General features: G+C 39.6%; 7 protein-coding genes and 1 long non-coding RNA gene across 10 annotated transcripts; 6 read left to right on the top strand and 2 right to left on the bottom strand.

Annotated features, from left to right (window-relative positions):
• Positions 1-13,903: 13,903 nt before the first annotated feature.
• On the top strand, positions 13,904-29,391 carry LOC103416907 (cycloartenol synthase 2). Of its 2 annotated transcripts, XR_011576972.1 has the most exons (20): positions 13,904-14,118; positions 14,291-14,499; positions 16,474-16,659; positions 16,862-16,951; positions 17,108-17,302; positions 17,436-17,520; positions 18,107-18,273; positions 18,766-18,954; positions 19,573-19,686; positions 20,120-20,242; positions 20,343-20,465; positions 20,539-20,637; positions 21,732-21,788; positions 26,613-26,659; positions 26,763-26,906; positions 27,038-27,215; positions 27,788-27,868; positions 28,361-28,444; positions 28,808-29,039; positions 29,154-29,391. XR_011576972.1 is itself a non-coding variant. In XM_070815094.1 (19 exons), the coding sequence occupies exons 2-19, from the start codon at positions 14,302-14,304 to the stop codon at positions 28,919-28,921; spliced, it is 2,274 nt and encodes a 757-aa protein (XP_070671195.1). In that variant the 5' UTR covers positions 13,904-14,118; positions 14,291-14,301; the 3' UTR covers positions 28,922-29,086. The 2 variants fall into 2 exon arrangements, 1 of the variants encoding a protein (XP_070671195.1); XM_070815094.1 differs by lacking the exon at positions 29,154-29,391 and having other exon boundaries at positions 28,808-29,086.
• A 958-nt stretch (positions 29,392-30,349) lies between these two features.
• LOC108172290 (sorbitol dehydrogenase-like) lies at positions 30,350-31,356 on the bottom strand. The gene is made up of 3 exons (XM_017329678.3): positions 31,234-31,356; positions 30,934-31,099; positions 30,350-30,792 (listed from the first exon to the last, which is right to left on the bottom strand). Exons 2-3 carry the CDS (start codon positions 31,094-31,096, stop codon positions 30,611-30,613), a joined length of 345 nt encoding a protein of 114 aa, XP_017185167.2. The 5' UTR covers positions 31,097-31,099; positions 31,234-31,356; the 3' UTR covers positions 30,350-30,610.
• A 32,694-nt stretch (positions 31,357-64,050) lies between these two features.
• On the top strand, positions 64,051-66,368 carry LOC103404061 (TORTIFOLIA1-like protein 2). Its single transcript, XM_029095950.2, has 4 exons — positions 64,051-64,705; positions 64,898-65,605; positions 65,710-65,875; positions 65,995-66,368. Exons 1-4 carry the CDS (start codon positions 64,379-64,381, stop codon positions 66,000-66,002), a joined length of 1,209 nt encoding a protein of 402 aa, XP_028951783.2. The 5' UTR covers positions 64,051-64,378; the 3' UTR covers positions 66,003-66,368.
• A 153-nt stretch (positions 66,369-66,521) lies between these two features.
• Positions 66,522-79,854, bottom strand: LOC103425748 (probable serine/threonine-protein kinase PBL17). Of its 2 annotated transcripts, none has more exons than XM_029095948.2 (6): positions 79,254-79,854; positions 78,057-78,358; positions 68,972-69,107; positions 68,137-68,273; positions 67,725-67,848; positions 66,522-67,263 (listed from the first exon to the last, which is right to left on the bottom strand). In XM_029095948.2, exons 1-6 carry the CDS (start codon positions 79,315-79,317, stop codon positions 66,740-66,742), a joined length of 1,287 nt encoding a protein of 428 aa, XP_028951781.2. In that variant the 5' UTR covers positions 79,318-79,854; the 3' UTR covers positions 66,522-66,739. The 2 variants fall into 2 exon arrangements, with proteins under 2 accessions (XP_028951781.2, XP_028951782.2); XM_029095949.2 differs by having other exon boundaries at positions 78,057-78,467; positions 79,254-79,672.
• A 709-nt stretch (positions 79,855-80,563) lies between these two features.
• LOC103404060 (prefoldin subunit 1) lies at positions 80,564-83,483 on the top strand. The gene is made up of 5 exons (XM_070815467.1): positions 80,564-80,810; positions 80,886-80,939; positions 81,035-81,147; positions 81,413-81,497; positions 83,242-83,483. Exons 1-5 carry the CDS (start codon positions 80,787-80,789, stop codon positions 83,353-83,355), a joined length of 390 nt encoding a protein of 129 aa, XP_070671568.1. The 5' UTR covers positions 80,564-80,786; the 3' UTR covers positions 83,356-83,483.
• Positions 83,484-97,867: 14,384 nt separating this feature from the next.
• Positions 97,868-99,567, top strand: LOC114822224 (uncharacterized). The gene is made up of 2 exons (XR_003770382.2): positions 97,868-98,570; positions 98,685-99,567. It is a non-coding gene; the product is annotated as an uncharacterized lncRNA (long non-coding RNA).
• A 19,767-nt stretch (positions 99,568-119,334) lies between these two features.
• LOC103425743 (ubiquinol oxidase, mitochondrial-like) lies at positions 119,335-121,855 on the top strand. Its single transcript, XM_008363838.4, has 4 exons — positions 119,335-120,170; positions 120,283-120,411; positions 120,944-121,432; positions 121,606-121,855. Exons 1-4 carry the CDS (start codon positions 119,817-119,819, stop codon positions 121,663-121,665), a joined length of 1,032 nt encoding a protein of 343 aa, XP_008362060.3. The 5' UTR covers positions 119,335-119,816; the 3' UTR covers positions 121,666-121,855.
• Positions 121,856-128,842: 6,987 nt separating this feature from the next.
• LOC139193077 (uncharacterized) lies at positions 128,843-129,394 on the top strand. The gene has a single exon (XM_070816035.1). It carries the CDS (start codon positions 128,843-128,845, stop codon positions 129,392-129,394), a length of 552 nt encoding a protein of 183 aa, XP_070672136.1.
• The last annotated feature ends 14,785 nt before the right edge of the window (positions 129,395-144,179 follow it).

The following is a 144,179-nucleotide window of genomic DNA, read 5'->3' as shown; positions in this document are numbered from 1 at the left end:
GTAGACATTCCTCAGATTTTGTTATGGCTTAAACACATGATACAACAAATAGTGATTAACAATAAGTTTTGCTCTTCCATTAAAAAAATAAAAGTTTAACATAATAAGTATTCCAAAAGTTATTACATCAAATGAGTAGATTTGTGGGAATACTTCCAACTTTTCTTACCGGAGATATGTAGGCAGTTCTTTTCGGATTCATCATGCCCCATGTCAAAACTATGTAGAAATGAGATTTAACTTGCTCATCATACAACCCATTGTTGTATAGGAATGAGAATTAATATCGACAATACCAACTCGCGTAGGAATGAGAATTCACTTCACAATGATCTTTTTTTTTTTGTGAGTAGGAATGAATTACATCTGAATTCGTTTCACTGCCAAAATTTGCAAACATTTACTAAGGAAAACATATTCATGTGAACAAATTGTAAGTGTTAAACAACAATAAGTAGTTAAATTACTACTTTTACAAAACCATTACAGAAATAAGTAGTAGTCACTTAGTACTACGGTCTAGTGGTATTCCTCTTCACTAGTAAGTAAGAGGTATTAGATTTGATTCTCACCAAATGTGAATTTGAACCATATTATTGTTTGCCTATTGTGAGGCTCGGCTACTCCCTCATTCCCTTTATAGTACCAAATGTGAATTTGAACCATATTATTGCTTGCCTATTGTGAGGTTCAGCTACTCCCTCATTCCCTTTATAGTGGTATTCCTCTTCACTAGTAGGTAAGAGGTATTAGATTTGATTATCACCAAATGTGAATTTGAACCATATTATTGCATGCCCATTGTGAGGCTCAGCTACTCCCTCATTCCCTTTATATTTTTATGTCAAACGATAAATTTGTTAGATTAGACGTTAGATTAGAGAGCCGATGGGGTTTGAACCCACACCGTGTTGCAAGGAGAGCACTCCTTTCTACCAACGTGGTAGAGGGCCACTTGCTCACTTCCCCACCCCTTTAGATATTTAATATCATTTGTTACAATAAAACACAATAAGTAGTTAAATTACTATTTTTACAAAACCATTACAGAAATAAGTATATTGAAATAAAGGAACACTATTAAAACACTTCAACGTTTTCTGAACAAAACTCAAATTCCAAAAGAAATGGATCACCATACATATAAAAATATGGACACATACACATACTCATACATATACATATACATATACATATACACGCACGCACGTGCACGCGCGCGCGCGCGCACACACACACATATATATATATATATATTGTTTTTTTTTTTTACTTTCTACGCTTTCTAATTCTTCCAGTGACTTGGAATTCTTGTAATTTAATAGTAAACGTCTATACTCACATTCTAGTTCATAAAGAAACTACCCATCTAGTCAAGAAAATCTAATCCCAATTTTGAATAAGAACGTAAATATCTGAAATTCATAACAATGGAATTCTAAATCCAAGACTAATCGACAAATATGATAACCACCCGAGGTACAATTCTAGGGTATTTAGTCGCTGAGCTCTGATACCACCAGATGTACTATTTGTAACGATTACACATGGTTAACAACTTTTACATAATAAATGCTTCAGTTTACTACATAAAATGTATCAAATACGCATCAAAATACCATTAGTGCACAAATTAATTCACAACCGAAATTACCAACAAAATAATAATTGAAATGAGTAATTCATGCAAATATATAAATATGTGCAAATAAGATGCATGAATGTACTCACTTCTTTCTAATCTCGTTAACACATACCTTAGGGCACACAAGTCTACACGTCCCATAGCATTCTTATGCCACTTGGCTCTGAATACAATAGAATATGAGTTAACACCCATTCATCTCTAAAGCCCTTCCCCAACGCCCAATTTGTATACTGAAGCCCTTCCCCCAATGCTTGACACATACAAGATTTCATTATTATATATTCAAGGCATTCTCCATCATTTGAATATCTTCACAACTCAATAGTCATTACAACTCAACTCTTTGTCTTGCTTTGCACCAATGCTTTTGCATATGTAAGGCAACATATCAAAGCCAATATTCTCATGGTATAATCTTCGAAATGTAGTGTGTAAAACAATAATTTCACTTAGCAATCCAAACACATAAAGTGCCATTCATGTCAAATAAAATGAGATGATCAAGAACTAAAGCTAAGTAGGTAAAAGATTATCTTACCATCAAGTTGTCCTCCTTCAGCTGATTTTTTCTTCTGAAAATATGATTTTAGCCCTTCCAACTCAATTTTCTTCATATAAAACCCTACATAACTTTTTTACTCAAAGAAAACCCAATGACTAGGATCCACATAAGCAAATTCATTAATTTCATATTACTTCACACATTTTACATTTTTCATATGCCTAAAATACCCCCTATTACATATTTGATGTAGACAATTAATTGTAAGGAGATAGTAAATGATTTTGCAACAAGAAAAAAAAAGACATTAATGTTAAAAATTTATTGCATATTAATTTTTTAGAAAGGCTTTGAATTTTCATAAAACTATTTGATTCAGTTTTTTTCACCATACTCTTGAATACTTTTGAATTTATCCTTTTTTATTAATATATTAGAACATTGTATTTCATTATCTACATGCACATTAATTTACCTACAACAATTATACCATGGGTGTAATATAATCTCTCTTTTTTACAATGATGCAAAATAATGTTTATATCAACAACAAAACGTGCCTAACATATTATTAATACATGGAAAATAATTTACCTATATTAAGAAGAAATGTAGTTCAATGCATAATATTAAAAATACTATGTTACGCCCATGTTTATACAACAATAAAACGTGTCTAACATATCTAACAATACATGGAAAATAATTTACCTACAAGTTAGTTATTAGGTTGGGTGTAGTATAAATTTTTTTAATAATTGGAAAAATTAAATATAACTAGGTGTAGTGTAATTTTTTTTATATAATTAGAACAAATTAATTTACCTACCTACTATTTGAAATGTTCATTTCTAATGATGCAAAATGTTCATTACCTAACTACAAATTAATTTCCAATAATTTGCCTACAACAATTGTCACAGCCTGTCCCGGAGGTACATTTGACGGGAATGTGAAATGACGGGATTACCCTTAGCGGGTATTAAGGTATGTGTGTGTGTGATATACTTTGGATTAATGCACATATTTCCTAAGTTTTGGAGAAAAAGAATTTAGTTGGATTAAAAATATTATATGTAATTGTGTGGTTAGGGAATGGAGTGATGATTTGGTTTTGGTTGGACCACACACGCAGGACCTCTCTCCCTCTCTCCTTCCCCCATGCTCATTCTCTCTCCTCCATCTCGACTCACTCTCTCTCTCACACCCATATTGTACGGCCTCGCCCAAAATCCCCCAAAACTCAGTGGATCGAGGTAACCAAGGTAAGAATCTTCATCCTTGAGATGTTTTGAGTTGATTGGTATTGGTTTTAGGACGTAGAACCTTCGATTTCACGTGAATCCAAAACCCCCATTTTTGGTCACTGTTCATGCACACGTGAAATGTTGTGTTTCAGGGAATTCTAAGCTTATAGTGAGCTTAGTGAGGTTCCAAGGAAGCTCGGAGTGCTTCGTTTGAAGGATTTGGACGTCGGGATCACGAGGGTTAAGTTTGGCCGGTTTTGCTTGAATTTTTCCGGTGAGATTTAGTTGTTTTTGAAGCTTAAAAGTAGTGTATCGTGATTCTTCTACATGTTTGGGGCTTCATTTTGGTATAAAGTACGAAGAAAATGGTTGAGAAACGAAGGAGAACGAGACGTTCAAAGTTTGGCCGGAAACCGGCCGTCGGAAAGTTCAGTCCGGCGAGCCCGAGGTTGAAGATGGTGCGCGTGGGGGCGCGTGTCCCCGTGCCTGTCCTGGCGCGTGGGGGCGCGTGCGGCCTCCAAAATTTTTTCTAAAAATTACTTGACGTCCGTGACGTCGAGTAGGTCGATGTGGTATATTCATATACCCAAATTGAGCATCATATGAGAAGTTATTTCGAATTATTTGTTATGTGTTTAAATTAACGTTTTTATAGTTGCTTCGCATATAGGTGACACTTATCCCGAGGACGAGCGCATCCAAGGACGTCACGGGGGTTACGACCCATCGACTTATCAGTGAGTGGGCAGTTTTGTTTTCGTATTACCTATATACAACTGTTTTTCCCAGAAAATGCGTTTATATGAAAATTATGAATTAAATTGCCATGCATGCAAATGTTGAGATATTTAGTTAGATAATTGATGTATATATATGTGAATTGACGCGGTGGACGCACAGGTGAGTTTTATTATTATTCAGATGAGTTATTTTATATGAATTGCATTGAAAGCTCATAACCTGCACCTAGGTGTTAGTGCTTATATTGTTATTCACCACACCGCACGCTCGTCTTGGATCCAAGTAGGTGGATGTCGTACAGACCATGTGAGGGTTCCGACATACTAGTCGTATAGATCACTAGATGTGATTCCGACTAGTGGGTGACCTTAGTTATGCGCGCTGATGATTGATGAGAGAAGCACTAGAGCGTATTTATACACCTTTCATCGTACAGACTACTATACGTAGTTCCGAGTGATGTGCAGTGTAGTGCCGTACAGGTCACAGTTGGTGACTCCGGCAGGGCCGTATAGGTCACTGTGGTGACTCCGGCTGAGTGGGATGTTGAGCTTTAGAATCAGCCATACAGGACCATTGTAGGGTCTCCGGTTGATTTATTATTTCACCTGATTGATATTGATGCATTTCTGATTATATTTGGCATGGCGTGGCATATTATTTCTGAGATATTATGTTGATGGGTATGAGCTGAGTTTTGATGATATGTGTATATATATGTTATATACTATTTTTCTGGGAAAGTATACAGGTTTTTCGGTGAGGGGTTAGAAATGTTTTAAATGAAATGTTTTGGAAAATCTTTGATTTTACTGACCCACTCATCTTTGTTTTGCGCCATTCCAGGTTCTAGTTAGCGGTTGGTGGCTCTCGAGGTCTTTTTCGGCATTTTGACAGACGTTCTGCATGTAGGACTCACCTGCGGGCAAGGAAGAAAATATCGATAATATCGGCGAAATATCGCCGATATTATCATTTTTTTGGAGGTCCGAAATTTTTTTAACTATCCAAATGATTTTCGTCAAAATATCGCGATATTATCGATAATATCGCAATATTTTCGATATTTTCGATAATATCGCGACATAATACTAAAATATACTTAAATATGTTGAGAAAACTCAACACATACTTCACTTGATCATAGCCCAAAGGCCGAACAAGCTTGGATTTTCTCAGCAGGGGGATGTGGGTTTTATAGGAAAATTTGCTTGCTCACTGCCCTCACATGGGCGATGTGGGACTCGCCCAATGGGAGAGAAAATCAGAATTTTCGGTCGAAACTTTACACCCACTTTAAACAGCCATAACTTTGTCAAAACTCAACGAAATCAAGCAAGAAAAAAACGAAAGTTGTAGCCCTCGAAGAGACGAAGAGAATGGTACCTCACACGACGTCTGAATCGTCGTGGTTTGGCCGGAAAATTCCTTGAAAGTCACTGAGGTCGCCGGAAACTGGGTAAGATTCAAATGAGTATAACGTTTTCAATACTCAACGAAATTGAGTGAAACAAAAAGGAAAGTTGTACTACTCGACGAGACGAAGAGATTGATACCTTGAACGCCGGCCAAATCGCCGTGGTTTGGCCGGAAATTGTCTCGAAAGCCACTGAGGTCGCCGGAAACTGGGTAAGATTCAAATGAGTATAACTTTTTCAATAAGCAACGAAATTGAGTGAAACAAAAAGGAAAGTTGTAGCCCTCGAAGAGACGAAGAGAATGGTACCTCACACGACGTCTGACTCATTGTGGTTTGGCCGGAAATTTCCTCTAAAGCCACTGAGGTCGCCGGAAACTGGGTAAGATTCAAATGAGTATAACTTTTTCAATACTCAACGAAATTGAGTGAAACAAAAAGGAAAGTTGTACTACTCGACGAGACGAAGAGATTGATACCTTGCACGCCGGCCAAAATTCAATTGACACACTCCTGGCTTCCAAAATTCAATTCTTTTACTTTATATAAACTTGAAAAAACATAATCGGCATCCAAATTAAAGTTTAGTCTTATTCAATGTATTGATTTTCAATCGTTAATTGATATACTATAATTTGGAACTTCAACGCCTAGACGCATGCTTATGTGTAAGAAATTTAAAGTGTCAAATTCGGCACATTATTCTTCATCATTTTATTCACTTCCCTTTTTCTTTTTTTTTTAATATCCTAAATAAAACCTCCAAATATTGTACTAATTAATTATATATAAATGATTATGGTGTGTTTAAACTTCTTTCATTAATTACTACATATTTTCTACACTCACAATGTTTGCCAGCTCGCTATATAATCAACTTAAATCAGTTAAATCCATCATGCAATGCATTTCCTTCCAATTTTTTGTGATAAACTAATAGATAATTGACTAAATAAACATCCTACAAAGTTTCATTAAAAATTTCCTAGTTTTTCTTACAATTTCCGTGGTTTCCATGTAATTTTTATCGATATCGATATTATCCCGATATTTCCATCGATATTTCCATGTTTTCGGACTACCGATATTTCCGATATTACCGATATTTTCTTCCTTGCCTGCGGGTGATGTATTTTATTTTGGTCCTACTTGACTGCACTTAAACGTATGCTCTGAATTTATGTGTTTACTTTATAACTCATCCTTTCATTCTAGTAGGTGGTTCTACTAGAGATTGATTTGAATTCCTTCGTATTCTGTTATATCTTGCTTCCGTGTCGCACTTATGGTTACGTCACGCTCACTTGATGGCCAGCACGCCTTGATCCTCTGGGTCGGGGTGTGTCAACAATTATATCATGGGTGTAATGTAATATCTTTCTTCAAAATGATACAAAATATTGTATGTACCAACAACAAAACGTGACTAACATAAGTACTTGTACATGAAAAATAATTTACCTATAACAAAAGAAATGCAATTTGACGTATAAAATCAACAATATTATGTTCCACTCATGTTTATACAACAACAAAACGTGTCTAACATATATAACAATACATAGAAAATAATTTACCTACAAGTTAGAGGAATGTTATTTGATTCAAAATATATAATATAGGTGTAGTATTTTTTTTTTAAATAATTGGAACAAATTAATTTACCTACCAATTAATATGGGTAAAATTGATACAAAATATATCACGAAAAAAAAATACTTTTCTACTTTTTGCATTTTATTTCACTTTTTCTACTACTTTTAATTTGGCATAGATTTAGGAATTTGGAAAAGAGACCATAAAGTATGAGTGGCATGAGTGTAAATAAATTGTATTAATAAGTCAATAGTGTTCCCATATGTTTGCAAATTTTAAATTTGGGCTTAAACTGGATCTTTAAAGATAGATGGGTTTTATCTATAAATAATGAGTTGTAAGTGCCAAAATCTAAAGCACCTTTTTTTCTTTAGGTAAATTTAAATCTTTCTTATATGTTTTCTTTTATTAATTTTTGTTCTTTATTCTTTAGTGTGGATAAAATTTCTTTTACTCACATCAACTCACTTTTCTTTTTCTCCCAAACTTACTCCCTCTCACCACTCCTCTCTTTCTTTTCAACTCCCACCAAACCTTCCCGAACCTCATTTCTTTTCTTTCAATTCTTTTGAATTCTTTTTCTTTTTCACTCACCCTTCACTCACCACTCTGTTTCTTTCTTTTCTTCTCACATCTACCAAAATACAAAACAACACTCTTGTTTCTCTCTTCACCTCTCTCTCTCTCTCTCTCTCTCTCTCTTCTTTTCTTCCCTTCTTAAACTCCTTCTCTTTAACTGGAGATGTTGATCAGACAAAGAGGTTGGCCGAAAAGGCTAGCTCAACCGTACATCAGCTGCTCAAACCGACGTACAGGTCAGCATGTACATTGGATTATCATGATTTGTGGATATGATATAGAAGAGATGATAGGGAACAAATTTTATGAAGGAAGTGTTTTTTTTTTTTTTGCAGGAAGTTAGAGTTTTGAAGCTCCATAAATGACTAGGATTTTCTGCGGATTTTCATGATTGTGATAGTATTTTCATATCCTAGAACGAATGGACCATTGGATCTTTCTAGTATTATGATATATTATGGGAGAAAAGATAAGGAACAACTTCTCTGAAGGATTTTTGAAGCTTACAACAGGCCTATTCAGACAAGTGATGAACAGTCACTAATTATACGTGGGTTTCTGAGGTTGTACTGTTCCTATATGGCCCCCCAATTTTGGATATGTTGTAGTTCAGGAGTTAACGAACAACTTTTATGAAGACGACCTTTTGATTTGAGCTACAGAAAATGGTGTTTTAATCTGCTACACAGGTATGACAAATTTCTGGTTCTTCAAAATCTCTATCTTGATAACTAGAAGAAAATAATGAAGTGTTTGGAGGAGAGATTTGTTGGGTAAGCTTGAATACATTTTTTGGGTTTTGCTTGTGATTTCATTTTGAGTATTCTTAGAGAAAAGTATAGGGAGATTTGGTGGTGCTTCTACTGCGCGCTGTGCTCGGTCTTGGCCTCTTGGGCATCAAGGCTTGATGTTGTTGTCTAGGCCTGGCGTCATGGATTATAGTTGCAATATGGGTTGCTTCCTTCTGGGCCTCCTGCCTATGATGCACCTAAGCCTCAACTTGGGCTGTTGCTGATAGAGTAAAAAGTAGAAATATAGAGAATAATTCGAATGATGACTTTGAGGTATGACTTGAATCGTTTCCTTAAAGTGTTATTTGCCCCCACTCGAATGAGTTTGCTAAAGGGTTATTGGCAAGTCACTTCCAGGATACAACAAAGTATGAAATATTCGATTAGCAAAACCGAATTGTATTCTCTTAGAATTAACTAAAAAGAAATTGTATGAATGTGATGGAGACAAAAGAGAGCAAGGAATGTAGAAACAAATTTCTGAAAACTATGTGTGAAACATACATTATGCCACAATAGGTATTTATAGGCATTAAAGCACCCGTGCATCGAGTCCTTTCATTTTAGTTGAAGATATACAACTCTTCTTAAAAGTGTTGATCCAAAAGACATGTCTTCTATTTAGAATTATCAGAAAATAAATATTGAGTAATTATATCTTTTAATTCTACTCATACAATTTAAGTAAGCATCATGTCTTTTAACCAAAACTTGCAACCATTCAAAAGATATACAACCCTAAAAGGTTGAATAAAACACAACCTTTTGTAAGGTTGCTGCCCTTTCTGCGCGCGCACACACACACACACATGCTGCACAACGCAGCCAAGTCATATATATAATAATTTATATATTTATTATTGAAATCTCTAACAGTTGCTGCTGCAGTGGGCATTGTATTTGGCTGGGTTGCAGTGGGCAGCGGTGGTGCTCCTCGACGGTCGGGCTCATTCTGTCGTTGTGTTAAGCCTCGAAGAGCGTCAACGCAAGCCATGTTTTGGTCTCCATCCTCCAGTCTGTATCCTTCGAGGTAGGTTGTTCTATATGTCGTGGTTTCATAATTTCCTACCATTGTATCCTTTTCCCAAGGATTGATCAAGGAACTTTTCTAGGAAAAATTCAATAACTAGGAGTCTAAGGGAAATTCAACGTAACAGAAAATCTCAAAGAATGAATGTGAGAGCCTTTTCGAGCATATTAAATCGAGCTCTCAATGAAAACACCAATTTATTGTAGCAAAATTTCGTCGTCTTTAGTCTTGACAAAATTGTACCTACAAAACAATTTAAACACATTTGATCAAGGCCAAAGCCTCATGCGCCTACAAGTTGGAGGGGGTTAGCCAATAGATCTCTGATGCCTAAGTCAGTTTCTTTGAAAAGAGAGTTGAAAGCTTAAGTGCGTAGCAAAAGATTACCAGAAATTGGTGGAGATGGGATATTTATAGAGCTAGGTCTAGCCATAGGGTTAGGGTCTTGCCTTACACATGGCTGCATCCGATTGGCCAATGTGAATTATCCGTGTAATGAATGAGGAAAGATTAATCTCAAATATATTAGTTATGAGATAATATCTTGGAATTATCTAGCAAGTATCTTGATTGTATATAATTGAGATTCCTTCTCTATTTAAATTGATCTTCAATTATGAGAGTATTAAAGATAGGATTTGGTAACTAACCCTATCTTTAATGCATTTGACCTTTGTCTTTGCCATGGGCAAAAGAGTTTGATGATGTCGTAGTAGGTTGCTCATGTCTTCAGGGAGATTGAACTTAAATGAGTACCTTACCAATTTAATAAGAGCATTCTTATCTTCTTCAGGAAAAAAGTACACATTGCAGCTCTAGAATTTTAAAGATTATTTATGGCTCGACATCATTGGTTCAATTGTCATTCATATAAAATATATGGTTAAGAGGGTGGAAGACCAACTTTGACATGATGTAACCCCATAAACAATTTACCCATGTACCATATACATCTCTGCTAACTACATCCATGTTATCCCTACGTGATAACATCATTTTATCTTATTCAACTTCAATATGATTGATAACTTTAGGCTTGTTATATTAACACCTCACATATTGTTGAATATACCTCATATACTTAACACACCTCATATATGTTTTTTTAATTAAAATTTATCTTATTGCACCTCACGTACTTTTCCATAATACCCCCACACCCCACACTCCCAACATATACCTTACATTTTCTACATACACTCCACATTTTTTACATACACCCTGCATTTTCTACATACACTCCACTCTCTTCATAATGGTTTCTTTCTTCTTATGCCATTTGATACAAAATCATTCATGTCATGAAGGATTTGTTCACTTCTTTCCCCTAAATTATCTTTTGGCAACAAGGATTTGCTCAACTTTTTTCTGACCAGTGGATCAGTGAAAGTGTGTGTCCAAAAAATCACAATACATTTTAACCTTCATCCACCTGTGACAGTACATTTTGAACACGGTTTGAGCCATAAGTTCAAGCAGCCCCCAGGTGAATTCCAGAAATGACAATACATTTTAGCCTTCGTCCACCTGTGACTATACATTTTGAACACTGTCTGGGCCAGAAGTTCAGGCAGCCCCTCGAAAACTGGGATTAACTTCTCAATGTTTGAGGATACAAAGTTACTGAAAGTAGCTGACTTGGATATCTATCTTATAGCTATCAAGGCTGAGGCATCCCATCCCGCCCATGACTTCGATATCTATCCTATATTCGCAAAACTAATCTACTTTAATCAACCTGAGTGTAATTTATGGTGGATTTTCGCTCGACTGATTTTTAGTTGGACTTCTTTTCTTGCTGCAATGCATGTGTGTGACAAGCTCTTGAGATTCCAAACAAACCGCTACCCTATTTGCCAACAACTAGTTGAGAGACGTTTGACGATAAAGGTCAACAATGGCCCTGATGAATCAGTCATCAGTGGATGTGTTCTACGAAGGATGGTGAAAGTGCTTTTGAGAAAAAAGAGTTGAAGTATTGAAGAGGATAAATAATTTTGGACTATACACGTTAAAACTGATTTGAGTGATGTTATTCCTACTCCAATGTCTTATCTTCTCACCCACCTTTTAATTTTTTAATCACATATTTGTCCATTTACAAAAAGACTGATAAGGACATTAATTATCTTGTTTTGCTTAATTAAAAAAAAAAAAGTTGGGCATGGAAGACAATTTGTCTACCTTAAACCCTAACTCATATTTTCATCTCCTTTCATTCAGAAAAAGTAAAAAAATAGCAATGGACTTAGAAGATGACTTTTTCATTGAACAGGTAGAAAGATGACGCTTCTACGGAAGAGGTAAAAGATTATGTTTCCATTGAAAAGGTAGAAGAATAATTTGTGTGTATGTCATTTGAATTTGGATATCTCCGTCGTTTCCATTTGAATTTGCAGACCTTAGTGGTTTTCATTTACATATTATTTGTTATATTTTTTAAGAGAAAATTTTATAATTTCATATGTACATATATATTAAAGGTTATTTTGGGAATAATAGTGGGTGGAAAAATATCATTTTAAATTTTTTAACTTTTTAAGGTGGGTGAGATTATAACGTGGGTGAGAAAATAAGACAATGTGATGGGTCTAGTAGCTCTCTAAATTTTTAATGTGGGGTGCTAATAAAAAAAACCTAACTTTATACGATTCTTGGTGAGGATATGTATCTTATGTCAAGAATATGAATCACATAGCGAAAAAAAGAAGAAATTGTGCATGTATATATAAACAATTAGATTACTTCTCATATTACAAATTAATTTTATAGAGAAACCTCAATTTTATCATCATTTTCAACTTCCATTTATACTTTCTTTTCCATGGATTTTGTTGAGGTGTGTCCTAAAAAACGAATCCGAATCCTTGTCAGATCCTCTTTGTGAGGATTCCGGGGATCCGTAAATCATATACGTTCATCTTACATCGTACGGTCAGAAATCATTTTAAATATATTTTTTTAAATCAAATACAAACAGTACCTGACAAAAATTAATCGTACGATATACGATAAACAGACATAATTTATGAATTTTTAGAATTCTCACCAAAAGGATCCGTGGCTTAAAAACTCTAAATACCAAGTCTTGTCTCGTGCAAACCAACTTCTTGTGTTTCACATGGCTTGACACATGGAGATCCATTTGTATCATGATCCAATACTATCCAAACATTCTCTCAATATCCAAAGATTCCCTCAAAACGGAAAAGGATCCTCGCATTATTTTTTTTTTTGGGATTCTAGAGATCTTGTAATCGTGACTGTTTATTTTACATTATACGATCATAAATTATTTTAAAATTTTAAAATTTAAAATTAAATATAAAATATACTTAACGAAAACTGACCGCATAATGTACGATTAACGTTTAAGATTACGGAATCCTATGACCCTAAAGAAAAGGATCCGCCCCTCAAAACCCCACGAGGCAATGACAGTGGGAACAGTCAACATTGTCACACTCTACGTTCCTAAATTTCACGTGTCAACTAATAAAGTATTAAAACTTTCAGGATCCTTTGAGGATCTTGAGCAAGAAACCTTTAATAATTCTGCAAATGGTTAAGAGCAGAAACCTTTATATAACCATATATTTAAAGTAATATATTAAAAGTAAAAGATGATGGAATAAATTGGTTATAAACTTATTATTTTTAAAATTTGAATTTAAAAAATTTTCATTTATAATTGAGGAGTAACCGTAATATTAAGTGCTAGCCCTTGTAATAATATAAGGGTATGCTATAAATGTTTTCTTTTTTACTTCTCATACACATTTTGTTAATTTCTATTTTTAATATTTTTTAATTCAGTCGATCCGATGATCTCAAATTAAGTGGGTGTGTATCTAAACCCTAAAAAGTAAAAGGGGCGTGTGAATAACACACTTCATAACTTAAATGACACATGTACATTGTTGTCGTGTCATCTTATCTTGTGTCAATATACAATCATAGAAAATGATATACACACATTTTTATTATCTCACACACTCTTATCTAATAATAACCGTTATTTTCATTTGGTTTATTCAATTTAATAACGAAAAAAAAAAGAAAAATGAGTAAGCAATTAAAAAATAATATAAAAATCATCTCAAAACAACCGCATAAATAAACGTTTTATCTGCATAAGAGTGTATCGTTAACACAAAAAGTCACAATATTTATCTCCTCCTAAACCCACCTACATCACATTCTGGAAGGATTCTCCATAACCATTAATCCTAATTATTTATTGAGTTTATCCATAACCATTTATCTTAAATTGTTTATTAAGAAGTCCTCAATTTTAAAAAATTTATCTCTCGTGGCTTCAAATTTATCATGATTTTTTATTGTTTTGAAATGCAGCCAAAAATAATCACGGTGTATTTGTCTGTCACACTCTCTGTCTCCCACTCTGTGAAATTGTGAATCCAAATTGCCACATGCCTCCTCCAACTTCCTTCTTCCAAACGTCTCAGTCACCAAGTAAGTAGGGGACAGAGAGAGAGAGAGAGTTAATTGAATTGGACGCGCTCTGCAACTTTTCTCTACATTTCACTGAGAAAATCGCAATCTGGTAAAAGCTTAAGCATTAAGCATTTGCTTTACGGATCTCAAATATCCCAAAAAAGCAAACGACTTTTCCGAATTTTTGCCTGATTTTCTCTAAAGTTTTTGCTGTTTCTGGCATTTGGGTTTCTTTTTTTTTTTTCTTTTTTTTTTCTTTTTTTTCCCCGGGAACCAAACAGAATACAGGAAAATGTGGAAGCTCAAGATTGCGGAGGGAGGGAGTCCATGGCTGCGCACACTCAACAACCATGTGGGCAGGCAAGTCTGGGAGTTCGATCCCAAGCTCGGTACCCCTGAAGAGCTCCTCGAGGTTGAGAGAGCTCGCGAGAACTACCACAACAATCGGTTCGCTAAGAAGCACAGCTCCGATTTGCTCATGCGCATTCAGGTAGTTCTTTGCTCTGTTTGTTTTCTCCGATTGATTGCGTTGTTGGTTTGATGAAAACGAAAGCTCTGCTGCTTTTTTCGAGAGTGGTTGCTTGGATTTTTCGCAATTTGGTTTCGGTTCATGGTTATAGTTGTTTCTTGAAGGCTTGATTGTGAATGTATGGATTTTATATTGTTTGTTGTGATATTATATGTTAGGGAGTTAGAGTTGAAGTTGACAAGAAAAAAGAGCTTGGTTTGACTGAGTAATCAGTTAATAATGGATTGCGTGGTGGACTGAATTGTGAGATTGTGGTGGAGAAAGGGAAATTCATGAGTATTTTTTTGAAGTTGGTGTGGTTGGAAAGCTAATTGGTTGTGGGTTTGTTTGCATCACGGTACTTTTGTTTTGATCTGATAGGTGATAACAGATTAACAGTCTCGTGGTTGCGGCGAACACTCTGAGACTTTGAGTCTTCCAGAAGAGTTCCTAAAGTGGTTGTCTGTCTTGGATGAGTTTTGTAAACTAAGTGGGGACTTGTCTTTATTATTAATCTTTGACAATCTAATTGCTTCAGAAAAAGTCACAAAGTCTTAAGAGTCAACAATAGCAAAATTGTGGATAAACAATTATGATAATGTTAGTTTAGTCGTTGATTTCTGTTTTCTATAGATGGTTTTCAACCTGCTCTCTACTGTTAACATCGTAATTGTTATGCTGTTAGGATGCAGCTGACTCCTTTAGCAACTATTTTGTTTTTGAGATATTTATTAATATCAAGCCACCACGTCAAATTATTGCCATTTTGTTTGTAATTTCATTTGAAAAAACTTCTGAAGTACTTTGAGCTAGGCTCTTCTGAAATTCAAATTCTACCAACAGGAACAAGTGCAAGCCAGTGTGTAACTAGATGTGGTCAACTCTAAAACTACCACTTTTTAACCATTCTGAAACTGGTTATAACTTAAAGTTTGAATCACTAAATTGAACTAAATAGCAGTAAGCACCCTGCAAAAAATTATCTACTTGTAGTCAATGATAAATCCTGTACACCTTATACTTTATACCTTTCATCTTTTTTATTTTTAAATGCAAAGGGCATATTGTGTAATGGCCCCTTTCATAAGCACTTTTGCTGAACTGCTTTTGTTAGAAACACAACAAATTATTTTTCCTTGAAAATAACTTGGAAGTGCTTCCTGAAGAAGTGCATGCTGGGTGTTTTTCCAGAAATCAGTTTTAAATATGTTTTGCCAAACATTACCACAAGTACTTCTGGTTATCTAAAAGCATTGCCTGAGCTCTAAGATAACTTATTAGAAGCATAGTGCTTTCCATTAAATAGGTGGAATAATTAAACATAAACTGGTTCTTTCTGTACAATATACTGCTATAGGTGATATTGTTGTGACTTGAGTTCTAAGGTTAGTGAATATGCAATCATAAGCCTTCACCTTTGCATTTCCATAAAGAACATTTTAGTGTTGGTTTAAAGAAATTTATCTTTTGTGGGTTACATTGAAAGAGTTATTAAGTTTGAACAGCAGAAGACTCCTCTAAACAGGTTTCCCTTTGACCTCTTGTCCAATATTATTGCAAAATTAATTATGCGTTTAAGTTTTCTAATATAAAATAGATTTACACGTCTCCTATATAAGATAAAATCTAAAATTTCCTGTCCTTCTGTAGTTAGAATAGTGGTCAAGATTTTACAACCGGCTGCTTAACTCATCCAGAAAATGAAGCTGCCTCCTTGATTACTTTTTTGTGTAAATCATCAGAGATTTATATCATCTTTTCTTGAGAAAAAACATGTTGAGAGAGCTTCATGGGAGACTATTCATTTGACATATTCATTTTTTATTTTGCTTTGCTCTGAGGGGAATGGTGAATGAGATTGTTAATGCTCAAACATTTGTACATAAAGTTATTTTTATATAATGTCTAAATGCCATCACTCCTTATAACCATTTATCTTTCCTCACAAAAATATAGTTTTCCAAGGAGAACCCAGGCCGTGCTGTTTTACCCCAGGTCAAAGTAAAAGAAACTGAAGATGTGACTGAAGAGGCAGTGACAAATACAGTAAGAAGGGGTATAAGTTACCATTCAACACTTCAAGCCCATGATGGACATTGGCCCGGGGACTATGGAGGTCCTATGTTTCTACTTCCTGGCCTGGTAAGTGCTGATAATGGCAAAGTCTTCTGTTGCGGAAAATATTCCAGGTCATCCCAAAATGGAGTGGGTTGTATTTTAGATCAATTTCTTAGCCTTCAGGAACATAAAAGTACACTGGAGGCCGCTAAAATTTTTTATTTTTTCTTTCATGATAAATGTAATCATTGTCATTCCTGACATTTTTTTCCCATCAAATGATCAGGTGATTACTTTGACTATCACTGGGGCATTAAATGCAGTTTTATCAGATGAGCATAAGAAGGAGATCTGTCGATACCTTTACAATCATCAGGCAAGGATCAATTTAGATTTTAAATTTGGGGCACATGCACCTTTTCACTGGTACCTTATTATTTGCTAAACTTTTGTTTGTTTATCAGAGATCTCGTATTGTAGAGTTTCTGCACGTGGGACCAAAATTTGTTAATTTAGAGATGTTTAATTGCAGAACAAAGATGGTGGGTGGGGATTGCACATCGAGGGCCCGAGTACTATGTTTGGTAGTGTCTTGACTTATGTTACTTTAAGGTTGCTTGGTGAAGGAGCTAAAGATGGACAAGGAGCCATGCAGAGTGGGCGTAGATGGATTCTGGACCATGGTGGTGCTACTGCAATTACGTCGTGGGGGAAAATGTGGTTATCAGTTCAGAACTTAACCTTTATCTTGTTGGAATAACTGACCTTCGCGTCTTTTACTAGTTTGTGCTGGAAAGAGTTCTATATGTACTCAATCTAGTGCAGTATTTAATCATTGTAGCATTGGTGGATGGTAATAGGTACTTGGAGCATTTGAATGGTCTGGCAACAATCCCCTGCCCCCTGAGATATGGCTTCTTCCATACATGCTCCCTATCCATCCAGGTTCTTGCCTTTTGTTCATTCTATGTGTATGAGTGTTTTTCCTGTATGTATTTGTGTCTGTGTTTGAGAAGAATAAGTGATTGCTTCTTACAAGAGGGGGAAAAAAGCATTTTCTGCAATTTCTCTAACGTGGCTGATAGAGACATGACCTCATAACTTGTGGTGCACTATCAATTATGGCAATCAACACAGCTTAGGTGGTCATATTAGTTCAATAGCATACATTTTATGCTTAACTCCGAGCCTTTTTTTTATTTCATCGGCATCAATTTTGAAGTGATCAACCTCTGGTTGATTTTTTTTAGCATCTTGCCAGTGATATAGCATTCTTCTAACAATAAATAGAATATGCTCTATTCTGCTGGGCCTTCTTCACTTCTCAAAGTTTAGTTTAAATATTGTGTTCTTTGTCCTACTATTGAGATTTCAACTGCCACCATTCTCGACTAGTGTGGTTATTGTTTAATCAAATTGAAGTTCCAGCTGTAAAATTTCACATAAAGATTTCTTGCGGCATGCATGAATAATTGTTTTGACCGTCTAGTAAATACCATAACAGAGAAATGGTTTGCACATTACTCTGCAGGAAGGATGTGGTGTCACTGCCGGATGGTCTATCTGCCAATGTCTTACCTTTATGGGAAGAGGTTTGTTGGCCCAATCACACCGACAGTTTTGTCTTTGAGGAAAGAACTTTTTAATGTCCCCTACCATGAAATAGATTGGAATGAGGCACGCAACCAGTGTGCAAAGGTTGGTCAAACTAATCATGTCATCAAATCAGTGCTAAAATCTATGTGTAACAAATTTGACTGCTATTATCTACTTCTTTGATAGCTTTACTATAGTTGTGTATATTCTTTTCTTATTTCTACCTATTACTATGTATCACTGTGTTTCTATTAAAATAATGATCCATTCACGAGCAAAGTTCAGTTAATGTGTTCCAAACATCTTAGTGGATTACAGTCAGCAGTTGCAGATTGCATGTTTATATTGTTATATCAATTGGTATACGGAACTATCTGTCTGTACTTTGACATTGATCCTAATTTTTGTCACAAGAAAATTCATTTCTTTCTTATTACAAAAATAAGGAATGCATCTAAATACCTTGTGGATATAATCAGCAGATTGCAATATTTATATTGTTCCATTAGTTGGAATATGGTCAACTATTCGTGTATCCATTCTCATTGATCTCATTTTTGCTTACTAGAAACTTAGTTTCTTTAATTTTTGCAGGAAGATTTGTACTATCCACACCCCCTCGTACAGGATATACTTTGGTCCTCTCTTCATATGGCTGTTGAGCCAATCTTGCTGCGTTGGCCTGGGAAGAAGTTGAGAGAAAAGGCTCTTCGCACTGCAATTGAGCACATACACTATGAAGATGAGAACACTCGTTATATTTGCATTGGACCTGTGAATAAGGTACATATCCCAGTGGTTCGGTGCTGTACAGACTTGTTTTTAAACTTTGTCTGTTAAGGGGAGCAAACGTAATGTTTTAGTGCTGCCACTTATACTACATTTGGAAGAGGTGATGGAGAGTAAGAAGGAGGAAAAGGATAGTAGACATGGGATGATGATAGAAAGAGAGATGGATTTAAATATTTCCTCCTCTTGTTGGGTTGAAAGGAAGGAGAGAGGAAGAATAGTTTAATATAAAAGATTACATTTAGTCCTTTATTTGGTTTCAGTTAATTTTGTATGCTTTTGGTGGGTCTGGAGGCTCTTCCTCCACCCAATTGTCCTTTTTCCTCACCTATCTTTCCATCCCCATTTTCACTCACACTCTTCAGCCTGCCAAACTTGGTGTTGGTTATGATGATAATGCTGTTATTAAAAATTTTTAAGTCAAGAATAGTTTATTAGTTAGGTTCTTAAATGCTTTACTGATCTTTAATAAATCTGGTCCTTTGTCTGGATGACTGTTTTAACTGTTCATTAGTTTGTCATTTTGGTTTTTTTATTGAAGTTCAAGTTCCTCCCAATCCTTTTGCATATTTCTACATGTCAATTAGAGTTTGAGGTTGTTGCGGATTGCAGGTTTTAAATATGCTTTGCTGTTGGGCAGAAGATCCGAATTCAGAGGCTTTCAAGTTACATATTCCAAGAATCTATGATTACCTATGGATTGCTGAAGATGGCATGAAAATGCAGGTCTGTATACTACCATCTTACCTTCAACTATTTTTAACTATTCTTCCATATTTCTGGAACATATCCCATCCATTGACACTTTATAGCTGTTTGGGATGCTTATCATAAAACTTGCTACATAATTGATCTTTCTAATTGTATTCAGTAGTCATCAATAACATGATAATGTAAAATTTTTTTTCTACAAAAATATGCGTGATGATCATATACAATACAATTGCCAGGAAGTTGAGCATGTTTTTGAAGTTTTAATAGCCTCAAAATGTGATTTATTCATTATCCAGATATTGCATTGAGTTCCTTCTTACCGAGACAAAAAGTCTGAAATTTTTAATAAACTCAGTTATGCTGACTTTGTTTTACAGCACTTATTGAAACAGCATTTTTTGATGAGTTTTCTGCCAAGTAACCTGATGTTATGAATTTACTGCAGGGGTATAATGGAAGCCAGGCATGGGACACTTCTTTTTCTGTTCAAGCAATTATCGCAACCAACCTTATAGAAGAATTTGGTTCAATTCTAAGAAAGGGACATCAATACATAAAAGATTCACAGGTGGTGACCTTGTGCATCCAAGTTCATGTTTGCTTCTTAATACTGTTACACTTTAATGGGCCCGCCATATCCATGATTGACTGTTTTATTTTCTCTCAAGGTTTTAGAAGATTGTCCCGGTGATCTTGACTATTGGTATCGCCACATTTCAAAGGGTGCTTGGCCTTTCTCAACTGCTGATCATGGATGGCCCATCTCAGACTGCACTGCTGAAGGATTGAAAGTGAGTGTTGGTCAGTTGAACACACTGTATCTGCTTACTCATTGTTCACTATTTCTAAGTCTTTCTTTTTCAGGCTGTTCTATCATTGTCCAAAATTCCATCAGAAATTGTTGGTGAACCACTAGATACAAAGCGGCTTTATGATGCTGTCAATGTCATACTCTCATTACAGGTTAGCTCAGGCCATGATAGTCTGAACTCTGAAGTAGATAAGTGTAGTAATTTTCTACCACCCATGGCATCTCTAAAGCTACTTATTAATGCACTCAATGATGACTTTAGAAGTGGGACATATGCAGCTTGCATACCAGTATGACTGTTATAAAGTTCTATTATGTATAAGATGATTACAATTCTTGAACAAGAACCTTTTCAAACTTCACAATAATCAATTTTGTTAAGATTTTCTAGAATTTTTGGCTATTGCATTTCCATTTCGCCTTTATAATAAATTCCTTTCTTGAAGATCATAAACATTAACAACGATAAAAGAAGGGTAACTTACATCAGTCCTCCACTAAGGTTAACTTATAATATAAGATATCTATTCTCAATTCGTTAAGCTTTCTATCTGAGGCTCCACTCCCATTTCTATGCTAGATTTGTCCATCTCTAGATTCAATACCTCATAAATTTATCAATAATGTCAAGATAATCATCATCAGCATCCACAGCAGCAGAAGCAGCAGGATTTTGTAGTACCTATTTAAAATCAGTATCCTAACTTGCACCTACCTAGAACCTTACCTGAATTTTTCCAACTCTTAATTACAAAATTCTAGAGAGTGAAGGATGAAACCACAGATGAACCTAGTTACCCTTAAAATTCCAATGTGGAGGGTGAGTTGCAATGAGCTATGCGAGTTCCGTTCTCTTGGTCATCTGGTGGCCAAGAATTCATGGTCACCCACCCTTGGATTTGATATCCAAAGTTGAGATTAAAACATTAAAAGTACATCCGTTTATTCTCCTCCCGTGATATCGAATTCAAGTGTGAGTGACCAGGAGAGCATTTATGTGTGTGACAATGCCTTCTCTATTTTGACCTATTATTACATCAAAATGTGAACTGTGCTAATTGATCATGAAGCTCACTTCTCCCCCCATACGTATATTTCCTACGAATACTCATCGTTGCTTTTTTCTGTACTTTCCCCATATGCATATTCCCTATGAACAATCATCATTGCTTTTTTTCTGTAATAACTGATTTATGATCTGAAAGTTTTTAATCGCTGATAGCTATTTATTATAATGTGATTGCAGAATGGTGATGGTGGCTTTGCAACATATGAGCTCACAAGATCGTACAGTTGGTTGGAGGTAGTCGCATTTTAATGACTCCCAATTATCTTTCACTTTTCATCATTTTATTTTGGTGGGTTCTGCTCAAATTTGTGTGGCATGTGTTCTGTTTATACCATACTTAGGGCCTCCGTATTTAGATCTCGTACAAATACTCGGGGGGCTTAAATGTAATTATGTAATAAAGGAAGGGGCAAATATGTAATAAGTGAGGAGCCCTTATTCTATAAAAGGACTCCTTACCCTCACAATTAGGGGAGGCCATTTCTTAAGCCTTCTCACCCCTCTCACATCCCCTCTCATATTCAGAGGTTCTCTCCCTCACCTCTAAGATAAATACAATATCAGTGTGGACGTAGCCCAAACCTTGGGGGTGAACCACAATACATCTTGTGTTATTTACATTACTTGCAGATTCACGGTCGGATTTACGTTGTTCCAAGACCTCCGGTTTTGTGCATCAACAATTGGCGTCGCGTCGTCTGTGGGAATCGATACGAAAAGTGATGTCGGTTCTCTCTCAATTTTTCACCTCCGCCGTGAATCTGCAAAATCCCAGCAAGCCAAAAGCAGAAAATATGAGAACCAAAACTCTGAGGTCTCCTCCGCCCTGCTCTGCTTCTTTTTTCTCAGCTGCCACCACCTACTCCGCCATGCACACAAGTTCCAAGCACAGAAGGATACACTTGCTCAGCCACAGCCAACCAAACAGTCATTTTCGTCGGCTGTTAGTCCCACTCAGATGAATGATTCTTCGCACTACTAAGAGCTTTTGCCTCGTGGAGTAAAGCATCGAGTAGGCCACTGTTATGTGGTGAAGTGCAATCTGGCTCATCACGACAATAAAGCTCATCACGGCAATGAAGACCTCGCTTAGCATGTTTCGGAGGTTCGAACTGCACAAAAATGATGCCAAAGATAAGAGAGGCATTCTACCATTGGCTCAGGTCGATGAGCTCGCTCAGGCGGCTCAGGACATGCAAGATCTGAGAAATTGCTATGATAACTTACTCTTTGTAGCTGCTTCTACAGCAAACAGCGCATGTGTGCGACGAAGGACGAGGAAACGCCATCGTTTGTCTCGTCGTCTTTAGCCTCCTCTATCTCCGACGTGGTTTCATCGATGTCGGTGTGACCGGAGCTTCTTCTCCTACTCCGGCTCCAACGACTACTCATCCATGGCTTCTTTTAGCATGTTTAAGCTCTCATTTTTCTTGAGCCTTCTCTCCAATCTGAACTTGGGGTTGTGGCCACAAACTAAAAACAGTTTGGTAATATTTCCACCATCATGTAACAACATAGAGTGTCCTATCTTCGACATAGTCGAGGTCAGGAATGGCTACGAGGTCCGTCGATACAATTCGACAAAGTGGATGTTGACTTCTCCTATTCAAGATATCTCTCTTGTCGAAGCCACCAGAACTGGCTTCTTACATCATCATCCATGGCTACTTCATCCGCTCTCTGCAACTTGTTCTTCCTCCTCAGCCTCTCAAAGCCATTGCAACCCAAACTCCCACCGACCCAGCTCTCCATTCTACAGACCCAGAAGCCCAGAGACCGGCTGGTTCTACTGGCTGCCCAAGGGGCCCACTCTACTCTTCTTCGTTGATAGAGTCTGTGATTTGCCCCTCTGGCTCACGCCAACGTCCTTTTCTTCAAGTCGGCGTACAATGTGCAGGTGATTGTCGACGACAACAAGCCTGAGGAGCGGCTGCTCGGCAGGTTCCAGCGGGAGGTCATGAAGGTCGGCGTTATTCAGGAGGTTAAGAGGATGAGGTACTTTGAGAACAAGCAGGATGAGAAGAAGCGCCGGCGATGTCCACCGCAGCCTCACCCTCAGTCTCCACCTCCGCCTCTTCAACCAGTGGGACCCACTCGAACCTCCTGACCCGGCTGACGTCACCCCACTTCGACGTCCAACTCAAGGCTCTCAGAAAGCTCAAGAACCGCATCATCGGCAATCGCACCAATAAGCTTTCCTTCATCAAGCTCGGACTGGTCCCACCTGTCTACGAATTACAATGTTTATAAGCAGATCGGGCATCTTTCCCTCCACTTTCTTGGTTGAGCAGCAAGGAATAAACATGCAAAAGCATGGGGACACTACTCGAAGTTGGGGTCATCCTACAAAAGCTTCATTTCCATCCATCATCTTGTCGAAAGAGAGAAAAGCAGTGGGAACAGAAAAGCAAGAAAAAGGGAAAAAGAGAAGTGAGAATGGATGGGCACAACCAAGGCGAGTGTGTCTGGAGGTGGAGAGATCAAGGTAAAGGAATAGAAAAGAAAAAGAAAAAAGATCATGTCGTTGGGAGAATATTTCAGAAAGCAGAAAAGAGAAAGTAAAGCAAAAGAAGATAATTGCGGTGGTGATGGCATTATGAGCGTGATCCATTGAGCAAAGGGTCGGATTTATTTTTGAATGATGTAATTTATTTTTCTTATCTTTCGGAGATATCTGTATAAACCCCATCAGAGGGTAATAAAAAAAATAAAAAATAAAAAATAAAACACCAAAATAAGGGCTGGAATGTTGTGTGGAGAGCGAAGGCCTATAAGCCCAAAATAGCACGAACCAAGTGACCAAAAGTACGTCCAGTACTACAAAAAATTATTCGGCACCTTGCCGCTATCATCGCCAACCAGGTGATCAAAATTACGTCCAGTACTCCATAATTATTCGGCAGTCTGCCGCTATTACCACCAACCAGGTGATCAAAAGTACGTCCAGGACTCCAAATTTATTCAACAGCCTGCTGCTATTACCACCAACCAGGTGATCAAAAGTACGCCCAGTACTTCAAAATTATACATAAGCACTACTCATGTCAATCATAAATAAACATTCATGAGCATCACTCATATCAATCATACATAAACATTCATGAGCATCACTCATGTCAACATTCATGAGCATCACTCATGACAACACCCATGAGCATCACTCATGTCAATCAACATAAACATTCATGAGCATCGCTCATGTCAATCAGCTTCAAAAACTTCATTTACAAAGCTCTAACTTCAAAAGCGTCATTTACAGAGCTCTAGCTTCAAAAGCTTCATTTACAGAGCTCTAGCTTCAAAAGCTTCATTTACAGAGCTCTAGCTTCAAAAGCTTCATTTACAGAGCTCTAGTTTCAAAAGCTTCATTTACAGAGCTCTAGCTTCAAAAGCGTCATTTACAGAGCTCTAGCTTCAAAAGCTTCATTTACAGAACTCTAGCTTCAAAAGCTTCATTTACAGAGCTTTAGCATCAAAAGTTTCATTTACAGAGCTCTAGCGTCAAAAGCGTCATTTACAGAGCTATAGCTTCAAAATCTTCATTTACAGAACTCTAGCTTCAAAAGCTTCATTTACAGAGCTCTAGCTTCAAAAGCTTCATTTACAAAAGCTTCAGCTTCAAAGCTTCACTTGCAAAGCTTCACCTACAAAGTTTCAGTGGACGGTATACAAATACCGCCTCCGAACAACCACCATTTCGGCCCATACATGGATTCAATTTAAAATCTCCAGCCAACAGACTCTATTGACCAAAGACTTGGGGAACTACATTATGTACCATAAATCGGGCCTCAACTGGGCCTCATAAAAAATACTCGGGGGACTTAAACTTATGTATTGAGGAGCGAGCTCTTATTCTATAAAAGGGACTCCCTCACTTTCATTAGAGAGCACCCATTATTCATGTACTGAGGAGCGAGCCCTTATTCTATAAAATGGGCTGCCTCACCATCATTAGAAAGCATCAACTCTAGCCCATCATTCATGTATTGAGGAGGAGCCCTTATTCTATAAAAGGGACTCCCTCACCTTCAAACGCCAGAAGCCGAGCTAACCAAAGCAACATAAGCCACAAGCCGAGCAGCCTCGCAACATGTGCTACATCTAGTTGAGCCTCATTTCACATTGAGCACTGCCTCATATCGAGTATTCAACTCTAGACGACATCTAGTTACTTCGGCCCACATATGGACTGAATTTCAAGTCTCCAGCCAAAAGACTCTCTTGACTGAAGACTTGGGGAACTACTGTTTATACCATACTTAGGGTCTCCGTATTTAGATCTCATACAAATACTCGGGGGACTTAAATGTAATTATGTAATAAAGGAATGGGTAAATATGTAATAAGTGAGGAGTCCTTATTCTATAAAAGGACTCCTCACCCTCACAATTAGGGGAGGCCATTTCTTAAGCCTTCTCACCCCTCTCACATCCCCTCTCATATTCAGAGGTTCTCTCCCTCACCTTTCAGATAAATACAATATCAGTGTGGACGTAGCCCAAACCTTGGGGTGGAACCACGATACATCTTGTGTTATTTACATTACTTGCAGATTCACGGTCGGATTTACGTTGTTCCAAGACCTCCGGTTTTGTGCATCAACACGTTCAGTAATATGACTGCCATAATAACTCCTCCCTCCATAAGTGTTAGAATCTGTATAGCGACTGAAAAGGAACATGCACATTTGTATTTTGTGCTCATTTCCATCTTAACATAATCTGGAAAGATAGGGAAAACATGTTTTTCTTCGTTTTGTGATTGCATATTATCAAACCCCTTACACAGGTTCTGTTGTTTATAAACTAGTGAAAACCACTCCATGAACAATGGAAAATGTACAAGAAAAGTTTACCATCGATGTGGTTTATGCTCTCAACATTTTCTTTTAGGAAAAATTATAATTTATTCTCTGTTAAATATTACTTGAAACTGGAAAAAGTCACTGTTGTATGTCATGAGTCATGACTCATAAAATGGTTTAAGTTGAAGCTACCATTACCCCCTGAGATAATGGAGAACTAACCTAATCCACTGTATCTTTTCTTTTCCCAGTTGATCAACCCTGCTGAAACCTTCGGTGACATTGTAATTGATTATCCGTAAGATACCAGCACCTTGAACTGCATCCGTTTATATCTTCTTTTTTGTTCGTTTCCAGTTTACTTAGTTTAGCAAATAAGTAATTATGGCATGTCTCTGTAGGTATGTTGAATGTACCTCAGCTTCTATTCAAGCTCTGGTATCATTTAAGAAATTATATCCTAGTCATCGGCGAGAAGAAATAGAAAGCTGTATCAAAAAAGCTGTTGAGTTTATTGAAAAGATACAAGCATCTGATGGTTCATGGTTAGCCCCATGTCTCTTTCTCTATAAGCTCTGTTTAGCTGCTTTCTTATTCTCTGATCTAGTAGTTCCAAGATCTTGCTCAATCAATCAATGTGCATGCTTTTTATGTTATTTCCAAAATTGCTAAACAGGTATGGTTCTTGGGGGGTTTGCTTCACTTATGGTACATGGTTTGGCGTAAAAGGGTTGGTGGCTGCTGGAAAAAATTATAACAATAGTTCCAGCATCCGGAAAGCTTGTGATTTTCTGCTATCAAAACAACTTGCTTCTGGTGGCTGGTCAGAGAGTTATCTATCATGTCAAAACAAGGCAAGTTCATTGATTTTACATCATTCTTATTTTTGAAATATTTTCTATAAATTATTAAGTTCATCAATCCTGAATTACAAGCTCTGTTGTATGCCTCATTTTAGCTCGTAATCCCTTTAAATTGATTATTTTTTAATTAATCAGTGTTAGGAATTATTCTGTTTGGTGTGCTTGTTTGCTAGGGTATAAGGCCAAATACCGTCTGATTTGCTAGTTGTTTCCGATAAAAGCATATAACAATACATATGCTTGTAGTGTCTCTGTGTATTAAAATCCTGAATCTAAATGAAGCTTTTATTTTCCTTCTCTGAATCAGAGTGTTGGGTCCTTTGCCTTCTTTTGGTAAAACTTTTATCATTAATTTAAAAGAGAACAGGTTAGCAAGGTTTGAATATTTCTAACATTTGTTTTTGAAAATGCATATATTTTGATTACCCAAAAAAAAAAGCATATCTTTTTACAATGTATTCATGATGTTTGCGATAACACGTTCATTTGTCAACAAAGAGACTCTCGAAGAGATTGTAACTTTGATAGTAATGGGATGCGTCTTGTATGAGGTGGCAATACAGGTGTACACAAATCTTGATGGTGATAGGTCTCATGTGGTTAATACTGGATGGGCCATGTTGGCTCTTATTGATGCTGGCCAGGTATGCATATAGTTTTACCAAATACTTTCATGTACATATAGTTTCACAACCTTTGATTCAAGGTGTTTATTCTTTTGGATGAGAACAAATAATTTCATCATATTTTACCAACATCGACACCACTAAAATGGACCAGAAATCCATCAAACACACAAACAAAGCCTCTACTGTCGAAACTCACAGTATACTACCAGCACTTTATCAGACCCACATAAGCCCCTTTAGTTTCGAGTTCGAACAATTTGAGTCCAATACATCCATGCTTTAATCCCGTGTTAAGAAAAAAGAAGTGTGTCTAAACAAGTCAATTCATTAGACACTGAATACCATAGAACACACAAAATCTGGCCACTCCAACTTAACAATTCTAAAACTGCCAACGGTCAACTCCATAAAACTTACTCCCTGCTGATTGGGCTTTTCACTGCTTTCCTTGGTGTTATTCATAATGGTTGCACTTTTCTTATTGTGGTGTCTTACTCATTGGAGCAGGCTGAGAGAGACCCAACACCGTTGCACCGTGCAGCTAGACTTTTGATAAATTCTCAAATGGAGAATGGAGACTTTCCTCAAGAGGTACATCATTGTTTGTTCCAATACTATGTACCATTTAAGATCCATAACCTCAGAACAAGTGCTCTAAAGCCTCTTCTAATTTGCATTTTGCTTGTCTTTTGGGTTTCTAGTGAATACTTCCTCGAAAAACAAGATTTTCACGTATTAGGATATGAACAAATGAAATTAATAAGATTGCTTAACTCGTTAGTGAAGGATTAGCGTATCGGACAAGTGTACGTGCAGTCTAAGATTAAACCATGTCAAGCCAGAGATGTGCAATGCAACTTAAACCTTAGGACATTAGTAACTCTTTTACGGAAATGAAGCAACGCTGGCAAATACGTTTTAATTTTTTTGTTCCTTCAATATTTTATTTTGCAGGAAATCATGGGTGTCTTCAACCGGAACTGTATGATCACGTATGCTGCATACCGGAATATCTTCCCCATCTGGGCATTGGGTGAATACCGCTGTCGTGTCTTGCAGGCTTCGTGAGCTAGCTCTGCCACTAATTTGTGTGACATTGTACCAATGTATTTCAGATTCAGTTACTGTTTTTGTCAACTAAGCATCGCGAAGTAACGAGCTGTAGACCGGAACAGAAAACTAAAGGGTGAAGAAAAATAAATTTTAGAACAATTCAAGGACAACTTTCCTCTATCCAAACCTCTCTGGAGAACCTATCTGCATATTTAACATAGTAGTATCTTGTATGGTATTTTTCCAGGTCACTTTGCTCAGGGACTTTCCTCTGTCCAAGCCTGTACGGTTCTAAAAGACGCTAGACGCTAGTCCGATGGTTGGTTGGGGCCTAGTGCTTAGGCGGCTAGACAGGAACTAGGCGGATTTAAGTAAATTTATTATATATATTATATGGATAAGTGCTTATTTATACTTCGAAAAAAAAAACATATAATTATATTGGGATACATAAATTGCATAATAAAATATAAAGTATTAGAACATATTGAAAACATAGGGAACAAGCATATTATGAGTGTTTATTAAAGTATTCAACAAGTCCTTTACATTTTTATGAAAAAATAAAATGCAGAATGCAAGTTATCAATTTTTGGCTTAAGTGGGAGTCGCGAACTAGGTTGGTTTATGCGGGCTAGGTGGACGCTTAAGCAAGTGTAGGTGTCATTTCTTAATTTTTAAACGCTTAGGGACTAATCGGGATGGTGATCAGTAACCTAGTGCCTAGGCAGCGCCATCTGGGGATTTTTAGAACAATGCTTACCCAAGGTGTGGTCTCTAATTTCTCTTTCAAAAAGCGATGACATGTTTGGTTCGATTATGTTGCTCCAGATTGTGTGCATCAATAATCGTAGTCCTATTATCACAATACAACTTCATAGGCTTCGTAGGTTTAAAACCCATCTCAATTATCATGCGCGTAATCTCTGAAGGGATGGGCAAAATACCCGCGGATATGAGTAACCGCGGTTACCCGCTCATTTAAATTTCACAATTATGGTTATGGATAACCGTTTAGATAAATAAATGGTTATGGGTATAACCGTTTAACTGTGAATTTTAAATGGGTGGTTATGGGTATTAACCGCGGTTATAAACGGATAACCGTTTACCTATTTATTTTATATATGTAAAATTAACACAAATCATGTTCTCTATCGAACAAAACTGATCCATGTTATTGACTATAGTGCATGGTTTATATAGCTAATTATATATATTATGTTAGTACTTTACATTATAGGTTAAATAACTCCAGAATATTGTCTTATAACACTACTACAAAATTATCTATAACTGGTGCGCCAAAAACTGACAAAAAACGTATATTATTGTCGGATTTTAAGCAAAATTCGACAAAAAATAGATGCAGTGGCGGATATAATAAGCGACAGAATTGCCAGCGTCAGGAAATAAATTTTCCAATAGAAAATACTCTAAAACTGATAGAACTTGTGTCGGATATAACCGACAAAGAATTTATTAATAATGGATAGATAAGAGCATTCTCTGTCGGATAAAACCGATAGAAAATATATTAATAATAAAAAAATATAAAAAGGACAATTTAAATAAACATAAACAAAACTAATAATTGAATAAATAATCCTAATTGATGTTAACACAGGGCAGAGATTGTAGCGGCCTCCTTTGTACTGCTGGCAATGTGCGCAGCTGATGATGCCGGGCTCAAACGCCACTCTGTCACCGGGCACCAGATGCTTCACCTCGCTCCCAACTTTGTCTACCTACGATCCCAGCGCACTCATGTACGATCACCATCGGCTCCTTAACCTCAAAATCTGCACATTTCATGGTCTTGAGGTAGTGAACATCACTTCTGCAAATGCCGACAGCCTTAATTCGAATTCGAACATCATTCGGTCCTAAAATAAAGAAATCCCAACAAAATAGGGGAAAAATAAGTTAGCTATACATCCATGAAAACCAAAAAAATATAGAACTGCAAACTGAAACCGAAAACCGAACAGAACAACGAAATTAAAAAGAAGGAGAGAGATTATTACCAATAGTGGGGAGCTGGAAAGGTAGGATCTTGATGGTGTTAACATCAACTAGCCAAGCAGCCATGGTGTTAAACACATCATACTTTTCTCGAGAATGGTGGACATCAGCAGCACCACCAGGTCCACCACCGCCACCAGCAGAAGCAGAAGCAGCTATATCCATAACCTGTACAAACCCACAAGTCAAAACATATATATGCATATGGGTTATGTCGCATGCTCATAAATAAACAATCTTAGAGATGCAAGAGATCGGCATTATGCGTAGTTAACTAATGAGTTAGAGTCTGGAGGCAGTACCGCCTATGGTGTTTCTGATACAGAATTCTCCAAGGGAAACTCGGCGGGATTACCGGCAGAGAAAGATCAACAAACAAGTTTCAGAGACATAAAAATATGTAAGAAAACTTGCAGACGTTGAAACATTGAATGCAAGGAAGAGATGGAGTGGTTTTATTTTGGAAAATTTTTATTACTATTGATTAAAATCGACAGAAACATTTTTTAAAATATAAACCGACAGAAAATTTTCATTACTATCGGGTATAGCCGACAGAAAAAATTGGCGGAAAAAATCCCCCCATAATTCCCTCCCAAAATTTTAAATTCCTTCCCAAAATTTAGTTACGATTTAGAAAATTAAAATAATAATTGTTTGGTTTAATAAATAAATAATATGGATTTACATAGAATACGTTTTTAAAAATTAAATAAATAATTGTTTGGTTTAATAAATAATAACCCATGTAAAATATGCGATAAAGAAACAAAAAGATTTGTACAATGAAAATGTCATCACACAAACTAAATATTGTCTAATCAATACTTGAAAAACATAAATAAAAATTTAGCACAAATTACTTTTCCCACTTCAAAATTTAGGCAAATTTAACGGAGATATGCATTCTACAAAACTAGTTTCAATGATCTAACCGTCAAACTTATTTGTAGATGCTGCAAGATCGCATACGTAAAAAATCGCAAAAAAAAAAAGATAACATTCAGATATTAGGTAATAGAACAAAAGTTTTCGACAGTTATAAACGAAAAATCACAATTTAATGGTTATTTTAGCTCTGGTTTTGATGATTTTTTTACATTTACACTCCTCAACCCTATAAGAATGCAATGAACAAATTCGATCTTCAATTTAAAATATTTACACTAGTGAATACCACAAAATCTTATTTTATACTTAATGGAAGTATAATATTAAGTGTTTGTTTAATCTACCGTTTTGACGCGATATGCATTCTACGAAACTTTTTTTCAACGATCTAACCGTAAAACTTATTTGTACACACTCCGAGATTGCATACGTAAAAAATTGTAAAAAAAAAATTCAAAAATTACGTAACGGAACAAAAGTTTTCAATGATTATAAATGAAAAATCACAATTTAACTGTTATTTTAGCTCTGATTTTAATGATTTTTTACAACTACACTCATCGACCCTATAAGAATGCAATGAATAAATTTGATCTTCAATTTAAAATATTTACACTAGTGGATACCACGAAACCTTATTTTATACTTAATGGAAGTATAACATTAACTCTTAAGTGTTTATTTAATCTACCGTTTTGACACGATACACATTCTACAAAACTTTTTTCAATGATCTAACTATCAAACTTGTTTGTATACATTCCGAGATCGCATACGTAAAAAAACACAAAAAACAAACATTTGGAGATTAGGTAACAGACCAAAAAATTTCGACGGTTATAAACGAAAAATCACAATTTAACGGTTATTTTAGCTTCGATTTTGATGATTTTTTACAGTTACACTCCTCGACCCTATAAGAATGCATTGAATGACATAAAGTAAGTGGAGGTAGAACGTTTATGAGTTATGAAACCAGTCGAGTCGTATTTGTATACCCTTCAATGTATGCCTGAATGTTCAAAGAAGTTAAACATGATGGAAAATGGTAGGTAAGGTCACATTCGGTAGACCACATGTAAACAACATCTGTAATAAAGAGAGAATTTAAATATGGTCTACAAAATGTGGTTTCCTAGCATCATTTAGGAAGAAAAAACTAAACTGCATTATTCGATTGGGTTGGCCATTACGAAACCTCCATCAAACAGATTTAAATTGTTTGCATTGGTTTAATTATTTTTGACATTTAATATCACATTCTTATTTCTTTGGAATTTTATTTTTTTTCGTTGAAATGTTATCTTTTAGTGGGGAGGAATAGTGCTGAAATGGCAGTTCTTAGACGAGAAAAAGACATGATTGAGAGCTAGCTTGAAATCAGAAAAGTAGAGTATCTTCTTCTTTTTTTCTTTTATGTTTCTTATAAGTTAAGCATCAGAAGAATAAAAAGACTTATTAACATGTCAGTACTCAAATATTATTCAGAAAAAATTAAAAAAAGGAATCTAGATCTTCAGTTAATGTTAAGAAGGTCAGGAGCTGCGTAAGGGCTCCACGAGTCTCTTTCAAACCGAAGCTCTAATTAATGGTCCAAAAACCCCATCCTCTTATTTCTCCCATTCTAAATTGGATGATACTTAGTACCTTTTTTTTTATAAGTTAAATAGAGAGATTATGCGATATTAGCTATTTGGCAATGATCGATTACGAGGCACATATACTACTTCGTAGGAGTGAGGACCATTACACCCATAAACCCTCCCGCCCATCCTTTTTTCACCATTTTTAATAAGCATAACTATCAGCCCCAATAAAGAATCTACAACCTGATTTCCTTCTCGACAAATATGTGTATATATAAACCGCATTTGACAAAGTCACCATAGACAATTCTTTTAATCCACCATAAGGAACCAAATAACCGCATTAGGAGCCTTGAAAAGATAATGAATAATGAACATGGAATCTGTTTCAATCCATATATGGTTCCAGTCTCTGACCCAAGCTATACGCAATAAAGGCAAGAATTTCTGCAGTAATTGAACTTCAAATTTCGTATTTGATGCAAAAGAACCAAACACCCTACCCTCCAAAGAGCGAAGATCCCCAGAAATTTAGCATGTTCGTTGGTGCAAGACCTATCAGTATTAACCTTAAGCCACCCAGCCATCGGCAACTTCCAAAGGACTGGAATAAAGGATGAAGGCACAATAGAAAGTGGTGAGATGCCCAATGATAAGTGGTTAATTGGTCATTATTTTTACAAGCTTTTCCTAATCTTTGTTGCTTGGGTTCTTTTGTTTTTGAGTCATTTATGTTATTTATGTATTTTGTAGGTCAATTGGTACAAAAGGAGATAAAGGAAGAATTTTTGAAGAAATTGAAAGCAATTTTGGTCAAGTGCTGGATTATGGCTGTGCAGATACGTCAACTAGAATAATTTTTGGAGAACAGCTCAGAACGAACCAGGTGGTGAGCCATATATGGATGGAAAGCTCTGTGTGTCTAGTTTTTGTACACTTTTACAGCTCGTGATTCCGAGGTCTGAAGAAGAAATTATTGAATTTTAGGTGACTGGTGCTCAGTCAGAGATATTACGCGGGTTTGTGCTGATAACTTGTACGACCACAACGCTTTAGAGTTACGAGTCGATGATATTGAAATATATTACACATGTGTTGATCAATGGGCTCAAAAGATATTTACTTACTTTAATTGAGGTTTACTTGAGTGTTTTGGAGTCCAAATAAAGCAAGGAAGAGAGAGGGATTTAACCCTAATTTTGGGTCGGCTGTTTTAGCAACAAAAGGAGAGAGACTGATAGCTGCAATCCCAGAACGTGGGGAAAGCAGCGTGACTTGCAGCATTGCAGGAGAGAGGTTAGGAAGGCTGCCCTTTATTCCTTTCATGTTCGAAACATCAGTTCTTCATCAAGTATCAAGCATATCTTCATCTTCACTACCTCATTTTTTTGCCGTGTCATATACGTCATCATCTCCTGCCTATGCTTGTATTACTTAGTGTTTTGCTTATGTTGTTGAACAATTTTTCTTTATATTTTATTTTCATGTCTAGCTAAACCTCTAACTCCGCCTGTGTAAGTTTATCTTACATTGCCGGTCCCAAGCCCGGGGTAAAGGAGGAGGGGGAGGGCGTCAGGTAGTCGACAGCCGGCACTCCACAGTTAGGTCGAATCCTTATGAAAATGAATCCAGAACGAAATTGCGCTAAAGCTAGGGCGTCACCCGTAAGTGGCGCGCTGTGTGGCCCGAGCACAGTGATAAGTGAGCAAGGGTCGCTGTATCTCCATCGGCACCCGGATGCAGTGTTAAATGAGTAAGGGGGCCATAGAAACTTCTTTTCGAACGACTCCACTCAAAGTTGTTTGGGAGCATATGCTCCTATCAACTTTACACAAGACACACAAAAGAAGTACTTTGATCCTATTGGACGGGGGAGGGTGAAGAAGCTAGGGCAGAAGAGTAGAGTTCAAGAGAGTAGAATGCGTTTAGGAACGTGGAATATAGGAACCTTAACGGGAAAATCTATGGAAGTAGTGGAAGTTATGGTGAGGAGAAGGATAAATGTTATGTGCCTACAAGAAACTAAGTGGGTTGGTCTTAAGGCAAAGGATCTAGAAAACTCAAGGTTTAAACTTTGGTATTCGGGCACAAATAGAACGAGAAATGGTGTTGGCATCATCGTGGACAAGACCTTGACACAAGATGTTGTAGATGTCAAGAGAATAGGAGATAGAATCATGGCAATCAAGATTGTAATAGGACAAGAACTCATCAATGTCATTAGTGCGTACGCACCTCAAGTAGGGTTGGATACGAGTTCGAAGGAGAAATTTTGGGAAGACCTTGGAGACTTGGTGCAAGGAATTGCCCAGATGGAGAAGTTATTTATAGGAGGAGATTTAAATGGACACGTGGGCAGGGAGACAGGCAACTATAGAGGTTTTCATGGTAGCCATGGTTTTGGGGAGAGAAACGAGGATGGGGAAGCTATCTTGGATTTTGCAATGGCATATGATCTCTTCTTAGCCAACACCTTCTTTAAGAAGAGATAAGAACATGTGATCACCTACAAGAGTGGGTCGTCAAAAACACAAATAGATTTTCTTCTAATGAGGAAAGGGGATCGTATAACTTGTAAGGATTGCAAAGTTATACCGGGAGAGAGCTTGGCTAATCAACATAGCTTGTTGGTGATGGATGTACATATCAAAAGAGTGAGAAAAAAGAACAAGACTTGGAAGTGCCCAAGGACTAGATGGTGGAATCTAAAAGGAGAAAAACAAGCCATTTTTAAAGAGAAAGTAATCACCCAGTGTGGGTGGGATAGAGAGGGGGAAGCTAGCCAAATGTGGGATTCCATGGCTAGTTGTATCCGAAAAGTAGCAAAAGAGGTATTAGGAAAGTCCAAGGGCTTTGCCCCATACCAAAAGGAATCTTGGTGGTGGAATGAGGAGGTACAAACAAAGGTGAAGGCTAAGAAGGAATGTTGTAAAGCCTTATACAAGGACAGGACCGATGAAAATGGTGAAAAGTATAGAAGAGCGAAGCAAGAGGCGAAGAAAGCTGTGAGAGAAGCTAAGTTAGCGGCTTATGACGACATGTATAAGCGACTAGATACCAAAGAAGGAGAGTTGGATATCTATAAACTAGCTAGAGCAAGGGAAAAGAAGACAAGGGACCTAAACCAAGTGAGGTGCATCAAGGATGAGGATGGAAATGTTCTTGCTACAGAGAATGCGGTCAAAGACAGATTGAGAGGTTATTTTCATAATCTTTTCAATGAAGGACATGAAAGGAGTACTTCTTTAGGGGAGTTGAGTAACTCAGAAGAGTGTAGAAACTACTCATTTTATCGTCGAATCAGGAAGGAAGAAGTGGTTGTAGCTTTGAAGAAGATGAAGCATAGAAAAGCAGTGGGCCCAGACGATATACCAATCGAAGTGTGGAAAGTCTTGGGAGAGACAGGTATAGCATGGCTCACTGACCTTTTCAATAGGATTTTGAAAACGAAGAAGATGCCAACTGAGTGGCGAAAGAGCATTTTGGTGCCTATCTACAAGAATAAGGGCGACGTACAAAATTGCATGAACTATAGGGGTATTAAGCTAATGAGCCATACAATGAAGCTCTGGGAGAGAGTCATTGAGCATAGATTGAGGCAAGAGACACGGGTTTCGGACAACCAATTTGGGTTCATGCCAAGGCGCTCAACCATGGAGGCAATCTATCTCCTACGAAGATTGATGGAAAGATATAGAGATGGGAAAAAGGATTTACACATGGTCTTTATAGATTTGGAAAAAGCGTATGATAGGGTCCCAAGAGACATTCTTTGGAGGATTTTAGAGAAGAAAGGAGTACGAGTAGCATATATCCAAGCTATAAAGGATATGCATGAAGAAGCAAAGACTGCCGTAAGAACTCATGAAGGACAAACCGAAAGCTTCCCCATAACTGTAGGATTACATCAAGGCTCATCCTTAAGTCCTTACCTTTTTGCGTTGGTAATGGATGAGTTAACATGACATATTCAAGATGATATTCCTTGGTGTATGCTTTTCGCAAACGATATAGTGTTGATAGATGAAACTCAGGAATGGGTAAATGCGAAGCTTAACCTTTGGAGAGAAGTGTTGGAATCTAAAAGTCTTCGCCTAAGCCGATCAAAGACAGAATATATGGAGTGCAAGTTCAGTGCAAATGGAGGCCAAAATGAGTTAGGGGTGAGGATCGGAGATCAGGAAATACCAAAGAGCGATCGTTTTCGCTACTTAGGATCTATCTTGCAAAAGAACGGAGAATTAGATGGAGATCTCAACCATAGAATACAAGCTGGATGGATGAAGTGGAAGAGTGCTTCCGGCGTGTTGTGTGACCGCTGTATGCCACTGAAGCTCAAGGGAAATTTTTATAGGACGGCAATAAGGCCGGCGATGCTGTATGGCACAGAATGTTGGGCGGTGAAGCATCAACACGTACACAAAATGGGTGTAGCGGAGATGAGGATGCTTCGTTGGATGTGTGGGCACACGAGAAAGGATAAGATTAGGAATGAGGATATCCGAGGTAAAGTAGGAGTAGCCGAAATTGTAGGAAAATTGAGAGAAAATTGGTTACGGTGGTTTGGACATGTGCAAAGAAGGCCTACTGACGCTCCGGTTAGAAGATGCGACTACGGGACAGAGGTTCAAGGCCGAAGGGGTAGAGGAAGACCTAGGAAAACTTTGGAAGAGACTCTAAGAAAAGACTTAGAGTATTTGGATCTAACGGAGGACATGACACAGGACCGAGCACAATGGCGTTCTAAGATTCATATAGCCGACCCCACTCAGTGAAGAAGGCTTTGGTGTATTTAATACAATACGTTGAAATGAAGCAAAGCTTATTTATTGATATCTCTGATAAGTTACAAATATGTACATATACATGAGTCAAAATAAACAAACAAGAGGGAGCCTTCACAAAGGTTGCTTAGGAGAAGTCTCAGCAGTCGGTAGAGCCCCAAAAAGAGAAGGCACCGGAGGGGGATCATTCGGAGCCTCAGTACTGGACAGAACCCTAGAAGGAGGAGGCATCGAAGGTTGATCATTTGGAGCTTCATTACGTGGTACAGCCCAGAAGACGAAGGCAATAAATGCCTTTGGAACAAACCCACAAACCGCTGATGATCAAGTAAAACCTGACCATCAGATTCCTTCATCTGGTCAAGCTTCCTCTTCATGTTTGTAGCATAGTCATGTGCGAGCCGGTGCAACTGTTTATTCTCATGCTTGAGCCCTCTAATCTCCTGTTTGAGACTCATCACTTCAGCCGCCAATGATTCAACTTGGCGGGTTCGAGCAAGTAGGCGCTGGGCCATATTAGACACAGAACCTGCACACTGAACACTTAGAGCCAGAGAATCCTTAACAGCTAACTCATCAGACCGTTTGGAAAGTAGCCTGTTATCTTTGGGAGTGAGAAGGTTCCTGGCCACCACCGCAGCAGTCATATCATTCTTTATCACGGAATCCCCAACGGTAAGCAGACCAGTAGGGGATAAGAAGGATGAGTGCCATATGTTGTCTGGAGAAGGCGTGGCTACCTCTTTAACGAGGTTCAAGTCAAAACGACGGTCGGAGGGGCCAGACATTTTCAAAGGTGTTAAAGAGAGAAGAGGTTGGACAAATCAAGATCTTAGAAGTGCAAGAAAGAAGCTTCTATTGGTGAAGATTCAAGTGTGCTTTGGAACTTAATGCCAGCCTCTATAAAAATCTACACTCGACGGAGCTTCAGAAATCGAAGAGGCGTCTGCCTAGAAATCGAAGAGGCGTCTGCCTAGAAATCGAAGAGGCGTTTGCTTTCTCAAAAGCTGGGCTGCTCAGAGACCACGAGGGCCGATCTCATAAATCGAAGAGGCATTTGCTTTCTCAAAAGCTGGGCTGCTCAAAGACCACGAAGGCCGATCTCAGAAATCGAAGAGGCGCTTACTTTCTCAAAAGCTGGGCTACTCAGAGACCACGAGGGCCGATCTCAGAAATCGAAGAGGCACCTACTTTTTTCAACCTTGTCAGCACCTGTCACATGCACACTCAGCTTTGCTGAAATTACGGGCATTCTGTTGAAGATTTCTGATGAAGTAGAAAGCACATGAATCTTACTGTTCAATCATCCACTTTCCACACGCACCATCAGCTCAGGGGTACCACAAATAACTTTGCCAAAGATCTCTGATAAAGTTTAGACACGTGAAGCTTGCAGCTCCCACTACATCGCTATGACCAAGAAGGGTAAAAGAATAGTAAAGAAACAGCACTAACAAAGTTTAGACACATAAATTTTGAAGGTCTAGCTACCATATTATTACCTACAAAGGTAAAGGAACAGCACCGCTGCTGGATAATTGGAAAGTCCTTGTGCGTCAACCTTTATGCTCTGTGGCAAGGTAGACTAGCAAACATGCCCAACCTTTACTTACATTCGAGAAAACACTCCCAACAAGATTGTTTGCTCTAAAATCGAAGAGGCACCGTCATCCGAATCTCGAGAGCCAGATTCCCAACATGATTACTTTCTCAAAAATTGAAGAGACACTACTCTCCGAATCTCGAGAGCTAGACTCCCAGCAGGATTGCTCTCTCAAAAATCGAAGAGGCACTGACACACCCCATCCCGAAGGAGGGCATGCTGGCCGTCACGTGAGTGTGACGTAACCATTTACACAGTTCGGAAGCTTTAAAAAAATACAATTACCAAGATGAAACACTCGAGGGTGAGTCCTACTTTTGTGAATTCTGTCAGAACACCGCTGGATTCCTTGTGGCCACTAAAGCTCTGCTAACTAGAACCTGGAGGGGCGCAAAACAAAATTGAGTGGGTCAGTAAAACAAAGTTTTTCGAAAACTTTTCATTTAAAACATTTCTAACCCCTCGCTGTAAAACCTGTATACTTTCCCAGAAAATAGCATAATAGCATAATAGCATAATACTTTTCATAAATCTCAAATCATCAATTTTTCTCAAAAACCAGAAAGTATGCCATGTTATAATTTCAAAAACAGAATGAATGATGCATCAATGTAACAGGTGAAATGGTGAATTAACCAGAGACCCTGCAGTTGGTCCTGTACGGTTAATTCTATAGCTCAACATCCAATCCAACCGGAGTCACCTCGGTGACCTGTACGACACTACACTGCATATAAGTTGGAACTACCTGAAGTAGTCTGTACGACATGAATGGTGTAATAATAAGCTCTAGTGCTTCTCTCATCAATCATCGGCGCGCATAAACTAAGGTCACCCACTAGTCGGAATCACCTCTAGCGATCTATACGACTAGCATGTCGGAACCCTCACATGGTCTGTACGACATTCACCTACTTGGATCCAAGGTGAGCATGTGGTGCGGTGAATAATATAAGCAATAACACCAAGGGTGCAGGTTATGAGCTATCAACATAATATACATCATCAATGATTCACATGAATAATATAAAACTCACCTGATACTTACATGTGCGTTCACAGCACCAATTCACATATATATATATATATATATATATATATATATATATATATATATATATATATATATGCATCAATTATCAATTCATATAACTCATATCATTCATATCATGCATGCATGGCATTTTAGAAACATACTTTCATTAAAACTCAATTTCTGGGAATTTCAATAGCATATAGGTATAAACAGAAAATACTGCCCACTCACCTGGAGTTCGCCTTACAACTCCCTAGCACAACACATCAAGGCGTCATGACGATCGCCGCCTAGAACAATAATCAAATCCAACCTCAGAAATCATATCGATACAATATATAACTTATATAAAACACGTCACTACGTAGTTCGATCCGGAAGATCTGCAACTCAGATTTCAAATCTATAACTTCCAGAGGTCCACAATATACCTCTAGGACATCATCCTAAAATTTCATTACCATCCAACGGTCGGATCTCCGTCAATTTCCAAAACCAAGTGACGGTAACATTCTATTTTATGAACTTACAACTCCAATTCCGAAAGATCCGTAAATCGGATTCCCGATCCGTAAGTTCCTATAATCCTCAAATATTACGTATTACAATGTATCAAAGTTTGGTGACGATCCAACGATCGGATGGTCAATTCACATTTTCACCTAACCACGAATCGAGACGAACTTAGGTTCAATTACTCACTTTACGTCCATCAATTATCAAAACTGAACCTAGAACCTTAAAAACATGCTAAGAATGACATTGTCGGGCCATTGGCCACGCGCCGCCGCACGGGCCGCCGCGGGTGGCGGTTGGCCGCCCCGGCTCGCCGGAAAATCCAACTATTTCCAAAAATTCTCAAAAAATACAGAATTGAAGATCTCAATGAGTAGAGTAAACTTTATACCTGAAGCCAAGGACAATTTGGCTTGGAAGCACTTCAATTTCACCAAAACCGTGAAGAACCCTAGAATTGGGTGTTTTCAATTCGACCTTCAAATCAACTCCACCGTCCAATTCAATGCTTGGGCTTGTTCCAGGTCCTAAGGGGATGCTATGGGTGTTAGAAATTGAAAGAAAACGTTTCAGGTTTTGAAGAAATTTCACACTAAGCTACCGCACACCCCTCACGGTTTTAATCAAATTTCAAGGCCAAACTCCTTGATTTTTGGGGTGTAATAGGAAGAGGGAAGATCATAGAGGGTTTTCCAAGTGATGGATTGATGTAACTCACCGGAAAAATGATGAAATTTCGATGGAAATGGGTGAAGAACACCGGCGGGTCGCGCGGGCACACGGGTTGGGGAAAACCCGTTTCTTCCTTCTCTCCTCCGCTTCTCGCCCTCTCTCCTTTCCTCCTTACCTTCCTCTGGTTGGCTAGTCAGCTTCCTCTCTCCTCTCCCCATTCGGCCTCTCCTCATTCTTCTCCGATTGGGCAGCTTTGCCCAATCTCTCTTTCTCTCTGTTTTCTTTTTCCTCTCACGCACACACACATACAAAACTTTCTTTCTCTCATCCCAACCATCCATTTCAAATTCCTTTAATCTGGGCCATCCAAATTTTAATAATAAAATTTATAAAATGCCCAAACTTCAAACTTTAAAATCTTTTTCGTTATAACTCCAAATCACGAACTGTCTGCGCCCACGCTTCCGTAGTGACGAGTACTACGAGGATATGTCAAGAAAACAAATCTTAGATGGCACGACACAACGATTAACCTCGAATAATGCACGTACCTCAACGGGCATTTTTATAAAATCCTTTATTAAAACTTGAAAAATTCTTAAAATTAGGGACGGACTGTCACAGGCACCGTTTTCCGAATCTCGAGAGCCAGATCCCCGATAGGATTGCTTGTACGAAAATCGAAGAGGCACCGCTTTCTCAACTTCGAGAGCCAGATCTCCTTGGATAAAGCTTGTCTGTAATCTTCACACGCAACATCAGCTTTCCAGATACCACAGACCACTTTTTCAAAGTGCTCTGACACACGTGAAGCTGGCAGCTCCCATTACTGTGCTATGACCAAGCAGGGTAAAGGAATATCATTACTACTTGTTGTTAGGGAAACTCCTATATATGTCGACCTCCATCCTCAACGGACAGGCAGACCTGCAAAAATGCTCAACCCTCCCTCATATCTGAGAGGGCACTCCCAACGAAGCCTCTCGAAATACTTAGCTTTCTTTCCCCCGGATAATACCTCTGCAAACAAGCTACACCAGAGCAAGAATATCTCATATCATCAGGGTTAAAAGCAAGAGTATCCCATATCATGCTTTTTCCCTGTCTTTTCCTTTGGCCTTGTTCTTACCTGCAAGACAAGGAGAAAGAGAGCAATCAGTCAGCACTTGGAATTAAACTTCCAGTCAGGAACTGACTGCCTGGAACCCCTTACCTGATTACTTACCTGGCATTGCTCTCGAGTACCCATCTTCAACATCTTATGCTTCCAGAGAAGATACCACATCTGCCTGAAAAATAGATAGGGAAAGTCAGAAGGATACAAGGAAGCATGTGGAGACAAGCGTAACAGAACACGTGCCGATACATCCACTACTTTGTCAACAGCAAAAGTATCCCATATCAGCAGGGTCGAACGTACTCTAGATTTGATGGACGTGTTTTGACCCTCAAATTCTTCAGTCGGCCTTGTACTCTGGAGGAAACCAGAAAATCCTCCAGCCCAGTTCAAGAATAAGCTTGTGGAAAGTTACTTCTTCAAAAGCAAAAGTATCTCATATCATCTATTCTCCTTTTCTTCTCTTTATCCTTCATGTTGCCTGCAAGATAGGGAGAATGAGAACAACCAGCCGGAACTCAAAATCAAACTTCTAGATCTGAGACTGATTGCTTGGAGCTCTGATTGCTTACCTTGTCTGTCACCTCTTTCAGCAGATCTCCTAGCTCGGCGACTTGGGGGACTCCTACTACATGGTTTGTATCGCGCTTGACCAAGCCTGAAACTACAAGTAAGCTTCAAGTGAAATTGATACATTACCTTGTGCATCTCCACCAGTTAAAGATACCACCCCTGGATGGAGGAAGCGTACTTCCAGAGAAGATGCCACATCTACCAATGAGACAGTTAAGGCAAGTGAAGACGAGAGCTTGCACCTATGTCATTTGTACTAAATCATTCACTTGTACTCACTAAAGGAGAGCTTGAACCTATGTACTTGCTTAAACCCTTCACAATTAATGAGAACTCCTCTACTCTGTGGACGTAGCCAATCTGGGTGAACCACGTACATCTTGTGTTTGCTTTCCTGTCTCTATCCATTTACATACTTATCCACACTAATGACCAGAGCAATCTAGCGAATATCACAAACTTAATACTTTCTGTTGTACCAAAGTCCTCACTGATTTTGTGCATCAACAATCCTTAAGTCCTTACCTTTTTGCGTTGGTAATGGATGAGTTAACAGGACATATTCAAGATGATATTCCTTGGTGTATGCTTTTCGCACACGATACAGTGTTGATAGATAAAACTCAGGAGGGGTAAATGCGAAGCTTAACTTTTGGAGAGAAGTGTTGGAATCTAAAGGTTTTCGCCTAAGCCGATCAAAGACAGAATAAATGGAGTGCAAGTTCATTGCAAATGGAGGCCAAAATGAGTTAGAGGTGAGGATCGGAGATCAGGAAATACCAAAGAGCGACCGTTTTCGCTACCTAGGATCTATCTTGCAAAAGAACGGAGAATTAGATGGAGATCTCAACCATAGAATACAAGCTGGATGGATGAAGTGGAAGAGTGCTTCCAGCGTGTTGTGTGACCGTCGTAGGCCACTAAAGCTCAAGGGAAAATTTTATAGGACGGCAATAAGGCCGGCGATGCTGTATGGCACATAATGTTGGGCAGTGAAGCATCAACACGTACACCAAATGGGTTTGGACATGTACAAAGAAGGTCTACTGACGCTTCGGTTCGAAGATGTGACTATGGGATAGAGGTTCAGGGCCGAAGGGGTAGAGGTAGACCTAGGAAAACTTTGGAAGAGACCCTAAGAAAAGATTTAGAGTACTTGGATCTAACGGAGGATATGACACAAAACCGCGCGCAATGGCGTTCTAGGATTCATATAGCTGACCCCACTTAGTGGGAAAAGGCTTTGTTGTTGTTGTTGTCTAGCTAAACCTCTCATCCTAAGGTTAGAATGAAACAGTTAGATTTAGTTTCTCAATTTCAATGCAAACTTGATGCAATTTTAATGTTTGGGTTCTTGAATCTCAAAACGTAATTTATCGTTGATTATATATGGTTTGATGCTTATCTATTATTATTCCACAGATATAATTGTATTTGTTTGTGTTGAGTGATTGTCTTGCCTTACATATAAGCACAACGATTTAGAGATTGCATATGCATATGAGCTAGACCTAGACTTGTATGGTGTGTAAGTTTATCGTTTCCAAAGAGCTTAATGGATTGTTGGATGTTAAATTCGACCTTGACCATAGGCTAGTTGTATACAAAAATACTTGACTCTTACCATGACCATTGGGAGAAATTATATTTATGGGAAACAATTGCAAATTGAGTTGGATCAAGACCTTTTTGTAGGTAAACTTCAAGAAATAAATTGGAAATATATGAACGGAGCATTGAGTTCAGAAGCGTATGATTGAGTGTGGATTCCGAAACCTTAGGCTCACCATCCATAGATTACAATCCTAATTCATTACAATCATTCATTCGTTGTTGTGTTTTATTTCTTTCCTTTACTATCTTGTTTCGTTGGTTTTCTTGTTTGCTTATCAAGCAACCAAATTGTGATTTTTAGTTTAATGCTTTGGTATTTAGTTGAGTCATAATACGAAAATGAAATAAAGAGTCATTGATTCTACTTTTGAGTTGATATTATTTTTGCTTTAATTAATCTCATCTATGTGCAATCGACCCTTGCTTGTCATTATATTATCTGATTCGATTCGTATACGTGCGAGGTTTGAATTTGTTATTTGTTAGTGGTCTAATTATTCACACCATGTTTCTGGCATCGTTGACAGGGACAGTGATTGTCTTTAAGTATTTTAATTACGAGTCAACTTATGAGTGTCAATTTTTATCTTTACTAACAATTTTTATTTTTGCGCAGCATCTAAACCTGTTTTAAAACTCCAACACTAAAAACGATGAGCTACAACTTGGGAAACACACTAGTGCTAAGTCACAAAACCGAGCCCTAGCCAGCACTTGGTATAACCCAATGAAGCAAACTAGCCCCCAAACCTAATTTGATTTCCAAGAAACCAAATACCCCATATAAAAGTACAAGCTACTATAATCCAAAGTTTTCGAGTTGAACCAAAAAGAGTTGAAAGAAGACTTTTGAAAAAAAACTTGTAACATTGATCCTACCAATAAAGAAGGATGACAAAAAAGCTCCTGAAATTGTTACCAGACGGATATTCTTGTGGCACCCAGACCAACACGATGTAGGATGATATGAAATGTGGATTCAAAAGACAAGTTAGTATCTCTGGTCAAATAGTGAAGGAAGAAACTAATTGAGAATCCAAACAAGGGTCTATATGACGATTTAAAACTTAAAGCTAGACCATGAAAACAATGCAAACCTATTTCTCAATGATTGGGAATTTTCTGCATGAAAAATGGTATGGCAACTAGAGTTTCATTAACGAGGAAGAGGGAAAGCTCAAAGCTTTAATGCACTCTCTCTCTAAAACATAAAATCTAAACAACCAAGTAAGAAATGAAACCTAGGATTGGTTTTATCAAAAGGGCTTGTTTGTTTTCAGTCAACAATGACAATGACACTTGTCAACACAAAAAAGAAAAAAAAGAAAAAAAAAATTATCTGAGCATATCAAGGTTAAAAAACTGGCTCTCAGCAAAAATGTGTCAGTCAGCCCATGTGGGCAGTCTTAAATTGCGTGGCAGCTTGCGTGAAAGTAGCGAGCAATAATGACGAGACAACATTACTAGTTAGAATGTAACAGGAATTTAGAACGTTAAATGCATGCATGAACAAACCTTTGAGGTGATGTGCCAAAGCCTCGAACATTTATTTCCAACAGCAACAAGCCTTAATGAGAGCATATCTTCAAACTAATTAGAGCATGTGTGGTATATTACAATATTGATAAGGAAAGATAATAAAAACTTTAAGTCTAGACTTCACAGCTCCAACAACTAAGACCAAAGATCCACCGTCCAAGGACATTCCAAAAAAATGTGAAAGCAACGGCTGAATTACAAAATAAGAAACGAGAAACCATTGAAACTCCCATATGCTAAAGCACCACATTAGTGAGGAGACAGTCTTGTAGGACTTTCCAATCAGTAACACTTTGCCTTGGTTGAATGCAATGAGACCAGATGATTTTCCCCCCATGGCACCTGGATATCATAGTTAAGCAAGTGAGAATAAGCCTTTTTAGCTGTAAAAATATTAAGGAGAGAAATAAAGAGTCCATAGATGCCTGCAAAGGGAGGGAAGAAGTTATAATTAGAGTAGCCACCTCAAGGAAAATAGTAATGAAATCAGCCGGCAACTCCCAATGAGAACCACATTTAAAGTCTCTTCACTATGTCTTTGGTCGTATAAGCAAGAGCATTAAGGATTTCAAAATAAGAAATCAAGGGCCTGCCTACCCAAGTATGGGACCAAAAAGAAATTTGAGAACCATCACCCAAAACTCAAGTTGAATGTGAAGAGATAATAAGAAGTGTTAGGAATATAATAGAACCTATATGTAATTAAAGGTTTTACTTTACTTAGCTGTTAAGCTAATTGTACCTATTTATATGATATTGTATTCTTTCGGACAGAAAGATGAATTCATTCAATCAATACACTTCTCTTTCTAGAATCCTCTCTCTCTCTCTACCTTTACCCTTTCTCTCACAGAATCATAAGTTTCTACATGGTATCTTCGCCGATGTCTAACGACCTCGATCCACCGCTTCCGTCTTCTTGAATTTTCTCACCCTTTCTCTTCTCCCAAACAGATCTTATCTGCCTGACCTTTTTCAATTTCTTACAATTTCTTCTTCAATCTTGCTTCTCTGATGGCGACTGGTGTGAATTCTGCGGATCTTTCTTCTCCGGCTGGTTCTTCTGGTTCTAATGTCACGCCCAATGCGTCCAATCCGTCTCTTTCTTCGATCACTGTTCAGAATATCACTGGCATGGTTGCAACGAAGCTCACTCGCCACAACTACATCACTTGGCGTAGTCTCTTTCTTCCTGTTCTGAAACGATTCAAGCTTTTAGGGCTTGTCAATGGAACTGATGTGTGTCCTCCTCCATTTGTGACTGATTCGTCCGGATCTCAAGTTTCTAATCCTGCATTTGAGAATTGGTGTGATCGTGATCAAATCCTGATGATTTGGATTAATTCAACATTATCTGAAGATCTCCTTCCATTGACGGTTGGCATGGACGATTCCATATCTCTCTGGTAATCTCTTGAACGTTGGTTTTCTGGTGCATCTCGTACTCACATTCACAGCCTTCGTTCGAAGATTCAGACTATCCAAAAAGGAGACTCTTCAATGACTGATTACCTCAACTCTCTTAAGGAAATCTTTGATAAACTTGCTGCGGCTGGCGAACCAATTTCTGACTCAGATCTTGTGGCCTACATTCTTTCTGGTCTCTCTACTGAGTATGAATCATTTATTGATTCTATTGAAACACGATCTGACTTTGTCAATCCTGATTAGCTGCATGGATTACTCCTGAGTAAAGAGATTTCTCTTCTGAAACGCAAATCCAGAGAACCGTCTTCTTCTTCAGCACCTTTTCATGCTTATACGGCTCAACCTGGTTCCAACAATTTCAGAGGCCGTGGTCGATTTCAGAACAAAAATCGCTACAATTCGAATCGCAATTTTGGAGGAAATCGTCATTACAACAACACTTCTTGAGGTCTTCTTGGTCCTGGTCCTAATTCCAGATCCACATTCTCTGGTCAGAATTTCACCAATTCCTTTTCTGGCCGCTCTCTTCAGTGCCAATTATGTCTCAAATTTGGTCATGAAGCTCTCAACTGTGAGAAGCTCCTTCAGTTTGCATCTCAAAGATCACCTCATGGACCTCCTGTTGGCATGACGGCTGCGACTTCTCCTCCACTGAGCTATTGGTTGACTGATAGTGGAGCCTCTCATCATGTGACACCTGATCCATCCTCTCTTAATTCTGCAATTCCCTACAATGGCAGTGATCAACTGTTTGTTGGTAATGGTAAAGGTCTGTACATTTCTCATACTGGATCTGCCTTAATTCGTACTTCCAATGCTACATTTAAGCTCAATGATGTGTTGTTGGTTCCCAAAGCATCCCATAATCTGTTATCCGTTTACAAATTTGTCTATGACAATTGGGCTTCTCTGACTTTTGATCATTTTGGGTTCTATATCAAGGACCTAAGAACTGGGAAGATGCTTTTCCAAGGCCTCTGTGAAGGTGGCTTATATCCTTTCTACTGGACTGCATCCAATAAAACCTCAGGCATTGCTTTCTCGCCTACGGCATTGATGATAGCTAAGGCAGATGTTCATCTCTGGCATAAAAGACTCGGCCACCCATCGAGCTTAGTTTTACATAATGTTGTCCATAAACATCAGCTACCTGTTATTGGTTCTGTCAATTCAGGGTCCATTTGTACTGATTGTAAGATGGGGAAGGCATCTAGATTACCATTTTCTACTTTGCCTTGTACTTCCACTAGGCCTTTTCACTTACTGCATACAGATGTTTGGGGTCCTTCTCCCACTCTTTCATGTACTGGTTTCAAGTATTACCTCATTTTGGTAGATGACTACACTAAATACAGCTGGTTTTATCCTATGGTTTATAAGTCTGATGTTTACTCCACTTTCAAGACTTTTGTTCTCAAAGTTACAAATTTCTTTTCTTGCAAGATTCAATGTCTCAGGTCAGATTCAGGGGGTGAGTTCTTAAGCAAGAATTTTCAGACTTTTCTCAATGAACAGGGTATTACACATCAGTTAAGTTGTCCGCATACACCTGAACAAAACGGCTGCGCAGAGAGGAAGCACATGCATGTTGTTGAAATGGGTCGGACTCTTTTCTTTCAGAGTGGAATGGCACCAAAATTCTGGGTTGAGGCTTTTCAGACTGCTGTCTACATTATAAATAGACTGCCTCCTCAAGCATCTCCTACTAGCCATTGGGAAAAACTTTTCAATGCTGTACCTCAGTATCACACTCTCAAAGCCTTTGGCTGTGCGTGCTACCCATGGCTGCAGCCCTATTCGTCAACTAAACTTGATCCGAAGAGCAGGTTGTGTGTTTTCCTCGGCTATAGTCTCAATCATTGTGGCTATCGTTGTTTTGATCCTGTGGCTAACAAAGTGTATATCTCACGGCATGTTACTTTTGATGAACACCTGTTCCCGTTTAAGCAAGGCTTGTTCTTTGCCTCTCCTTTACCCCAGCGTCCTTCACATCTCAGCTCTTCTCCTATTACTGTCACTATTCCTGTCTCCTCTTCACCAAGGACTTCACTGAGTACTTCACAGCTTGCTAGTCCTGCTGGTTTATCACCACATCAAGCATCTTCTGTACCTGACAGTAATCCACATCAAGCATCTTCTGTACCTGACAGTAATGCATCCACAGCTGCTACTTCTCCTCAGTCTACTCCCTGTTTACCATTTGCTACTGTACCTGCCCCTGCTCTATCTAATTTGCACCCTATGATTACGAGAGCTAAGGCTGGAATTCATAAACCAAAGGTCTTCACAGCAACCAAACATTCCCTTCCAGCCTCTGTTGATTCTATTGCTTGTCTTCCTTCCACACCTACAACCTTTTTACAAGCTTCCAAAAATCCCAACTGGATGCAAGCTATGAAGGATGAGTTTCAAGCATTGAAATCCACAGGCACTTGGGAATTGGTTCCGTTTCAGTCTCATTTGAACTTGGTTGGTTGCAAATGGGTCATTCGACTCAAACATAAGCCTGATGGCTCTATTGAACGGTATAAGGCTAGTCTTGTTGCCAAAGGTTTCCATCAACAAGAGGGTCTTGAATTCTCTGAGACATTCAGTCTCGTTGCAAAGCCTACTACTATCCACATTCTCTTATCCATTGCTGTTTCCTATGACTGGTTTGTCCATCAGCTTGATGTCAGTAATGCCTTTTTGCATGGTACATTAAAGGAGGATGTCTACATGGTTCAGCCTCCTGGTTTTGTTGATCAGTCCAAACCTACACATGTCTGCAAACTCCAACGGTCACTCTATGGTTTAAAACAGGCATCTCGTGCCTGGTATGATGCTTTTCACAAGGCTATCCTCTCTTTAGGTTTCTCCTCTTCACATTCTGACTCCAGTCTGTTTATCACAAAGGATTCTACCATTACTTTCATCTTAGTCTATGTTGATGATATCATCATCACTGGTAGTTCTACCACGGTTTGTCAATCCATTATTACTCAGTTACAAACTATGTTTCATGTGAAAGACTTGGGTGATATTCACTACTTTCTCGGTATTGAGGTTCACCGATCTGCCAAAGGTTTATTTCTGCATCAGTCCAAATATGCTCTTGATTTGCTGAAGAAATCTGATATGCTTGGTGTCAAGCCTTGCTCCACTCCTGTTGGTTCTGCGAAACTGGATCACTCTGGTTCTCCTCTTTCTGATCCTTTCTTTTATCGCTCCACTGTTGGAGCCTTGCAGTATCTCACATGGACTCGGCCTGATTTGGCTTTTGCTGTTAACCAAGTCTGTCAACATATGCATTCTCCTAGGACAGTCCACTTACAGGCAGTTAAACGGATCCTTCGATATTTGAAAGGTACCCTTCATTTCGGTCTTTGGCTAACAAAAGGTCCTCAATACCTCACTGCGTGGTCTGATGCTGACTGGGCTGGCTGTCCTGTTGACAGAAGATCCACCAGTGGCTACTGTGTTTTTCTTGGACCGAATCTCATTTCCTGGAGTGCAAAGAAGCAATGCACTGTTGCTCGATCGTCTACTGAAGCTGAGTACAGGTCTCTAGCTCATACAGCTGCTGAACTCAGTTGGGTTTGTCAAGTATTGCAGGATCTTTCCTTTCCTCTTCTCAAAACTCCTGCGATTTTCTGTGATAATAAAAGTGCAATTGCACTGGCCTTCAATCCTGTATTTCATGCTAGGATGAAGCATGTTGAAATAGACTATCACTATATTCGTGAGAAGGTTCTCTGTGGCAAAGTCAGTGTGCATCATGTTGCTTCTCTTCTTCAAATTGCAGATATTTTCACTAAATCTTTGCCCTCTGATAGATTTGCCGAATTGGCTTCCAAGCTTTCAGTTCGACCTCCTCCCTTCACCTTGAGGGGGTGTGTTAGGAATATAATAGAACCTATATGTAATTAAAGGTTTTACTTTACTTAGCTATTAAGCTAATTGTACCTATTTATATGATATTGTATTCTTTCGGACAGAAAGATGAATTCATTCAATCAATACACTTCTCTTTCTAGAATCCTCTCTCTCTCTCTACCTTTACCCTTTCTCTCACAGAATCATAAGTTTCTACAAGAAGAACCTTTTTAAAACCCAGTCACATTGAGAACTTTTTATAAGTAGAAAATCAAACCTTTATTCAAAAAGCGAGCACGCTTGAAAATAGCCATTAGATATGAAGAAACTAGAAGTCCCAACAACGCTTTAAAGATAATGAACAATTCATAACTGTTAAACCTTTTAGTCCCAAGCCACCAAGATGCTTTGGGCGACAACAAACATGCCAAGAAATTAAGGGAGTAACACGAGAGTCCAAACCACCTGACCAGAAAAAATTCCTGACCCAACGTTGAAATTGACTTAAATGAAGATGAGGCCAAACGTAATAACGTATACTTGAAAACTATAACTTAGAATGCTTCGAACGTGATAAGCTTGAGAAAACAAAATGCCCTTCCAAGCAAAGAGTTGCTAACGAGTGTTCTATGTTATCATTTTCTGATTTGATCCAATTAAAAAGAGTTGCTAGCAAGTGATTCTGCCATGACTTTCTAACCTAGTAGCTTTTTAGCCCCTCATTGAATTCTAGCTAGGGCCCATGTTATTCATTAATTCTGCATTGGAAATTCGAACGGCAGCAAGCTTTGTTCCTCCAGTGTCTCATCAAATTTAAATTCCCGTTTCACCCCCACATTAAACATTTCTCATCAGTCGCATTCCCTTCTTAAAAATGGGTCTTAGAACTTGTGTTAAATTTGAAAGTGGGCTTCGAATAAATTTGGTCCCATCATCATTTTGTGTTTAATTTGCTTTGGTTAGAGTTGGGTCTCTAGGTAGCGAAGAAAAGAGAGGAAGATGCACGAGGTTTAGAGCAATAATTTTTACCAGCGATGAGAGGAGAGGGTTTGCAAACGACGGTGTTGATAGAAATCGGGTAATTCACAGGATCGGAAATTGATGTCGCTTAGACTATCGATCACAATATGGTGTGAAGGTTATGAACAGAGAGTGAATATTGAATTGAATGAATCTGACAGAAAGGGATTTAACAAATATATAGAGATGGAAGTAACCTTTCTGGAGGAGTTGTATTCTTTAGGGGAAGTTATAACTTTTCACGTTGAAATACAACTGTTCATATATTTTTAGAATTAATTAATTAATTAATTATATTATTTTCTTTCTCATTTCACTACAATCATGTGTATATTAGTACATCAATGTTATGGTGTACCTTCACATAAGATTACACATATTGTGAAAACCATGTTATCAGAATCATATTCCAACATCTCCCACTTGATTATGATAACATAAATGGTTTCCTATTCTGATTTGTTTCTTAAGAGTATTACTCATAAACAAATTGAATGTAACATCAGATATGTGACTTCTTTACCTGGTATGCACCATTCCACTTTATCTGCTAACATTTTACTCTTTATTAAAATAACATCATATCCAAGTAACTAGGAAAAACAATCCGTACCCGGTTACAAATGATGACTTAGTTATCCAAGTAACTAGGAAAAACAATCCATACCCGGTTACAAATGATGACTTTGTCCTGCACTATACGTCACAATGTTATATAAATTATTTCTTGAAGTTTATTACGGATTTTACCTTCAAGACGATTTATTATAACATGGTTACCTCGCTAGTGCCCTCTATCTTTAACCGACCAAGTACTAAAGAACCAGATAGAGTCGCATCTACTTGTCCATGTTTCAGGCGTCCCTAAAACTATACAACGATGCCCGCCGCACGTCTCACACTACAACACATCTAGATGTTTTGCAAACCCATTGTAGTCACACGCTCTTCGAATTTTTCCATAGACAATCCCTTGGTCATTAGATCGACCACCATCTATTCGGAGGTATGTAGTCAACCTTTACCTCTCCTCTCTCCACTCTATCTTGTATATAGTGATATTTAATATCAATATGTTTTCCTTTGGAACTATTTGCTCCACTCTTTATCAGAAAGATGGCGTACTTATTATCATAAAACACATTGACGAGCTCCTTAGGTATACTTATATTTAAATTATTGATAAATCGTTTAGCCCATACTGTAGTACTTACCGCTGTGTTACAAGATATATATTCTGCTTCCATGGTAGACTTTGCAACACAACCTTGTTTCTGACTTAACCAAGAAACAATCATTCCACCAAACAAGACAATGTTACCACTTGTTGACTTTTTGTCATCCAAGTCTTTCATACCTTGGGTGCCTTTTAGATATCTAATAATTCTCTTTACTGCCATCCAATGTTGCTTTTCGGGGTTGGATTGATATCTACTTACCAATCCAACTGCATGACATATGTCAGGTCTTGTGCTAGTCATAACATATATCAAACTTCCAACTGCTTGGGCATACATAACATTTTGCATATCAATGATGTCTTACTTTTGTACCGGACACATATATTTGGAAAGCATCATTCCTTTACAAACAGGTGTACTAACTGGCTTGCAATTTTGTATATTAAATCTTTTAAATATTTTATCCCAATAATTTTGGTGATCCAAATAGAGCGTTTTGGCATCTCTATCCCTAGTAATTTTAATTCCTAGAACATGCTTCTCCCATATCTTTCATTTCAAATTTGGATCCCAGATATGACTTAGTCTTTTCAACCATATCTATGGAGTTACTTGCAAGTAAGATGTCATCTATATATAGTGACAACATACAGAAATTATCTTGGCACTTCCAAGTTAAACACAATGATCCAATGGATTTATTTTGTAGCCCATTTCCATAAGGCTTGGTGGAACTTTAAATACCATTGTCTTGATAATTGTTTAAGGCCGTACAACGACTTTCTTAATTTATAGACTTTGTTTTCATGTCCTTGGACATGATATCCTTCGGGTTGAATCATATAGATGTCTTCCTTCAAATCTCCATTCAAGAATGATGTTTTGACATCTAATTGATGAAGTTCTAAATCCATACTAGCAACAATTGCCATAAGAATATGAATAGATGTAAACTTCGCAACTGGAGAGTAAGTGTCCACAAATTCTATACCGGGTTTCTGAGTATAACCCTTACCGGGTTTCTGAGTATAACCCTTAGCTAGAAGTCGAGCCTTAAACTTATCTAGGGTACCATCTAATTTGTACTTCTTACAAAGTACCCACTTACAACCGATGGGCTTTCTTCCATCAGGTAGATCAACCAATTCCCAAACTTTATTTTTCTTTATGGAATCTAGTTCTTCATTCATTATTTGTTGCCATTGTTCAGACTCAAAACTATCCATTGTTTCTTTATAATTCCTTGGGTCTGGATCTCCCACTAAATGATCTACCTCTTCAAGATTGAAAACAAAGTGATCTTTCAATCTTCTAGATGGTTCCCTTTTTCTTTGACTCCTACTGATTTGATCATTACTCCCACTATTTATATCTTCCATGATAATATCATGATCATCATCCATGTGTGTGTCAAGATCGGCATTGTTATGATCACTCATGTTTACGTCTCCCACTTGATCATTGTCAATGTCATGATCATGAGACAAGTCTAAATCAAGATGGAAATCTTGATCATTCGTAGGAGAATTTTCTTCTCCCAAAGATTACAATTCTTGTATGTGATTAATCAAATAAGTAGTTTCAATAAAAGTAGCATCTTTACTTTCGATCAATCCTTTCTCAGGATGATAAAACCTATATCCGTTATTATTATCAGGATATCCTATAAATTTACATTCCAAAGTTTTTGCTTGTAATTTATTTCTTAATGGTTTTGGAATGAGGACATGCGCTTTAAATTTGTCTAAGGCTTCATTTTTATGTTGCAAAAGTAGACATGTCCATAACGAGAATAATCATCGATGAAAGTCACAAAATATTTCATTCCTCTATGGGTTTTAGTTCTCATTGGTCCACATAAATCTGTATGCACTATCTCAAGTAAATTTATAGAAGTCCAATGCTGAGAAAATGATTTTCTAGTCATTTTTCCTTTAATACATGATTCACATGTATTAAAATCATGTGCATTTACTTGAGGCAACATTCCATTTTTACTCATGCGTATCATTTTATTTTTATTTTTGTGACCTAAACGTAAATGCCATAAATATGACAAATTTTGAACAGTAGAGACAAAGGCATACTCGGAAGAAATACTTTTATTAATACAAACTGAGTACATATCATCGACTCTTATTTCCCTTACATAAATATAACCTTTTTTTTTCCAATAGTGACAACACCATTCATGAAACTTGTCTCAAAACCTTTCTTTTCTTGGACAGAGACAAGATTCCTCCTTATATTTGGTGCAAACAGAATATTTTTAAGCACAATGGTAGATTTACTATTGTTGATCTTGCAATCTCCTTCACCCAAAACATCGACATAAGTATTGTTACCCATGTAGAGACGATGTTCTCCTAGTGTTTTCTCCTTGAAATTGATGAAGCAACTTTCGTCCTTGCATACCTGACGAGTTGCTCCTGAGTCTATTCACCATTGTCCTTGATCTTTAACAATGAGTGCTTCGGAGACAGTCAAAATCATTTATTTAGGATTTTTGTTGTTCTTGCGTCATTTTGGGCATTTATACCTATAATGATCAGTCTCTCTACAATTGTAACATGCACTCTCCCTTTCTTTAAACTTGTTCTGCTTGAGGTGTCCAAACTTTTTGCAGTTCGGGCGCTTATTACTACTATGTAGCTTGTGCATGTGTTGCTTGTTTTTCTGAGAATCTTTTGATATGAGGAGGTTGGCTCTGCCTTGTCCAGTTTCATTTTTCCTATAGCTTTTACGAACTTCTTCAAAGCCAACATTGCAGGCAATTTATCCATCGTTAATTCAACTTGACCATAAGTCATGGAAGTAACTACATTTTCCCAATAATTTGGGAGGTTACCAAGAAGAACACTAACTTGCATTTTATCAGAAACTGGATGACCAGTATTAGCTAAGTCTTTTGCCATTACTTCCATTTTAGTAATATGATCAACCATAGAATCAGTTTCCTCCATTTTTGTTGTATTTCTCAAGCAATAACTGAATGTACGTTTGAGATTTAGGGCCATACTTATTTTCAAGTACATCCATGATTTCTTTGGCCGAATCATATTCTTCATAGAGAGATATTAATTTATCTTCCTTGTAATTGAGATTGTGGCCTTAGCCAACTCATTATCTTCCACCCATTTATTATAAACTTGAGAGGGCCTAAGGGGTCTCTCGTCCTTGATAGTGTACAAGGTCTTGTCATGGGTTAAAAGATAAGTGATCATTCTCTTCTATATTTGATAATTAACGTTATTTAACCTCTCAATTTTAAAAACTTCGGATTTGGAAGATTTAGTTGCCATAGCTCAGAAAATTACAAAACAAACACAATACTTAATACAAACTTAAATACAAATACAAATACTACTATGGCGTGTTTACATACAGGGAAAGGATATGGTGGAATGGGAGTCATTCCCCATTCCTGATCATTTATCTGTTTACTAACTTAAGCGGAATGCACAGTTCCGCGGGCCCCATGTAAAACCAGGATTTCAATTCCTGATATTGCCGGAATTGGATTACGTAGACGAAGGTGGTATTTGGATTCCGGGGAGAAGGCTCCATCCGGAATCAATTTTCCCTTTCCAAAATGCCCTCCACCTTCAGTACTCTTTTCCTTTTTCCATTGTCATCCGCCATCCTCTCCAGCAGCTCTATGCCCTTGACAACTTCTTGGCCACTTCGCGAAACTACAGTCACCTTCATCGTCGACAGCAAGTGAGAGAGACGCACTTCAACAAATTGATCAAGCAACAAACCCTTTTAATTATTTCAGAAAAATCATGCAATTTCCATTTGAATTGCAGAGAGTGCGAATCAACCGGAAAGAGAGAAATGAGGGTGAGAGTGAGATTCGAAAATGGGCTCTTTCTCCTTAATAACGACGTGAAATGTTGTTGGGGTGTAAGAGTTAGTTTGGGGGATATCGGATGGATGGTATGATATTAATGGCGTGTGGTTGGGGTAGGAAATTAGGATGGCTAACTATCACTCCTTTGCCAACAAACCCATCGCTCCCTGCGCTTCACCTTCATCGTTTGCGCCACACCTTCCACCTCCCAGTGTAGCCATGCCTTACTCCCCTGCCACTGCCTCACAAAACCCAACCACATTTCCCCCAAATCGGATTCAAGAATTTATCATCCAAACCCCAAATAATAAACCCACAGATCCGGTGAAGAAATCACTCAAAACCCAGAAAATCTTGAAATTGAAATACTTGGCAGGGAGGAGGGGTGGTGATTATGGGGGTAAGGTGAGTGGGAAAGATGAAAGCAAGGGGGAAAATGGGAGGGGGGAGTTTTTATCTTCGGCTGGGGAAGATACAGAAGGCAGATGAAGGTTTACAATAATGACATTTTATGAAAATGTAATATGGACAAGAAATAAAACAAAAAAATAAGGGCATTTTAGTAATCATATTGATTTTTATTCCGATTCAGATGAATTAGTAAACAACTTATATGAATTTTGTTTCATTTTTACTCCGATTCCAGAACATTTAAGTAAACAGCTTCAACATGAATCTTATTCTGATTCCTCCTTAATCCAATTCCTCCTCAATTCAATTCCTCCTCAATCTAATTCCTCTATTTTGATTACGGTTACGTAAACGCGCCACTAGTGTACTTTTAATTATTACAAGCCACAAATACTAAATGTTCTTAATAAGTTTAAAATTAAAAACAAATAAAATAAAAGATAGAGACTTGTTTATTTTTAGTAGCAGATATTGCACGCACTCACAAAGGCTTTGTCTAATCAATGAAAGACGAGTACTTGTTCATGCGATCACATCGATAGAAGGCTCGTGGATTTCTTGCCTGACTACTTGGCCAGGCGTGATAAACTCTTTCTCTATTTTCCTGCATAAAAGTAGCCTCTTCTCGTCTAGTGGGTTCTCTTTCAATTCTCAGTGGCCTTGGTCCCCTTAAATTTCTTGCAGTTAAAATTTCTCTTTGTGTCAAATCAGGATATATAAAACTGTAACGAGTATTATATTGATCCAAATGATTTAGCACTCTAACTCTTAGATCCCTAAAATTAAACCTTTGCTTCCACTTTTGGTTTTTGTGACTGTTATTCAAAGTATTCTACAAATCAACCTCATGAGTAAAATTATTAGGATAAACGGGATTAGTAAAACCTGAGTTTGAATTGAAGGGAGCTGCCAAGGTTGTAGGAAATGGTTGAAGGTGACTTTTTGAATTTGGGCCACATGAAGATGAGCCCACCTCAAAAGACTTGCAAACTTGAATGGACAATAATCTTTATCAATTTCCCCTAGTCCTTCACGTGCACTATCACAGTGCTTATAACCAAACGATCTGCTACCTTTAGTTTTTTCCCCACCTGAAGCCCTTGCATTTTAACATGCACTGTCATAATGCAATGAACCAAAAAATCTTTTGACTTCAATCTGGTCCCCACGTGTAGCCTCCCCCAAAACAAATTCTACTTTTTTATTTTCAAAGCAATTCCCTTCTTCTTCTTCTTCTTCTTTATTTTCAAAACACTTCCTCTGGGAAAAAACAGGTTCTTCTTTCTGCTTCGTTCTGCAGCATGGCAGATAATCTCGAACGGCAGAGACAATTCTTCTTGGAGTATATTGATGTCATCGGTGTTATGTATTACCACGAGTGGACGAGACCACAAATGGATAAACACAAACACGTTTCTGCCTGCTTTGGATCAATGGGGTGCTGTGGTGAGACGACAACGGAAGGTGAGACCATGACGGAGGAAAGTGTGAAAATCGTGAGTGTAGTCTCGGATTTGCAGTAGTCAGCGAAGGATTACGAATCAATCGAGTAATTCACAAGATCGGAAATTGATGTCGTTTAGACTATCGATCACAATATGGTGTGAAAGATATGAATAGATACAATATGGTGTGAAAGATATGAATAGATAGTGAATATTGAATTGAATGAATCTGACAGAAAATGGTTTGACAAATATATAGAGATGGAAGTAACCTCTCTAGAGCAGTTGTATTCTTCAGGAGAAGTTATAACTTTTCATGTTGAAATACAACTGTTCATATTCTTTTAGAATTAATTAATTAATTAATTATAACTTATTTCACTACAATCATATGGATATTAGTACACCAATGTTATAATGTATCTTCACATATGATTACACATATTGTGAAAATCACGTTACAACAAGTGTGAGGTGACTCAAGTGGTTGCCTGGTCTCTTGGCTTTTCTTCCTAACTACTCATATTTTGCTTCTTGTTCTTACATGAGGAGTAGAACCGTAAAATAAAAAATTTAAATTTGATGAGATAATAGATAAAAAATTTGCCCTTGTTTGCATTTCCAAGGTATGGTTATTGAACATTTGTATATTTTTATTGTTTTGTTTGAGATGTGGGCCCCATCTATAATTTAAGAAGGGGTAGGAAAGTTACATGGCTAGCGAGTCTTGAAGGAATCACTTTTTGGGCAAAATGCCAAAAAAATTAATAACATGTCTATTATTTTTAAAACAAGAAAACATATGTTGAAATATCATTAGACAACAACAAAAGGTGAGAAATGCTAAGGAAAATCTCTCAAAAATGGACTCTCTGCCATCTCATGGGGGAGTTTCGAATCCAGGACGTATGTGAAAATTCTACCGACTAGAATATTGGACCACATGCACTGCAAGAGTGCATTTTTGCTTACCACCCTCAAGTGGTGGTAATGTTCACCATCCTACTTGTTACTATTGACTTGCGCATTTTTGCTTACCACCTTCAAGTGGTGGTAATGTTCACCATCCTACTTGTTACTATGGAATGAGTTTAAATTTTGAAATTTGTGTCTATTTACTACATAGATCTCGAAAGTTAAACTTATCCAACAATAATAAATATAATGGAGAATATTACCATTACTTGAGGGGTGGTGATCAAAAATATTTCCAGAGTGCAATTAGCATTTCTCACCCAGTATTATTATCCTTCTAAATTTGAAAACCCGAACACCAGCGCGAAATTTGAAGCCAAACCCCACCATCGCTCCAAAAAAACAAAAAAAACCACTCACTCTCTCCCTCCCTCTCTCCCTCCCTCCCTCCCTCAGATTTTCTCGAACTCCGTCCCGGAAACGCCCTCTGAGGTTATAATTTACAATATTTCAAATTTCGGTAGTCTCAAAGCCATTCTTTCAAAAATTTCTCCTCGCTGTAGATTTTTTGTTTGGTTGTCGAGAAAGCGCTGGAAAATAAGAGAAAGTGGGAGAGGAGGAAGCTCTGGTACTTGGCTCTGACGTAGTAACGCGAAAGACTCCTAATCCGGCGAGGGTCCTAGAGTGTTTCTTATTCCACGCATGCATCTGTAAGTGCTTGGTTTCAAATTTCTAGGGTCCTAGAGTGTTTCTTATTTCAAAAATTTGGAGTTTCGTAAATGTTGAAGAAAATACTTTGGATTTAAGTTTGTGACGCTCAAAACACTAATTCAAGGAACGGTGAAATGATTGTAGGAATTTAAAAAGTTAAATCTTTAATTCTCACTTTTTTAAATAAAATAAATTTCTAGAAGAAATTGAATAAATTTCTCGAGTTAAATCTAAGTTGCCGTTTAGTTCATCATGGTATAATAATCAATAATGTTTGGTTTGCTTTAATTTTTGTATTCTACTTTGGAGTTACAGGATTTGCTACTTGTTATTTCGAACGTTGGGATGTGTCTGTAATACCAATTACTCCATCAGTAATCCCAACTTTAAAGGATTAATCTTGTAGAACCACGAATTGGGTCTTTTTTGCTGCATTTCAAGATGAAGAGACGTGCACTTGTTAAAGGGAGGGGACCTGCGAGGATCACTACACAACAGGGGGTTTTCGAGTTAAAACACAAGGTGGTGATTGCAATGAACAAGCTTGCTGATCGGGATACTTACCAATTAGGCGTCGAGGAACTTGAGCAAATGGCTGAGTGCTTGACCCCAGATGGGTTTGCTCCGTTTCTGTCTTGTATTTTGGATATGGATTCAGAACAAAAGAGTGCAGTCCGAAAGGAGTGTATTAGACTAATTGGTATATTAGTTAGATATCATGAGGGGTTTGTTGGAATGCATCTTGGTAGATGGTTGCCAGCATTGTTAAGCGGCTCAGGGATCCAGATTCCGTTGTGAGAGATGCATGCGTGGAGACTGTTGGTGTTTTAGCATCAAAACTCAGTAATGATGTGGGTGAGGGTGATGGGGTCTTTGTTGTTTTAGTCAGGCACTTTTTGAAGCTCTGTGTGAACAAAACAGGCAGGTGCAGTCGGGTTCAGCATTGTGCTTAGCCAGTGCCATTGACAATACTCATGATCCTCCAGTTTCAATTCTGCAGCCCATGTTGAATCGAACAATAAAGTTGCTTAAAATCCGCATTTCATGGCAAAGCCAGCAATCTTTGAGTTAAACGGAAGCATTATTCAGGTGAATTCTTTAGGTTAAACATAAGTTAAAGTTGTCATGATATTACAGGTCGTCTATTATGATTCAGCTATTAAAAATACTGTTTTCCCAAATGCTGTATGAAGAACTGTTAATTGATTTCTATGTGCACCATTTGAATTAGTACTCCTCATAATCGGGAGAGGCCTTTTTTGTGAGTTTACAATGTATGGCATGAAAGAACTCCGAGACAAAAGTTTTAAGTTATTATATATACACAGATTGATGTATCTGCATCAATATTATTAGTTTATTCACTTTTATTTTGTACGAAGTAATCTGCTTTGAGTCTCTGTCTGCAAAACATGCTATGTGGTGTTTCCTCTCAATCATGGCACAGTGCGTTCTTCAGTTAATCATTGAATGGAATTGGATAGTGCCAGTTGTCTAGTAACTTGCTAAACAGCCTATTTCGGTGCTCTGTATTGCTTGTGTTTATTTTGCTGCATATTTTTTGGTACCACTTGTTTGAATTTGTGTGGTAGAATTAGAATATCCTTGCTCTATGTGCTTGATTCTATACTCTACTCTAGGCAGGGGGTGCTCCAACGCAAAATGTTCTCTCTTCTGAAATGATTAGCATTCAAGAATCTTTAGAGAGTAGTGACTGGACAACACTCAAAGCTGCTTGCATAGCACTAGGGGAAATAGCTTCAAGTGGTGGATCCTTCATGGGCTCTTTTAAGGCTTCCTGCGTTCGTTCGCTTGAATCATGTCGCTTTGACAAGTTCAGTGTTAATTAAAATCTACATTTGGAGAATCTTCTTTCGTGCAGATTATTAAACCAGATCTTTTTTGTGCTTTTTGTGTTGTAGGTGAAACCAGTTAGGGACACGGTCCTTCAGGCCCTGCAGTGCTGGAAAAGTCTTCCAGGACCTGATGCTTCTGAACCTTCAGAAGCTGGATCTTCTATAAAAGGTTTAATGTGTTCATGTGCTCTTATATGCTTCAGATTGGTTTTACTTGCTGGGTTTTACCGCAATGCTATTTCTGGATGGTCTCAACTCTCAATTAAGCTGACAAGAATTAGAAACTGGTGCAGTTTCAACGGGTTATGCACATTTTGAGATGCATCTCGAATCTGAGGACAACTAGGGTGTAGTTGTTAAGTTTTAGAAAATAAAGTAAAAATGCTACTAGTGCATGGAAAGCCTGCCGTAATTGATAAAGATGTCATCCTTTTTCTTTTGTAGTTCTGCAAAATTTTGACTTACTGTGCTTCCCTTGTTACTTCTCATAATGTTTATACCAATTTTTGTCAGAAAATTTCTTTGGCGGTGACTACAGTGATATTACTAGTGCCAGGGAATCTGGATGGAAGGATCTCGCACTCAAGAAAGTTATTACTGGCTTAACTAAGAGCAGAGCCCCTTTGTCTATTAAAAAGACATGTCCAAGTTTTGGCAAAAGTCATAAACGCTCCAATGAAGATGATTGGCATTTTGAAGTTGCAGTTCCGAAAACCCACAATGCTTCTTTGCCAGAATTTCAGAATGAAGAATCTGAAGGTAGCTCTATTACAAAGACTTTAGAACGGACAAGCACACAGATGTTACAAGCACACAGGACATTGGATATGAATATGTGCCTATGGATGAAAAAGAACAGTGTTCTTCTGGGTCAAATCTTGTTAGTGATGACTTAGAGGGGAAGTTTGTGACTCATAGCCGTGTCAAGGGTAGTTCGCAGAAGCCAGTGGGAAGAAATCAGCGGTTTGCAGCTGAAGAGATTGGTAGTGAGAAACAGATGTACTCTGAAAGGATACACCACCGTAGAAGTCTGGATTCAACTGTGACAGAATCTAGTTCCCATACTCCACATGGATGTTGTTTGCAAATGGCCAATGAAGTGGTTTGCATTAGAAAACAACTTGTGGAGATTGAAACCAAACAGTCAAACTTAATGGATCTTCTACAGGTACATACATTGAGACATACATATATGTTAGTTGCTGCACAGTTTGTGTAAGCTCCTAGAGAAACTCTGATATGCTGGTCACTTTGACACAATATTGCTCAGAAGTCAGAATATATGTTGGTTTTCATTTCCATACAGCGTTAATCAATCTAAACCCTCTAACTTATCTCTTGCATTAAACTTTGTTCACAGGTGTTGACATCTGGCATACTGGATAGCTTGTCTGTGTTTCAAACAAGGGTGGTGGGTCTAGAGGATGTTGTAAACCGATTAGCTCAGTACTTTGAACACAGGAGGGAGCATTCAAATTTAGCAGCCTCCAAACTCATGAAACAGAGACAGAATTTGCGTTCTCCAAGGCTCTCCACAAGCATTCCGAGGCCATCTATAGATATGACCAGCCGGCAGCCTTCAATGTTGTCAGTGAAACATTCTGATACTTGGGAGGCAAACACAATTGGCAGGAGCCGAACAAACAATTCTGCAGGACACTGTACAGAAACATGGAGTAATAATAGGGGGAAGCTTACCCGGAATCCTATTGGGAAAGACATTCGGAAAATTCCTGGGCAGGGAACACAGAGGATAAGTAATGGTCCAACAAGGGCGGATGCTATGTTTTCTTCAGCTTCTAATGCCAAAGTTAGACAAAATGTTGTAGATAGTAAGAATAACCTCTGGAAACAAGTGAAAGGTTTTCTATGTGAAGGGGACCTCGACTCTGCATATGTGGAAGCTCTTTGTTCTGGTGATGAAATTGTTCTGGTTGAGCTTCTTGAAGGAACCGGTCCAGTTCTGGAGTGCTTGTTGCCTAAAACTGCGAGGGATGTTCTTAGCACTTTAGCTTCATATCTCCTAGAACAAAGGTTTATCAACATCATAATTCCTTGGTTGCAGCAGGCAAGTGCTTTTATACATTATTTATGCAACGTAATTTTTACTTAGAAACCAAAATGTGTTCCAAATTGAAATGTTAATGCTTAATGCGATTTTCACTCGTTTAGATTGCTGACTTGAGCACCAAGCGTGTACCAAACTACCTCGGCCTGCCAGCGAAAGCAAAACAAGAATTCTTGTTTTCCATGGAGGAATCTCTGAATATGGAATTTTCCAATCCTTCAGAGAGAAGATCTGTTACTCAGTTAGCTGTGAAGTTACACCATTTATGGGGTAATTTCATTTCCATGTTAACGTTTGTGTTTGCATTCCCAACACTTGCATTTTTAACGCAGTCTTGAAAAATTATCCGTCCACCTGCCTTTGGTAACGATAATTGCCTACTTCTGCAGGCTCGTGACAGTCAGTTATTAAACCAAGGCTATGCTGTGTTATGGAACTTGCAGACTCCGATTGGTAACTTGTTTTAGAAATTTTAAGTGGTGTTTGTACAATTTTAGGTGGTTTGGACATGTGAAACGAAGACCTACAAACTCTCTTGTTAGAAGATGTGATAACGAGACAGGACGCAGGGCCAAGGAGGTAGAGGAAGGCTTAGGAAGACTTGTATCTAACGGAAGACATGACACAAAACCGAGCGCAGTGGCGTTCTAGGATTTATATAGCCGACCCCACTTAGTGGGATAAAGCTTTGTTGTAGTTTGTACAATTTTAGCCAGACGAGGGTTGATAGTCGGGTTATTTAGAATGTTTTCCTGGATTAGAATTTCCTTTCCTGTAGTAGGTAGTTTAACGTGCACATCCATCTCTCCGTCGTGTCACGAAAACCGGGAGCGTTTGTGTTGTCAGCAACATTGAAGCCCTAATACTCATAAACTATGGAAAAAGAGAAAAGGTGGGTAGAGATCCACAATAACAGTTAAGAGAAAAAGGGTTTTCTTGAGATGCTCTACTAAATTATAATCTCATTCGTACATGATAGTGATTCAATACAATGTGAAGAAAATGAATTACAAAGTGTTAATCACAAATTTCGTCCCGCCCCTGGGCATGGATTTAACTCAAAAACACCAAATGGACAGACCAGTTGATATCATCTTGTACACTTTCAACCCTCCATCCAGTCGGAGCTACTTTTCATGTAACAAAATCTGGAGACAAGTTACTACTATCGATATCTTTCATAGGCTCGCTCTTGCTCCCTCCATTTCCCGGTTTGCTCCTTCTACGTGCCTCTCCTCCCCTTTCACCGTCTCTTCTGTTCGGGTCTCTCTTCCTGGCGGGAGTTCCAAAGGTTCCCTTCGGAGCCTCATAAAGAGTTACACCACCTTCTCCACTTTGAAGTTCATCGTTTCCTGTTGTCTGAAGAGAACCGAGCATTTCAACCACCTGGCACATAAGGGGCCTCCCTTTTGGGTTTTGACTAAGGCATTGATACGCCAAATTGGCCACCTTCATTGCAGTTTTAAGTGAGTACTGCCCTTCCAGTCGAGGGTCTACAATCCTCAGAAGTTTCTTATTATGATTCAAGAGTGGGCGAGCCCACTCCACCAGGTTGTGTTCTCGGCCGGGTCTGCTCTTATCCATTGCTCTTCTTCCAATGAGCAGCTCAAGCAGTACCACTCCAAATCCATAAACATCGCTTCGAGCGGTGAGATGCCCTGTTTGGATCAACTTAATACTCAGTCACAGTATACTATGATGTAAATATTACCAACAATAAATAAGGAATTATGCCATATTACTTGTTAAAAGGTATACTCCTATAAAAAACCAAGTTGAGATAGGCTTGACATTGATATTGTTTCATCTGCAAAAGCATTCATATAAAAGCCACGCACTCGCCAAATTGATGTATATGGAGAGAGAACACGAGGGAGGAAGATAGAGGGGATAGTTCTTATCAATATTCAAATAACTTCCTCTCAATTTTTCCTTTAAATCAGAAGCACAAAAACCATGATGAAAACCAATGCATATGATCAGACGTTAGTCAACCATGTATAACATCCATGATAGTTCTTTGCATATCTTTATGAAAAATGCTAAAAGATATTTGTCCGTTCCTATCAAGAAAGAAAATACATTTTACAAGATAAATCGGTGGCAAGAAACCACTCACCAGTCATTACATACTCAGGAGCAGCATATCCGTGCGTTCCCATCACTCGTGTTGAAACATGGGTTTGGTCTCCCATTGGTCCTTCCTTTGCAAGGCCGAAGTCTGACAACTTTGCATTAAAATCCTGTATGTTATAATTCAAATTTCAGTAAAAACAACCAGCACAAGTTATTCACAAGAAATCGTTCATTTTCCTATAAAAAAAACATGCATAATAGTATTCAATCAGAAAACACCTGTCTTTGTTTGCCAGAATTAGATCAAGGATCATGACAATTAACGTTCATGTGGACTTCATCGCGTGGTTTGAGTTTCAATGCGAAAGTATTCTCTTTTAAATATTTCTAACAGCACGTCAAGTAAGATGCTCAACAGTTATGAACACAATATAAAAGATAACAAGACAACTAACCCCATCCAACAAGATATTTGATGTCTTGAAGTCGCGGTAAATGATTGGTCTCTCTGCACCATGAAGAAAAGCAAGCCCTTTCGCAGCATCTAAAGCAATCTTCATTCTTCTTGACCATGTAAGCGTACAGCCCACTCCTACCACCCAAAATAAAAGAAATGATTACAAACACAATATACAGTAAGTTCTTGATGTGTCAGAAGTATCAACTAGAATACCCAAAAATAATTTCAAGATATCTTTAGTAGTTTCAGGGGATCAATATGCACTTTGAGGAAGATTCAATATTTACAATACAGTCTACGTGTACACTTCCTGCAGCATACTTGGTATAACTTATAAGAAATGCTCCATAACATTCTAGACGTTGAACCACTAGAAAAAAACAATGCTCGTTCACAATCTAATAAAAGTCATTTCATGGCCAACATAAAACAAGGCAGGATGAAAAAGTGTCTATCTCCATGAACAGGTTTCAAGTTTCCAAGTAGTTTGAAGTGAAACAAATACGGAAACTGAAGAAAATAAGTCTTATCATAAAGATACGAAGAAAATGATACAGGTCAAGCTAGATGATCTACTTTGAACATTCTTAAATTAAGAGCGTGAAACACATTTGATTCTAGAAGCTAAATAGTAACACTCCGAAGGAGGTCTTGACTATTGAGAAACAGAGTACAAACTACCCAAAAAGGAAAGACAAGAAAAAAGAAGTACTAAAAGGCGGTACATGATCTCTGAGCGTACGGATTAGGGATGACACGCGAGAAATAGAGGGCATAAGACATCATTTTTCTTAATATCTCATGAAATTCTGATGGCACATGACACTTACTGCGAAAAAGATGTTTTTCCAGGCTCCCACTTCCCATGTATTCATAGACCAGTAGCCGGTGGTCATCCTCACAGCAGTACCCAATCAGCTTCACAAGAGTAGCATAACTCAGCTGTCCCAGATAGTTAACTTCTGCCTGCAAGATCAACAATCTATGAAGAAAGGATAAAAAAGTAATCTTGATGCATAGGAAAAATGCTAATAGAAATCAGACTATAAAGTCTCCTGGTTTCCAACTATCCTGTCCAGTGCACTAGGAGTTGTTGAAAGAACTACCTCTTTAAGCGGGAAAGATCATCTACTGTATTCAATTCTAAAGCCCACAGGCCATGATTTTCTAATTTTCTCTCCTTGAGAAGATCCTTGCAATATTAAATTAAAATCAACATATATCTCTTTGATTTTTCCCCAAATTAGCCAATTCACTATTTAAGGAAAACACGAAACGCACCATACATGTTTCACTTTTTTGTCTCCAAAGAGAACTTATGGGAATAACCCGATCGTAAAGCATGCTAGACTAAATCTATTACGATAGTACCAACAACAACAACAACAACAACAAAGCCTTTTCCCACTAAGTGGGGTCGGCTATATGAATCCTAGAACGCCATTGCGCTCGGTTTTGTGTCATGTCCTCCGTTAGATCCAAGTACTCTAAGTCTTTTCTTAGAGTCTCTTCCAAAGTTTTCCTAGGTCTTCCTCTACCCCTTCGACCCTGAACCTCTGTCCCGTAGTCACATCTTCGAACCGGAGCGTCAGTCGGCCTTCTTTGCACATGTCCAAATCACCAGAGCCGATTTTCTCTCATATTTCCTACAATTTCGGCTACTCCTACTTTACCTCGGATATCCTCATTCCCAATCTTATCCTTTCTCGTGTGCCCACACATCCCACGAAGCATCCTCATCTCCGCTACACCCATTTTGTGTACGTGTTGATGCTTCACCACCCAACATTCTCTGCCATACAACATCGCTGGCCTTATTGCCGTCCTATAAAATTTTCCCTTGAGCTTCAGTGGCCTACGACGGTCACACAACACGCCGGATGCACTCTTTCCGTCCAGCTCGTATTCTATGGTTGAGATCTCCATCTAATTCTCCGTTCTCTTGCAAGATAGATCCTAGGTAACGAAAACGGTCGCTTTTTGTGATCTTCGCTAGATTGCTCCGGTCATTAGTGTGGATAAGTATATAAATGGATAGAGATAGGAAAGCAAACACAAGATGTACGTGGTTCACCCAGATTGGCTACGTCCACGGAATAGAAGAGTTCTCATTAATTGTGAAGGGTTTACACAAGTACATAGGTTCAAGCTCTCCTTTAGTGAGTACGAGTGAATGATTTAGTACAAATGACATTAGGAAATATTGTGGGAGAATGATCTCGTAATCACGAAACTTCTAAGTATCGGAGTGTGGTGTCGTCTTGACTTGCCTTATCTGTCTCATAGGTAGATGTGGCATCTTCTCTGGAAGTACTCTTCCTCCATCCAGGGGTGGTATCTTTAACTGGTGGAGATGCACAAGGTAATGTATCAATTTCACTTGAAGCTTACTTGTAGTTTCAGGCTTGGTCAAGCGCGATACAAACCATGTAGTAGGAGTCCCCCAAATCGCCGAGCTAGGGGGTCTGCTGAAAGAGGTGACAGACAAGGTAAGCAATCAGAGCTCCGACTGATTGTTCACCTTCTCCCCATCTTGCAGCAGCATGAAGGATAAAGAGAAGAAAAATGAGAAGAGATGATATGAGATACTTTTGCTTTTGAAGAAGTAACTTTCCACAGGCTTATTCTTGAACTGATCTGGAGGGTTTTCTGGTTTCCTCCAGAGTATAAGGCCGACTAAAGAATTTGAGGGTCAAAACAAGTCCATCAAATCTAGAGTACGTTCCACCCTGCTGATATGGGATACTTTTGCTTTTGACAGAGTAATGGATGTATCGGCACGTGTGCTGTTACGCTTGTCTCCACATGCTTCCTTGTATCCTTCGCACTTGCCCTATCTGTTCCTCAAGCAGATGCGGAATCTTCCCTGGAAACATAAGATGATGAAGATGAGTACTCGAGAGCAATGCCAGGTAAGTAATCAGGTAAGGGGTTCCAGGCAGTCAGTTCCTGGCTGGAAGCTTGATTCCAAGTGCTGACTGATTGCTCTCTTTCTCCTTGTCTTGCAGGTAAAAACAAGGCCAAAAGAAAAAACAGGGAAAAAGCATGATATGGGATACTCTTGCTTTTAACCCTGATGATATGAGATATTCTTGCTCTAGTATAGCTTGTTTGCAGAGGTGTTATCGGGGGGAAAGAAAGCTGAATATTTCGAAAGGCTTTGTTGGGAGTGCCCTCTCAGATATGATGAAGGGTTGAGCATTTTTGCAGGTCTGCCTGTCCGTTGGGGATGGAGGTCGACATATATAGGAGTCTCCCTAACAACAAGTAGTAATGCTATTCCTTTACCCTGCTTGGTCATAGCACGGTAGTGGGAGCTGCCAGTTTCACATGTTTTAACTCTGTCAGAGCACTTTGAAAAAGTGGTCTGTGGTATCTGGCTCTCGAGATTCGGAGAACGATGCCTCTTCGATTTTTGAGAAAGCAATCATGCTGGGGGTCTGACTCTCGAGATTCGGAGAGCAGTGTCTCTTCGATTTTTGAGGAAGTAATCATGTTGGGAGTCTGGCTCTCGAGATTCGGAGGGCGGTGCCTCTTCGATTTTGGAGCAAGCAATCTTGTTGGGAGTGTTGTCTCGAATGTGAGTAAAGGTTGGACATGTTTGCTAGTCTACCTTGCCACGAAGCACAAAGGTTGACACACAGGGACTTTCCAATTATCCAGCAATGGTACTGTTCCTTTACCCTCTCTTCGATTTTGAGAAAGTAATCATGTTGGGAGTCTGGCTCTCGAGATTCGGAGGACGGTGCCTCTTCGATTTTGGAGCAAGCAATCTTGTTGGAACTGTTTTCTCGAATGTGAGTGAAGGTTGGGCATGTTTGCTAGTCTACCTTGCCACGAAGCACAGAGGTTGACACACAGGGACTTTCCAATTATCCAGCAGTGGTACTGTTCCTTTACCCTTGTGGGTAATAATATGGTAGCTAGACCTTCAAAATTTATGTGTCTAAACTTTGTTAGTGCTGTTTCTTTGCTATTCTTTTACCTTTCTTGGTCAGAGCGATGTAGTGGGAGCTGCAAGCTTCACGTGCTCAACTTTGGCAGAGAACTTTGGCAAAGTGATCTGTGGTACCCATGAGTTATTGTTGCGTGTGGGAAGTGGGTGATTGAACAGTAAGATTTATGTGCTTTCTACTTCACCAGAAGTCTTCGACAGAATGCCCATAATTTCTGCAAAGCTGAGTGTGCGTGTGACAGGTGCTGACAAGGCTAGAAAAGTAGGTGCCTCTTCGATTTCTGAGATCGGCCCTCGTGGTCTCTGAGCAGCCCAGCTTTTGAGAAAGCGAGCGCCTCTTCGATTGATTCGGAGAACGGTGCCTCACCTAATTTTGAGAAAGCAATCATGCTGGGGGTCTGGCTCTCGAGATTCGGGGAGCAGTGTCTCTTCGATTTTTGAGAAAGTAATCATGTTGGGAGAGTGGCTCTCGAGATTCGGAGGGCGGTGCCTCTTCGATTTTGGAGCAAGCAATCTTGTTGGGAGTGTTTTCTCGAATGTGAGTAAAGGTTGAGCATGTTTGCTAGTCTACCTTGCCACGAAGCACAGAGGTTGACACACAGGGACTTTCCAATTATCCAGCAATGGTACTGTTCCTTTACCCTCTCTTCGATTTTTAAGAAAGTAGTCATGTTGGGAGTCTGGCTCTTTAGATTCGGAGGACGGTGCCTCTTCGATTTTGGAGCAAGCAATCATATTGGGAGTGTTTTCTCGAATGTGAGTAAAGGTTGGGCATGTTTGCTAGTCTACCTTGCCACGAAGCACAGAGGTTGACATACATGGACTTTCCAATTATCCAGCAGTGGTACTGTTCCTTTACCCTTGTGGGTAATAATATGGTAGCTAGACCTTCAAAATTTATGGGTCTAAACTTTGTTAGTGCTGTTTCTTTGCTATTCTTTTACCCTTCTTGGTCAGAGCGATGTAGTGGGAGCTGCAAGCTTCACGTGCTCAACTTTGGCAGAGAACTTTGGCAAAGTTATCTGTGGTACCCATGAGCTATTGTTGCGTGTGGGAAGTGGGTGATTGAACAGTAAGATTCATGTGTTTTCTACTTCCCCAGAAGTCTTTGACAGAATGCCCATAATTTCCGCAAAGCTGAGTGTGCGTGTGACAGGTGCTGACAAGGCTGGAAAAGTAGGTGCCTCTTCGATTTCTGAGATCGGCCCTCGTGGTCTCTAGGGAGCCCAGCTTTTGAGAAAGCGAGCGCCTCTTCAATTTCTGAGATCGGCCTTCGTGGTCTTTGAGCAGTCCAACTTTTGAGAAAGCAAACGGCTCTTCGATTTCTGAGATCAACCCTCGTGATCTCTAAGCAGCCCAACTTTTGAGAAAGCAAACGCCTCTTCGATTTCTGAGCAGGCGCCTCTTTGATTTCTGAAGCTCCGTCGAGTGCAGATTTTTATAGAGGCTGGCATTAAGTTCCAAAGCACACTTGAATCTCCACCAGTAGAAGCTTCATTCTTGCACTTCTAAGATCTTGATTTGTCCGACCTCTTCTCTCTTCAACACCTTTGAAAATGTCTGGCCCCTCCGACCGTCGTTTTGACTTGAACCTTGTTGAAGAGGCAGCCCCGCCTTCTCCAGACAACATATGGCGCCCATCCTTCGTCTCCCCAACTGGTCCTCTTACCGTTGGGGATTCCGTGATGAAGAATGATATGACCGCTGCGGTGGTGGCCAGGAACCTTCTCACTCCCAAAGATAACAGACTACTTTCCAAACGGTCTGATGAGTTAGCTGTTAAAGATTCGCTGGCTCTCAGTGTTCAGTGTGCAGGTTCTGTGTCTAATATGGCCCAACGCCTATTTGCTCGAACCCGCCAAGTTGAATCATTGGCGGCTGAAGTGATGAGTCTCAAACAGGAGATTAGAGGGCTCAAGCATGAGAATAAACAGTTGCACCGGCTCGCACATGACTATGCTACAAACATGAAGAGGAAGCTTGACCAGATGAAGGAAACTGATGGTCAGGTTTTACTTGATCATCAGAGATTTGTGGGTTTGTTCCAAAGGCATTTATTGCCTTCGTCTTCTGGGGCTGTACCGCGTAATGAAGCTCCAAATGATCAACCTCTGATGCCTCCTCCTTCTAGGGTTCTGTCCAGTACTGAGGCTCCAAATGATCCCCCTCCGGTGCCTTCTCTTTCTGGGGCTCTACCGACTGCTGAGACTTCTCCTAAGCAACCTTTGTGAAGGCTCCCTCTTGTGTGTTTATTTTGACTCATGTATATGTACATATTTGTAGCTTATCGGGGATATCAATAAATAAGCTTTCCTTCATTTCAACGTATTGTGTTAAATACACCAAAGCCTTCTTCGCTAAGTTCTTTGAATTTTCTTTTGTTGAAGCTTGTATGTTGAAGCTTTCTGAGTGGAGCATGTAGGTTGGGGTAGTGTTCCCTTAATTTCCCGAGTGAGGAAAACTTCTTGGTTGGAGACTTGGAAAATCCAAGTCACTGAGTGGGATCGGCTATATGAATCTTAGAACGCCATTGTGCTCGATCCTGTGTCATGTCCTTCGTTAGATCCAAGTACTCTAAGTCTTTTCTTAGAGTCTCTTCCAAAGTTTTCCTAGGTCTTCCTCTACCCCTTCGGCCCTGAACCTCTGTCCCATAGTCGCATCTTCTAATCGGAGCATCAGTAGGCCTTCTTTGCACATGTCCAAACCACCGTAACCGATTTTCTCTCATCTTTCCTTCAATTTCGGCTACTCCTACTTTACCCCGGATATCCTCATTCCTAATCTTATCCTTTCTCGTGTGCCCACACATCCAACGAAGCATCCTCATCTCTACTACACCCATTTTGTGTACGTGTTGATGTTTCACCGCCCAACATTCTGTGCCATACAGCATCGCCGGCCTTATTGCCGTCCTATAAAATTTTCCCTTGAGCTTCAGTGGCATACGGCGGTCACACAACACGCCGGATGCACTCTTCCACTTCATCCATCCAGCTTGTATTCTATGGTTGAGATCTCCATCTAATTCTCCGTTCTTTTGCAAGATAGATCCTAGGTAACGAAAACGGTCGCTCTTTGGTATTTCTTGATCTCCGATCCTCACCCCTAACTCGTTTTGGCCTCCATTTGCACTGAACTTGCACTCCATATATTCTGTCTTTGATCGGCTTAGGCGCAGACCTTTAGATTCCAACACTTCTCTCCAAAGGTTAAGCTTTGCATTTACCCCTTCCTGAGTTTCATCTATCAACACTATATCGTCTGCGAAAAGCATACACCAAGGAATATCATCTTGAATATGTCCTGTTAACTCATCCATTACCAACGCAAAAAGGTAAGGACTTAAGGATGAGCCTTGATGTAATCCTACAGTTATGGGAAAGCTTTCGGTTTGTCCTTCATGAGTTCTTACGGCAGTCTTTGCTCCTTCATACATATCCTTTATAGCTTGGATATATGCTACTCGTACTCCTTTCTTCTCTAAAATCCTCCAAAGAATGTCTCTTGGGACCCTATCATACGCTTTTTCCAAATCTATAAAGACCATGTGTAAATCCTTTTTCCCATCTCTATATCTTTCCATCAATCTTCGTAAGAGATAGATTGCCTCCATGGTTGAGCGCCCTGGCATGAACCCGAATTGGTTGTCCGAAACCCGTGTCTCTTGCCTCAATTTATGCTCAATGACTCTCTCCCAGAGCTTCATTGTATGACTCATTAGCTTAATACCCCTATAGTTCATGCAATTTTGTACGTCGCCCTTATTCTTGTAGATAGGCACCAAAGTGCTCGTTCGCCACTCATTTGGCATCTTCTTTGTTTTCAAAATCCTATTGAAAAGGTCAGTGAGCCATGTTATACCTGTCTCTCCCAAAACTTTCCACACTTCGATTGGTATATCGTCTGGGCCTATTGCTTTTCTATGCTTCATCTTCTTCAAAGCTACAACCACTTCTTCCTTCCGGATTCGACGATAAAAGGAGTAGTTTCTACACTCTTCTGAGTTACTCAACTCTCCTAAAGAAGCACTCCTTTCATGTCCTTCATTGAAAAGATTATGAAAATAACCTCTCCATCTGTCTTTAACCGCGTTCTCTGTAGCAAGAACCTTTCCATCCTCATCCTTGATGCACCTCACTTGGTTTAGGTCCCTTGTCTTCTTTTCCCTTGCTCTAGCTAGTTTATAGATATCCAACTCTCCTTCTTTGGTATCTAGTCGTTTATACATATCGTCGTAAGCCGCTAACTTAGCTTATCTGACAGCTTTCTTCGCCTCTTGCTTCGCTTTTCTATACCTTTCACCATTTTCATCGGTCCTCTCCTTGTATAAGGCTTTACAACATTCCTTCTTAGCCTTCACCTTTGTTTGTACCTCCTCATTCCACCACCAAGATTCCTTTTGGTGTGGGGCAAAGCCCTTGGACTCTCCTAATACCTCTTTTGCTACTTTTCGGATACAACTAGCCATGGAATCCCACATTTGGCTAGCTTCCCCCTCTCTATCCCACACACATTGGGTGATTACCTTCTCTTTGAAAATGGCTTGTTTTTCTTCTTTTAGATTCCACCATCTAGTTCTTGGGCACTTCCAAGTCTTGTTCTTTTGTCTTACTCTTTTGATATGTACATCCATCACCAACAAGCGATGTTGATTAGCCACGCTCTCTCCTGGTATAACTTTGCAATCCTTACAAGTTATACGATCCCCTTTCCTCATTAGAAGAAAATCTATTTGTGTTTTTGACGACCCACTCTTGTAGGTGATCACATGTTCTTCTCTCTTCTTAAAGAAGGTGTTGGCTAAGAAAAGATCATATGCCATTGCAAAATCCAAGATAGCTTCCCCATCCTCGTTTCTCTCCCCAAAACCATGGCCACCATGAAAACCTCCATAGTTGCCTGTCTCCCTGCCCACGTGTCCATTTAAATCTCCTCCTATAAATAACTTCTCCGTCTGAGCAATTCCTTGCACCAAGTCTCCAAGATCTTCCCAAAATTTCTCCTTCGAACTCGTATCCAACCCTACTTGAGGTGCGTACGCACTAATCACATTGATAAGTTCTTGTCCTATTACAATCTTGATTGCCATGATTCTATCTCCTACCCTCTTGACATCTACAACATCTTGTACCAAGGTCTTGTCCACGATGATGCCAACACCGTTTCTCGTTCTATTTGTGCCCGAATACCAAAGTTTAAACCCTGAGTTTTCTAGATCCTTTGCCTTACTACCAACCCACTTAGTTTCTTGTAGGCACATAATATTTATCCTTCTCCTCACCATAACTTCCACTACTTCCATAGATTTTCCCGTTAAGGTTCCTATATTCCACGTTCCTAAACGCATTTTGCTCTCTTGAACTCTACCCTTCTGTCCTAGCTTCTTCACCCTCCCCCGTCTAATAGGATCAAAGTACTTCTTTTGTGTGTCCCGGGTAAAGTTGATAGGAGCATATGCTCCCAAACAACTTTGAGTGGAGTCGTTCGAAAAGAAGTTTCTATGGCCCCCTTGCTCATTTAACACTGCATCCGGGTGCCGATGGAGATACAGCGACCCTTGCTCACTTATCACTGTGCTCAGGCCACACAGCGCGCCACTTACGGGTGACGCCCTAGCTTTAGCGCGATTTTGTTCTGGATTCATTTTCATAAGGATTCGACGTGATCATGGAGTGCCGGCTGTCGACTACCTGACGCCCTCCCCCTCCTCCTTTATCCGGGCTTGGGACCGGCCATGTAAGACATAGGCGGAGTTATCTATTACGATAGTACCATGACCACAAAATGAGACGAAGAAAGAAAAAAGGGGATAGCTTGGGACAATGTTAATCTGCGATCTATGAATGGTATGGAAACCAAGTATATTAAAACCTTTCACTTGCACAACTTAAAAATTGACTACAATAAAGCCTCATTTCCCAGAAAATAAATAACATAAAAGGGTAAGATAAGTCAAATACCAGCCATTCCCTATCACCTTGGTACCCTTCTCGATTAAGCTCCTTGATGGCAACTTGCGTGGTCTTGAATCCAGTCCTCACGTTATCGTCAATAACTCCTTTATATACAACTCCAAACCCTCCCTCACCAAGAATTAGATCTGGCCGGAAATGTTTTGTGGCCAAACTCATCTCATTGTAAGTAAATATGCTGACATTGATATATCCAGGGCTTTGGCGAAGGTCTTTGACATTCTTGGAAGCCAAAGGAGTGGTGTTTGATGTTCTACTTGGAGCTTGAGAAGATACAACAGAGTCATCTCCTACTCGATTTGAATTTTTTCACAAGAAGAAGAGAGAAGTGATTCTATCAGTTGCCCAATATTTCCGAAAAATCCACACATTACCAGTTTTGTTGAGCAGGCCATTATCCTAACATAGAAAGAATACAATTTCTAGTTTCTTCTCAATCAATCAACGCGTTTGAAAATTTTGAATTTTGAAATACGGAAACTGAAGTACAAATATTTTAGCCGCAGAAAATGCACAGAATGGACATTTCACATATATCCGAACCATGTTCAAGAAGTTCAACAACCTCTTACCTTCATGTCACAAAATACTTGCGATTTCTAAAGCACCCCTGGAAAGAAAACATAACCTACTCCAAAATCAGAAACCTATCATGTTTCATTAAAAATTGTCCACCTTTGACACATACATTCTCACATTCACAAACTTCAATAAAATGCTTCAAATCCAATCACCTAGTTAGAAAATGTGACAAATGACAAATACTAAAAACCGAAAACTTTGGTTCTTCAAAAACAAATTAAAAAAATGCAAAAGAAGGTAATTCTAGGGAGATTAAATTTGGAAACTAAATGATGTGTCGCCAGTAGAAATGAATACTTTTACGCTTAAGTAATAAACTAATCATCAACTTCCTTTAATTTCCAAAATTTTATTTACAAATTTAGTCACCCTAGTAGAAAAAAAAAACCCAAACTTTTCCCTGCCATTGTGAGTCATTCCTTATTAAGAGACCCAAAAATCCTCCCAAAAAATATGGCAACTGAAAAAAAAAAGTTCCAAAACTGCAAAACGCATTTAAAGGCAGCAAGCAACGCAACATTATGTACAAAATTTAATGAGCAACCATTTTCGAATATTTTCCAGAATTAAATGTGAAATGAAATTGTATGATGAAATAAATACCTTGAGGACTGGCGTGTGTATAATTGGAATGCTGGTCCTTTACAGAACTGAAACAAATCCCCATGAATCTGAAAACCAAGCCCGTATCCGCACCCGAATCCGGTTTCACATCTCAAACCCGTTCCCTTCCTCCAACTATTAGCATTGACAACTGAAAAGATTCAATGACCCACATCCATATCTACTGTGGGTTCATCTCTCAATCGTCAATGTGGGGTTGGTTTTCTGAGAATTCGGGTCCGGATTCAATCTGGGTTCCGATGTGGGTGGCCGGGAAAAGGAGATAAAGTTTGTGCCTTTTTTTTTCGGTTCTGTTGGTTTGTTTTCCTTGGGCCACCAGAAAGCCACTCAAAGGTTGAAGAAAGGAGAAGATAAATACAGGGAGGAGAGAGAGCGGTGAAAATGAGGAGAGAGAAAGATTTGGCCCTTATTTGTCATGTTTGGAAGGGCATTGGGGCGAAGAAAGCGCCAAACCAAACGTACCGAATTCGCTGCAAAGTTGAAAAAAATAAAAAAAACCATCCGGTAGATCCGTCAAAACAGTATATCTTTTCAACCAGTATTGGTGTGTCAGAAATCGAATTACGACGTGCTGCGTGAAATACAAACTTAAAATTTGTTTCTAATTACTAGGCTACCCTGTTGTGGTTAGTCTCTATGCAAATTTAAATATGAGTTGGGTTTTTTGTCAATAGAAAAATTAAAGAGGGTGTGAATTGTTATTTTCTTGGGGTACCTTTGTTTTAAATCCACTTCGTTAGTCCACTTGCAATATTCTGTCACTTTTTGCTTTTGTGCTTTGCCGAGTCTACGTGAGACCGACGAAGACAAAGAAGTAGTCTAGTCTCCCATATTCAATCATTAATCTCAATCAATTATCAACGATATACGTGATTATAAATTGACTAAATTGATCATAAATTGAATTCTCGATCAATTATCAACGACATACGTAATCATGAACAAGTTTAAAATTATATGTTTCTTTGTCTCTTACTAAAGACTTCAAGTCTAAGAGTCTAAACCAGAGCCACCAAACACTTAAAACTTTTTTCAAAAAAACGATATTATCTACATGGTAGATGTGATAGATTTAATCTCACAATGGGCTAACATAATGTGGTTCAAACTCGTATTTATAGAGAATCAAACTTAAGACTTCTTATCCAATTACACTATAAACGTACGATGCTTTATCGCAGTTGCGGAAAACAATAATAGGTGGGCACAGCGGAATATGCACGATCGGTCACATCGGAGTGCAACTGATGGTTCTGATATATATTGACAAAAAAACGCGTTTAGCGTACACAAAACAAAGATCCCTTGCAAAGACCTGGACGCACGACCTATGAATTGATGGGCATCCTAATACTAATTTGGGCTTGGAAGTTGGAAGACCCAAATCTGAACCCGAATACCCAAAACCCATTTACCAAATCATGACCGAGTCACTGACGACGAGTAGCGAGGTCAGAATTCTGATTTTTCAGCCTCCGTCGCGCTCCGACTAAGAAAGCTTCAATTGCAAAAATGGCCGACGAAGCCAACAGGGCTGTAAGTCTCTCTCTCTCTAGATTTTCCACTTTATCTCGCTCGCTACTAATTACAAGAAGAATCAAATTTTTACAGGCGTTCTTGGAAATTCAGGGCCGCATGATCGAGCTCACTGCGAAATTGAAGCAGGTTTTTTTATTTATCCAGAATATTTTTTTAATTAATAAATTTTAAATAGGTGGGGAAAATTGAACTGATTTGCTGCGAACTGAGGTGGGTTTCAGGTGCAGACGCAGATGCGGAACAAGGAAGGAGAAAGGAAGCGTGCTTTTCTAACCTTGGAGGAGCTGCGGCCTCTATCTGATGATTCAAATACTTACAAATCTATAGGTACTTCGTTTCAATCAACCCATTTTCTCTGTTCTCAGTTTTAAATTGGGGAAAAAAGTGACCCATTTCTTTTGGGATTTTGATTTTTATATTATGATGTTTTTTGGGTTTAAATTTGATGAATTTTGTTGGTTAATCTGTTTTGCAGGGAGAACGTGAGTTTCGGATTTCCGGATTTAAACTTAACATTAGATAGAGTTGTTCAGGTCTTGTTTTTGATTTGTGAGCTGCCTGATATACCATCTGATGATACATTTTGTTATGGTGGATAGGTTTGTGTTAGAGCCCAAGTCAGTGTTAGTGAAAGAACAGGAACAAAAGCTCAAGGATAGTGAGACTGCAATCGCCTCGCTCCAGGTATATCTCTGCTTTCACTTGAATAATAACGGTCCCTTTTCTTTCTTTATAGTTTGTTTTGTTTCGTAATGGTTGTAGGGAAGAAAGTTAATATATACACCTTCGATTTCAATACACCTTTTAGAGATACCACTACAAAGTTTAGATGTCAATGCTCAATAAATTTGTTGCATTTATACACTTTGGTTTCAGTAATAACGAGCTTGCAGAATCTGCTTTGCCTCATTATTAGTCCCCATTTAGGAACTTGTTTTCTACTGTGTGCATCTCTTCCTAGGAAACTTCATTTTGCATTCTCCAGACTCCACAGACAAAATTGTACTCCGTTATAAAGACATATAACAACATCCATTCCGTGTAAAGGCTCTGTCATACTGTTGATTTTCATCCATTTAAATGCCACATATAAATGGGTTTCCTTATATTGAATCTATAAATTCTATATGTTGTTGGTCTTAGTTTCAGTTTACTTGTCCAATACGTTGAGATATGTGAAATAAGAAGCCTAAAAAGATCTGTATGAAGCTATGACCATCTTTGTTTGTTGCTATGTTATTTGTCATGATGGTAAATAGAAGAATGATGTAATAATAGGAAAGAACAGTACAATTATGTCCTAAGAGTGTGTCTAAATACTTGCCAAATTCATGGATGAGAAAACAATACCTTGTACTTTTTAGAAGTTTTCAATGGGTAGAACGTGATCAGCTCGTATGAACCTTGTTTAGCAAGGTGAACTGATCCTTCAACTGATTTCACAACTAAGGCTCTGTCTTTTGACGTTTAAGTCTTCCAGAAGAAGTTTACTGGGTTGGGGTGACATTTTGCTAGTGAATACATCAAACGAAGACAATCTTCACCCCCTTCTCTCTCCCCCTCCCTCCAGGTCGTCAAAACAAAGAAAAAACTGGAAAGGACCAATATGATAGTTCACAATTTGGCATGTGAAGTTGTATTTCCATTTTAGGGCTGCTTAAAAGCAAGCGTGCCCCATTTGATTAGCTTACATATGAATAGATGTCAAAAACTGTATAATGCTATAAATGTTGTATAAATCTTTCTAATATTAAAGAAAGAAATTGTCAAAATGTTTTAACATTCAGAATTAAACAAACCAATTAGTTCGGTTGTAAGGCTTAAGAAGATAAATTTAACATACTTATAATCTAGTTTATAGTGAAAACTGTTGACCTATTGTTTGATATTCACATTCGTGAATTGGTTTGTTGCCTCGTTGGTGATTTCAAATTGTGCATTTCTTCAAATTGTGCATTTCTTTGCTTGTGGGAGTAAAGAAAAAGAACATTGAGGAATAATTGCATAATCACTATGGTGTGGTGGTACAGATGGAAAGAATCAAAAGGATCTTTTAAAGTTATGGGGGAGAGAAAATGGGGGTTTGTGGGGAAGAGTGCTTTTGAGATCTTCATAGCCTTCAATTTTGTTCATATTTTGGAATTTCGTAACCAAGCAGAGGAAGGTGGGAGTCACTTTAGATTTACTTGTTATTAGTTCAGCTATTATAGGCATTCGTGGTTGTTTTGGGAGGTTTTGTTGTTTCACTTGCTGGTTGGTTGAGGCTTTTGTATGTGCTCGATGGGACAGCTTGAGCTTGAGCTTGTCCAGTATCTGTGTTAATATGTGTTTAAACTCGATGTCATGTTTATGTGATAATTTAAAGACTAGAACTTTTTATCTATTGGACTTTGGCGGAAATAAATTGTTTCTTTTGTGCTCTGGACAGACCTCAAAGGAATACATCGAGAAACAGGTTGCAGAGGTGGAGAGCAACTTGAGGGAGCTATTGAACCAAGATCCAGCCCTTGCTCGCCAGATAATGTCCATGACTGTAATGTAGTTTTTAAACTTGTGAATTTTTTCTGCAGTTACTTTGTTTTCCATTCAGAACAAAACAGTTGGTAGATTTACTGGTTTTCCTCTCGGCTTGCCCCCTGTTATTTATAATATAAACGTAGTGTTTTCTTATATGGTAGATGATAGGTGACATATACTTAGCAACTTAAGCAAGTTCTTTCTATTTGCTTGAGCAAGTTAAAGTTTTAAAGGGTGTTACGTTGATTATCTACCTGATAGTAGTCTTAGCCCTGCTCCAAGCACTGGAGTGGAAATACCATTAGCAACTTTAACGGTATTAAAAGGTGGAGTAGCGTGAGAAACAACCATGTACGATGATTGATCATGTGATCATAAGCCCCTGAATCAACGATCCAAGGTTTATTGGGAGGAACAAATGTAGTGTGCAAGGCAAAACCAAAGTTACCTGTGTCGACTAAGGAAGTGGAAGCAGTAATAGGAGAAACTCAGTGAGCAGATTGATCTACCTGAGGTACGGAAGGCGTTGGTGTAGTCAGGTATGCTTGTGATCCACCAATGCTTTTCTTTTGATTTTCCTTCCTTTTGAACTCTCCAATCAAGATATGCAACTTGAAACAAGCTTCTCTAGTATGCTTATCCTTGTCACAATAAATACACTTCCTTGTATCGGTAGTTTTAGATCCACTTGAGCGAGAATCGGAGACTCCACGGGGAAATCGAGGCGGAGTAGCTACCATGGCTGAAACAGTGGTCTTGGAGTCGCAAAATATTTTTACTGCATGAACAAATTCTCTTTATTGAAACAAGAGAGCGTATGTATCTCACAAAGAGAGGGAGAGAGATGATAGAGAAAAAATGCAAGGAGGAAGAGACGATGGCACGGCCTAGTCGGTGCAACGCGAATGGGAAATTTTATTTAAACTCATGTAACATATTTCTACCACCAACTGACTTTTTGCACCCATTTGATTTTTAACTAAACTATTAATATCTCCTTGAACCCTAATTTACAACATAATATACCCCAATAAACCCAATTCAATATGTGGATTTATTTTTACACCCATTTGATTTCTAACTCTATCTTTATGTCGTCTAGAAATGGACACTGAAAATTGGGGTGTGAATTTAGCCATGGCTGACAACAAAATTGACACTTCTATAGATGTTGACAAAAACCATGTATCACCATCTCTCTCTCTCTATGTGGTCTCTGTTTCATGAGCATATGCTCATGTATCCAAGGTGAGATGAAAATCCTCCATTAGTGGTTGGGAGTAGATTTTGTCGATCAGGGAAAAAATGTAGTATCTTTAATGAACATTCATATATTGAATTAGAACAAATACACACTTTCTTGATTTTTTGCTTGTATATACTACACTTCGGTACTTAGAAGTTTCGTGATTACGAAATCATTCTCTCATAATATTTCCTAATGTCATTTGTACTAAATCATTCACTGGTACTCACTAAAGGAGAGCTTGAACCTATGTACTGTGTAAACCCTTCATAATTAATGAGAATTCCTCTACTCTGTGGACGTAGCCAATCTGGATGAACCACGTACATCTTGTGTTTGCTTTCCTGTTTCTATCCATTTACATACTTATCCACACTAATGACCGGAGCAATCTAGCAAAGATCACAAACTTAATACTTTCTGTTGTACCAAAGTCCTCACTGCTTTTGTGCATCAACAATCTGTAAGTCCTTACCTTTTTGCGTTGGTAATGGATGAGTTAACATGACATATTTAAGATGATATTTTTTGGTGTATGCTTTTCGTAAACGATATAGTGTTGATAGATGAAACTCAGGAAGGGGTAAATGCGAAGCTTAACCTTTGGAGAGAAGTGTTGGAATCTAAAGGTCTTCGCCTAAGCCGATCAAAGACAGAATATATGGAGTGCAAGTTCAGTGCAAACGGAGGCCAAAATGAGTTAGGGGTGAGGATCGGAGATCAGGAAATACCAAAGAGCGACCGTTTTCGCTACCTAGGATCTATCTTGCAAAAGAACGGAGAATTTGATGGAGATCTCAACCATAGAATACAAGCTGGATGGATGAAGTGGAAGAGTGCATCCGGCGTGTTGTGTGACCGTCGTAGGCCACTGAAACTCAAGGGAAAATTTTATAGGACGACAATAAGGCCGGCGATGCTGTATGGCACATAATGTTGGGCGGTGAAGCATCAACCCGTAGGTGTAGCGGAGATGAGGATGCTTCATTGGACGTGTGGGCACACGAGAAAGGATAAGATTAGGAATGAAGATATCTGAGATAAAGTAAGAGTAGCCGAAATTGAAGGAAAGATGAGAGAAAATTGGTTATGGTGGTTTGGACATGTGCAAAGAAGGTCTACTGACGCTCCGGTTCGAAGATGTGACTACGGGGCAGAGGTTCAGGGCCAAAGGGGTAGAGGAAGACCTAGGAAAACTTTAGAAGAGACCTTAAGAAAAGACTTAGAGTACTTGGATCTAACGGAAGACATGACACAAAACCGAGCGCAATTGCGTTCTAGGATTCATATAGCCAACCCCACTTAGTGGGAAAAAGCTTTGTTGTTGTTGTTGTTTGTTGTATATACTACCATCAAGAGACGTTGCTCTAGTTTTTAACTCATCTTGATTTGGATTGGATTTTCTTGTTTATACCAGGAGTTCAATGTGCTAGACTATGAGGAGAAAGTGGTTGATGGATTTTATGATGTATATGGACTTTCCCCAGATTCAGCAATTCAAGGAAAAATGCCATCTCTCACAAATCTTGAAACAAACCTTGGGAGTTCTGGATTCAAAGTTTCATTAGTAAATTGAAAAGTTGATCCTGTCTTGGAAGAGTTGGTGCAAATTGCACAACGTATTGCTTTACACTGTCTTGTCACCAATGTTGGTGTTTTAGTTCAGAGGCTTGCTGAACTCGTTAGCGAACGTATGGGTGGGCCTGTAAAGGACGCAAATGTTGTATTAGCGAGATGGATGGAAAGAAGCACAGAGTTGAGGACATCAATGCAAACTAGTGTATTGCCTATTGAATCCATAACTGTTGGTCTCTCTCGACATCGTGCTTTCAGATTATCATCAGTTATTAGCTTTCAAATTATCATCAATAAAAAAACTTGTTTTTCTCTATGAGAGCTATTAGGGTTTTTGCTAGAATGAACGTAGGATAAACAAAGAGTGATCGTAGGGTTTAGTTATAGTGTTTGAGTTTATTGATAAATTTGAGTTTTATTATTAATTGTATTTAGTACTTAATAGTAATTATGCAATAGGGTAAAATAGACAATTAGCATTTAAAATTTAAGTTAAGTGTAAAAAGAGGTTACATAAATTTAAATAAAATTTCCCGAATTCAAAGTATGTTGCCGACAGGAATTCAACGTATGTTGCAGCGGAGGTAGGGATATAGGTATATACGACTATTAATTCCGTCGACATGATGAATTTCCAAAGGTTATGGGTAAATTTGTTGGGTGATTCCAGCGGGTATGTTTATGGGGTATTGGATGTTGGCAGATATGGCCAACTGAAGGAGTAAGATTGGAATGGTACGAAAGTGGAAGATATAAAAACGATAGGTCTTATGGGGTAGATGACAATAGTGGCAGTACGGGGATCAGAATTGCTCTGATACCATACCAATTAGAGTTAATTTCTTGATATATTCAAGTATGAAACCCACTACAAGGAGTATGATTCTCTCCCTTCCTATTACTATCTTCTTCCTTCATCTTCTCTCACACTTTTCCTTTTGGTATTTTCTCTATATAAAAAAGGGTTTTTACCATAAATGGTCCCTGAAATTGACCATCACCATCAAGATGGTCCCGAAAATTGAAAATCAATCAATGTAGTTCCTGAAAATAGGTGTTACAAATCAATGTGGTCATTTCCTTACAATTACGTTAAAATTTCCGTTAAGTGCTTATATGACACATAAATGAGCCCACAAGATTTACAGGGTTTTATTACAAATGATCCCTGAAATTGACTCACACTATCAAGACGGTTCCTGAAATTGACCCACATCATCAAGATGGTCCCAAAAATTGAAAATCGATGAATGTAGTCCTTGAAAATAGTTGTCGCAAATCAATATGATCTTTTTGCTACTATTTTGTAAATTTTTTTTGTTATGGGTTGATGTGGGTTTAATAATTAATCTAAAAAGTTGTCTAAATACCTTTTTGCACAATATTTTTTTCTTCTTATAGTAGGAACCTACTTTGAAGAAAAATCTCTGCCATAAATTCTCAAAGGCACAAGGCTTAACCAAGGCCTAAAAGGGGGTTTGGAAATAGTTTTTAACAAACAATAGACACACCTCAGTTATAACCTCATTATCTCAAGAGAGACCTCACCGTTCTTTGAGTCACTAGACCACCAAGGAAGTGCTAAACAAGCTCTCCAAGATTAAGGTTGTGAGGATGTTGATCGCATAAATGTTAACTGTGATGTCTCAGAAGTTGTTGTCAATCAGCCAAGCCGTCACCAAAGGTGATCTCGACCCAGGTTCAATTCGGTGAAGGGTGTCGAAGTCTGTAAAGGTGGGTGTATTGAGATTTTTTTTAGAGAATAGACAGGGAAGGAGGTAGATGAATGTGGACTGGGATCGGAGATGATTGCAGGCCTGGGTTTTTGGGTTGCCAACATTTTATTAACTACTAAATTATTAAACCTATTTGTAGTTTTTAATAAAAATTTTAATTAGACTTGTGTGATCTATTTATATGTTACATCAGTACATAACAAAAATTTTGACAGAATTATGACAGAATGACTACATTGATTTGGAACACTTACTTGCGGTACTACATTGATCGATTTTCAATTTCAGGGATCAATTTGATGTCGTGGGTCAATTTCAGGGACCAATTTGATGTCATGGTCAATTTCAAGGATCATTTGTGAGAAAAAAAGACTTATGAGACCTATTTATGTGCCACATCAGCTCTTAATGGAAATTTTAACAAAATTGTGGCGGAAGGACCATAAAGATTTGCGACACCTATTTTCAGGAACTACATTGATTGATTTTCAATTTCAGGGACTATCTTGATGGTGATGGTCAATTTCAATGACCATTTGTGATAAAAATCCTATAAAAAATTCAAAACAAGATGTTTACCATCGTCTTCCCTCTTCATCTCTCACACTTTCCTTTTTGTCTTTTCTCTATATACAAAGTTTAAAACAAGATGTTGGCTTAATCATAACTGTTTAAATAGGAGGAGAGAGAATAAGATGGGATAGTCTTAGAAACGTAATATAGTAGAATGGTTTTTCTTGTATTCACCGAAAGCTAGGGTTACAAGATATATAGGAAATAGATACATTCTTGATCCTAAACTAATGCCTACAATCAAGGAAATCAAACCATAACAGGTAAGCAAATAACTAATTTACAGATTTACAATATTTACTATAATTAATCTGAGATATCTTCTTTAACACTCCCCCTCAAGTTGGAGTGTATGTTAATAACACCCAACTTGCTGAGCAATGTTTCAAACTGTGTAGAACTCAACGGTTTGGTGAAGATGTCTGCTGGTTGGTCAGTTGTTTGTATGTATGCCGTACGAATCAGTCCTTCTTGAATCTTCTCTCTTACCAAATGACAATCAATCTCTATATGCTTTGTCCTTTCATGAAATACCGGGTTCGAAGCAATGTATATGGCTGCTTGGTTGTCACAAAACAACGTGACTGGTTGTGAATGAATCACCTTTAAATCTCTTAAAATGTTCTTTAACCATGTGATCTCACAACATGTGGCTGCCATGGAACGATACTCGGCTTCTGCACTGGAACGAGAGACAGTGGTTTGCTTTTTTGTTTTCCAGGATATCGGTGCTTGACCAAGTTAAATACAGTAACCTGTTATCAATCTTCTTGTGTCTTTGCATCTAGCCCAGTTAGCGTCACAAAATGCCCTTAACTGCAAGAATCCCTTGGATGGCAAAAATATGCCTTGTCCCGGTGCACTCTTGATGTATTTGAGAACTTTGTGTGCTGCCTCAAGGTGTGGTTGTCGAGGCTTTTCCATAAACTGACTTAACATGTGCACAACATAGGCTAAGTCCGGCCTTGTTATGGTCAGGTAGATCAGCCTACCCACAAGTCTCCTATATGATGAAGCATCAACCAGAAGTTCTCATTCTGCCTGTGTAAGAGAAACATTTTGCTCCACAGGGAATCGTGAAGGTTTGGCACCCACAAATCCCGCATCATTTAATATATCCAATGCAGATTTTCATTGGCACAAGGTGATGCCATTTTTGGACCGTGCAACCTCTATCCCCAAGAAATATTTAAGTTGGCCTAAGTCTTTCAATTTGAATTGTTGCGAGAGAAACTGCTTCGTTGCTTCAATTTCTTGCAGATTATTTCCTGCTAGAATCACATCATCAACGTATACCAACAAAGAAATGAAGTTACCTTGCTAACTTCGGACGAACAAGGAATAATCAGACCATGATTGATGAAATCCGGTAGCCTTGAGAGCGGTGGAAAGTTTGATGAACCATTGTCTTGAGGCTTGCTTTAAACCATATAAAGATTTGTGTAGCTTGCATACACAAGTCTCCCTCTTTCGTCCGAAGCTAGGAGGTAATTACATGTACACTTCCTCGTCAAGATCACCATGCAAGAAGGCGTTGTTGACATCGAGTTAGTGCAAATGCCACTGACGCACATCAGCAACACTAAGGAGCACACGAACAGTGGTTAACTTGGCAACCGGAGCAAAGGTTTCACGATAGTCAACCCCTTTTATTTGGTTATAGCCCTTAGCAACCAACCGGGCTTTGTAACGCTCGATGGTCCCATCAGGTTTAAGCTTGACCTTATACACCCATTTTGCAGCCAATCGACTTTTTGTGATGGGGAAGTGGAACGAGAGACTAAGTATTGTTGGCCTGAAGAGTAGCAATTTCGTGTTGCATGGCAGCACGCCATTGTGGATGGTGGACAGCCTGCAGAAAAGTGGTAGGCTCTCGGATATTGGTGACGTTAGTGACAAAATGTTTATGCATGAGAGAAAGGCGATGGTAAGATAGGTAATGAGACAGAAGGTGAAAAGTACCTGAGGACTGAACCAGATTCGAGGAAGAAGCAGGTCGGGATGGGAGAGAGGTCTCGACATGGAAATCCTGCAAGAAAGATGAGGGTTTGGTACGGTGTGTGCCACGACGGGGTGGCGATGGTGCAGCAGGAGATTGAGCAGGAGGGGAAGGCGGAGGTGATGGTGATGGTGATGGTGATGGAGAAGGTAAGGAAGGTGAAGGGGTCTCAACGGGTAAAAGAGGTGGAATGGTGACAAGGGCAGAGCCTACTTCAGGAAAGGGTTTTATGGTAGGTGAATGAAGGAGAGTAGGGGAAGGATCAAACGATGGCAAATAGTATTCTATGGGAAGTGGAGTAGGACTGGTAGTAGGAGCAGCGGAAGTATGGGATAATTGATAGGGAAAGTGGTATTCGAAAAATGTGACATCCCATGACACAAAAATCTTTTTAAGTGTGAGATCAAACAAGCGGTAACCCTTTTGACCATAAGGGTACCCAAGGAAAAGACATCGTCGTGCACGAGGATCAAATTTAGAGTGTTTTTGTGCATGGGTTGATGCAAAACATAAGCATCCAAAAACACGTAAATGCATGTAACTTGGTGCCTTGTGAAACAATTTGTTATATGGTGTTTGCCCTTGAAGAAGAGGTGTGGGTGTACGATTGATAAGATAGGCCGAAGTGAGAATAGCATCCCCTCAAAAATGGTTAGGAAGATTGGCTTGGAAAAGAAGGGCTCGAGCAACATTTAACAGGTGTCTGTGTTTGCGTTCAGCAACACCATTTTGTTGTCGTGTGTTGACACAACTGGTTTGGTGAAGGATCCCTTTGAGTTTGTAAAATGTGGCAAGTTTGAACTCGGGACCATTACCACTTCGAATCACCTTAACTGTTGTGATGAATTGATTCTCAATCATGTGAATAAATTGAACAAGAAGGTCTTGTGTGTCAGATTTGTGTTTCATCAAATAAACCTAAGTGCACCTTGTGTAATCATCAACAATGGTGAGAAAATATTTTGCACCTGAGAGGGAAGGAACTTGATAACCACCCTAAATGTCAATATGTATTAATTCAAAACATGAACGAGTAGATATAGAACTCAAGGGAAAAGACAATCTGGTTTGTTTAGCCAATGGGCAAATTAAACATTTATTGGAATCACACGATTTATTGTGCACAAAGGGAAGTAACGAGGACACTTTAGGTGATGGGTGCCCAAGGCGTTGGTGCCAAAAAGGAGAGCTCATGGTGGTTATGGTGTTGCAGGATCTCTTCTTTGGTGGTTCGAGATAGTAGTGTCCCTCCCGTTCAATTCCCGTCCCAATCATCTTCCCCGAACGTAGGTTCTATATGACACAAAATTGTTTGAGAAAAATGGTGATGTAGAAGGAATCATAGGCTAACTTGCTAATAGATATTAAATTTAACCTAAACAATGGTACACATAAAACATTGTTAAGGATAAGGTTGGGAGAGAAGACCACTTTGCAGACATGGGTTACGGTAGCAAGGGAACCATTTGGTAATTCAACACTATGATTTTCAACACGTTTTGAGGACGTGAGAAACTCAAGACTGCATACAATGTGGTCTGTGGTGCCACTGTCCAAAATCCAAATGATTTGCTTTCCATTACGCACGAAAGAAAATGCTTTACCTGAAAGTTCTTCATGTTTCGAAGAATTACCCACTTGATTAGCAAATGAGGATTTGCTCTTGTTCAAAAGCTGAAGAATCTGCTTGCAGTCCTCCGGAGAAAAAAGGGAAGTTGGGCATTGTGTCATTCTTGTCACATGCCATGACTTGGTTGCCCTTGGAAGACGGACTTTGGTCAGTTTCAGCTGCTGCTTTTTGTTTGCGGCAAAAGTTAAAAGTGTGTCCCTTCCAACCACAAAATGTGCACTTGAGATGAGCACGACAATTCTTGGTGCTATGGTTGGTCTTGTTGCATTTGGCGCATCGCTGACTACTATCTTCTGTCTCGGGTTCTCGACCAGCACCTTTCACTGTAAACACGGCAGCTTCAGGTTGCATGGTGCTGCTCTTTCCATTTGACACTTCGACTTGTTTTTCATGACGAAGAACAAGTGCATAAGCTTTGTTAACAGTTGGCAATGGATCCAGCAAGAGGGTGTTGCTACGAACCGTAGCATATGAGTCACTTAAACCCATAAGGAACTTCATTGTTTTCTAAGTCTCAACATATGATGTTATCTCATTCCTCGCTTCACAATGGCATGTCGGGATTGAACATAAGGCATCACGTTTATCCCAAAGGCTTTTGAGTTTGGTGAAATAAGAACTCACCGTCATGTTGCTTTGCACACAATTATGAATTTCGTTTTCTATGTGAAACAGTTGAACAATGTTCACATGAGAGAACCTTTCTTGCAGGTTAAGCCACATCTGCCGTGCGTCATTGCAGTGTATGACACTTCCTGAGATTTCTTTTGACATGGAACTGAGCAGCCATGTTTTCACCAGATTATTGCACCTGTTCCATTGCTGTAATTCTTCAACCTGTGCATCAGTTGGCTTCGTGATTGTTCCATCAACCAGCCCTAACTTGTTTTTGACCATCAAGGCCATGGTCATGGATTGCACCCATGTGCCATAGTTGTCTTCCACGAGCGGCTGCGGCACAAGAATGGCGCCATGCTAATCCGAGTGATGAAGGTAAAGTGGATGATTAGGGTTTTCCCACTTCTGATGCAAAGTCATGCCTGAAAAGGTTGACTTTTCTGGTTTGTCACCCATGGCTATGGTTGCTAGGGTTTAAATTTCTGTCGTGGTTTTCCCAGATCGATCACTCTGGTACCATCTTAGAAACGTAATATAGTAGAATGGTTTTTCTTGTATTCACCGAAAGCTAGGGTTACAAGATATATAGGAAACAGATACATTCCTGATCCTAAACTAATGCCTACAATCAAGGAAATCAAACCATAACAGGTAAGCAAATAACTAATTTACAGATTTACAATATTTACTATAATTAATCTGAGATATCTTCTTTAATAGATAGAATCTTAGTTTGTGCTACAAATCATAAAAACTAGGGCGGGCAGTGGGGTGGTTGCCACCGATACCCAAGCCAAAGGCTAGGGCCGGCGGCAAAAGTTTCGTGGGTTTGAGTTTTAGTAGAGAAAGATAGTTTTAGAGAGAGGAAGGGGCATCATTAAACTTATAATTGGTATATATCTAAATTTACTACTTACAACTACCCTACTAACTACAATGAAATTTCATGTTTGATTTTCTAATTCTTTACTCAACAATGGTTGCTTTAGTTAACAATTATATATATAAAAAAAAAACAACATAAAAAAATACTGAAAGTAAACGCATAAATTTCATATTTTATTGCTCAAACAGAAATACAAAAAGTTGAACAAATGGCTTCATTTTATATGAAGACTTGCCACGTCCAGTTCTGTTGAACTTTTTCTTCTAATCATGCGGCTGCAAAACGTTCCCCCGCTCATTTCCATGAACGTACGTAATCACAAGTACGTGTCGGTATTGATCCTGCATGGGTTCTCAGGTTTGATCAACCATAGACAGTTCCTTGTTATGAACCTGATTAGCGTAATCATAGTTAGTCATTGACTTAGTTAGTTAAATGGGACTGTTACAAGTAATTAGGAAGATTTGTTAGATTCTGCTAGCTGGCAGTGAGTTTGGGAGTACTATAAATAGTCCAATGTGTAATGGCTTTGCCCAATGGTTAATTTGATAAAAAGAAATATAAACAAAAAACATTTCAGAGCTCTGCTCTCTCTCCTCCTTCACTCTCCCTCTCTATCCTCTGTGTTACTTGCAGATTGATTTAGGGCTTAGAGATTTGGATCTTATCACTGCATTTATCTTCATCGAAATTGAATATGTCAAACGAATGGGATTGGCCAGGCCACGAAAAGCTGCAGAAGAATAGTGTTCCTCCGAGAACTTTTATTTTGAAATCAAACCCATACGCAGGATCTCCAAAACGAATCAAATGTTCTCCAAGACTATCGTCCGCAGACTTACAATGAACAGTAAGACATAGGCCAGCACCTAGAGTTGGTAATACCGACATGTGCGTCTAGAGAGACATCGTTAATTCGAGCATGTGTGTCACGCATTGCCACAACACAAGCAACGGTGAAATAGAATGTCAATAACAGCTCCCTAACTTGATTCATCTTTGTATTTGTGTTTCTATGCATTGGGGTTTATCGGCGTCTGCCAATTTATAGTGTGATAGGATTGCATATCAAAGATACATCTAACAGAAGCAAAATATTGAAGTAGGAAAAATATTGGCACATTTTTGCTGCGTGTTATATATGTTGTCATACAACGAATAGAAATTTAATTTGTTTAATATGTTTTAGTTGGAAAAATATTGGCACATTTTTGGTCGGTTATGTTGTAGTACTATTAGATTAGGAATGTGATTGTATAAATCCTATCATATCTCATATATCCTTGTGGGATTCTACCATATATCTCAGACTAGATATAATCCTATTAGAGTTATAATCTACTATAAATAAAGACACAATGTGTGAGATAACACACACAATTCACAATTACACATTTCTCCCTTTTCGCTCTGTGCCGCCAACTAGCCCCCTCCATGTCCTCTATAATTGTCCATTAAATTAGGCTTACAATAGGTTATACATTTTGCTCCGTGTTATATATGTTGTCATACAACGAATACAAATTTAATTCATTTAATATTTTATATATAAAAAAAGATTATTTAATATCAATTGATTTATGGCATGGAATGTTAGACGGTAAAGCATCAACTAGTGTAAAAAATTAAGTGTGGTGAAAATGAGAATGTTTCGTTGGATGTGTGGGCTCACGATAAAGGATAGTATTGAGATCGAGGATAATCGAGGTAAAGTAGGTGTGGTTGCAATTTAAGATAAAATATAAGAAAATCGGTTAAGGTGGTTCGGATATGTAAAACAAAGACCTACAAATGCTCCTCCTAGAAAATGCTATTATAAGACAGAGATTTAGGCTTATGACAAAAGGAATAGAGGAAGACCTAGGAAGTCATGGAAAGAGACTTAAGAAAAGACATGAAGAAATTAGAGTTAACAGAAGACTTGACGCATAACTGAGCGCAATGGTGTTCTAGAATTCATACAGCTGACCCCACTTATTGGGATAAGACTTTATTTTTTTTTAATTTTATTATTTTTAGAAATGGGAGGGTTCGAAACATTTGTAATAATTTAGGGGATGAGAGAGTATTGAATCCGAAATGCATGAGTGAAAATCCAACACTTTATCCAATAAGATATTGGATCACATGCAAGGCTTTGTTATCATTAACATTGCTAAAAATGGTTTAATTGATTTTTGGAATTACTTTAAAAAGTAAATATATATTAAACACAGAGTGGTATACATTGAATTATTGGGTACAATAGAAGGAAAACTTTGGGCCCACAATTTTCCATTTTGGTAGGTTATATATTTTGGAAAGGGATCATCTTCGGATCCCTTCCACCAAATCCACCAATCCGGACCCTTGAAATTTGATCCAAGGGCTACAAACAGGGCCCTTGCTTAAAAGTTATAATAACTTTAGCCGTTTAATCAAATTTCAATGGCCCGGATTGGTGAATTTGGTGGAAAGGATCCGAAAGGGATCCCTTTCCTTATATTTTGTTGTGTTGATGCACAAAACCGGAGGTCTTGGAACAACGTAAATCTGATCGTGAATCTGCAAGAAATGTAAATAACACAAGATGTATCGTGGTTCACCCTAATGTTTGGGCTTCGTCCACACTGATTATTGTATTTCTGAGAGGATTGTGAGAGAGAGCTTCTGAGGGTGAGAGGGCCTAGGAATTGGCTTCCTCTAATTGTGAGGGTGAGGAGTCCTTTTATAGAATAAGGGCTCCTCACTTATTACATATTTGCCCTTTCCTTTATTACATAATTACACTTAAGTCCCCCGAGTATTTATACGAGATCTAAATACGGAGGCCCTAAGTATCGTACAAACAGTAGTCCCTCAAGTCTTCAGTCAAAAGAGTCTTTTGGCTGGAGACTTGAAATTCAGTCCATGTGGGGGCCGAAGTAACTAGATGTCGTCTAGAGTTGATACTCGATATAAGGCGGTGCTCAATCTGAAATGATGCTCAACTAGAAGTAGCACATGTTGTGGGGCTGCTCTGCTTTGTGGCTTATGTTGCCTTGGTTGGCTCGGCTTGTGGCGTTGAAGGTGAAGGAGTCCCTTTTATAGAATAAGGGCTCGCTCCTCTGTACATGAATAATGGGTGCTCTCTAATGAAAGTGAGGGAGTCTTTTTTTATAGAATAAGGGCTCGCTTCTCAGTACATAAATAATGGGTGCTCTCTAATGAAAGTGAGGGAGTCCCTTTTATAGAATAAGGGCTCGCTCCTCAATACATGAATAATGGGTTAAGTCCCCCGAGTATTTTTCATGAGGCCCAGTTGAGGCCCAATATATGGTACATAAGGTAGTCCCCCAAGTCTTTGGTCAATAGAGTATGTTGGTTGGAGACTTCAAATTGAATCCATGTATGGGCCGAAGTGGCGGTTGTTCGGAGGCGGTATTTGTATACCCTGCATTGAAGCTTTGAAGGCGAAGTTTTGCAAGTTGAAGATTTGAAGCTAGAGCTCTGTAAATGAAGCTTTTGAAGCTAGAGCTTTTGTAAATGAAGCTTTTTGAAGCTAGAGCTCTGTAAATGAAGTTGAAGCTGAAGCTATGTAAATGAAGCTTTTGAAGCTAGAGCTTTTGTAAATGAAGCTTTTGAAGCTGATTGAAATGAGTGATGCTCATGAATGTTTATGTTGATTGACATGAGTAATGCTCATGGATGTTTGACATGAGTGATACTTATGAATTTTGACATGAGTGATGCTTATGAATGTTTATGTATGATTGAATGAGTAATGCTCATGAATGTTTATGTATGATTGACGTGAGTAATGCTCATGTATAATTTGAAGTACTGGGCGTACTTTTGATCACCTGGTTGGTGATAATAGCGGTAGGGTGCCGAATAATTTTGGAGTACTGGGCGTACCTTTGATCCCCTGGTTGGTGATAATAGAGGCAGGGAGCCGAATAATTTTGGAGTGTTGGGCGTACTTTTGATCACCTGGTTGGTGATAATAGCGGCAGGCTGCCGAATAATTTTTTGTAGTACTGGACGTACTTTTGATCACCTGGTTGGTGATAATAGAGGACCTGGCTCTTTTGGGCATATGGGCATTCGCCCTTCACATAACATTCCAGCCCATTATTTTAGGCTTGCCATTTTTTTTTAATTTTTTTAATTTTTTTTACTATTATTACCCTCTGATGGGGTTATACAAATATCTCCGAAGGATACAAAAAATAAATTACATCATTCAAAAATAAATCCAACCCTCTGCTCAATGGGTCACGCCTATAATTTCCTCTTCTGCATGTCATCACCACCGCAATTATGTCTGTTTTTTTTTTATCTTCTTTTGCTTTCTGCTTTTACTTTCTCTTTTTGCTTTTGTTTTCTGCTTTTCTTGATGCTTTTCTTGATCTCCCCGCTCATTCTCTGTCCACCGGTGTTGCTTTGTAAGGTATCTTTTGCTTGCAAACCCACTCGCTTTTGTGGACAACCTGGTCGTGCCCATCCATTCTTACTCCTTCTTTTTCTTTTCTGTAAAGGAAAATAGACTTTGGGGAATCTGTGAAAGAAAAGAGAGAGCTTTTCTTGGACAGCCTGGTCGTGCCCATCCATTCTTACTCCTTATTTTTCTGCTGCATTGCTGGCAAAACCTTTGGTGGAGGCCAGAGACAAGCACAAAACTTTATGCTTTCTATGAAACTGCTTTTCTTCACTCAGATCAGCTGTGCACCTGTCCGCCTGACACCGTCTCATTGCGCCACCTCTTCCTCCGCTGGATGACAAGGATGACGACGATCTCTTTTCTTTTTTCTGTCTACTTGCAGCTCACCATCAAATTTCTCCTCCTTCCTTTTCACGGCTCTCTCAATCGCAGCCGTTCCCTAACGAACATAGGCTCCAGAACACTATGCGGAGGTTGAGGGAGGGGAGAGAGAGAGAGACGATGCGGGCTTCATTGGTGGAGCATCGGACCTTAAGAGTGCCGTTGCAGCGGCAAGGAGCTTTAAGTTTGTGAAGGTAATCCTTATCCTGGCAAATTCTGTATTCATTTTGTATTCCAATACCAGATCCCTGCCCTTCTTCCGAGTTCACATTCGAGGATCCCTGACCTGCTTCCATGTCTTTGTTTAGCGCCTCTACTTTCTCCTTTGCTTCAGTACTACTTTTCCCTGAGGTGAACGCCGTCGCTTTCTCCACCATCTTGCTTGCGGTTTCCATCGAAGATTTTGTACGTTACTAGAGATCTCCTCTAAGCCTCTCTCTTTTTAGAGACTGTCTCTCTCTCTCTCTCTCTCTAAAAACTATCTTTTGAGAGTTGTCTGAATTGGCGTCTCTTAAAATTGTGGGAGCTTGGCGGAAGGGAAAATTGGGGGTTTTGGTGGGAATGGGAGTAGGTAGGGATTGATGGACTTTCTTGCTAACAAATCACCAACCATTTTCTAACGCCAGAAATTTAAAAGATAAAATTAAGAAAGCTCAGAAAAGAGTGGTAGGTGTCTTGTCTTTTCGTGGGTTTTGCAGATCCATGGCGGAGGTAAAAAAATTGAGAGAGAACCGACACAACTTTTCGTATCGATTCCCACAGACGGTGCCAAATGTTGATGCACAAAACCGGAGGTCTTGGAACAACGTAAATCCGACCGTGAATCTGCAAGAAATGTAAATAACACAAGATGTATCGTTGTTCACCCCAATGTTTGGGCTTCGTCCACACTGATTATTGTATTTCTGAGAGGATTGTGAGAGAGAGCTTCTGAGGGTGAGAGGGCCTAGGAATTGGCTTCCTCTAATTGTGAGGGTGAGGAGTCCTTTTATAGAATAAGGGCTCATCACTTATTACATATTTGACCTTCCTTTATTACATAATTACACTTAAGTCCCCCGAGTATTTATACGAGATCTAAATACGGAGGTCCTAAGTATGGTACAAACATGTTGCATTATATGTAGTTTGTCAGATGATTCATCCTATGTTCTGGAGATATCTAGTATTGTTTAAACATAGAAGAGAATACATGGAATGGTTGGGTGAAATATCACTTTAGGGAAAAAAAAATGTTGGCATAATTTACAGCTTTGGTATGTTTCATTATTATTCCTGCATAGCATATTAATTGCCATATTTAAGCTTTTGTTTAACATGGTAATCTGGAAAACAGTATTAAAATGATTTATCTAGAATGAAATTGCACAGATTAGTAAATTGTATGATTCTATACATTGTTGCTGCATAGCATATATAGGTTATTATGCAATGGATATGTAGGGAAACCATATTGATATGGTTCTATCACATTATCCCACCATTATTAGTGTTTGATCTTATCCTAAAATAATTGTCTTATCTTTATTAATCTTTACCATGTTGTAGTTAGATGAGAAACACTTCTTGTGTTTCAAAACAAACGAAAGAATGAATATAGTAGTAAAATCTCACAAAGCATATCGTTAAAATTCGTAGTTTAAGAAGAAAAATTTGCATTAATCAAAATTAAATGCTTTCATGACGGAAATAGAATGCACAGAAAAGTATGACCAGCCCATGATAGGTGCTTGTTAAAACCTCGTCAAGTAGAAAAAACCCAGTGTGAAAAATGCTCCTAATCTAAGGGGGAAAAGTACATTAAGATCAAGTGAGTATACTTATATAACCGTAATTGCATACATTTTTATATCATTTAGTTTAGAGTCTTGTTATGTTTTTGAGTGAGTTTAATTTGCTTTCACTTTGTTTTGTGTTTTCCATAGATTTGAACAAAGAATATGAAGAAAGAAGAAAAATGAGCACTTTTGCGTTTAAAATGAGTTTGGCATCCATAAAGCATAAACTGTATGTGCAGATTAGCCAACTTTACGGATTAAACTGTACCTCCTTAGAAGTAACTAGCTATTGAGTCTTATACCATTAGAAAGATATGAAAGTTATATTTTGAGTAATTTTACAATTTGTGATTCCGAGTTTTCTAGACGAAGTTATAGCAATTCTCGTACATGACATCTGCCACTCAAGTTTAGGTGGGATTTGAAAAGTTGTTAATGCTCAAAACTTGCAGGTTAACAAAATCAAACAATTAGGTCTCGATGGGCTTAGATTGAAACTAAAATGAAATGGACTTAGGATTTAAGGGGTCACCTCTCAAAACTGGGCTACATTCACTGTGTTACTCAGATTATATTGATTTCAAGGGTTACAAATATGACTAAAGACTAGAATTCCATCTTGGTTTAGTCATTTGACCTCTTACAAGAAGTTCTCACCCCTTTATATAAATCCTCAGTGAACCCGTAAATCCTTGGGCTTGCCTAATCTCATTTTTCTTAGCATTTAATGTGCTACTTACATCAACTAACGTGTTGACAACCTTTTTAACCATCAGTCGATATTTGACAGTAAAGTGACGTTTGCTTAGTCAAGATTGCATACCCTTTTAGATCAATATGTGTCGAGTGGTATGCTCGTGTTCGATTAGTTAACACTGTCACTTCGAGCAACGACCTGAACACTTTTATGTCTCTTCCTAGACCTTTGCTTTTGATTGTTGATTGACATGTGGCCTGATTAGTGTCTAAATAGGCTTGCTTTTAAGCATTGTGCCACAAAGTTGTCAGCCTTCCCACGTTTCTTTGGCGGTCGGAAAGTACTTTATGTTGCCTAGTCCATTAGGCTAGTGAGCGATTGTTTGGCACTCGACATATTCACTTTTAACTTCTTTGGGTCTTGGGCTTCTTAATCATCTTTGGACTTTGACTTTGATTAGGCCTTTTGTGGTCTTTTTCCTAGCCTGCACTATTATGTGGATCGAAAAGGACATTGCATTAATAAGTGTTTGAGCTCCTTGTTCATGGGTTATTTCTTGGGCATGGATTTGCAACGGTCAGGGATGCCTGTGTGAGTGGTGCACATGTTAGTGATAGGCTGGTGGAGTAAGGGAGGTGTTCATGTATTGTAGGCATAATAGACAAGCATGGCCTCGTGCACCATGATGTATTTTGATGTCATTTTAGATAGAAAGAATGCTTTCTATATTTCATTTCTTAATCAGGAAGTAATTACAACTGAGTTTATATACACTTTGCTAAAGAAGCTTAGTGACTAATAACACTAGATTAATCATTAACAGTGTGATTAACAACAAAACAGTTGTAACTAGTTTACAGCTGTTACATAACAGAAAAATAACTAGGGGTTAGATTTCCCTTTACCCCTCATTAAGCTAAACGGAGGAGATCCGAGAGAAAGCTTGGACTATAACACCTTGAATTTGGCCTTGGAAAGTGCCTTGGTATGAATGTCTGCAATCTGATGATGAGTACTAACATGTTGAACTCGAATTAAATTAGCCAAAACAAGTTCTCAAATGTAATGGTAATTAATTTCCACATGTTTTGTGCGAGCATGAAACATAGGATTTGATGCCAAAGAGATCACAGATATACTGTCACACCAAAGTTGAGGTACTTGATGAACTGGGAAAGTTATATCTTTAAAGATTTTGCAGATCCATGTCAATTCAGCAGCTGTGTGGGCAAGAGATTAATATTTAGCCTCTGTGGACGATCAAGCAACTGTGTGTTGCTTATTTGCACTCCAGCTAATCAAGTTAGGACCCAGATACACGCAGTAACCACTGGTTGAGTGTCTATCAAAAGGGCAACCAGCCTAATCAACATCTGAAAAGGCTGTGAGATGTAAGGGACCTTTCTTAAACCACATTCCTTGAGTAACAGAACCTTTGAGAAATCGCAGAATCCTTTTAATTGCTTAAAAGTGATGTTATCTCGGACAATGAAGGAATTGGCACACTTGGTTCACAGCGAAAGAAATATCTGGTCATGTCTAAGTAAGGTACTGTAAAACACCTACAATTGATCTGTATTTTTTAGGATTATCAAGTAATGGACCAATATGATCCAACTTAGTTGTTCCAAGAGGAGTAGAACATGGTTTGCAGCCATCCATATTGGTTTTAACAAGCAGATCAAGAGCATATTTACCTTGAGATACAAATGCTTGACAATGAGAAGCATTTGGACCAGTCACTAGGATGTCATCAACATACACTAAGACTATAACTGGAGTTGTCAGACTTGGAGTTGTCAAAACCAAGAGATGTGAGAGTATGAAAGAGTTTATCATACCATGCTCTAAGGGCCTGTTTCAAGCCATAGAGTGCCTGGTTGAGCTTGCAAACATAGGATAATTTGGTTGGATCAATGAAGCCAAAAGGTTGCTGCATGAAGACTTCCTTCTTTGAGATTGCCATGAAGAAAGGCATTGCTTATATCCAATTGATTGAGAAACTAGTTGTGTTGAACTGCAAGGGTTAACAAAATCCGAATGGTGACTGGTTTGGCAATATGACTGAATGTATCTTGAAAGTCAACCCCTTCTTGTTGATGAAACCTCTTAGCTACAAGTCGAGCTTTGTACCTGTCAATGGTGCCATCTGGTTTTCTCTTAATTCTGAAAACCCATTTGCACCCTACAATATTCTGATGAAAAGATGGAGGTACTAAAGTCCAAGTACCTGTATTGTGCAAAGTTTTAAACTCTTCAGACATTGCTTGGTTCCATTGATCATGTTTGGAAGCCTGTAAATAAGTAGTAGGCACAAAATGGCTAGTATTAATTGGATGCTTAGTTGCAGCCAAAACCTTGGGTTTAAAAATCCCAGCCTTTGACCTTGTGACCATTAGATGTGTATTAGTGGAGACAATAGGCATTGGTGAAGCAACATGCATTGGGGAAACAACTACAATAGGCACTTGTGATTGATGGGATGTTGGAGAAGACAATGGTTGTGAAAACTTCTCTAGAGTAGGTAATGATGTAGTGCTGCTTAAGGGTAAGACAGTAGGCAGAGAAGAAATTGTGTGAGAAACAAGGAATGGAAGAGTGAAAGTTGATGAAGAGTTTGATGGAGTGGCTGTGGATGTAGATTCCAATGGTGTAGTGCCCTGTGACTGTTGTAAACTTTGAAAGGGAAGTGATCTTCATTGAAAGTGACATGTTTGAAGATGTACAATCGTTGTGTTTGAACATCTAAACACCTGTAGCCCTTGTGTTGTAAACTATAACCAAGGAAGACACAGAGAGTACTCTTGCCATGGAGCTTGGAAGAAACATATGGTTTAAGCCAGGGATAACAACTACAACCAAAGGTCTTAAGCTTTGAATAATTTGGAGCCTTTTTGAAGAGTAACTCCCAAGGAGATTTATCCAAATTTAATAAAGGCAGTCGATTAATAAGATATAAAGCTGTGGAGTAAGCTTTAACCCAATATTTGTAAGGAACACTTGAAGCTACTAATAAAGTTCTGGCAGTTTCTACGAGATTCCTATGTTTACGCTCAACACACCCATTTTGCTTGGGAGTATAAGGGCAACTACTGACAAAGACAGAAAACACCTCATATTTTGCCTTCAATGGAAATAGCCATGTGTATTTAGTAAACTTATCTACAAATAGAACATAGTACTTGTAGCCCCTAACAGAAATCACTGGAGCTGGCCCCCAAACATCACAGTGAATTAACTTGAGACTAATAGATACAATACTAGTACTAGAAGAAAAAGGTAACTTGTGATTTTTGCCTATAGCACAATCTGTGCAAAAGAAGTTTACAGACTTGTTACCACTGTGAGCAAGTTTAGCTTTATTGAGAATCTTCCTAAACATTGCGATAGAGGGATGCCCAAGCCGCCTATGCCATGTCTGAAGTGTAGCTTTAGTACTTAGAAAAGCTGAATGTGTAGAAGCTGAGGGGATGCCTTGGAGAGGATATAAATCTTCTCTAATTGGTCCTTGAAAAAGCATCCTCCCCGTAGAGCGATCCTTGATTGTAGAACCATCAGAATCAAGAGTTAAAGCACAAAAATTATCTTTTAAAATTTGATAGGCAGAGAGTAGATTGAATTTCATCATGGGAACATGAAGAACATTATTCAATTGAAAGGCAGCTGATGGTGTTTTAAGCACAGAAGCGCCAGAGTGATGAATAGACATACCTTGTCCATCACCAATGTACACCTTTTCTTCTCCAGAGTAGGGAATAGGAGAATGAATGGCAGAGATATCATTAGTGATATGCGATGTGGCGCCAGAGTCAATAAGCCAAGTGGGAGAGGAAGCCTTGGAATTGGTATGCATACACATATCAGCTAAGAGGTATTTTACCAGCAAAGGCATGATTCATTCTTTCATAACAATCAATGGCTTCATGCTCAAAAGAATGACAAATTTGACAAGGATTTTTGCCACCAACATAATGACTAGAAGAGTTATAGTTGCGAGTAAATCCATCAGAGTTGTAGTGATTGCTAGAGTTATTTCAAAAATTACCATAGCCATTGCTGGAATTGGGAGAATTACCACGAAACTTGTTGAAGTTTTTGGAGTAGTTACCATGATTGTTGCGTTGAGACGATCCTTTTCCACGATTGTTCTGAAATCTGGAAGAAGCATTAAACTGTTCAACATAAGCTTGTGGAAAGGAAGCATAATGTGGTGTAGGAAGGAGAGGGCCCTGAGATTGAGCAACAAAGGGTTGGAAAGGTTCTTGAGTAGAAGAGATAGTGCCTTTCTTTTTGCTATTCATGAATAATTCCTTGTTAATCAACAAACCATGAAGTTCATCCAGAGTAGTTGATGAAATTCTCAGCATAATAGAATCAATGAAAGACTCATATTCATCAGATAAACCATTGAGAGTGATAGCGATAAGATCATATTCTTCTCTCTCTATGCCGTCGACTGGCCCCTTCTATGTCCTTTATAATTGTTCAGTAAATTAGGCCTACAATAGGTAGGTTATACATTCTTCGTGTTATATATGTTGTCATACAACGAATGCAAATTTAATTTGTTTAAATTTTTTTATATAAAAAAAAAGTTTATTTAATATCAAATGATTTATGGCATAGAATGTTAGGCGGTAAAACATCAACAAGTGCAAAAAATTGAGTGTGGTGGAATGAGAATGTTTTGTTGGATGTGTGAGCTCACGATAAAATATAGTATTGAGATCGAAGATAATCGAGGTAAAGTAGGAGTGGGCGCAAGTAAAGATAAGATAAAAAAAATCGGTTAAGGTGGTTTAGACATATAAAACAAAGACCTACAGATACTCCTCTTAGAAAATGCTATTATAAGACAGAGACATAGACTCATCACAAAAAGGGTAGAGGAAGACTTAGGAAGTCTTGGAAAGAGACTTTAATAAAAGAGATGGAGTACCTGAAGTTAACAGAAGACTTAACGCATAATTGAGTGCAATGACGTTCTAAAATTCATACTGCCGACCCCACTTATTGGGATAAGACTTTATTATTATTTTTGTAATTTTTATTATTATTATTATGAAAAAAGGACGGTTCAAAACATTTGTAATAATTTATGGAATGAGGGAGTATCAGATTTGGAATGCATAGGTGAAAACTCAACATCCTATCTAGTAAGATATTAGATGACATGCAAGGCTTTGTTATCATTAACATTGCTAAAAATGGTTTAACTGATTTTTGGAATTGCATTTGAAAGTAAATATATATTAAACACAGAGTGGAATACATGAAATTATTGGGTACCATAGAAGGAAAAATTATGGGACAATTTTCCTTGTGAGTAGGTTATATATTGGGCTTTTTAGCTAAAATGATCCTTGAGATTTACATAACACATCACTTTGTCCCTTCGAGAAGTATGATTTTTATTTTATTTTTGAATCACTCGATTTCATTGAGTATTGAAGAAGTGATGAACATTTAAAGCTTACCCACTTTCTGGCGAGTTTTCCAATTTTCCTGCGGACTAGTCACCTTTTAGGCTATTTTCTGGCCATCTTCGGCCACCATTGGGTTTCCAAATAGGTATAATCTTGTTCTAAACTTTCCTTTCTTCATTTTGATATATTATTGGTCGAATTTGGTTAAGAAATGATTGAGTTACGAAGCTTTGAAAATTGGCCAAACTTCCGACCAAGAGCTCTTAGACAGTTAACAGAGTTTTTAACGGAAATACCAAAATAATGGATGGTGGAGGTCAGAGGGGGGTTAAGGGGGAGCAAAAAGTGCAGTCATACAGGGCCCCAAATTTGAAGGGGCCTCTTTTGCCATCTAACTTCATGTAATAATGTTCTATAGTTAAAAAATTGCTTTTATTAGCACTTTAAACCGCATTGTGCACTACTTATAAGAGTTTTTTTTTTCTTTCTAAATAGGGTAAATCGCCAAAATGGTTCCTGAGATTTGCATAACTCATCACTTTGGTCCTTGAGATTGTCCACCATCCATCATTTTCGTCATTCCGTTAAAAACTCCGTTAAGTGTCCCGGAAGTTTGGGCAATTTTCAAAAATTCGTAACTCAATCGTTTCTTAACCAAATTCGACCCATAATTTATCAAACTAAATATAGGAAAGTGTAGAATAATATTATACCTATTTCAAAGCCCAATGGTTGCCGAAGATAGCCAGAAAATAGTCTCAAAGTGGACTGGTCCGAGTGAAAACTTGAAAACTCACCGAAAACTGGGTAAAATTTAAACGTTCATAACTTATTCAATACTCAACAAAATCAAGTAATTCAAAAATTAAAATCATACTTCTCAACAAGACGAAGAGAATGGTATCTTTTTTTATGGCTAAATAGTCGTGGTTTGGCTGAAAAACGGCTCGAAAGTGGCTAACTCGAGACCAAGACAGCCACTTTCGAGTAGTTTTTTGGCCAAACCACGATGAGTTAGCCATAAAAAAAGGTACCATTCTCTTTGTCTCGTCGAGAAGTATGATTTTTGTTTTTGAATCACTTAATTTCATTGAGTATTGAAGATGTTATGAACGTTTAAAGTTTACCTAGTTTCCAGCGAGTTTTCAAGTTTCACTCGGACTAGTCAACTTTGAGGCTATTTTCCGGCCATTGCTGCCAGCCATTGGGCTTTGAAATAGGTATAATCTTATTTTACACTTTCCTATCTTCATTTTGATATATTATGGGTCGAATTTGGTTAAGAAACGATTGAGTTACGAAACTTTGAAAATTGCCCAAACTTCCGGCCAAGAGTTCGGGGACACTTAACGGAGTTTTTAACGGAAGGACCAAAATGATGGATAGTGGACAATCTCAGGGACCACTTTTATCGATTTGGAATCTCAGGGACTAAAGTGATGAGTTATGCAAATCTCAGGGACCATTTTGGTGATTTACCCTTCTAAATATAAAAACTTGGAGTACAATAAGATATTTTGAGTGTCAATAATAACATCTTGAAAAACGGCATTTTCTTAATTTTATTATATAACAACGTTATACATTAAAGTGAAACTTTAAAGTTAGAGGTTTGATATTTTTTTTTCATGTTTGGCTGTTTAAGGTAAAACTGTTTTTGATTATTTAGTGAAGCTTATGTTTGTAGCTTTTTTACCTATCATAAAGGACATTTGTAAATATGCAATGAGTGAGTGCTAAAGTTTGTTTTGATATATATATATATATTTTTTTTTTTTTTGGAAAACGATATTATATACGCTAAGAGGGTGGGGTGGATGGGCTAAACTTGACAATGGACTAACAATAATATGGTTCAAAGTCGCATGTGGTGAGAATTGAACGTAAGACATCTCACTTACAAGTGAAGAGGAATACTACTAGATTGTAGTACTAAGTGACTTTGTTTTAATTTAAGTGAATGTTTTCTAGTATCAATATATTGTCATACTTTTTTAAAACTTAAAATTATCTTAAGGAGGGCCCTTTTACAAATTTCGCATAGCACCCCCAAAATCTCAGAGACAGCCCTGGTGGAGGTGGACAATCTCAGGACCATTTCTATTGATTTTCAATTTCAGGAACCAAGGTGATGTATTATGCAAATTTTAAGGACCATTTTGGCTAAAAACCTATAGATTTTCAAATGACTCGTATCCTACATTCTGGAGATATCCAGTATTGAAAAACATAGAAGAGAATACATCGAATAGTGGGGTGAAATATCACCTTAGGGGAAAAAAATGTTGGCATAATTTACAGTTTTGGTAGGTTACATTATTATTCCTAAAGTATATTAATGGTCATATTTAAGCTTTTGTTTAACATGGAAATCTGAAAAACAGTATTAAAAATGATTTATCTAGAATGCAATTACATAGATTAGTAAATTGCTATGTTGTATGACTCTATACATTGTTGCTGCATAGCATATAGGTTATTATGCAATGGTTATGTAGGGAAACCATATTGATACGGTTCTAACACATTATCCCATCATTCTTAGTGCTTGAGCTTATCCTAAAATAATTATGTCTTTCAAAACAAACAGAAGAATGAGTATAGTAGTAAAAGCTTACAAAGTCTATGGTTAAAACTCAAGATAGGATAAAATTCATAGCCTAAGAAGAAAAATGAGAAGATGCATTAAGTCAAAACTAAACACTTTTACGACGGAAGTAGCATGTACAGAAGGGTATGACCAGCCCATGATAGATGCTCGTTAAACCTCGTCACGTAGCAAAAATCTAGTGTGAAAAATGCTTCTAATCTAAGGGGGGGGGGGAAGTACATTACTGTCAAGTGAGTATACTTATATAACTGTAATTGCATACATTTTTGTATCGTTTAATTAGTTTAGAGTCTTGTTATGTTTTTGAGTGGATTTATTTTGCTTTCACTTTATTTTGTGTTTTTCATAGATTTGAACAAAGAATATGAAGAAACAAGAAAAAATGAGCAGTTTTCAATTGAAATGAATGACATCCATGAAGCAGAAACTGTCTGTACAGATTAACCAACTGTTGAGCCTTATATCATTGGAAAGATATGGAAGATATTTTAGAGTAACGTTGGAACCAAATTTGCTGACATTTGCAGACGAAGGCAAAATCCAGTCGAAATGGCCCATGCTCTCTGATGAAGGGAGAATGCGATTGACTAGGATATGTGGTTGAATCCGTATAGGACTGCCTACATATCTTTGGGAAGGCCCACATATGTAGTTCTAAGCAAGAGTGGTGTGAACCATTCTTGATGAATAGCCTATGGTGGGGTGTTAAGGAGATGAGTTCTCCATGAACGTGTCTACGCGTAGACGACAGTGTATGGACCTCTGTTACGCATAGAGAGAATATGTGTGCAGTAGTCCTGTAGAGAATAATCGAAGTCCCTTGATAAAAACCCACTGGTGAAGTGCTTCCGGTGGCTTTGAAGATGATTTATTAAACTTACAAACACTGGGAGTGACTGATGATGCATGGTGGGGAAGACAAAAGCCCACTGGTTTAGTGAGACAGTGAGGTTGTTCTTGGTGGTATCGTTTTGAAGTGGCTAATCTAGGATTTCTAATGGTTTGGTTGTTTTGAAGGGGGGGTTAAGGAAGCTTATCGTAAAGATCAGAGTGAAGGAAGGTTTAAAGCTCATAAGTTGGAGTTTCCAGCACTTAGAAATAACTTGCTCCGCTTGGTACGCCCCCCCCTTTCAAACGTATTGGAGCTTTTGATTTATAGTTGTAGGGATCCCTCTCTTCTTCCAGTTTTGTTAAGTCTTCCCTTCTTCTTTTCATGCAGCTACATGACTCCTTTTTGGTATAACGCTACAGAAGGCTGATAGCCTCGTGAAGCCTAGGTTGAGCACGTTACCCAAGGTTCCTTCTTCCTGCACCAAGTCCCTCAGCACGACTCTACTTTGGCAACGCTCTACTCTGCTCTCTCCCGCATTTTCCTATAAGAGCTTGGAAGGGAAAAATACTTTCTCCCGCTCATTAAAGGAGGCACAAGGCTCAAGGTCAAAACATGATTTAGTCAGCTCAACTCTGCGTTTGGTTGGTTCCTGAATATCTTAGTTAGTTTATAAGGGAGGGAAATGACAAAAGTTGCTCTCTCAAGCATTCCCACTTGAAGCCGAAATCATGGGCTTGAACTTTTGGTGCTTCAAAGTCCAAAGTTTTCCACAATCCTAATTCTATGTAGTCGCAGTAAACTTCCACAACCATCCACACCACGACCCATTTAGCAAGTCCCGTTGTGTGGCTTGGGATCATTTAAGCATGTTTGGTGTGACTTGAATTATAAAACGGCTTGGTAGGATAAATATGTGTGATTTGCTTGGGCTTAGCATGGTATAAACTATTATTTTATTGGTGTGGCATGATTGCAAGATTGCATACCCCTCATTTCGCACTTTATGCAGAATTTAAGATTAGCTTGCAACATATATACAACTATTGGGCTTTGGGCTTGTTGGTGAAATTTTTGGGCTCTAACACTTTCTATAAATCAAAGGTCGAGCCTAGTGGCAAAGTTTGGAATTGTTTGGAGAAGGGACAAAATTTAAAATTGTAAAAGATTCCAAAAAAATGTAGACAACAAACTCATTTTAGATAATAGACAATATTAATGTCGTTCATAATTTATCAATATAAACAAGTTACAATTACTGCCGACGATCACTACTATGAAACTACTCATTAGTGGCGTTTCTAAAAGCTACAAGAAAAGCATATTCCTGTCGGATATTAAGTAAAATCAAACATAAAATGATTGCACTGGTGGATGAGAGAAGTGATAGAATTGCTAGCGTCAGGAAAAGACTTATTCTATCGGTTAGGACTCTTAAACTACCAAGAAAAGCATATTGTTTCATGTTGTGAAAATGTCACATAATATGCTCATTATCAATAAAAGAACAAACATCGTATAATAGCATATAAGCGAAAAAGATTACAACTACAACTGGAATGAAAGGCAAGCCGGAAACACTTTAAGAAACTTTCCAATTGTCCTGGTGAAAGGCTATTGCTTTCCACTTGAATGTTCATTCCCATGGACTGAAACATGTTTTCAATCATTTAAAGCTTTAGAAACATCACTATTCCTGGAATTTCTATCCTCCGTCTTGGACTTACAAATCCCCAAATACCCAAAACCATGGCTATTCCTTTAATTCCACTCTTTTTTTCATGGAAGAAAATCACAGCTTAAACTGGAACAGCAGGCAAACCCAAAGCACTTATGGAATTTGAGAAGAGGGAAGAGGACTCCAAAATCAAGCCTACTGCTCCGACAGAAAAAAGTTACCATGTTATTACCGTCCACGTCACATTCATCGCATAGTTCTTCCCGAATTTATTACCCTCAATCTCATCCCCACCCCCCTTCCACTCTCCGCTGGCGAAAAGTCCCTCCATGTCACCCGTTTATGTTAATTTTTTTTTTAAACAAAACAATGTGTTTTATCTTTACTAATTAATGAAATTTTTTTTATCAACCAAGAGAGAATGAAAATATAACTTAATCTTTTATCACATAAAAAAAATTGATGGGCAATAATGTAATTTCACAAGTCCAAATTTTACTTTTTTTTATTGAAGCCTCACATTCATGTAATATTAAAATATCTCTAATATTTAAAATTAAAAAAAAAAACCAAAAACAAAAATATCCCACTCCCCATGTTTCTCTCTCTCTCTCTCTCTCTCCCTCTGTCATTTTCATTTTCTAAAAAAAATGTATTTATACACACAAAATGTGTAAGCAAATGATAGTATTTTTTAATCCTAGGGCCCAAAAAGACAATGTTTTGGCCTGGCTACTAAAGAATAAAATAAAACGCAGCAGCTTTGCAGCTTTGAAGTTTTGCAGCGCATGGCTGCAGCACACCACCAAGCCCAGATTCCGGCAGATTTAGCATATCAGGGGGGGCAGAATCCTCCTCTTCAGTGACTATTTCTGACGACTGGAGGGGCGGCTGCCTCTCCTTGCTCCTATGTAGCTTCGCCAGTGGTCAGGCCGCGGATCCTTGACCTCTAGCGAACATTTGTTTGCTTCTCACTCTATGAAAATGAAAAGATTCATACATGAAAAATTAAGTGATTTTTACATCCTTTTATGGTGTATATATTGAGTTGTTGATATTTTTTAGAAAGCAGATAACTTTTCGGAACAGTTAAGTATGATACCATTCAAGTTCAAACGTTGTATTTCAAAATGAAAGGTCTTCGCCTTTCATTTTTCAGTTTCCAACATTTCTGCTGTCCATAAACATAAAACAGAAAAGGCCCAATCTTTGATAATATATAGGTCTAGAGACTTATATGGCAAGTATACATTGTTACTGAAGTATTTTGTATGAATGAAATAAAAACATGTGTAGATTTTATCGCACAATTTCACATAATTATTTAATTGTGCGATAAAAATGATTCCTTTTTTTTTTTTTTGCTTAATATAAACTTCATAACAATTTCGTATGTACTAAAAAAATTGTAAGGGCAAGATCTGTTGCGCCTGCTCGCACTTATGCAAGCATTATCGCATGTTGGATTATCTAAAGGGGTTTTTTAACTTTAATCCTTCAAGAAGATTGAAATTTAAAATAAACCTAGTGTTAGATTACATATTGATTATAGTCCCTTGATTTGTCCTTAATTCAAAATAATTAATGTGCATTTTATTTAATGTTTCTCATTAAATATTTAAATTTATTAATATACAAATTTTAATTTATTTTTTGACCAAAAAAAAGTTTTCTTTTTAATTTATTAATTTTATTTAACATTCTTCAAACTTGAAAGATTCAATTAATGTACCTAAATGTTAGTACTGAAATGAATTATATTGAACTAATGTATTTAAATGGTAGTACCAAAATGTATGTATTGAAATGTATTATATTAAATTAATGTACCTAAATGTGTATACTGAAATGTATGCACCAAAATGTTAGTATTGAAATGTATTATATTGAATTAATGTGCCTAAATATTTGTATTGAAATGTCTATATTGAAATACGTGTACCTAAGGTACCGTTTGGTACAAGGGACATAACGGAATTGAGTGGGATGAGGCATTCCGTCCCATGTTTGATGCGCCTAAAACTGGTGGAACGCGTTGTTCCACGGGACGAATTTTGGGTGAATTTTCGTTCCGTCTCACCCCCTGGAACGACTCGTTCCACATCCGTGGAGCACAAAATTATAACCTCTCCGTCTCATTCTTCTTTCTCCTTGTTTCCATCCGAGGGTATCTTTACTCCCTCTTCGTTCCATCCTATCCCGTCCTGTCCTGTCCCATTTTGTTCCGTTCCGTTCCGTTCCGTCCCGTCTGCATACCAAACGATACCTAAATGTATGCAATGAAATGTATTATAATGAATTTAATGCACCTTGTTGATCCACAAAACCGGAGGTCTTGGAACAACGTAAATCCGACCGTGAATCTGCAAGAAATGTAAATAACACAAGATGTATCATGGTTCACCCCAAGGTTTGGGCTATGTCCACATTGATTGTATTTATCTTAGAGTATTTGTGAGGGATAAAGTGTGAGAGTTTTGCTCTAGATAGGAGAGACTTAGGGTTTGTGAGGTTGAGAAGGCCCTTTTATAGAATAAGGGCTCCTCCCCTAATTATATATTTGCCCCTTCCTTTATTACATAATTACATTTGAGTCCCTCAAGTATTTATACGAGGTCTAAATACGGAGGCCCTAAGTATGGTATAAACAGTAGTCCCCCAAGTCTTCAGTCAAGAGAGTCTTTTGGCTAGAGACTTGAAATTCAGTTTATGTGTGGGCCGAAGTAACTAAATGTTGTCTTGAACTGACCTAGTTAAAATCCATTGACAAAGAAAGTAGGTGTTCCGTACACCCCTCTTGAAGCGCTAAACGTGAAGGAAAACCTTTTTTTTCAGATCTGTTTTCTGGTCATTGAAGCCAAATTCAAGGGCGTTGTGATAGGAGTTCCCAATCACTTCTGTGACAGAGTTCACTATGTCATTTACAACAGCAACCCTGGAAATGTTGCGAGTTTGAGAAGAGAACGGAGTGTTGAATAAGAAGCTGCCGAAGCCGCCGGCACTCAAAAAGGGACAGATGGTTCTGAAGCAAAGCACTGAGGACAGACGGTTATGTAGGATCGTGGCTATGTCGGATCTGTGGGACGGTTCTGTGAGGTTTTGCCTCTGTTCCAAAATCCTGGTGAGATCGAGGATCAGTGTGGACGGATCGTCATTCGCCTTCTGATCATTGTGATCTACGGGATCTTGACCCGGTGGTGGCTCTAGAATGAGGGCTCGAGAGGATTGACGGAGGACTCGTGGCACCAGCTGAGAATAGCAGATGTTTTGCTTATTCGTCCTTGCCATTGTTAGTCACCAAAATAGCTCTGCCACTTCTTATACTTTGATTATTCTCCATTGGTAGTTTGAGACTTGAAGAGAAGGAGAGGCGCATCTTGAGTTGGGTTTCTTCTACTGTTTTAGTAGAGAGAGAAAGACTGAAGCTTTTTATTTTCTTCTGAGAATCGAAGAGAGAGGATTTTTTGGAAAAAATCCAAAAGTGAGGTTTTGAGCCCTGGGTTTTGCAGATTCACGTAGGACAGTGATGAGGTCTCACAGTGGTGAGATGAAAAAAATGAAAGAGAACCGACATAGCATTTTGTGTCGATTCCCAAAGACGGTGCCAAATGTTGACGCACAAAACCGGAGGTCTTGGAACAACGTAAATCCGACCGTGAATCTGCAAGAAATGTAAATAACACAAGATGTATCGTGGTTCACCCCAAGGTTTGGGCTACATCCACACTGATTGTATTTATCTTAGAGTATTTATGAGGGAGAGATTGTGAAAGCTTTGCTCTAGATAGGAGAGACTTAGGGTTTGTGAGGGTGAGGATGCCCTTTTATAGAATAAGGGCTCATCCCCTAATTACATATTTGCCCAATCTTTTATTACATAATTACATTTGAGTCCCCCGAGTATTTATACGAGGTTTAAATACGGAGGCCCTAAGTATGGTATAAACAGTAGTCCCCCAAGTCTTCAATAAAGAGAATCTTTTGGCTGGAGACTTGAAATTCAGTCCATGTGTGAGCCGAAGTAACTAGATGATTTCTTGAACTGATCCTCGATGCGAGGCAGTGCTCAATTATGAAATGATGCTCAACTAGAAGTAACACATGTTGCGAGGCTGCTCGGCTTGTGGCTTATGTTGGCTTGGTTGGCTCGGCTTGTGGCGTTGAAGGTGAGGGAGTCTCTTTTATAGAATAAGGGCTCGCTCCTCAATACATAAATGATGGGCTAGAGTGATGCTCGCGGCGAGGCGGTTGCTCCGCTGGCGGCGTTGCTCTCTAATGAAGGTGAGGGAGTCCCTTTTATAAAATAAGGGCTCGCTCCTCAGTACATGAATAATGGGTTAGAGTTGATGTTGCTCTAATGATGGTGAGGGAGTCCCTTTTATAAAATAAGGGCTCGCTCCTCAATACATAAGTGATGGGTTAGGAGTGATGCTTATGGCGAGACAGTTGCTCAGCTGGCGGCGTTGCTCACTAATGAAGGTGAGGGAGTCCCTTTTATAAAATAAAGGCTCGCTCCTCAATACATGAATAATGGGTGCTCTCTAATGAAAGTGGGGGAGTCCCTTTTATAGAATAAGGGCTCGCTCCTCAATACATAAATAATGGGCTAAGTCCCCCAAGTATTTTTCATGAGGCCCAGTTGAGGCCCAATATATGGTACATAATGTGTTGATGCACAAAACCGGAGGTATTGGAACAACGTAAATCTGACCGTGAATCTGCAAGAAATGTAAATAACACAAGATGTATCGTGGTTCACCTTAAGGTTTGGGCTATGTCCACACTGATTATATTTATCTTAGAGTATTTGTGAGGGATAGAGTGTGAGAGTTTTGCTCTAGATAGGAGAGACTTAGGGTTTGTGAGGGTGAGGAGGCCCTTTTATAGAATAAAGACTTCTCCCCTAATTACATATTTGCCCCTTCCTTTATTACATAATTACATTTGAGCCCCCCGAGTATTTATACGAGGTCTAAATACGGAGCCCTAAGTATGGTATAAACAGTAGTCCCCCAAGTCTTCAGTCAAGAGAGTCTTTTGGCTAGAGACTTGAAATTCAGTTTATGTGTGGGCCGAAGTAACTAAATGTTGTCTTGAACTGACATAGTTAAAATCCATTGACAAAGAAAGTAGGCGTTCCGTACACCCCTCTTGAAGCGCTAAACGTGAAGGAAAACCTTTTTTTCAGATCCGTTTTCCGGTCATTGAAGCCGAATTCAAGGGCGTTGTGATAGGAGTTCCCAATCACTTCTGTGACAGGGTTCACTATGTCATTTACAACAGCAACCCTGGAAATGTTGCAAGTTTGAGAAGAGAACGGAGTGTTGAATAAGGAGCTGCCGAAGCCACCAGCATTCAAAAAGGGACAGACGGTTCTGAAGCAAAGCACTGAGGACGGACGGTTATGTGGGATAGAGGTTATGTCGAATCTGTGGGACGGTTCTGTGAGGTTTCACCTCTGTTCCAAAATCCTGGTGAGATCGAGGATCAGTGTGGACAGATCGTCGTCCGCCGTCTGATCATCGTGATATATGGGATCTTGACCCGGCGGTGGCTCTAGAAGGAAGGCTCGGGAGGATTGACAGAGGACTCGTGGCACCAGCTGAGAATGGCGGACATTTTGCTCATTCGTCCTTGCCATTGTTAGTCATTAAACAGCTCTGCCACTTCTTATACTTTGATTATTCTCCATTGGTAGTTTGAGATTTGAAGAGAAGGAGAGGCGCATCTCGAGTTGGGTTTCTTCTATTGTTTTAGTAGAGAAAGAAAGACTGAAACTTTTTATTTTCTTCTGAGAATCGAAGAGAGATGATTTTCTGGAAAAAATCCAAAAGTGAGGTTTTGAGCCCTGGGTTTTTTAGATTCACGGAGGACAGTGATGAGGTCTCACAATGGTGAGATGAAAAAAATGAAAGAGAACCGACATAGCTTTTTGTGTCGATTCCCACAGATGGCGCCAAATGTTGATGCACAAAACCGGAGGTCTTGGAACAACGTAAATCCAACCGTGAATCTGCAAGAAATGTAAATAACACAAGATGTATAGTGGTTCACCCTAAGGTTTGGGCTACGTCCACATTGATTGTATTTATCTTAGAGTATTTGTGAGAGAGAGTGTGTGAAAGCTTTGCTCTAGATAGGAGAGACTTAGGGTTTGTGAGGATGAGAAGGCCCTTTTATAGAATAAGGGCTCATCCCCTAATTACATATTTGCCCCTTTCTTTATTACATAATTACATTTGACATTTGAGTCCCCCGAGTATTTATTCGAATTCTAAATACGGAGGCCCTAAGTATGGTATAAACAGTAGTCCCCCAAGTCTTTAATCAAGATAATCTTTTGGCTGGAGACTTGAAATTCAGTCCATGTGTGGGCCGAAGTAACTAGATGTTGTCTTGAACTGATGCTCGATGCGAGGCAGTGCTCAATTCTGAAATGATGCTCAACTAGAAGTAGCACATGTTGCGAGGCTGATCGGCTCGTGGCTTATGTGGCCTTGGTTGGCTCAGATTGTGGCGTTGAAGGTGAGGGAGTCCCTTTTATAGAATAAGGGCTCGCTCCTCAATACATAAATGATGGGCTAGAGTGATGCTCACGGCGAGGCGGTTGCTCCGCTGGCGGCGGTGCTCTCTAATGAAGGTGAGAGAGTCCATTTTATAAAATAAGGGCTCGCTCCTCAGTACATGAATAATGGGTTAGAGTTGATGTTGCTCTAATGATGGTGAGGGAGTCCCTTTTATAAAATAAGGGATCGCTCCTCAATACATAAGTGATGGGTTAGGAGTGATGCTTACGGCGAGACGGTTGCTCAGCTGGTGGCGTTGCTCTCTAATGAATGTGAGGGAGTCCCTTTTATAAAATAAGGGCTCGCTCCTCAGTACATGAATAATGGGTGCTCTCTAATGAAAGTGGGGGAGTCCCTTTTATAGAATAAGGGCTCGCTTCTCAATACATAAATAATGGGCTAAGTCCCCCAAGTAGTTTTCATGAGACCCAGTTGAGGCCTAATATATGGTACATAATGTATTGATGCACAAAATCGGAGGTCTTGGAACAATGTAAATCTGACCGTGAATCTGCGAGAAATGTAAATAACACAAGATGTATCGTGGTTCACCCCAAGGTTTGGGCTACGTCCACACTGGTTATGTATTTATCTAAGGGAGAGAGAGCTCTGAGAGTGAGAGCTTTAAGAGAGGGTGAGAGGGCCTAGGAATTGACCTTCCTCAATTGTGAGGGTGATGGGTCCTTTTATAGAATAAGGACTCATCACTTATTAAATATTTGCTCATTCCTTTATCACATAATTACATTTAAGTCCCTCGAGTATTTGTACGAGATCTAAATACGAGGCCCTAAATATGGTATAAACATACCTAAATGAAGAAGACAAAGTAAATCGAAATATACAACAAAAATTAGTTTATCTAAATGTTTACAACAAAATATATTACGATAAATGAAATGAAAATTATAATTATAATGAAATAAAATTAATATGTTAAAATAGGAAGAAAAAGAGAAATAATTAAAAAATCAAAATGTAATTAAGAAATGAGGTTATCAATGTATCAATGAACTAAAATTATATTTTAATCTTACTCATGATTTTAGTCTAAAAATTATATTTGCCAAGAATTAGAATGAAGTTTTCTATTATATATACCATGTTGCATTATCTACTACCATGAATCTTTGATTATCTACTACCATGAATAAAGTGCATGTCACATGTTTTAATTTCAGTTACAGGTGCATTTCACGTTTTGCTTTCCGACAAAAAAGTTATATTCTTGTGGCCAAATTTAGCATTATCAAATTTGTCTGTTTCTTACCATTACCTAATTTATTTATATTTAGCGTCACTTTATCTAAATTATATAGTAATAAAATTCACCTTGACATTATAAAAACTAGTGAATTACAATTATAATCTTCAATACATAATTTAAAAAAAAATGTGAGAAAAGAAAGTAATTTGCCTCACCCGCAGCAATTACTTTCCTTACCGTACACGTGTAACCTGAGTGCGTGGCGAAATGTCTATGGAGCCACGCTATTGCCCGAATCACCACCAGTCAGCGCTGCAACTCCCATATAATCGGAATTCCGGACAAGGGCAGTTCCGTAAGTCACACCGCAACCGCCATGGCCCATCCTCTAGTCCAGTGAGATCCACGCGATCCAGACAATAAAAAATTCCCTACTTGAGCTCCAAGCAAATGGCCTAAAATGGTAAGAAGTTCCCGCGAAGCAGGCAGCCAAAACCCCCTTCCAGTAACTTCTGCTTCTTTTCAATATAAGTGGTCGGTCTTCAGTGACCCCCCAAAAGCCATCACGCGAAGCGACAATCCAAACCGTTTTCTTACCAAAAATCCCCTAAAACGTGCACGAGATAAAACCCTCTTGGACCGGCGAAGATGAACAGGATCGCAGTGAGGTCGTTGGTCGGCGGTCTGCGCGGTGCCCGGAACTACAACCGGTACATTTCCACGGCGGTCACTGCAAGGCCCTTGGACGGCGCGGACCGTCGGAGCGGCGACGGTTTTAGCGGATTTTACTGGATGAGGATGATGAGCAGCGCGCCGCAACCTGTTGCGCCGCCGGTTGGGACTACGTCGGCGGAGAAGGAGCAGAAGGAGAGCGGGGGCTCGGTGGCCGACGGCGGCAAGAAAGGAAGCGACAGCAACGTCGTTGTGTCGAACTACTGGGGAATTCAGAGGCCGAAGATCACAAGGGAGGACGGGACTGAGTGGCCTTGGAATTGCTTCATGGTGAGAAGGAGGAGGACTAGTCGCAAGTATATAATTTACTGCTTTCTTTGTTGGTTTAATTTAATTTAATTTTGGGAATTTGAAGTGTTTGAATTTTGTTTGATGAGTGCAGCCATGGGAAACCTATAGGGCGGACCTATCCATCGATCTGGGCAAGCACCATGTGCCCAAGACTTTTCTAGACAGATTTGCCTTCAGGACCGTCAAGCTTCTTCGGATTCCAACGGATATTTTCTTTCAGGTTTTGTTACTTGTCTCCTTTTTTTATTTTTATGTTTTTTTGGTATTAATTTGCTCGTGTATGCGAAATGACACATGTATTATTCATTTTTATGATTTCTTTTTTTTTAAGTTGATTTAACTACTACGATATATTTTACATTAAGGGGAGGATTCCGCCCCTGATATAACGATATATTTTAAGTACAACGATATATTTTACATTAATATGAGTTTTTATGAGCATATTTGTCCAGTAATCCGCATTTCTGCAGTACCCCAAACATTTCAAGACAAATGATTTAGCCACTTATAAAGTTTTTATTGATCAATGCATGTCAAATTAGTTGATTTTTATGGGTGTGCATTCTTGAACGAATTGAAATTGTATTTACATACCTCTTCGTTCTGAGGAATTGTAATGTGTAGAAGCTTCCTAAGTTAGCGTTTTGTGATTGCAACGTTTTTGTTATCATACTAGTTAATAAATCTTGTTTTAGGACTATTCTTTTTATTCCAATACGATCTCTGTTTTCAACTATTGTATGTTTCAGAGACGGTACGGGTGTCGTGCAATGATGTTGGAAACTGTGGCAGCTGTCCCTGGCATGGTCGGAGGAATGCTGCTGCACTTAAGGTCTCTGCGCAAGTTTCAGCATAGTGGTGGTTGGATCAAGGCTTTACTTGAAGAGGCAGAGAACGAGAGAATGCACCTGATGACAATGGTTGAACTTGTGAAGCCCGTGTGGTACGAGAGACTGCTGGTTCTCACTGTGCAGGGAGTCTTCTTCAATGCCTTCTTTGTTCTTTATATGATTTCCCCAAAACTGGCACATAGGATTGTTGGGTATCTGGAGGAGGAGGCTATACACTCTTATACAGAGTATTTGAAGGATATCGATAGTGGCAAGATTGAAAATGTACAGGCTCCTGCAATTGCTATTGACTACTGGAGGTTACCTAAAGATGCGAAGCTCAAGGATGTCATTACTGTGATTCGTGCTGATGAAGCTCATCATCGCGATGTCAACCATTTTGCATCTGTGAGTACTAAATGCCTTTTTCCATGTCCATGCCCTTTGATTGATTCTACAATTTCGTCACTTTTGTTGTCAATATGTTCCCCTCAGTGACGCCCATGTAACGAATGCTACCATGTTCACATGTTTTCCAAATACCTCTGGAGTCTCATAATCTGTCTGTCATTTGCTTGCAGGACATTCATTACGAGGGCAAGGAATTGCGAGAAGCACCGGCTCCCCTTGGTTATCACTGAGGTGTTGAGATGCCTAGAATTAAAGAAATATTGTCTATCCGTATATGCTGATGACTATGAACTAATATGTGGACATAGATTGTTTCTGAAATTTGTATGAGAGGGTAAAATAGTATGTGAGATTCGTCTTAGTTTCGCTTCGACTTTTGGATTGGTATTATATAAATCAGTAACGAGTAAGATTTCATTATGTTTTGTGTGTGTATTTCTAGGAGCCTCTGTCAAATACCCAGGATAAAGCTTCTGAAAGGTATTCGGATCCAGAATTCCTGTTTTTTTTTTCTGTTCGTAATTTGTTCCGTTTAGGTTCGTAGGTTCTTTACCACCTGCGGCTGTGCTATGTGATGCTGTAGTGTCCTCTAAAGTAGTCGTTCCTTAGTTACTTGAGAATCTCAATTAAATACGTGTACATAAATGTCAAATTGTGATTTTAAAGAATGGTGCAAGACGTCTGGAATGACAATTTATTTTTAGGAAAACTAATAAAAAAGGCTTGAAAACTTTGAGTTTTAACGATAAAGACAAAATAAAGGGTAAAGTGAATAGTACCATGATTGATTTTTCAGTGTAAAAATATGATTTTTCATTAAAATTAATAGTATCGGGAGCTTTTCGTTAAAGTTTCTTTTATTTTTGGAAACTTTAACGAAAAACTCTGTACTTGTTTGGGCCCAAAATAACAGTTTGGGCCGAGTGTAGGGTCATTCTCGGCCCGGGAGGCCTTGCGACAAGAATACCATGGATCGTTCAGTACGTGGGCCTCCAAACCTAGGTCGGCTAGGTCATAACGCAAGAGGTCGAATCCTAGTGCGATAAGGAGTCTCGGCAGGACACGGAAGCGAATCCGGTTCAGGTAAAAGACTAGGTTCACAGTCCTAGTGAAGGTAGGACTGGTCGAGTTGATGCTGATCAGGGGAAGAAAACCTAGTCCGAGTAGGTTTTTAACTCGACCTTGGGGGAAGCCATTGCTATAAATAGAAGAGGTTACACATCATTCAAGCCCCCTGCAAATCAATACAAAATTGCCCTGCGCAAACTCTCAACAACTTGAGATCTTTTTCCTTTTTCTTTTTCGCTGACATATCTTCCGTTGGCATCAACAACACTGTGGAAGCAACCGATGATATCTTAAGTCGGCATAGATAGCTCTGTCACCGTAGAATTAGTCGTTCTCGTAGTATCTTCCGTTGGCATCAACAGCACTGCGGCGAGAGCGGTTGATTACCTATCCAAGTCTCGGTCAAGAAGGGTTTCTAAATCCTTATTGGTCGAGGTCATCTCATCAGCCTTCTCGGCAAAGTGAGGTGTTACAGTCATTACATTCGGCACATTGAAAGCCGAATTTGATATTGAACTTCGTAAGAATAGTAACCTTGTCTTCAGGTTCGAGAACCCAAGAGGCTGAGACGTGTTCCTTTCTCGGCCGCAATCGCAAGACGCAGAAGTCAGCCGCGCACCCAACGCAACATCAACAAATTTACTCCTCGGCCGAGCTCGGTCGACGAGTTGGCACGCCCCGCAATCACCGAAGGACGTAGTTAGCTTATAGATTACTCGGCCTGCGCGCCACGTAGGCTTGGTAGTTTCTAGGGTCAACATTTTGGCACGCCCGATGGGACCCAGTGCTAAACTACGAAGTTCATGCCAATTGAAACACGATCGGTAAAAAAGAAAATAACTATGGGAAAGTCGACAGCCGATTTGCCGAATCAAAGCCTGGGACAAAGTGTGCCGCAGGCGCAGAATCCCCCTAGCGCTGTGACACCTGAGTCCACGAGCGCGACTCGTCGAGAGAGAGAAGTTAATCTCGGCGGTCAACTCCGTGGTTTAGAAATCCCTAACAGAAACACATGCGTTCTCAAAGAAGGGATAGTAGAGGAGTGTGACGAGGATGGTGGTGAAGGATCTGACCCACCAACGAGGTCGTTTTTCCGAAAGCGACTAGACGAGCAGTCTCGGTCAGTCGAGCAGACGTTCAGTCGAGGCATTGACAAGCTGCATGATGCGATACTCAGTTCCAATGATCGACAAACCAGGCTGCTCGAAATGCTGGTTAGTAAAGTTGGTGGCAGCAGGCCTTTCGATCTTCTCCAACATTGTCCACCAGGAAACAACCCGGTACCGATTGTACCGGCCGAGCTTATTCCTGCTCCGCTCAAACCAATTAACTTGGAAAAAGGAGGAGGGTCGAATAGTAGGTCAGACGGAACTGACCAGAGGATCGAAGCAACACCTGTTGATATGACCGAAGTTCAGCGGATGATCGATTCGGCCATGAAGAAAGGGCCGAAGTTTCCCAAGTTTATTCATCCGTACCCAGCTTACGTGGAAACGTTTGGATACCCGAAGGGTTTCAAGATCCCAGATTTTAGTCTTTTTGCCGGTGAATCGTCTCTGTCTTCGTTGGAGCACGTGGCTCGTTTCACCGCGCAATGCGGAGATGTTAATAGTGATTTCCATAAGTTACGGTTGTTCAACTTTTCATTGACCGGCTCGGCATTTGCCTGGTATATCAATCTCCCTCCTAATTCCGTCCAAAACTGGGAGGAGTTGGTCGAGAAATTCCACGAGCAGTTTTATCGGCCGGGGATGGAGATGTCAGTCTCTTCATTAGCACGGATGGCCCAAGCATCCGATGAGTCACCAATGGATTATCTTACCAGGTTCAAATCGGCTAGGAATTGGTGCCGAGTGCCTTTACCCGAAGTTGAATTTGTCAGGCTTGCTTTGAACGGCCTTGACGTCGAATACAAAAAGAAATTCTTGGGGGCAAATTTTTGGGATATGTACGAATTAGCCCAACATGTCGAGCAATATGATTATTTGCTCCGCGAGGAAAAGACTTCGAAGACTCCAACTCGGGGAACGATTTACAAGAACCCTACTGTCAATTATGCATCAACCGAGGATGAATGCGTTAGTGTGGATGCGGCTGAGATAGTGATAGATAAGCCATACGTTTGCAAGGCATTGGCTCAGGTTGATTCTAGAGAAGCCAAAAGTCGCTCGGCCACTGAAGGAACATTGAAACCGTCAAAGGTTTATACTTTTGATATTACCAAGGCTGACGCAATTTTTGACCAACTGTTATCAGCAAGAATCATTAAGCTTCGGCCTGGTCATAACATTCCTAAGGCCAAAGAGCTTAAAGGAAAGGTGTATTGCAAATACCACAATTCGAGCAAACATACGACAAACAATTGCATTGTATTTCGTGATAACGTCCAAAGTTGGATTGATAATGGCAAACTGAAGTTTCCCAAGAAGAGGATGAGTGTTGATACTGATCTGTTCCCCACGGCAACAGTAAATATGGTCGACGCGTACCTACCCAAGGACAAAGGGAAAGGCAAGGCCGAAGTGGTTGAGACGCAACGCCCGCGGAATCAGAATTTTCGGCCACGGTTCATGGCCGATTTTCGTTCAAACAAACCACCAACGGCTTTAACGGGGCCCGCTATTGTCAAACCTATAACGGATTATAGCACCGATGAAGACAGTGGGACGGCGGTTTTGTGCAGGAAATGTAGAGCGAAGATCGACAGTGAACCAGAGGAGAAGCCCTCTTCGCAACCTGTGGCCGCAACTCGGCAAAAGGTAGCCAATGAAGGCCAACATCACGGGGTTTTTGAGAGGCTCGGTCCTAAAGTACGGATGGACGAGACACCCCCGGTCAGGCGGCGCCTCGATTTTGATGCTTCATTCTATAACGATGATTACTATAAGCGTAATTCTAGCAGTTCAGAATCATTGCGGAGCCAAAAGACCTTCAAGCCTCCCGAGCCTAGAGATCAACGTTGGTATACATACCATTCTTCGAAGGGCGTCTACACCGCGTTGTCCAAATCTCAGAAATGCCGGCATCAACGGATAGATTGCATGGCTCGCCGACGAGCAGCCCAAGAAACTTCGGCCCCTAAGTGGCGGCCGAAGGACACAGTTGCCACTGATGATGAGCGACCACCTCCAGCAATTATGACAGAGTTGGCTCAGGGGAAACGGCTGGTCGATCAAGATGTCGAGACCATGTTTGAAGAAGCTGATAAACGGATCAAACTTCTCAATCGACCAGGGGAAATGAAGGCACGCCTTGAACATTTTAGGCAAGAGGCCGAAAGCAAATTATCCCCGCCAGCTATACAAGAACCTTTGGTCAAAATTCGACGGAATTTGCATCCCCCGTTCCTTGGGGAGTCTTTGGAGTACATGCGAGAATTCCATAAGAAACATTCGGCCAATGATTTGTATGGCTTGCCAAAGGCATGCCAGGACACCATTGATCTAGTCCTGACTTGTCCTGATGCCGAGCGTATCATCCAGAAAACCTCAGACCCAGGATTGAAAGCAAGGTTCCAGCACATACGAGAAGCTCGTGTCTTTGGATTTGAAGTCGACCCATACACTGATATTGATGCAGCCGATCTTCCTTTCTCAATGGAGGACCTTCAGTATTTGCGATATCACTTCGAAGTATTCTCGGCTGTTTCGCTCTTCGGCCTTACGACCGATGAAATAGCACGTGTTGCACGTCTGGATGCTTATCTCGACACTAGGAATGCCCGGCTACACTACCAGGAGCATGTCCTAACCCCGAGCACACTGTCGATCTCAACCTCACATGAGGTAGGTACACAGAATCAACAAGTTACCGAAGCAGCACCGCAGGATCAAACCATCGAAGAAGGAACAGAAGAGTCTCGTTGTCCAACCTTGACAGCAACAGAGTTCGCGGTTGCCGACCAGACAAGAGATGACGCTAGTGAGGAGGGTCCTAACCCAATGGGCCCGTCAGTCCTGGATAATATGGAAATCAGTATGGTCCATATGTTACCCGTCGATTTTCAATCAAGCACTACCCAACCAAATTTCCTCGATGGTGACGTAGTCGCCGAAGAAGCCGGCCATGTTGATTTTGTATCTGTCGCTGAAGTTGAGTCAACAGAAAAAGATGATAGTCTAAAGGCCGCTTTGGCCGAATTGTTCCCTCGTTCATTGTCGGCCAAGCTTCACCATTTAAAGCCACTGTATGTGACGGCCCACATCGAGGGATATCCAGTTTCTAAAATTTTTGTCGACTGTGGAGCTACCGTCAATATCATGCCTCTGAACATCATAAAGGCCTTACGCCGTTCAAATGACGAGCTTATTCCGTCAGGAATCACAATGAGTAGTTTTGTCGGTGACAAATCCCACACCAAAGGTGTACTTCCGTTAACTGTAAATATTGCCGGTCGCACCCACATGACCGCCTTTTTCGTGGTTGATTCCAAAATCGAGTATAATGCACTGCTCGGCCGAGATTGGATTCATCAAACCAGTTGTATTCCTTCCTCATTGTACCAAGTGCTTGTCTTTTGGGACGGCAAATCGGTCACTGTTCATTTGGCCGATAGCCAGCCCTTCGAAGCTAACATGATCCAAGCACAGTATTATGACGATCACGTCGGCTACATTACTTTGCAAGGTTTCAATGAAGAGGGACGGCCGACTCGGATTTCCGTTCAGAAAGCTATCGAGGTTGGCGCCGAGACTGTTCAGCAGGATTCGGCGAGACTCGGATTAGCCAACTTCCTCCCCGAAGCCGATGTTTGACACCGATTAGGAAACACGCAGGGCCGCGGTTTCATTTACTATGGAACGACTGCTGGCCCATTGGTATACGATATCTAAGCAACCCAATTCAGGCGTCAACCTCGTCGAGTTCCTTGCTGAGGGAGATAATAGGCCTGTATTATCTTTTGATAAAATTCGAGCCGCCCCGGCCGAGCTCGAAGATCGTCGGCCCCTAGTTAAGGACCCTTTAGAAGAGATTAATGTTGGGACGGCCGATGACCCACGGCTTTTGTTTATTAGTGCTTTACTTCCCCAACGAATGAAAGACGAGTTTCGTACCTTGCTTACGGAATTCAAAGATTGTTTTGCTTGGAGTTATCATGAAATGCCCGGCTTAGATCGTACTCTCGTCGAGCATGAATTACGTATTAAGCCCGGATTTAAACCTTTCCGTCAGCCACCTCGTCGATTCTCGACCGAAGTACAACTCAGTATCAAGGACGAACTAGTTCGGCTTTTGAAAGCCGGATTCATTCGGACAGCTTGATATGTCGAATGGTTGGCGAATATCGTTCCTGTATTAAAGAAAAATGGTGCACTACGCATCTGCACCGATTTTCGAAATCTGAATCTGGCAACTCCCAAAGATGAGTATACAATGCCGATTTCAGATCTGTTAATCGACGCCGCGGCGAATCATGCGATCTTATCCTTTATGGATGGACATGCCGGGTACAACCAAATATTTATTGCCGAAGCCGATGTGCACAAAACTGCTTTCCGTTGCCCGGGGGCACTCGGCACTTACGAATGGGTTGTCATGCCATTCGGCCTCAAGAATGCCGGCGCCACGTACCAACGGGCGATGAACACCATTTTCCATGATTTAATTGGCACCATCGTCGAAGTTTACATCGACGATGTTGTCGTCAAATCTAAACGCCGACACACATCTGGACGATCTCCGACAGGCTTTCTTCCGCATGCGTCAGCACAACCTCAAGATGAATCCTGCCAAGTGTGCCTTCGGTGTATCGGCCGGGAATTTTCTTGGTTTCCTCGTACATCATCGTGGGATTGAAGTCGATGAGAATAAGGCACGCGCAATCATCATTGCCCCACCCCCAACGACGAAGAAACAGCTCCAGTCTTTACTCGGACAGATCAATTTCCTCCGCCGATTTATTGCCAACTCGGCAGGAAAAATGAAAGCGTTTTCCATACTCTTAAAACTCAAGGACTCAGATAAATTTGTGTGGAACGACGAGCATCAGGCGGCGTTTACGCAAATCAAAGTCTCCCTCACGAACCCACCTGTCTTGGTTCCTCCCCGGCGCGGTAAGCCTCTTAAGCTCTATATCTTGGCGGCCGAAGAGTCCATCGACTGCCTCCTCGCGCAAGATAACGACGCCGGACGGGAACAGGCTATTTTTTATCTCAGCCGTAATCTCAGTCAACCAGAGATCAATTATCCAGCCGTCGAGAAGTTGTGCCTAGCCGTTTTTTTCGCCGTTTCCAAGCTTCGGCATTATATGCTCCCATCGGTCACCCAGGTTATTGCGCAGACCTAATCCGCTACATGCTCACCCGACCGATCGTAAAAGGTCGCATTGGGAAATGGACCATGGCACTGTCCGAGTTTAGCTTGCAATATGTAGCTCAGAAAGCCGTCAAGGGCCAAGCATTGGCTGATTTCCTTTCTCAACATCCCTCCCCATACGGTTTTGGGGGCAACGACGTTGACATCGGCATGGTTCAGACGCGCGACAACCACTGGACGATGTACTTTGACGGCTCCAGTACGTCATCTTCGGCGGGCGTGGGAATTGTCATTCAATCCCCGAATCACGATCGCTGGTTCTTTTCGCTTAAGTTGGATTTCGATTGCACCAACAATCAGGCCGAATATGAAGCCCTAATCGTCGGCCTTGGAATTCTCCATGAACTGCGGGCAACCCGCGCCCTCGTCCTCGGTGACTCCGAGCTTGTGATTAACCAACTTAATGGTTCCTTTCGTTGCATGAGTTGTACCCTGGCACCTTACCATATGGTCGCCAGCTATTTGGCCGAATCCTTCGACGGTATTACATTTCAACATATTTCCGGTGTCATAATACCGACGCGGATGAATTGGCTCAAATTACCTCCGGCGCACAACTCCTGGGGGGCAAACTAGGCCAAGAGATACCAGTGATACGACAGTTATACCCGGCCTTGGTTAACCAGCAAATCCTCCGACGGGATGACGTGATACGTACCAGGGTTATGTCCTTACCTTCGTTGTTAGATCGGCAGGACTCTGTCGAGATTTGCACGACCGAGGTAATACCGGATGATTGGAGAACACCCATTATGCAGTACCTTGACAATCCTAACGGGAAACATAGTCGCAGGACACGGGTTCACGCCACGAACTATGTCACGTACCAGAACGAGTTATACCGAAAGGGTGAAGATGGTTTGTTATTGCTATGCCTCGGCCCCCAAGAGAATGCTCGGGCGATCGCAGAAGTTCATGAAGGGGTATGCGGAGCTTATCAATCCGGACGAAAAATACGATGGCTACTCCGACGACACGGCTATTTTTGGCCGAGAATACTGAAAGATTGTATCGAGTTTGCACGAGGATGCGTACAGTGCCAAATCCATGTGCCTATACAAAGGGTCCCGGCCGAGTCACTACATTCGGTCATTAAGCCATGGCCGTTTAGAGGATGGGCCATGGACGTAATCGGCAAAATCACGCCGACTTCTGGAGCTGCTAAGCATGGATGGATAATAGTCGCAACTGATTACTTTACTAAGTGGGTCGAAGCAAAATCATACGCCGAGTTAACATCTAAAGAGGTTTGCGACTTCGTGGAGGAACACATTGTGACCCGGTTCGGTGTACCGGAAACGATCATAACCGACAATGGAACAATCTTCACAGCCGAAAGGTTTAAAGAATCACGGCAAATTTGAAAATTCGGCTGGAACAGTCCACACCGTATTATCCACAGGCGAATGGGCAGGCCGAGGCAAGTAATAAAGTGTTGATCGGCATCCTCGAAAAAATAATAAAAGAAAGGCCTGGCATGTGGCATTTGAAGTTGAACGAGGCATTGTGGGCATACTGAACGTCGCCCCGGTCGGCGACTGCGACAACCCCATACGCATTAACCTACGGACACGATGCAGTGCTACCAGTCGAGTTGAGCATAAATTCGTTGCGATTAATTGAACAAAGTAGTTTGTTTAGCGCCGAATATAATCAGTCCATGAGACAGGAACTAGAAGATTTGGAAGAAGCGCGACTTGACGCTTATAACTTATTGGTGGCACAAAAACAGATTGCCGAGCGGGCCTATAATCAAAAGGTGCGACAGAAAACATTCGGCGAGGATGAATTAGTGTGGCAAACGGTGTTGCCCGTAGGACTAAAAGATCCTAGGTTCGGCAAGTGGTCGCCAAATTGGGAAGGGCCGTTCATTGTGCATAAAGTATACGGAAAAGGGGCGTATCATCTTAAAGACCGAACCGGTGTAGTTCACAGATTACCGATCAATGGGAAGTTTTTGAAAAAGTATTACCCGGTAACGTGGGAAATGCGAGAGTAAACAAAACCATCTCATTAAGATTGATGAGCATGTACAAGCTAAGTAAGTGATTCAGGATAAAACTAAGTACATTCAAGGGGAAGAAGGTAAGAGGGTGCTGAGAAGGGCCTTCAATTCCAACCACCGCACCTCGGCCATGATAACTTCAGCTTGCCGATTCTTCTTGTCTAGCTTCAACCGCTCGACCCGCTTCGTTGTTGCCGCGTACTCAGTTAGGCGATCCTTTCCGCCTGACTCGAAGTCTCTAGCAAGCTCGGACGCGATGGCCGACCGACGTTTTGCTAGTTCAGCCATCTGACGGTCGAGCTCGGCTAGTACTTCTCTTTTTGCTCTTAGAGCGTCGATTTTCGGACGGAGAGTATCTTGAACGGCCGTGGCAGCTTGCAGGTCCTGTTCGGCCTTTAGGGCGGTCTGGAAGACACTGAATGTCTCCCGAACCCGCTCCAAAGCAGACGATGCCCGAACGATGGCATTTCTGCTCAGGCGACCGTCGGCCCCAAGATCGTTCAGACACACGCCAAGTAGATCAAGACCGTTGCGCTCGAGTACTTGCGGCGCTGAAAGCGATAGAACTTCTCGCAGTTGGGTTAGAGCGGTTGGATCGGCAGCCTCAGTCGGAGCAGCCGAAGGGCCTGACTCGGCAGTTGTGCTGGAGAGGAGGGCTTTGAATTCGACCTCCCACGAAGCCTGCACATACAAATCAGTTTAGGCTTAAAGGAAGGGAGGGCGAGAATAGTAAGAAGGTTTCGTTTTTTAACCTGCCGAGAGGAGACCTCGGCCATGTCCCCAGGATCGTTGCTCGAACCTAAAGAACTCAATGGCCGAGCCCAGTGTCTCAGATTGCTTTTTAGTTCACGCGGCCGATGAAGGTTATCTACGTTTGATGGCCACTGAGGTGGCCAAGAAATATAGATAACACCCTTCGGCGCATAGAATTGTCAGTGAAAAGAATGTACAGGCACCTGACATTTATTATTTTCCTCGTTTAGAATTCTAAAAAAAAAAAAAAAAAAAAAAAAAAAAAAAGCAATCAAGGAAAGATGGTCGAAGGTACTTACGAAAGCCAAGGTAACCTCCTGTGGAGGAATATGGAAGCCCTGGTCTTGAGAATGAACGGGCGATTCCGCCGTTGCCTCGGGTTCCTCGAGCGGGCGTTTGCCACGGTCGGCTGCAGATGGGCCGACCGGAACAGCCGTTTCGGAGGAGGCAGGGACATCCTGGTCCTGGGAAGGAGGGAGGGGTTCGGCCACCGCCGTCGGTTCCTCTACAGGGCGCTTGCCACGATCAGCCGTGGAGGGGCCGGCTTGAACCACCATCTCAGACCTTGGGAGAGGTTGCCGACGAGAGTGAGGACGATCTGCCAGCGGGACCTCGTCGTTCCCCTCACTCTCTTCCAGAATGAAGACCGAGGGTTTTGGATTTCCAGGGGCTGTTCCCTCGGTCGCAGAAACCACCTTTTTTAGAACGGGTGTTTCCTCGACGGAGGGAGGCACAACTGGTGTACCAGTCCCAGAGATAGGCTGCGTTCGAACTATCGCTGCGGCCGGGGCGGGCTGTTTCTCGACCGAGGGTTGAACAACGGCAGGAGAAGGAGAAACACTGGGAGTCGTCACCCCTGTGGTTTGACTGGAGATGACGTGGATCTCCCGTGCGCCCTTCTTTGCCAGCTGTTTTACCCGCTTGGCAGGTGGTGGAGGTTCAACGACCGGCTCGGCCTCTTGGCGAGGGCGTTTGGTCAGCACGGCCCGACCAGCAGCCTTATCCCTTTTAACCACGGCCGATTTTTTCTCGACCATGGTCGCGGCAACAGCCTCCGTTTTTCTCGAAGGCCGACTACCTAAGAAGATAAAAACAATTTAGTAAGGCAAATCAATATGCAAGGTTGAAGGAAAAGAGGAGAAATGAACAATTACCTTGAGTTTGTGGGGCCGAGGCCTTCTTAGGTCGGTCGCCGAAGAGTTTGCTCAGCACCTCTTCGACCGGAGCACCAAAGAACTCCTGGATGTAATTTTCCCACCACTCACCGAAGGTGTCAGTGCAATGGGTTTCTGGGGTGGCCGGTCGAAGGCGGAATTTTTGGCAGTACTCTTGGAACTCCCTCGCGGCAGTTTTACATTCCTTCTCCGAGGAACGAGGTTCACGTCCACGGCTTAGGACTGTTCGGGAGGAGAGAAGGGGGACGGGGCAGCCCTGAAGATAGCCGAGCTGTCGGGCAAGGAAGTTCGGATGATATACTTCCCAACCCGACCGTTTCCCATCGCAGCCGAGATGGAGGTCGCGAGCAAGCACAAACGACCCCCAGGTCTGACGAAGATCGGCGTCTTCTTCCGCGCCCCACGTAGAGGTAGGCAGCCTGATGGAGGAAGGATAGTCTCGACGACGACATATCAGGAACTCATCGTTGGAGAAGTCGTCGAGAGCGAAGAGGTACCGAAATACCTCTTCGGCTTGATGGGGAGGTGTCGGTCGAGAGGCCAGCTGAGGTCCAAGCGCCTCCGTTGGTGAGAAGTCAGCTATGGCCGGCCGAAGGGAGGCGAAGTAAACTTGTAACCAGAGTTGGAAGACCCAGAGGGGACCATTCTGGTGAGGATCAATTTTATGGAGGGTTGCCTCGGCCAGGCAGCGGAAGAGATGGGCGAGAATGTTGGAGCTCAGTGCCAGGACGTGACCACTGGCCAGGGCCTCGGCTACCGGCATATTCTCGACCAAGCATTTGTTTGACTTGGTACAACAAATGTACTTGTTGTACCAATAGAAGAGGAAGGCTTCATGCTCTCCCTCTCGCAGGTCCTCCTCTCCTCGGTCGGCGAAGTGAAGATAGAGGGTATTGTAATTAAAGAAGTTCTTGTGGAGCTTCTGGATGTCTTCTTTCGACGGGATTTGACCGTCACGGTTCAAGGCCTCGAAGGCTCGTCGATCAAAAAGCGTCTTCAGATCAATATTCGACGGGTGCCCAGAGAGGGCCGCGTCGATAGGGATCCGGTTACCGAAGTCCCCAGAATGGCGGTGACATCAAGGATGGTGGGACCGATGGGACCAAGAGGAAGAACCAGGGTGTTGGTGGCCGAGCACCAGAAGCACAAGGCGGCTAGGAGAAGCTCCTTGTCGAGAACGACATCCATTGACGAGAGGAGGATGGCGTCGTGGATACCGAGGGCTTTCCATTGCTCGCCGAAGAGCCGTTCCATTCGAACAACCCAGGCTGCCCAGGATGTGGTCGTCGAGGGCCAGGAGCCTTGGGGTTTCGCCGCATCCCATCTCGACCATTCAAACCCTTGTAGCAAGGGTGTTAGGCAGTGCTCCTGGAGAAGACCAGTAATGGTCGGCGGTATTGTAGCCTTGAAGAGAGGACCCAAGATTTGGTGGACGGTGCTCATGTCACTTTCAAACCGTATAGTCTTGATCGAGCTCCAATCAAGGATCTTCTGATGCTGGTCACATTCCCTGGAAAGCTTGGAGATGAAGGACGCCATTGTAAGAAGGAAGCACGGCGTAAAAGGGTTTTCTGGGTTGGGGGATTTGAAGACGAAGACCTGGAAAAAGAAATGCGCTGGAGAATAAGAGCAAGAGTTTTCAGAAAGTTTTGGGAGCGTAAAGTGCGAATGAGAGAGTTTCAGTATTTATAGGTTTTTGGCAGGAAGGGTAATCGTTTGAAATTCAAAACAAAGGGCAAAATCGACCGAAAGAATCGTTGATCATGATGAACATTTGGGAAATGCAATTGAAAAAAACCAAAGGTTTCAGATGTTAGGGGCGCACGATTGCGTGTGATGGCGAAATTAATGGCGGAAGACGTTTCGACGCCTGCACGATGACAAGTGGGCTCACGACTTGAGGAAGTGGCTCACGGATTGAGATAGTGGTCATAATGGCAAGACGGTTCAGGCAGCCGCACGCCTTGGACGTCATTATTGGGATTGGTCGTGTTAGAGGATGCCACGTGGCGAGTTCGGTTAACAGGATCAAGATCGTGCAATCATGTTCAATAAATGCGCCTTGGAACTCGAGCATTAGGATTCTGAGTGGTAGATTCGATTCTTCAAGGCCGAAACTCGGCCAAAGAATTCAGGCCGAGGACCTCAGAAGCGAGGGGGCAATGTTTGGGCCCAAAATAACAGTTTGGGCCGAGTGTAGGGTCATTCTCGGCCCGGGAGGCCTTGCGACAAGAATACCATGGATCGTTCAGTACGTGGGCCTCCAAACTTAGGTCGGCTAGGTCATAACGCAAGAGGTCGAATCCTAGTGCGATAAGAAGTCTCGGCAAGACCCGGAAGCGAATCCGGTTCAGGTAAAAGACTAGGTTCACAGTCCTAGTGAAGGTAGGACTGGTCGAGTTGATGCTGATCAGGGGAAGAAAACCTAGTCCGAGTAGGTTTTTAACTCGACCTTGGGGGAAGCCATTGCTATAAATAGAAGAGGTTACACATCATTCAAGCCCCCTGTAAATCAATACAAAATTGCCCTGCGCAAACTCTCAACAACTTGAGATCTTTTTCCTTTTTCTTTTTCGCTGACACATCTTCCGTTGGCATCAACAACACTGTGGAAGCAACCGATGATATCTTAAGTCGGCATAGATAGCTCTGTCACCGTAGAATTAGTCGTTCTCGCAGTATCTTCCGTTGGCATCAACAGCACTGCGGCGAGAGCGGTTGATTACCTATCCAAGTCTCGGTCAAGAAGGGTTTCTAAATCCTTATTGGTCGAGGTCATCTCATCAGCCTTCTCGGCAAAGTGAGGTGTTACAGTCATTACATTCGGCACATTGAAAGCCGAATTTGATATTGAACTTCGTAAGAATAGTAACCTTGTCTTCAGGTTCGAGAACCCAAGAGGCCGAGACGTGTTCCTTTCTCGGCCGCAATCGCAAGACGCAGAAGTCAGCCGCGCACCCAACGCAACATCAACAAATTTACTCCTCGGCTGAGCTCGGTCGACGAGTTGGCACGCCCCGCAATCACCGAAGGACGTAGTTAGCTTATAGATTACTCAGCCTGCGCGCCACGTAGGCTTGGTAGTTTCTAGGGTCAACAGTACTATTCACTTAAACGAAAAATCATATTTTTATACTTAAAGTTTCAAGTATTTTTCATTAGTTTTCCTTTTATTTTTTCCCTTCTTTGTTGGGGTGACTGTTGGCATCCTAGGAATAATATAACCCATAAATACTCGAGGTTTATACATAAATACACTTTATGATGATCAACTTTGTGCAAGTGGTGGATTGATTTATGGGAGTGCTTATGGAGGTAGATCTGAGGCTGCCCCTGAAGAGAGTGATGATCATTAATGATCAGGAGGATTATCCTGTGCTGCTTAGCTATGAAAAGCTATTTGAGGTGTGTTTTTACTACGGCCGAAGGAGGGTGGAGGGTCATAAGTGTCAGGCTCTGGAGGATAAGGATGGTTGGCTGTTGGTTGACCGTGTTTTCGAGGATGAACCGTTGGTGATGCCGTCGGGAGCTGAAATCTCTAAGGAGACTAGACAAGGTTTGCATGGTGGAGTTATGCTGGTGTTCCCTCAACCTACCTTGGGGGAGGAAGCACCCTCTAAGGATGAAGAAGAATTAGAGTTAAGGGATCAGGTTAGAGCTCGTGAGGAAATTGCTAGTGAAGGGTGGACTCTCAGAGCTGTTTCTGAGATTTTAGGGGTATTGTGCGAAATTTGTAAAAGGGTCCTCCTTAAGATAATTTTAAGTTTTTAAAAAAGTATGACAATATATTGATACTAGAAAACATTTACTTAAATTAAAACAAAGTCACTTAGTACTATAATCTAGTGGTATTCCTCTTCACTTGTAAGTGAGAGGTCTTATGTTCAATTCTCATCAAAGGCAAATTTAAACCACATTATTGTTAACCTATTGTCAGGCTTAGCCCATCAGTCCCACCTTTTTAGCGTAGATAATATCATTTTCCAAAAAAAATATATATATATCAAAACAAACTTTAACACTCACTCATTGCATATTTACAAATGTCCTTTATGATAAGTAAAAAAACTACAAACATAACCTTCACTAAATAATAAAAAACAATTTTATCTTAAACAACCAAACATGAAAAAAAAACATCAAATATCTAACTTTAAAGTTTCACTTGAATGTATAACGTAGCTATATAATAAAAATAAGAAAATGTTGTTTTTCAGGATGTTATTATTAATAGTCAAAATATTTTATTGTACTCCAAGTTTTTATATTTAGAAAGACAAAAAAACTTTTATAGGGAGTGCATAATGCGGTTTAAAATGCTAATAAAAGTAATTTTTTAAATATAAAATACTATTACATGATGTTAAATAGCAAAAGGGCCCTTCAAATTAGGGGTCCTGTACGAGTGCACATTGCGCTCCCCTTAACGCCCCCTCTGGATGGACTACAGTGGCTTCGAGGAAGTACAGGTCTGCGAGCAGAGGCAGGAGTAGGGTTAGGAGAGATGGTCGATCGTCTGATAAGGTTGTTAGAGGGAATAGAACCTGGGTTTCGAAAGCAGATTTGGTGTCTAAGTGGAGACCCGATTGTGCTCTGGTTGATGATGAAATAGTGGGAGGTAATCGGTTTGGTGAATCGAGCAATGGAAAGGGGAAGGCTACTGTTGAAGAAGAGGATGAGTTTATGGAGGCTGAAGAGGAGAATTTGGAGTTGCTGCAGATTGGAGGAAGTAGGAAGAGGGTAAGGAACAGTGGTGATGGGAATGGATCAGGCTTTGTGGTGAAAGATGTGGATTGGTGAAGTGCTTAGTTTGGAACTGCAGGGGATGGGGTAGACCTGATTTTGCCCCGCAATTTAAATTTCTGTCTAATTTAGTTAAGTTAGATGTATTTTGCATTTTGGAAACTCGTTCTGGTCTAGAGAAGTTGTCGAGGAATGTCTTTTGCAAGTGGTTCAACTCTATGTTTTTTGCTCAAGGGGAGGGACAAGCCGGGGGGCTTCGTCTCTTATTCTCCTAGATTTATCCACTGCAGTTTCCATGTTAGTAATACGGGTGCTAAATTCCTTTGCACTTTCATTTATGCTTATCCTCAAAAGTATTTACAGTTACAACTTTGGGAGGAACTTTTAAATTTATATGATATAAATACTAATTCTCAGCCGTGCCTGTTGATGGGAGATTTTAACAACATTTTGAATATCCATGAAAAGGTGGGGGGTGTTAGGAAAATCAATAATCAGAAGAGAATGCTTTGAATAATAATATATTCTTCTCAATAAGAGGAACTTATAGGTGTACAACCCTAACATAAAAGGAAAGAAAACTAATTACAAGTGATTACATGGGATTACATATCAATCAGGGATCCAACCTAAAATACAAAAGTCAACACTCCCCCTCAAGTTGGTGCATATATGTCGCTCATGCCCAACTTGTGTAAGAAACTTGAAAACTTGTGACTCGAAACAACTTTTGTGAGGATATCTGCCAACTGATCTTCTGTTCTTATCGCCGGTACTTCAATTATTTTCCCTTCCAATTTTTCTTTGATGAAGAACCGATCAACTTCAACATGCTTTGTTCTATCATGTTGTACCAGATTATGTGCAATATCACGAGCAGCTTTATTATCACAAAATAATTTCATGGGCTGATCATGTTGTATACCCAAATCGCTTAACAGAAGCTTAAGCCACAAAATTTCACAAATCCCCAAAGCCATACCTCTGTATTCTGCTTCTGCACTGGAACAGGCAACCACATTCTGTTTCTTACTTCTCCATGTAACCAAGTTACCCCCAACAAACGTAAAGTAACCTGATGTTGAGCGTCTATCATCAATGGAACCTGCCCAGTCTGCATCAGTATAACCTTCAACACTAAAGTGATTATTCCTCTTAAACAAAATTCCTTTGCCCGGACTTCCCTTCAAATATCGCAATATTCTCATCATGGCATTCATATGTTGTTCTCCAGGATCATGCATGTATTGACTCACTACACTCAAGGCATAAGCAAGGTCCGGTCTTGTGTGTGCCAAATACATCAAACGGCCTACTAACCTTTGGTATCTTCCTTTGTCAACTGGTACTTGATTAGAATCAACACTAAGCTTCAATCCTTCTTCTAATGGTGTAGCTACTGGCTAACAAGCTAACATGCCAGTTTCGTGCAACAAATCAATAATATACTTCCTCTGAGACAAGAAAATTCCAGAACTGTTTCTCGACACCTCAATCCCTAAAAAATATTTCAGGGATCCAAGGTCCTTCATTTCAAATTCTGTAGACAGGTATCTTTGCAAGGCCCCACGTTCTTCCGGATCATTACCTGTTACCACCATATCGTCTACATACACAATAAGTGCAGTAAGCTTCCCATTCTGTTTTTTCAGGAACAAAGTATGATCAGAGTTACTTTGTATGTAACCGAATGCTCTCATAGATTTTGTGAATCTTCCGAACCATGCTCAAGGAGACTGCTTCAAGCCATACAAGGATTTCTTCAACCTGCACACTTTTCTTTTGTATTTATCTGGAGCATTACATCCCGGTGGAAGATCCATATAAATCTCTTCTGTCAAGTCTCCATGCAAGAAGGCGTTCTTCACATTGAACTGTTGTAAGGGCCAATTAAGATTTGCAGCCAATGACAACAAAACACGAACTGTGTTGATCTTGGCTACAGGTGCAAATGTATCTGTGTAGTCGATTCCATATTTTTTAGTGTATCCTTTTGCTACTAGTCTTACCTTGAAACGATCCACCGTCCCATCTGTTTTGTATTTCACAATATAGACCCATTTGCATCCCACATGTTTCTTACCAGCTGGCAAATCTGTGATTTCCCAGGTAGCATTCTTCTTCAAAGACTTCAACTCTTCATTCATTGCTACTTGCCAACGTGGATCAGTTAAAGCCTCCTGCACACTGTTAGGAATAGATACAGTAGTTAATTGATGCACAAACGACTTATTTGATTCTGACAGGTGACTGGTAGACACATAATTACTTAACGGGTATAACACATTAGACTCAGGGTTGGGCTTACTCATTGGATACCTAGTTTTGCATTTAGGGTCGGCTTCATAAGTAAGTTTAGGAATACCTCGGTTGACGCGATCAGGGAGACGACGTGGTGGTGGTGCATCCGGAATCGAAGACGATTGATTATGGTTATTGGGACTCAAGATCGACTGTGAGGTAGTTGGCGACACAGGGCTGTCCGGTGGTGAGGAAACTGGCAGTGAGTTATCTGGCGATGTCAACTCGTCCCTTTCAAGGTTTTCAACATTGTTTCCATGTGAATGATCACCACTTGTCTCCAAGACATTACCACTTAATTCCAATTCATTCACATCATTATTTTCGTGTGAATGATCACCACTTATTTCCAAGACATCACCACTTAAATCCAAATCATTCACTCTATATATATCTGGAATAGTATAATCAAGAGTTTGAACTTCTTTCTGATTCTCCCCCTGAAGTGAAAACTCGGGATTGGCAAAGTACATATCATTCTCATGAAACGCAACATCCATAGTGACAAACAACTTATTCGTCGGTGGGTGATAACAACGGTATCCTTTCTGCCTTGATGCATACCCCACAAACACACATCATAAGGCTCGAGGTTCAAGCTTACTTCGCTGTTGTTTCTGAAGATGAACGAATGCCACACAACCAAACACATGAGGTGGAAGATTAGGGACTGCAGGAGCATCAACATGTGAAGAAAGTGCCTGAAGGGGTGTCTGAAAATCAACCGATCGGGATGGAACACGATTAATGAGATACGCAGCTGAGGTGAGAGCTTCTCCCCAAATTTTTCTGCTCCATGTTCCCATCCCTAAAACATCATCTACTACAACATTTGATCTTTGCTCCACATTTGTACTGCTATTAGATGCCGCTCCCTCCTTATATGCCTTATACGAACTAGTGAAATTCTTTTTAATTGCTTTCACTTCAACTATTTTATTCCATCTATGGCCAAGTTTCTCTAGGTTTGCCACCAATATTTCAAATTTGTACCTCGGGTTGAGTGCTTGGGCTATATAGAGTATGAGGTTAACCTTGTCAGTGTCACCCCAATATTTGTCAAATTTGAGTTTCATAGAAGTAGCCACACTTTGCAAAGTGGCATTAGAGTTTCTTCTATCTCCACTTGCAATGCAAATTTGAGTTTCATAGAAGTAGCCACACTTTGACGTTGGGGTTAGGGTTGCACTAAGTGTGGATGCCGCCATGCGTAGTGCAAAACCCTATACCCATGGTCGGCCACCTCTATAAATACACCATTTACACCAATTTCTGGTAAGCCCTTGCTACACACTTAAGCCATAAACTCTCTCTTTTCAGATAATTTAACTTAGGCACCGAAGATTCATTGGCTGAATCCCCACCTCGTTGGCGCGCATGTGGCTTTGGCATTGATCAAAGGTGTTATTTTGTTTTGTAAGTACAATTTCGTCAAGACTAAAGACAGCGAAAATTTACTGCCACTACCTATGTTTGATGTTTAATATCATAATGTAGAAGAACTTGATTTAGTACAAAATCATATCCATTGCCTTTTAATTTTTAGGAAAACTAACAAAAAATCCAAAAAAACTTTAGTTTTAATGAAAAATGACAAATAAATGTGTAGTGAATAGTATCAGAGAAAGGTAAAAATGTGATTTTTCGTTTAAAGTGAACAGCACCGGGATGGATAAAGCTAATAGAAAAAGGCGTTATAGATATTTATTACGAGTTTATTACAACAACAGAAATTATAATGGGATACCTTCTCCCTGTGCCTGCCAATCCCTTAAGTTTAGGAAATAAAATGAGAAGATACACAATGCAACTATGATATTTCACAACAACAAAAGTAAAGTGGTGGATAGCATCCCCTTCACAATTCAAAAATGGAAATGTGTGATTAAAAAGAATTTAGTTTGGTGCTTAAGAGAAGAAATTAAAGGTCAAACACATATATATCGACTACATACCGAGTGCAAAGAAGAAATGGCCATAGTTACTGCAAATGTTACGTTCTTGGTAATCAGGGAGAGATAACCTTGGGCCATTTCTATTTACTTTCGATTCCAATGTAATGCTACATGGCTCCGAACTGTGATGGTATTTATAGGTTTAGGAGGAGATCGTAATTAAGAAACATAACATTAGGTTGACTGACCCACACATGTACAATTCTGACCAATAATTTTTTTTGTAATACTAATCATTTTTTTCATACCACATTTATACAATCTCTCTAATAGACATGAAACTCATATGCATAGCGTCCTACCTCTATTGAAAAAGTGATAAAAATATAGTATAAAAAATATAATACTTGTAGCATTACTCTTTAAATAAAATTACAAGGAGACCCTCCACGGATCCTATTACCATGCAAATAAAAAATAACATCGGTGGAAAATTACTGAACTGTTGTGGTCTATTTTATCTTATAGGGTTAAGGGGGCCGGCGACAAGGAGAAGAGAGAGTGAGAGAGATGTGTTTGTAGAAGTATAGGGGAATGTGTGTTGTTATCCCTCCTACATTGTGCCTTTATTTATAGTAGTAAAAGGAGAGAAGATACTCCTTCTTCCCCAAGTAATACAAGTTGTAATATGAAAAGATAACTAGAATCAAATCTAATCTAGGATTTACACAATCACACTTAAACTAGGAATGTTTACAACACTCCCCCTTGAGTGTGTAAATACTCAAGGTAGATTCAACATCATGCAGAAGTTGAGGAAGTCGACTCGTAGGCATTGATTCTAAGGAATAACGCTTATTCTCAATAAGGTAGGAACTTGCATAAGTAAATGAGTCTCACTAAAAAACCCTAAGGCTATGGCAAAAACTCAAGTAGGGACAAAATCCATAGTCTAAGGAAAAATGCGGGAGAAATGGAAAGTCAAAAGAAACGTCTACAAGACATCATCAAAGATATGACCAATGCAAGGTGGGTGCCTCATTAAAACCTAGTTAGATAGCAAAAACCCAGTGGGAAAAATGCTCCTAATCATAGGGAAAAAGAGTACATTAAGATCAACTAAGTATCTTCAGGATACTCCCCCTGAGTTTGACACAATTCCAAAGATAAATAGCAAAGTTACAACTCAGAAAGTTTATCCATACCAATTCCATGAATAAGCTTCTAAAATGTCGTCTTTAGCAGTGATTTGCTGAAGAGGTCGGCTAGATTGTCTTGTGAAAGGATTTGCGTGACTTCAATCTTCTGATGCTCTTGTTATTAATGTGAAAAGAAAAACTTTGGTGCAATGTGCTTGGTGTTGTCTTCTTTGATGTAACCCTTCTTGAGTTATTCAATGCATGCTGCGTTGTCTTCAAAGATTGTTGTCGGGACATCAACGATGGGATAAAGATCCTAGGAGCTTCGAATATGGCCCACTACAGCTCTTAACCAAAAGCATTCCCAAGTCGCTTCATGTAAGGCGAGAATTTCAGCATGGTTAGACGAAGTGGTAACTAAGGTCTGTTTAGTTGACCTCTAAGAGATTACGGTGCCTTCAACGATAAAGACATAACCTGTTTAAGAATGCGCAATGTGCGGATCAGATAAGTATCCAGCGATGGCATAACCAACAAGGTGAGAATCGACTCGAGAAGCAAAAGGTGCGGCATCACTCGAGGATCCGTAAGGATAGAACAAACCTAAATTCGTAGTACCCTTAAGGTAACAAAATATGTCTTTCACGTCAGTCCAGTGTCTACGTGTAGGTGCATTACTGTATCTAACGAAATATGTCTTTATTGAGCTAAGTACAATAAAGCTCCTATCACACTTAGATAAGAACTTCAGGCTCGAAAATCTCTTCATCATCCTCCTTCGGACGGAAGGGATCTCGTTTTGCATCTAGCGATCGAACGACCATAGGAGTACTCGAAGGCTTCGCTTTATACTCATTAAAACGGTGCAACACCTTATAGGTGTAGTTCAATTGATGTACTAGGATTCCATCCGAACACTGCTCTATCTCGAGACCGAGACAGTATCGAGTCTTACCCAGATCTTTCATCTCAAATTCTGACTTCAAGTGCGCGACAATTCTCACAAGCTCTTCAGGAGTTCCGATGAGATTCATGTCATCGACATATACTGCCACATTCGCAAATCTGGAATGTGACTTCTTAATGAACATAAAAGGGCATAGTTCGTTGTTCACATATCTCTGACTAGTCAAATACTCGATCAGATGGTTATACCACATTCCTCCATATTGCTTCAAACCGTAAAATGAACGCCTCAGCCGAATTAAGAGTGTGTTCTGGGGTTTGGAAATATTTGAACCAGTTAATGTAATTCCTTTAGGAACTTTCATATATATTTCCGTATCAAGATCCCCATAAAGATACGTGGTTACTACGTCCATCAGCTGCATATCCAATTTTTCGAAATTA

This window comes from Malus domestica, chromosome 16, assembly GCF_042453785.1.
Source record: "Malus domestica chromosome 16, GDT2T_hap1".
Taxonomy (NCBI): domain Eukaryota; kingdom Viridiplantae; phylum Streptophyta; class Magnoliopsida; order Rosales; family Rosaceae; genus Malus; species Malus domestica.
The sequence above is the reverse complement of the archived record's forward strand: the minus strand, read 5'-3'. Positions and strand labels throughout refer to the sequence as shown.

Bases quoted from the DNA above. Each gene is read 5' to 3' on its own strand.
- LOC103404060 (XM_070815467.1), top strand. From the start codon at position 80,787: ATGGCCGACGAAGCCAACAGGGCT. The intron at 81,148-81,412 runs GTTTCAATCAAC...TATGGTGGATAG, and splicing joins TACAAATCTATAGGTACTTC to GTTTGTGTTAGAGCCCAAGT. The intron at 81,498-83,241 runs GTATATCTCTGC...TGCTCTGGACAG, and splicing joins CTGCAATCGCCTCGCTCCAG to ACCTCAAAGGAATACATCGA.
- LOC103416907 (XM_070815094.1), top strand. From the start codon at position 14,302: ATGTGGAAGCTCAAGATTGCGGAGGGAGGGAGTCCATGGCTGCGCACA. The intron at 20,243-20,342 runs GTGGTGACCTTG...TTTTCTCTCAAG, and splicing joins AATACATAAAAGATTCACAG to GTTTTAGAAGATTGTCCCGG. The intron at 26,660-26,762 runs GTAAGATACCAG...ATGTCTCTGTAG, and splicing joins GACATTGTAATTGATTATCC to GTATGTTGAATGTACCTCAG.
- LOC103425743 (XM_008363838.4), top strand. From the start codon at position 119,817: ATGAACAGGATCGCAGTGAGGTCGTTGGTCGGCGGTCTGCGCGGTGCC. The intron at 120,412-120,943 runs GTTTTGTTACTT...TGTATGTTTCAG, and splicing joins CAACGGATATTTTCTTTCAG to AGACGGTACGGGTGTCGTGC. The intron at 121,433-121,605 runs GTGAGTACTAAA...ATTTGCTTGCAG, and splicing joins ATGTCAACCATTTTGCATCT to GACATTCATTACGAGGGCAA.
- LOC108172290 (XM_017329678.3), bottom strand. From the start codon at position 31,096: ATGGATATAGCTGCTTCTGCTTCTGCTGGTGGCGGTGGTGGACCTGGT. The intron at 30,793-30,933 runs GTAATAATCTCT...TCTTTATTTTAG, and splicing joins TTTCCAGCTCCCCACTATTG to GACCGAATGATGTTCGAATT.
- LOC103404061 (XM_029095950.2), top strand. From the start codon at position 64,379: ATGGATGAAAAAGAACAGTGTTCTTCTGGGTCAAATCTTGTTAGTGAT. The intron at 64,706-64,897 runs GTACATACATTG...CTTTGTTCACAG, and splicing joins ACTTAATGGATCTTCTACAG to GTGTTGACATCTGGCATACT. The intron at 65,606-65,709 runs GCAAGTGCTTTT...TCACTCGTTTAG, and splicing joins TAATTCCTTGGTTGCAGCAG to ATTGCTGACTTGAGCACCAA.
- LOC103425748 (XM_029095948.2), bottom strand. From the start codon at position 79,317: ATGGGGATTTGTTTCAGTTCTGTAAAGGACCAGCATTCCAATTATACA. The intron at 78,359-79,253 runs GTATTTATTTCA...CAAATCGAGTAG, and splicing joins TACACACGCCAGTCCTCAAG to GAGATGACTCTGTTGTATCT. The intron at 67,849-68,136 runs GTTAGTTGTCTT...TATAACATACAG, and splicing joins CAAATATCTTGTTGGATGGG to GATTTTAATGCAAAGTTGTC.
- LOC139193077 (XM_070816035.1), top strand. From the start codon at position 128,843: ATGGCACTGTCCGAGTTTAGCTTGCAATATGTAGCTCAGAAAGCCGTC.